Here is a 144,179-nt window from a genome sequence, read left to right on the forward strand (position 1 = left end):
ATTTGGGCGGGGTCGGCCTTTCGCCCAGTTCTTTCTCCAAGTGTAAACTGTGCCGTTAGGTATTCTTTTACCTTCTCTGAAAATCTAACGCTGCCCTTTGGTTTGCTTACGGCCCATCCTGTTCGCAAAGACGAGTGGGGCGAAGTATCCACTGGAGAAGTGAGTGGTGTACTAGGATCTAACGAACAGCTCGAACACTCGATACCAGCAGTATCTATCGACGAGAAATTAAGGGCCCAGTCCCTTTTGATTTTATCATACTGGCTTTAACCTGCTGACTGTATGCTTTCAAACGTTCAGGTGCAGCTCCAGCTGCGAAAAGGTTTCGAACACTTCAACACATCCAAACACAGAGCATTCAAACAATGGCGTTGTACTCTATGTTTCCTTGCTGCCCTTTGAACGACGCTTGACCACACGCTTTTCAGGAGGATCATAAAACCCTTGAGATTCTATGGTTTGAAGGGACGTTTGACCTTGGTGCTTGATATAAATTACGTCATATGGAATGTACTTCCCTTTACCGATGCCATAACATTTCCAAACTCTCAGACCGATATCTCCATATTCGAAGTTGTGGAAGCTACTAAAATGCTCAATCTTATTTATACAAAGAGTGTTCTTTGATTCGTCTACTACTCTTACAACAGCTGTTGTTCCCTTCACTGGCTGTTTCGTCAATGCGTATCCTCTGTCCAATGAAAACTTTAACAACCTCGCTGAAGACTCGCTACAGATAGAAGCCTCTCTGGTTTCGAAAAAGCACTTGCATGCTTGCATGGCACAACGTACGGCACAAGCTATCAGCGGTCTTCTATTTTGTGCGGACCTTTGTGAGAACAGTATAACATCGAACTGGATCTAAATTTAAGCGATTATTTCTTCACTTCAGAAGCCTTAAACCTTCATTTCTCCCTCAGCTTCCAGACATGGAGAGTTTATATTCTGATTTTGGAAAACATTCAGCTCTGCAGCGATGTTAAATGGGTGATTCACCGCGAAATGTGGCCAATTCCGACATTTGTTTTGATACCACGAATCACTATGGATGCCGCCTACTTTTCGAAGGCAATACCTAGCTATTTGTTGAAGTTATCATGGATTTCACCAATTTGGTTATTAGAAAAAATCCTGAAGTGAGCCATGAAGCCGGGCTGCAAAGCGGGTAAGCTGTATTTATGACGAAATCTGCTCCAGTGGTTCGATTTTGGTGTAGGCGAAAAAATCGCGAACGCTCGTACATGTGCTGATTCAAACGGTCATAACTTTTGAAAAATCGAAAACGTACAGGGGTTTTTGGATATTTTTGCCTATAAAGGTCTAAACTTAACGGCTGTGTAGGATAGAATCGTCAACCAGGTCCCAAATCCCAAAACTTAGCGTCTAAATCAAGGTTATTTACGGCCATCGGCTGATGGCGATTTCTAGTGGTCAGAATATGCTAAAATTCGCCTTTTCAAATATGTTGAGAGGGCAAATTCTAACTTTCTTGGCAAACTAGAAAGGTTTTTAAGCAATCTGATATAAATTCTGTGGCTTAACAATGCGAATCAAATATTTTACAACGTTACAAAATATGCCTATTTTTCAATTTTTGAGACGTTGCGATGGTCCCTACGGACTGGGAAATAATTATGGCCCGTAATGCAATCAGAAAATTATTTCGAATCAAACCAAATCTAATTTAGTTCTTTCCTAGGTAAAGTCTTTCTGTTAACAGAGTTTCAGGCAAAATTACTTTTGACGCAAAATTGACCGGGTGGAAATAAGAAAGACAGCCTCTTAACTACAGTTTAACTACAGTTTTAACTACAGTTTAACCATTTCACCTGGATATTTCAATATCCTGAATAGGTCTTTCTAAAGAGATGGTCTGATCAAAACTTCATAGTTTTCTATAATATTGTGAAAGAGTTTTGTTTCTTTAAAGATGCTTACCACATTTGTCCTAAATTTGACTAGGTGGCCCCCGTATATAGTAGTTCCATTCCCACAGTGCTGGCACTTGCCACGAGTTTCAACTTTACTTTTTTAACGCGAATTCTGATTGGTTTATTTGTTGTGAGATGCGCGATTTGATTGGCTATTAGGAAACACTATCGTCCAGAGCATGTATTGAGAAAACAGATATCAATCAAGTTCTAAATAAACAACATTTACCTTCTTCCGTAATGTTATTGGAGAGATATGCTTAGCTCGATGGCTTTACATTGATCAACAACCTTTTCTGTGGTCAGCAGGCTGTATGAAAACCAATCCTTAAGCGATCGAGCCACGGAGACGCATTGAAATTCGTTGAATATGGTAACTTTTTAGGGATTTTGCGTTGAGGCTTTAGGACAAACTCAGCCATTATAAATATATATAAACTGTTATATATTGTATTTCACCTGGTATGAGTTGAAGACGAAAAGAGAAGTTCTAGACCTGCAAGCAACCACGTATTATATTTGTTTATCATATAAATTGAGTAGGCCTTTACTGAGAAGAAAAGTCGACCTTTTTTGGAGAATGAAATTATAAGTTATACAATCCGCAAATAAAAGGTCTTAAAGCGCGTCTGAGATAGGGCTCATGAGGAAAAATGCGTTGAACCATTACAGAAAAAGACAATGGGCGTAACTTTGTTTGCACAAAATCAGTTATTGACTTTTTCCTTATCGACAAAAGATACATTTTTATGCACACAGCCAAAATCGGCCCGTGGCAAATCTTCCAGTTGTCGATTTTCGTTCTCAGTCGCGAGAAATGCCATTACCCAGGTCAAGTACGTTATTTTCGGTTTTATTTTTGTATTTCGTTTACTTCTGCTTCTAGGAAATTTTGAGCGACATTGTCTCTTTGAAATACGAATTGTTTATTAGAGCCAAGCGACAAGCGACCCTGGATTGAGAACGGCCAACGCTTTGCCATTCATTTTTAAACCTGACACAGCTGATTGATGATATCAAACTTATTTTTAAAAAAAAAGTTATTGTAACATTGTAAGCGTATTGTTACGGTTTTTATCAGGGCGAGAAATCCATCTAAAACACCGCAGTTTATACAATAATTTTTTTCCTTAAGCTTCCTTATAAAGAAATACATAAAACATCGCATTAACCGAAATTCAACTTTTTAGCCGATCCGTGCCATAATTACAGAAACCTGAGTGATGCTGACAGAAAGAGCACTCACAACACATCCCACGGTGGAGAAAAATGTGACGACCACTCCTCATCCATAACATTCGGGGAATGGTATCGTTTCGTGGGAGATGCGGGAACAAAAATACCAACCCAGCGCGTACCGGAGTGGAGATGTGGTGCAGCCTTATCAGGCTGGCTAAAAGGTGATCACCCCACATTGGCAGATCGTGAGGTTTCCTCCAAGGTCTGCTTTACCAGAGGTGGAAATTGCTGCAGTACATCAATTAAAATTTATGGGAAAGACTGGGGATCCTACTTTATTTACAAATTACTAAAGCCACCTACTTGTGATTCGCAATACTGTGGCACAGACTGAATGAACAAAACCTGGGCGATGCTGACAGAAAGAGCACTTACAGCACACCCTATGGTGGAGAAAAATGTGACGACGATTCCTCATCCATAGTATTCGGGAAATGCCAACCCAGTGCGTACCGGATAATAGATGTGGTGCGATCTTCTCAGGCTGGCTATACGGTGGTCACCACACATTGGTGAGGTTTCCTTTAATGTCTGCTTTACCGGAGGTCAAAATTGTTGCAAGAAATCAATTAACATACGTGTGAAAGAATACGGATCCTACTTTATATACAACCTACAAAATTAAAGGTACCTGGTTGTTTTCTTCGCTATTGTGGCACAGACAGAATGCTATAAGCAAGTTATTTTGCACATTGAAAGGATTCACAAATCGAGTCATTGGCACATGTACTATAATGTATGACAGGGACTTTAAAAATTTCACATGATCCACTTTTTATGATTAATGTTAAACAGTCAGTAGTTGGAACACAAGAGTACCTTTGGACCGTGTACTTTGATCTTCCATGAGTACTCCTGAGAAGTTTTTACTGAAGGTATGAGTCAGTAATAAAGACTGACGCTTCTATAACCTCAGCGAAATCATCATCAGAGGCGACTGAACAATTGTTTTTAACCCGCGTATTAGAATAGACTCCCTCTTCTCCCCCCCCCCCCCCAAGCAAAGGTCTACAACTATGGGCATTAGTTAGCTTCCAAATAATATTAACAATTATCATCTCTATCTATTCCTATCGAAGAGCTTCACTAAGTAAGTTTTAAGCAAAACTTTGAGCTTTGCATTTCGCTTATTACAAAACATTTTGAACCCTTAATGTTTACTCAGGTCGTTAGTCCAAAGGAGAGTGTTAGCTTATCTGCCATAGCAGAAACTAAAGCAACTGTTAATACCTATGCCTTCTCTGCATGTAGTTGTTATTCTGTCTAAAAGCCTTCCACGATGAGTCACGGCGGTCCGTGACTATACGCAATTTGTTTACTATGTTCGCTTATCCTTTCGTTAGCATCATCATGTACAAGGATTTTAGAATCGTGTTAGGTGTGTTGTGGATAGACTGTACATAGTTTCTAGAATTCTTAGTCACTGTGACATTGGTACTCAAACTTTCTAATGACATAGGATGGGAAACTACAACATTCTATTTAACAAATAGAGAAGCCTTGACTGTGCTCTGTTCTGTTATAAAGCACGCAGGAAGCGGCTAGAGCACGAAAGAAGTGTAAGGAGAAACACGAGACGTAGTCGAGTGTTTCTTCCCACTTCTTGAGTGCTCTAGCCGCTTCCTGCGTGCTTTATAACAGAACAGAGCACATTCAAGGCTTCTCTATTTGTTTTATAATAAAGAATCCGTTAAATTACCCAAGCATTACTTTCAATTTTCAAAACAAACTTTATTTCCAAAGCGAACAACAGTGTCGTCAGCATGCTCTATACTCTCATAAAGCACGCTACAATAAGCCAATCAGAATCCCTGTTAGAATCGTTCAAATAATCTGATTGGCTGTACAAGACTAAAGCTGTCAAAAGTGTCAAAACATCAAAGTTCAAAAACCATCAAAGTTCACATTCTACGATAGTTTACAAACTAAAACAGTTCGGCAAGTCGAATTTAGCACTTTTGCCTGAAGTTTTTAAGTCTCAAATACAGAATCTTGAAATGAAATGTTCAGTGAACTTCAGCCGAATTATGGCTCATAAAAACACGCGAGTTTTTTCACATGACAAGGTAGAAAACAAACTGTTCAAGGCGAGTGTTTTTTGAATGAACGACAGCCGAATTCACCGGAACATGAAGATCGCTCGTGATGTCAGCGCCGCAAAACTCGGCTGCAGTGACTGATGTGACTTTCCACTCATCGTATCGAAAAGGATATCAGAGCAAGCTCTTATTTTTTCACTCGAAGGGTGGCCGATTTAGTTTCTGAGGCTTGCTTTACTGTGATGACCGCAGATCGCCATGATGAGCGAGCTGCGATGAACTTCAGCATGATCATATTCGCTCAGACACCGTCATGATTAGTATGAATTTTAACAATTATGCCAGTTTGGTTAAATTTGTCATCATTTCTGTTTTATTCTGTTTTGTTTTTGAACACTGAACTTTATAAACTATACGAGTTTTAGCTGTATTTGATTTTTATTACCGTGCGTAAATTTGCTATCTAACTGAGCGTGAAAATCTTTAAAACTGGAATGTTTATTTTGTTTTTCCTTTGAGGATTTTCGTATCTGCTCACGTTTAAAAAACGTAAATTACGGCGCCAGGTATATTTGCAAATCTTTGTTTGATTCTTCTGTTGCTACTTGCCGGCTCGCTTCAGTTCCGAAATTTCACTTTCAATTATCAGAAAAAAGCTAAAAAGAAGTCCCGGAAAAGCTCGAACATAGTACAATTGGCAGATGGCGTGACAGCTTTAGCTCAGCTCTATGCTCTACACTCTCATAGAGTACGCTCTTTCAACCAATGACAGCGCGCGTTATATCCGAACTTTATTATAACAGGTTATATAATTATGATCTATTTCTTCCACAATAGCTGTGTTGTAAGCTTCAAATTCCGGAATGTTGTAAAATTAACAATTGGTTGATACGTCAGCGTGCGTTCATCGAGATATGAAGGACGCGGGAAGTTGGAGAGCACGAAAGATGCGTAAAAAAGTCTAGTCAGGGATGGTGCGATTCCTTCAGCCACTCCCTTAAAGAGTTTTGGTGGTGCTGTCACATCCCACCCGTACGACTTTCTTACATTGAGATTTTTAAGAGCACACTGCACTTCCTCTTTGTTAAATTCTTTGAAATCAAATTTATTCCCCTTGTAACTGCTTTTAATAGCCTTGACACTACTGTGGTTCCCATGATCATTCTCGGTTAGGCTGGTGATATGGTTGCCCCCTATATTCGCTGCCACCGTATTAAAATGGCCTGCTAGGAGTTCAGCCACCACAGTTTGGTCTTTCTCGACCTCGCCATCTTCAGATTTCAAACATATAGCATTAGTGTCTTTTGTCTTTGTACTGATGAATGGCCTGAATGTGTTAAAAAACTCGCTGGGCTTAGATTTCAGCTCTTCCGATTTTCTATACCAGTAGGCCTTTATTGCCTTTCTACGTTCCCGTGTTGCAATGTTCCTGTATTTTCGTTTGAGCTCAAAGTTTTCAAGAGAGCGATCCTTTGCAAATTGAACTGCAAATTTTTTCTTATCTCTAATGGCTTGCTTCCATTCTGGAGTCATATAGGGTATATCCTTCTCCCTGACTCGTTTCTTTTTAGTGGGTGCGTGTTGATCCACAACGCTCTCAAACAGTCCCTTCCAATAATCATATTGATCGTTTGCCTATCAAAGCGTGTTGAACTGTGCAGATCGGTCGTGAATCTCAAGTAAAGATGGACTTTTTGCCAGTACAAAACACAGATTGTTCCTGTTTATTGATGTTGATTCAGCGACCATCGATTTCCATAAATTAGCCAGCCTCCAAGTAAACACTTCAAGTAATCGTTGTACTTTTATCCATATACCTACTTTTTAAGATTTAACGATTTCAGTAAAGTTATCCAGAATCGACTTCACGTCATCTTTCAAACGTTTGGTGTAAGACTTGAGAAGAGTCTCTTTACTTTGCGGTAAAATCCTGCTTGGCATCATGGCGTTCGGACGCGGCTTCAAGCTCTCCGCAAATTTATCTGTGTTTCTCTGTATTTACATCACTTTGGAGTTCTTCATGTTCTCAGATGTATATGAGAACACTTTGCTTAACGATAGAGAGACGTATTTTGTTTCCCAGATGAATTGCAGGGCTGAAGTTGCTGGTGCTTCATTTCATCGAAACGAACCGACCCGGAGGCAAGAGTCTAATGGACGACTGAAGAGTGTTATGCTTTGTAAGCTTTTTCATCGTGCCTGTTTTGCTTTGACTCTTATTGCTCTTGCTGGTGACATTGAGATTAATCCCGGCTACCAGACATTTGCTGATATCAAGTCCACTAGAGGTCTCAAGATTGCTCACTTGAATATACGAAGTCTCGCAAACAAAACCGACTCTCTGCGTCTTGAGGGAATTAACAACAAAACTTTTGACGTGCTAACTCTGTCCGAGACTTGGCTGGATTCCTCAACAAGTGATGCTGAAATAAAACTCCCTGGATTTGTGTGCATAAGGTTAGATCGCACTGGCAATAAAGAGGGATATGGCGGAGTTGCTATGTATGTAAGAGAAGATTTGGCGTTTCGTTTGCGGAATGATATCAATACTGGTGGACAGGAATGTTTATGGATTGAGTTAATTCGAGATAAATGTAAGCCAACGTTATTATGTTGCGCTTATAGAGCACCAGATGCCGATCTCCGCACTTTTATTTCGTCTCTGCGAGATAGTATGCCTGCTGTTGATCTTGAAAAATCGGATGTGGTCATTTTAGGAGATCTAAACGCAAAATTCAAAATTGCCCAAGAAAGACAAACAACTACTTCTCAACTTCTCGCGCGCTTTTGACTTCACACAGCTGATAAAAGAGCCTACTCGAATATCTGACACCTCACGGACCTTGATTGACCTGATTTTTGTCAATAATGAACATCGCATTGTTAAATCTGGTGTTGTTCCGTTTCCATTGAGCGACCATTACCTGGTGTTTTGCATTCTAAAGACTGGTGTGCACACAAAAGCACATCCAAGAATGTTTGAGTATCGCTCTTACAAGAATTTCGATGCGAATTCATTTAACGAAGATCTTAGGAATGTTCCTTGGCACGTCGTTGACAATGAAAACAATATCGATGACGCTTTATTAACTTGGAACAAACTGTTTTCAGAAGTTGCAGACGATCATGCACCTGTCAAACGACGACGTGTGAAGGGAACACCTATTCCTTGGATGAATAGCAAAATTAGCGAATCAATGAGAGATCGAGACTGGTATCATCGTAAAGCACGTAAATCGAACTCAGAAAAGCACTGGAACACTTACAGGAAACTGAGGAACAAAGTAAACCGCTTAGTAAAATCTGCTAAGTCGAAATATTACTGCGAAATGATCGAGGAAGCCAGAGGAGATCACGGCAAAATGTGGAAAGCTATAAACGAAGCATGCAATCGTAATTCATCCTCAGAAAAGGTTCAGTGCATCATTTCCGATGGCATTCAGCACACCACTGCCAAATCCATTGCTGTTGCTTTGAATAGCTTCTTTGCATCCATAGGCAAGCGCCTAGCTGACAAAATAACGACTACCTGGTCGAATTACAACTTGGTTTTAGAACAACCGTTGTCTCAGTTCCAGTTAACTGAACTAGAGGAATCGTTTGTGCTTCAGCAGCTTACCTCTTTGAAGACAAATAAAGCAATTGGTTTGGACAAAATTAGTGCTAGACTACTCAAGAGCTCTGCAAATACAATCACTCCCTCCATCACTAAGCTGTTGAATCGATCGATTCTTACTGGTAAATTTCCTAAATTGTGGAAATGCTCAAAAATTACAGCCTTGTTTAAATCAGGCGACCGGTCAAATGCATCGAACTATCGACCTATCTCTATTTTACCGACACTCAGTAAAATTCTCGAGAAAGCCGTGCATTCCCAGCTGTACCAGCACTTGGTTATTAACAACCTTCTCACAAGGAAACAGTTTGGATTTAGGAAGGGGCTCTCTACTGAATCTGCTTTGACATCATTTGCTGATGAAGTCTTATTGAACATGGAACAAGGTAAACTGTGTGGGGCCGTGTTTTTGGATTTAACCAAGGCTTTCGACACTGTGGACCATCGGATTTTGTTACGCAAGCTCTCCAAAATTGGTTTATGTGAGAACTCGCTTCAGTGGTTCCGCTCTTACATTACTGACAGGAAACAGCGTACATGTTGTGGGAATGAGTTGTCTGATGAATTGCCAGTTACCCATGGGGTCCCTCAGGGAAGTATTCTGGGTCCTCTGCTATTTGTCATCTACATTAACGATTTGCCAAGCGTTCTAGATGCCTGTCAAGCATCACTTTATGCAGATGACACGGTGATCTACTGCTATGGGACTTCCTCTCAGGAGCTGACTGAAAAGCTCAACCAAGACCTCCTGGCTGTGGCGAAATGGCTGAATGAACATAAGTTAACACTGAATCAGGCCAAAATCAAATGCATGCTTATAGGCAGTAACAAGAAGTTACAGAGGAAAATAGCTCTAACTGTTTCAATCTTTGATCATTGTATAAACAATGTTACTTGTTTTAAATATCTTGGAATCTTAATATCGTCTGATTTTTCGTGGACAAATCATGTCGAATACATGGCAGGGAAAGTTAATCAAAGGCTTGGCCTACTTAGACGCATTAAGCATTTGTTACCGTTTAAGGCGCGCATCCTTTTTTTATAAAAGCCTTGTTATGCCCTTATTCGAGTATGCTGATTTAGTTTGGGGAGACAAACATAATGTAACTTTAATGTCTAGTTTGCAAGTGCTTCAAAATAAGGCGGCTAAAATAATATTAGATCGACCACTGTATTCCTCTGCGTCTGATGCGTTAACTACACTGAAGTGGTTAACACTAGAAAAAAGGCGCTTCCAGCGCCGATGCGTACATGTATATAAATGTCTTAATGGTCTCACGCATCACGAACTAACATTAGTCACTCAGCAAGAACAGCATAGTTACAACACAAGAAATAAAGCAAACCTCAAAATTCCATCCGTTAAAAGAAACTGGGGCAAACAAAGAGGCTATCATGCTGTAAGTGATTTTAACTCGCTGGACAAAACTATACGAGCCTCTGATAATGTAAATATTTTGAAGCGTCAGATTTTTAATTCATTGATTTAAGTTTTGTATTACACATAAGATACATTAGTTTTTAGTAGCATCTTTTAGCATTTTTATTCATTGTAAATTTTTAATTTTTAATTTTCGAGGTCCTTTTTGTAAACCACTTTTTAGTGAAAAAGTTTTCTCATTAAAGATTGTCATTATTATTATTATTATTATCGTCCACATTACAAAAAATCTCTCCTACATGCCAGGGGGCAGCCTCCAAGTGCCGGTTAAGCTGTTCGAAATCAGTACTTTTTGTCTGCCGGAAAGTAGTAGTGCGAGTCTTGTGTTTGTGGATTTTCTCCATCATTTCTCCAAACACCATATGGTGGTCACTCATTTCTGGCTGATAAACCCCACATTTCTTGAACAGTTCAGGACTGTTGGTTAGAATAACGTCCAAAAGTGACTCCGAGTCAGCTGTAATTCGAGTGGGTTCAGTTATCATGCACTGTAGATTATTGACTTCTTCCAGGTCCTTCAGAAGTTTCCCCTCAGCACGATCCAATCTCAATCTGTCCAGATTAAGGTCACCTAAAATGATGACAGACTGCTTTTGGAAACACGCCCACTGACAGATGTGGTTAAGCTCCTCCTCAACACTTTTAAGATCCTGGAGGCTGGACTCGTTTCCCTTCATTTTCTGTTTTGGGGGCCTGTAGATTGACAGAACTAACAAATGATTGCTTCCTATCTTCACCTCGACAGCAATTGCCTCAAGGGTCTTGTAGGTCTTTGGCAGGGCCCGCTTCTTAGAAGGCAGAGCTGAAGAGAAGTATGCTAACAGTCCGCTCCCACCCTTTTTTCTGTCTTTTCTATACATGTGGTATCCTGGGAGGTTAAATTGACTGTTGGGATAGGAACTATCCACTTTTGTTTCAGATATTACTATAATATGTGCTCTAAGGGAATTGTTCAATGTTTTTAGTTCTTCAAATTTATTTTGTATACTATTGATGTTTAGATGAACAATAAGGGCTCCGCTTGAATTCCTTTTCCTTTCCTCAACGATTACTCTCTCAGGGGATTCCCTTATGCAGGGTTTCATTACGTCCAATCATTTTTTTTTTTTTAATTCTTCTTGTAGACAATTTTTTAAGCATTCTTCTTGGCTAAATAGAAGCAAGCATAGAGAGCAGGTCCATTGTATTTCAGGGCAAACCTTGTACGACTTGAATTCAGCCTATACATTTAACATGCGACCAAGTGTTACAATGAACACACAACAAGGCCTCTTGGTTTGACCGAACAGTTTTCTCGCACTCCTTACACGGGTTTTTCGGCATTCTCTTACTTGAAGGCCCTGGATTTGTATGTACATCGCCACCTAAGACAATTCGGCTAAGCTGTAGGGTCCTCGTATCCTTCGCTGTATATAGAATTCTGAACGATAAATACATTTTGCCGCAACCCGCTCGAGTTCTCAAGCTCAAGCTCATCTTCAGTGGTATTAAAGCGGCCAGATGTTCTTTTCCTTCCTCGTTTTTTCCCAAATGAGCTGGTCCGTGTTTTTCGACTTTCTCCCGTATCATTAAAGCCGCTATGAGCGAGAACACAAAATATTTCAGCGAGCTCGGCAGTGCTCGACCGGTCGCCATGACGACTGCAGAAGACCCCAGGTATTTTGTGGTAGACGTTCAAGTCATATTCAGAGATTTATCAACCAAAGAAGAAATAAACGATAAAGTCACAGTTAGCCCAGGCTCGCTGGATGCGTCTTGGTGAATATACAAATATGGGTACGCTCTCTCGCACTCGGAGAAGGCTATAGTCCACAGCGGTTAGGTTCGGGCGGCAGTTTGGCACTCACCCTAAGATCTGTGTTGCTACATTTTTCACAGAATTTAGAGTTGATGCAAATTACGATATTACCCCATAGATAACAGGAAAATAAAGCCTGGAATCGGAATCTAGCAATTTGCTAGAACCGGACATGATACTAAGAAAAAAAAATTGATAAGTTGCAATCGACAGCCGAATTGATACGGCGCTATTGTTTACCACAGCGAAACCTACATATACTAAAATTTTGCAGAAAAGAAGAAAGGAGCTTTGTATGGAGCATTCAGATGAAATGAAAAATAACCCAACATACTCTGCTACTATTGAAAAACATGCTAATGGCAAAGTTTGAAACTTTTTTTCTAATTTTTTACATTTCTCAGGAGAAAAATTCATCATTAATTTGCCAACCTCTTTAAGGTTTCCGATCGGTCAATCGAGGAAATTTTAATCAGCACACTGCTTTACATCTTTTGATAATTTATTTGATAGTTAAAGAAATTGAAAATGTATTTTTGGAGAGTAAATGATAGTGAAATAAATTTCTTAACTCTCGATTGAACATACTTTCCGTGTTGAGCGGTCAAGACTGCAGGAGTCACAAATCATAGCAGAGACGCAGAGAGGTCCTTTATAATCCCACAATACACCCCCAGCGTGTATGTCTCATTATGAAAAATTTATTAATAAATCGGTCGGAGTAAAAAAGTCCTCAAAATTTCAAGCCTTACAAGTACAACTTTAGCTCGCGGCCATTTTAACCCAAATTTTTTAGCGAAAACACAATGATTTTACTGGCTCTACACTATGTAAAGAAGTTTCTATATTTGAATCCCAACTACCCTTGTGTATGTTGGGTCGTCGGGTCTGCCGCAGTGTGCAGCCCCAGTCTCTAGTGGGCTTGTGTTTAACTAAACACGTTTTAGAAAATTTTGGATTACAAAAAAAAATTCTGTCTTTCCAGTCTCATTATCATAGATTAACTATATTGATAGACTGTAATCGATTAAGTAAAATTCATCGAGCCAAGAAGTACTTAGTGGTGAATTCTCCTCTTTTTCTGTGTTTGTGTGATTCTCAAAACCATTTTTACAGGACTTGCCTTGAATTCTTATTGGGGTCCGTGTTTTTGTTCTCTTAAATTCACCTGCATTGCGTTTGTTTGGTATGAATTACTAAAAAAACGATCTATAATTATAATGCCTCTTTCACCTGACGTGACGGGCGACACTTTCAAGAAATTAATAATAACATTTTACAGTCCATAACGCATTACTCCAGTCAATCCGTTGCATTTGGTTAAATTCTTCACCGCGTATTATTTTATCAATTTAAGTTTTTGGGCAAAGAGCCCAAAGAAGAAGAGGGAAGGTTATTTCTAATATTAATGATCATCGTAGCTTGAAACCAACAGTCTATATCGTAACCGTAGATACCAGACAGTGATAAAAGAAAACACATTTGGCTCAAGGTAGAAGGTAAGAGATGACTGTACTTAATGCATGGAAAACTTGAGTTTGACCGTCACCCATGATAAGAAATGATATCCACCTTAACTCTTCTATTTCTGTGTAGTTGAAATAAAACGAAAATTAAATTCACTGAGCTTCCAAATGTGGGTATCACAAACATTTGGCGAGGAAACATCTTCAGCTACTGAAATAAACATGATGATTCTCCACAATTTTTATTTTCCTACAACGGGTTTACTTCTTGAACCTTTTCTCAGCGATATTTGTTTATGTTATAATGACACCCGTTGTAGAAATTATAGTTCTATCGCTATCGTAAATAGAGGAAAATACCAAATTATAAATGTCAGAGCTGGCGGTTCCAAGCACGTCACAAATTTTGAAACTGGAAGCGACGGGAAATCCCATAAGGCAATGAGAGAGGATTTAATAAAATAACGAAGCCCGCTGTTTGGGTTCAGTTTACAGTAAAGAAAAATAAAGTTAATGAAAAAAATTTGCATTTGAATCATCCAACTTGCCAAAAACTACGGCTGTTTTTTTCTGTATTTACAAAGATTTCTTTTCACAAATCGTTTTGTCCTATACCTCAACTTAGACTTAAATGCAGCTCGTTTGAATTCCGTTCAAATTATGGCAAAGAGGTTATTAGAACTCATCATTAATTAATTTGGACGTTAATGAATGCGGGGGAAGACAAAATGACTAACTACATAGGGTTTTCAAATAGGAAAGCCATCCTTAAATTATTGCGCACATGTATTGTTTAGAGTAAGTAGGAGGGCCAAACGGGAAAACATTTCGCTCGATGTAGTGAGGTGGGTGGTACAGTAAGGTACTCGCCCTAAGATCTGTGTTGCTACATTTTTCAAAGAGTTTAAAGTTGATGCAAATTCCTATATTACCTAATAGATAACAAGAAAATAAAGCCCGGAATCTTGTAATTTGTTAGAACCGGAAGTGATACCAAGAGAAAAAAAATCCATTTTGATTGTTTGCAACCAACAGCCGAATGGATACGGCGCTATTGTTTGCCACATGAAAAGACGCATTACTTCAGTCAATCCGTTGCACTAACTTAAATTCTTCGCCGCGTATTATTTCACTAATTTAGCTTTTTGTGCAAAGAGCCCAAACAGGAAGAGGGAAGTTCGTTTCTAATATTAATGTTCATCTTGGCTTTCATCTATCGTAACCATAGCTGCCATACAGTAATAAAAGAAAACGCGTTTGGCTAAATTAGTCTAGTGTTGGGCACCAAAGAACGTTGGATCTTGGAAGGTAGGAATGACTGTACTTATTGCATGAAAAACTTGAGTATCACTTTCACCCCATGGTAAGATTTGATATCCAGCCTTAACTTCTATTTCTGTGAAGTTGAAATAAAACGAAAATGAAATTTACCGAGCTTCCAAATGTGGGTATTACAAACATTTGGCGAGAAAACTTCTTCAGCTACTTGAAATAAACAAGATCACTTGAAAGAAACAAGATCATTATCCCTAAGTTTTATTTTCTTGAACAAAACATTTACTATGTGAAATAATAGGGGAAAATGTATATATTAAGCAAACAAAATTTAAGGATTTGGCATATCGGCGTAAATTTACATCGCATTTTGTTTAATCTGTTTGTCCTCATTGTCAACTTGAATTTGTACTGTGGCTTTGAAGCCCCAGAGGTTCGAGCACATCGTTTGTATTGCATGTCTTGATGTCCGTGAATTATGGTCATTGTGGCTTTCGCGCAAGATGGAGCTGCATAAACTTTGATAGATAAATTCAAACACGAATCGTCAGTATTTGCTGGAAGACTTTCTCGAGGCCAGAGCAAGTTACTTTTCAAACTAAAATTACACGACAGGTTGATTAAAGTCTTTTCTTAATTAGAGAACTAACTTTCAAAACCACAAAAAAGTGCAACATTTCTTAAGGAAAAAAGAAAAAAAATACAGTTTTCCCTGCCCGTAAAAATCTACTCGGCCCCCACTTATTTTAAAGAAGTTCCATACTCTGTAATTGGGACCCTTTTGATTGATGCAAACATAGGAGTGTTATTGTATGTTTAGAGCTTTTGTGAATAGCTTATGCAACGGAAAGCTTAACGTTTCTCGAGGCTGGCAATATTTCCTTGTCAAAGACATCCTTTCCGTATTAGTTTTCATTAGCGATCCTTTTTTTTCACACGGTGGAGTTTCCTTAGATAAACACTGGATTATTTGAGAACTTAAGGGAAATCTTCTTAAACATCGTTTAAAAGCTACTGTAGACCGAATATGATATTTCATAATGATAATTTGTCAACGTTACCAGCCGAAACTTACGCTTATTGCAAAATTTGAGATCGTGATCGTGGTAACTATTGTTTAATTAATGTCATGGTTCAGTGACATTGTAGAGAGAACAAGGAAGTTCTTTTCTAAAGTTAATCATCGTTTTGGCTTGAAACCAGGTGTGTCTATGGTAACCATAGCTACCCTATTGTTATAAAAGAAAGCACTTTTACCTCGAAAACAGTAAGGGACTAAAGAGCTTTGCATCTTGAGAGGTAAGAGTTGATTATATCGAAAACTTTGATGGGTTATTTGAGTAATACTTTCCCTGGAAAATCCATATTCTTTACGAAAAGGATATTTACCCGCGGCTCCTTTAATTCTACATACCAAAAGAAAAAGGTTGGCTTCACTCTCAAATAAGGATATGGTACGATTTTGAAAACAAACTAACGTAGGGTTTTTCAACGAAAGCAGATTATCAATACTCGGGGATTACTAACCGAACCTATCTTCTATGCAACACGAAAGCTCCGGTAAACAATATGTTGCTCGGTTTACCACAAAAATTACCAAAAGGTCGCTGAAGTTTCAACTCCGTCCAAAATGTTTGATGTATTAGAAAGGATTATTCATCGGATATAGTTTGGAAACTTTATGTTTGAATCTTTCTTGCCCTTTTGGTTATTGGACTTAGCAGATAAACAAAGGGTTTCAACAATCATCGGGATTTTTGTTTTATATAAGATGAGGATAAGCAGCAGCTTGTAAATGTTAATTAGCCAACTTGTCAAAAATCGTATTTTTTTCCTCGCTCAATAAGAATATATTATTTCTTCTGAGTTTTTGTCGAGGTCGAGTCGTCGTCACTTCACATCTAAAACCAACATTTTTGAATGGACATTCGTTTTTCTATGGGTAGTTTAAGAACACCTAGTGGAGATAGATATCCGTGCGCTAAAGAGCTTTATATTAGGGTTGATTATCAACTCTCTCAGACAATTTTAGGAGCAAAGTTTGATGAAAATAACACGTCTGCGTATTTTAACTCCAAACACTGACAAATGAAAGTGGACTTAAACGGGAACATGACTTTTCTTTCTATTATATGTCTATTATTAGAAAACTTGCCATACGACAAATATTAAAAGCATGATAAGTTTTCCAAGGTGTTTATCTTTCGATAGGAATGAATTAAAAAATATGCTGGATAAATATGGCGAAAATATTCTTCATCTGTCAAATTTAATCAAGAGAACTTAACGTCTAAATATCTGCTTTTCCTGGGGGTTTTTTGCCGTCAAGTAGACGTTCTAAAGAAATAGATCGAAATTTTTACAATGTTGTTCTAAGGACTAATTTCAATGTCTAATAAGTATGTTAACTTGTAAAGATATTCCTGTGAGACCCACTTCTCTCCATCGAGGGAAGCGGGTAACATCTATCTGCGACATTTCTATTACTTTCCACATAGGCTTGATAGCCCCAAGAATTTTGAATTGTTTTTTATGTTTTGATTGACTTTCATGGTATGGTTTCTTTCATAAAAACAGGTCAATTTTGGAAGCTTAATCCACTGCTAGGAGCTTGTGATCAACTTAATACTTGCGCCATACGCGTGGGGTAGAAACGGAAAACCGTTACTTTGAAGCAGGCATAAAGTTTGTTTCATTTTTCATGTTCATAGCCTCGAATGCATTATTGACTAACTTGACTTTTGGAAAAGGTGGGTCGCAGATGGCGAATCATTTTTTATCCTTCGATTCACTTATGAGTACAACCTTATTTATATATCTCCTTTATTTCTTTTGCTCTTTCTTTTTCTTGTGTTCTCAGATAGGCAAAAATCCGCAAATGAAGGCAGTGTTAATTTTTCTCCGTTTTCCCGTAATCTCCTCGGTGGGCTCGTTAAGTTACGCGGAACCTGCAATTTCTCTTTTTCTACCAAAAGTAGAGTTATAAGGAAAAAAAGGATTTAGCAACCGTTTCCTTATAGAATCCTGTCCTTAAGAAGACCGTAGAAAATGAAATAGAGGCAACGCATAATTCAAGATACGAATAAAATTTATTGGATGTCTTACCACCTTGAAGTTATACGAGCCTGCTGCTTAATGTTCCTATATGATTTTGAAAACCTAAATGCTGTAATGTTCTCGTGATGGCTAAAAGATTCCAAGGATTCTGTTATCGATTATAAAACGACGATGTAATGCCAGTTTCTGAGTGACCTTGAGTTGTTTTCCTTCAACGGAAGCAGTATTGCATGGTAGTCAGCGTTTAACTTCCCGAACTGATTATTTCATGAATGCTTAAGCAAAAACCAAGAAAATCATAATTTACCCTTCGTTAAGTGTAAGATGAAAAGTTCAGGATGAAGACTATAACACACGATGCTTCATAAAGTAAATCTTGCAAGTTTAACCACAACATTCTGTATTTCTATCAAATGCATCTCCTTGATTGCTAGTTCCATATTCACCTACTTACTTCGTTTCAAGGCGCCAGTGAATCACATTTAACGAAAGATGAATCGTAATCGATGGAAAATAAGTCTACATGAACTTCAGTCGAACAGTTTGGTCTAGTCGTAATTGCAAAAAATAGCACGATTTAATTTATCGCCTGCCTAAATAAAGTATTCTCTATATCGTTGAAAACGCGAATGAGACCAGTCGACAGTCAAAAGACAACTATCTGATAACAACTCGAATAGTAAACAGGGCCTTAAGAGCGACGCTGAATAAATTCGCTGAAAAATGCAAGCCTCTTAACTTAGGCAAAACCCATGTCCTGAGAGCTGTCTTTGAAACAATTTCACTATTCTTTACTGGAACTTTTTCTTGAATTTATGTACAGTTCTTCGCCTCAGATACAAAACAAATGAAAAATGTTCCTACGTGCATAAGTTCTAAAGATTGTTTGACAGTTTTCAATTTCAGAAATTGAACCATTCGTGCATCGAGACTAATTCAATTGCAAATTTAAACAATAGAGACTTGAGGACTAGAAATGTGGATCACACAATTTTTCCAACGTTTTATTTCTTTAATTAAATTGAAGTTCGAAATTATTGAGCTATTTTTCCGTGGCATATCACATCTAATAAGAACTTAAACAATTATGAGTGTAACTTGAAAATTCGAGCAAATTCCACCGAAGAATTAGGCAAGCTGGAAAAATATATGAGATAATTTATTAAAGACGTCATTTTGTGGCTCATAAAAAGACATAAAAAGCTTCTGTTATCTGCCTTGTCTGTCATCTTGAACAAAACATTTACTATGTAAAGTAATAGGGGAGAAATTAATTGTTAATTCTGGTGAAAGTGCGCCTAAAAAAAATGTTTTAAAACTCCCACAGAATGCGTGAAGCTGGCTAAATGTTTCATCGTGCACAAATTGTCGGGATGATTTTATCATACCGGGACGGAGAACGTTGTGCTTCCTGTCTAACTTGTAGTGACGAAGCCCTGGGAAGAAGATCGAACGATTTTACAAGAATAGGAACTTTTGAAATAATTTCGAATCATTATTACAGACAGAGGACAATTCAATGAACTATTAGCAATGCGAAAAGGACGTAAGCAAATTTCAAGACAGTGTGTATAACGAAAGAAAGAAAGTTATATTTGCAGCGCCATTATTTTATTTGAACTACACTGTCGATGACTCATTAAAAACCGTCATGCTAAAAAAATATTTAGCAACAGCTTTTAAGTATTTGGCATATCAAATAAATGTGTGTAAATATTCACCGTAAATTCCAACACGAATCGTCAGTATTTTCTCAAAGACTTCCTCAAGGCCAGAGCAAGTTTTCAAAGTAAAATCGCGCAACAGTTTGATGAAAGTTCTTTCTTAATTAGAGAACTAACTTTCAAAACCACAAACATGTGCAAAACTTTTTTTCTCGCTTAGTAAGAATATATCATCTCTTCTGAAGTTCTTGTCGAGGTCGAGTCGTCATCACTTCACATCTAGAACCGAAATTTCTGAATGGAGATTTTTAATCCTTGTACATTTGTTCTTCTATGGGCAGTTTAAGAACATCTAATGGAGGGAGATATCCGCACGCTAAAAAGCTTCGTATTAGGGTTGATTATCACCTGTTTCGGTTGATTTAGGGAGCGAAGTTTGTTGAGAATAATGTGTCTGCGTATTTTAACTCCAAAAACTGAAAAATTAAGGCGAGCTTGAAACGGGAACATGACTTCTCTGTTAATTAAATGTCTATTGTTACCACAGTTGCTATACGTCAAATATTAAAAATACAATTAAATTTTGCAGGGTATTTATCTTTTAGTGGGAATGAATGAAAAATGTGCTAAATAAATATGCTGAAAAATATGCTTGATCTTTTAAATTTTGAAAGTTCTTTTTATCAAAAAGTTTAAAAGAAATTAACGTCTCAGTACCTGCTTTTCCTGGGGTTTTTCGCTGTCAATTAGACCTTCGAAAAATTGATCGAAATTTTTACAACGTTGTTCTGGGGACTAATTTCACTGTCTGATACGTATGTTAACATTTAAAGATATTCCTAGGAGATCTAATTCTGTCCATCGAGCGAAGCGGATAACACCCAATTGCGTCATTTGCATTAATGTCAACATAGAACCGACAGCTACAGGCCTTTTTTTAAAATTTATTTTCATAATACGGTTTCGTTCATAACGACAGGTCGATTTGGGAAGCTTAATCCACTGCTGGGAGCTGGCGATCAACTTAAAACTTGTGCCATACGCGCGTGATAGAAACAGAAAACCGTTACCTTGAAGAAGGCATGGAATTTATTTCATTTTTCATATTCATAGCCTGGAATACATTATTGACTAACTTCACTTTTGGAAAAGGTGAGTCGCAGACGGCGAATCATTTTTTATCCTTCGATTCACTTATGAGTACAACCTTATTTATATATCTCCTTTATTCTCTTTTGCTGATACAAAAAGACTTTAAGTTACGTTACAACAATTAGCAAAGACTAAGTCAAAAACCGACATTGAACATCCACCCAAGATTGGAACTCGTTTTTGAAAAATTAAAAGGTATTTAACAAAAATGTTTTATCTTTTCTTTATTCAGAAAATTGGATATGAGATGCAAAACGACAAAAAACTTTGGCAAATACAAATTACTTCGTTTACAAGAGAACAGTGCTGACATATGTTAAAGAATGCCTACAATGTTTTGTTGTATATTCGTCCATGAACATAGCTTATCTATCAAAAGCTAAAATCGAATATTGTGCAAGTCTCAGAGAAAGTTCAGGTCAGCAAAAATATATTTAAGGATTAGTTTAAAGGCACTCACCTCAAAAACAGGTGGCATGACTACCGTTAAATTGTTGGTACTTTCGATATTTTTTGTTTGAGAAATATAGTGTTTGACTTTCTTCATTTAAATTTACTATTTTACAGGAAAAAGTCAAATTTCCCAATGTATACTGAATTTATCGATAGAAACATCTTGAACCCGTATATGAATCTCCTGCGTGATGCCTGACAACGATAGCCCGTCTTAATGAAAATTAGCATAAATTTCCTCTTCTGTGATAATCGATCTAAATAACCAAAGGCGATCGTTTAAACTCGAGTAAGAAACTCTGAATTTCAAGGACCTGTGTGATGAAGAAAGTGAAAAGGTTTATAAAGAAAAATGATTTTTTTTCATGACTTATCGATCATGAATTAGAGAAGGAACTTGAGAAAAATTTGCGGATAGCTTTTTTAAACGGCTTTTGTTCTATCTCCGCTAAAATAATATCGTTCAGGGGAAACAAGAAGACACGAAATGCTCTATAAACATCTTTTCTTCACAAGTGATGGTCGCTGCTGCTAATTTTTGTTTTTGTTTTACTTTTGTTTTAAACTTTGGGAGGGAGGGAGGGCTGGGGTTAATAACCTTGTGCCCTATTACACAAAATATTCAAAATTATGATAAATTACAGCAACAGTAAAAGATTGACGGATCGTATTCTTTACGGATTTTGTCCTATCTCCCCTAAAATAATATTGCTGCGGAAAATAGAGAGACCGAACCCTCTCTCTAAAAGCCTTGTGTCTTCACAAAAGAAAAGTGATGGTCGCTGCAACCAATTTTTGGTTTTCGTTTCTCTTTTGTTTTGAAAGTTTTTCTCAGTGGAGAAGGGGGCGGGGTGTAATTATCTAGTGCCTTATTATACAAAATATTCCGAAATTGTGATATAAGAGCGGGCACAGCGTGATCAAAAAGCAATTATAAACCTTATTCAAATTTGTCTTTTACGCAAGCATTTTATGTGTTAACCTACTTTATCGAAATAGAAGTCTCCGCTCAAATCATGAGGAAATCTCTGATCGCGGAATTGAAACTTGGAAAATTGTCCTAGATACTTATGTTCAAAGAAAGACAAAAGTCAACAAATGAAGGTAGCATCAATTTTTTTCCTTTTTTTCGTAGTTTAACTGAGATCACAGTTCTTTGCTCACCAAGCGTGTTATTTTGCACGCTTAATAACTCGAATCGTGAGTTTATTTCTGTCTGAAAAGAAAAAAATTGTTTTCTAACTATATTTTGATTGCTTTATTTCAGAGCGAGATCGCACAATGGTGTTTCCAGATTACTTCTTCTTTGCTGAAAGACGTTTGGTAAACCATGTAGTCGAAACTGAACACGTCAAAGACTTGGACCACTGTGAACTTTTCTGCTACATAAACGACAACTGCGTCAGTGCTAACTTCAAAAAAGAGCCAGAGAAAGGAGGAATCGCTTATATCTGTGAACTGAATAACGCCACTCATCTTGAAAATGATACTGACCTGATAATTGATGCTGATTTTTATTATCGAGGCTCAAAGGTAAAATATAAGGTATAATTCAAATTCAGCAACTCGGCGATGAATCGTGGAAAACAACCGACGTTTAACAAAACTTAAGTTCGTTCATTCATGTATCAATTATTCAATACATCGATCTTCCTTCTTTATTATTTTTTTCTTTTTTCTTTTCAGAACGCGTGCGGTAAAAGCCCACTTTGTCAAAATAATGCAACTTGTCAATCCGGTTTCACAATCAAGGGATATCGATGCTCGTGCTCTCCTGGATTCGAAGGAGAACATTGCGAAAAAGGTTAATTACAGAACAGACCAATAAGAACACAATATATCCTGGAGTATTTAAACCGCCATATTTATATATCACGTTTGGCCTTCGAGTGCGTATTGCAACGGAATGCTACTAAGGCCGATCTCTAACGGCTGATATCCAACTACAGTTTGGAATGTTGGCCAGAGAGAGATTCCGCTGCAGTGGAAGTTTTGGTTTAGTTTAAATTAACAATTCATTTATCACAATGATTACGTAATGCTTTTTCATCTTATAAAAGTTAAAAATGAATGTGTTATCCAACTCGTGGAACCACTTCCGTTGTAGAATTTTTCTTTTCTTTCCCATTTTTTTAGATATTGATGAATGCCAAAAAAATACTCACGATTGTCACCTGAACGCTACTTGTCAAAACACAAATGGATCCTTTGTGTGCACCTGTTTATTTGGATTTGACGGAGATGGACGGAGCTGCACAGGTAATTGCCTCGCTATGACTTTGAGAAATGTTAGTTTGCTTTCGTCTGTTTGTTTGTTTGTTTAATTTGTACGTTCCTTCTTAGTCGACTGATTTGTTTGTTTTAATAAAGTAGTTACCCTTGCCTTAATATTTTTGACCAAAGGTACAAAATAAAAATCCTTGATCCCACTTGAAAGCAAGGACAAAATGCTGAACATTTTCGTTGATCAGCTTCAGATCTATAGTAAATAGCCACCAACAACTCTCTAACGACAACTATCGCACTCAATGTTCAAAATATAGATTTGATTTTTTATTTTTTTTGTATCATATTTGTAGACTTGATGTGCATCGTTTTTGTCCTCCAGGAGAGAAAACAATCATCCCATTATTTTTTCTTGATGATGCATAATTTTTCTTATAAATAGAATCATTATGAGGTCATGTCTCGAAAGGATTGAAAGCAATCAAACAGAATAATTTGATTGGTTAAAATCGATGTTGACCGCGGTTAAGATTTCCCATTCGGACCTATTAAGGTGATTCCTCAGAAAAAAAAGTTATCCGACAATTTTTTCAGTCTTTCCTTAAATTTTCCTTGCCAATGTCTGTTTCTAAAAGTAAAATTAAAAAGAAAGGTCACCCTGCTTGTTTGAGAGAAATGACGGGCCAAACTTACCCCACTTCTGCCTCTACGACCTCTACTAATACATTTTCACGCGCCTCATTTCACGGTACATTTTTTGATAGCTGGAAGAATAGTTTTTAAAGTAAAAAATTTTAAAAAAATTGACAGGTACAAAGTCTCGAGCGTAGGCCGGGGAAGATTTTGGTAAATAATTTGTGAAAAAATTCACGTAATTTTAATCGACGTCGACTCGAAACGTTCGTCTAGTCGTTGTTTTCCAAGTCATAATTTTCATCATCAAATAACGGGCTTTGTGCATGCTTTTAGCTATATCTATTTTTGCCTTCGATTATTTTTTTTAATTCATCCAATATAAAGGGGATAAAATTTGTACACCAAGATTATGCAATGAAAAATAGAGGTCACCATGCTCAAGAGCTGAAGAGCATCGTAACTCTTTGCTTGGTCCATTTATTGAAAAACAACACCGTGTTCTCGGAATTCAAGCGCGCTTGTTCGCCCGATTACGTGATTTTTATGCGCAGTACAGGATGCCCAGTGAAATACTGAGGAATCACAAGATTCAGTTTTTTTGTTTATTTCAATAGTAATTAATGGAAGAATATTTTCCCAAAATTAGGAAGCGGGCAAAGAGAATAAGGGAAACGTAAGCAAATTTTAATCTAGCCGACGAAGCTACGAGCAAAGTATGAAGTCTGAATCGAAGACTTTTGTACGTAGAAATCCAACAACACTTAATTCAATACTAAGAGTACCTTAAACGGTAGGAAAAGATTTTGTCAGTCGCTGGAAAAGGCTCGAGCAAAACTGTACCAACCAGCAAAAATTTACAAGGCACGATGAGCAGTTCGAATTCCTTAGTTCTCAATCACGTTTTAAGGGCTGTTAAATCGGGCAAGGTTTCGTCAATTTAAAAAACCGATAAATGACAGTGAAATTCATTTTCAACTTTCGTGGTGTCGTATATTTCAAACGCTTTCGGTATTTCCTGTCCAATTTACAATATTTCAAAGCTGAAGCTTTGATTGGTTATTTGTTGTCAGACACGCGATTTGATCAGCTATTAGGAAACACTATCCTCCAGATAGTGAATTGAGAAACAGATAACAGATAAGTTATTAATAAACAAGATTTACCTTCTTCTGTACTTCCGCCTCTGGGAAATTTTGAACGACGTTGTCTGTTACAAATACGATTTTTGCTTTAAGCAGCCATAACCCGATTAAATCTTGACAAGCGACCCTTGATTGAGAACAGTCAACGCTTTGCCATCCATTTATTAACCTGACACAGCTGATTGGTGATATCAAACACATGTCAAAAATTATCGTCATATTAAGCGCGTGCTATTAGGAATTTTCTTAGGGCGGGAAATCCTTCTAAAACGCCGCAGTTTGTATGATGATTTTTTTTCCTTAAGCTTTCTTATAAAGAAAACAACACAGTATCCCCCTAGAATTAACGCATAGAGGTAATTGTCAAAACGTCTTGAATTAACCATAATCGATAATATAATTTGCCAAATAAGCTGCTGGCCAAGTGGAACGCAGACTATAAAGAAGAACAGGTTTGAAACAAAATGGCGGCGAATTCGCGCAAAAAGGGAGCAAAGGATTCCAAGGATTCGCTTCAGGAGGCATTAGATGAATGCCACGATCTTCTGCGGAAGATGAAGAAGCCTAAGAGGAAATCTCACTTCAATTTTTTCAGGGATCCTTTGACGGGGAGACGTAAAAGTCACTACCCATACAAGCCACGTTTTCAAGATAAGCATGTTCCATGCACCAGCTCAAATGATGGTAAAAAATGTGGTTATTTATCTTATAAACCCCTTTGTCTTTGTCAAGTTAGAGTTTTTTAAACCATTTTTTAACGTATTCTATTCCAAAATATTGAAACTTACTCTTTGGAGAGTAATGACTAACGCTACCATTGTTATTTTACCCAAACAAGATATCGATTAGAGTTTATTGGGAGAAGTAGATGATGTAGGACACGAGATGCCATCAACATCTAGTGTCGAGGGTAAGTTTTGTACATCGCAAAGTTGTTTTTAATCCAAACACCTACAGAATTTGTCTGGCATTTTATCAATCATATTAAACAGAGTTTAAGCTAATAGTTGAAAATACATGATCTTGCCATGTGTTGTAATTCCTTTTTGAAATTCTTATTTAAAATTACTTAGTTAATCCTCTCCCCATGTGCAATGCTAGATTGTTATAGTTAGTGTACTGTTCTAGTATTATGATTGTTAGAAATAAAGTTGGTATAATCAATTGGCCCATTTTTTCCAAAATGATTTAGTACATGGAAATAAATGGCAATTAATTTTGCAAGTAATTTTGCTTCATAAACTCTAAAACTCATTAACTCTAGTAGCTAAAAATTATTTTTTGTTTAATAGAAGATGACCTTGAAACTGCTATAGCAAGATGTGAAGAGGTCCTTGCCACTTTTCCAAGTACCTCAAGAAATTGGGAGACACGGATGACTAGTTTGACTTCCAGCTGGGACAGTGCCAGGAAGCAATTAATAGAGGCTGTCCTTACCTGTGAGGGCCTTCCATCCCCAGATCGTTGCAGCATTTGCTTGGAAGGGAAAGTCTGTATACAGTGTATTGAGTGCCCAATTCAGTTTATGTGCTCATCATGTGATGAAAAAGTGCACAACTGTTTGCCTTTTCATGACAGGGACGCATATGTGAATGGGTACTTTCATGCCATCCCTCCAACTGTAGGAGTTGATGAAGAAGATTGCACACAAATAATAGGTATATATATGTTGATTGTAAATGTAGTTGATGGAGCTTTGATAAATAAAAGTTTATGCACAGTAATGTGGTGAGATGTACATTTGCATGGATTATGTCTTAGTTTTACTTTGTGTTACAACATTGCAAATGACAGACCTTTTTGATTGTAATTTTGTTTCTTTTCTCTCATCAGCTAAGTCCTTTCCAGTCCCTAATATTCCAGATCATTGTTCAAGTTGTAAAGAGACTGGATTCATAAAACAACTTCCATCTCCTGGGTTCTTAATAATAGTTAATGAAAAAGGTAAATATATAGATGATAAAGGGGGGGGGGGGGAGTATGAATATTTTCTGGAACTACACAATGCAATACAATGCATTTTAAAGGTTACATTAGTTGCACTTTATTAAATTATTTGATATAAATGCTTTGTTAAAATTGGCCAAAATAGTCATTGAGAGGTTTAATTAGGTTTTAAACTTGTAGGAATATGTAGTCTTCAAATTCAGGACAGAATCACCTACGTGATGTTAAAATAACTGGTTGGATCATGCTGGCTACCTGCTCAGCTGAGTTCATTGCTGTCTTTACCTTCACCTTCACCTCTTGCCAGGCCATCCCCAACCCTTTAATTCTTAAGATTTGTCAACACCTTGTTTCTCTTTAAAAATTTCAATATCTTGTGTTGCAGATGTAAATAAATGTGAGGCAACTAAGAGCTGCCATTATGGTTTATTCACATGTTGAGCTAAGAATAAAAGGGTGATGGGCTTTTTTAGGTTGAAGACATTTCACTTAATGTGATGTTACATAAATATTTACATTTGCACCTGCCCTCACTATGATGTGTTATTATTATTTCTCTTATTTCACACTACTGCTCTACATAAGTAGACATCATTTAAATAATGTCTGTTATTATAAATATTTTTTGCAGGCACCAACCATCAATCATTCCACCTTTAGTAGATCATTTAAAGAATGGAAGTTCTGCCAGTTTGAAGGAGATCATTTCCAAGGTCACAACTGGATGAAATGCCCGACATGTTCTATCTTTCAGCACTCCTGCCATGTCAATGGAAACATGAAGTTGTACCGTTACTGTTCATCTGGAGGGTATGCTCTATTTCATTAAAGCTTGATAAACATATTGAATGTTGCAATGTTAATTTTCAGTTGAGCTTCATGTTGACATGTGAATGCTGATTGTAACATTACTTTTGTTTTGCTTCGGTCCATGTCATTGTGATGTGTGAAAGGTCTAATAACCACTTCTTTGTCCCGTACACCTAAACTTAATAAGATATGATTAGACACTCTTTCCGCAGTTCAGGTCTCACAAAAATAAGTGTTATGGAAGATAAGAATTGCTGTTTTTTGTTAAAATGGTATATTTTTTCCTATAATAATTTTATTTAGTTCTTTTTCTACAGACAAAGAAGGCAATAGTATTATGAAGATGTTTTCATTGCCAACAAGGGGGATGTTGACAGTCACATGAAGAAGGTTTATGCAAAACAGTCCAAATCTAAGGTTTGTGTGCATTTTTTTCTCAGTCATACTATAAGTAATAGTAATTGGACCGAGTGCAGTACAATTCAGGAATTAATTGGGTAAGTAATTTCAAAATCAGATGACCATGCAGCAAGAGTCTGATTTAAAATAACAAGCAAGGTTACACTCTGAATTGTACTCTAGTTGCTCCAATTACTTATTAATCGTGTCCATAACAAATTTAGAGGTTAAGAAGTTTTTGAGAACTTCCTTTGAGTGAAAGCATCAGTTGTATGTTACGGTAGTTTTAAAAACAGTAGTGAAACTTTACAAACTGAGAGAGAGCCATAATTAACAAGAATAGCATAGGTGTCCAATTACAGGTATCCAATTCCAACATTTGGAGACAATTACATTTTCATTATTTTTATATATTGCAACTAGGAAAAAGACAATATGTGTGGTGAATCCCACTGGCGGGCTGCTTCCAACAAAGGCAGAAAGACAGCCAAACTGGATGAGACAGGCCTTGAGATTGCAGGCTGTTGGCATGGCTTGGCACAATGGGCCGTAAACATGTACCAGGGGGAACTATATGGTTATGCCAACTATATCCATGTCAAGAAAATGATACCAGCTGGAGTCACATATTTCTGGGAGGATATTGTTTGTAAATACTGGAAGTGGGCTAAAAAGGCTGGTGGTGTTGAAGGTTCTGGAATGAAACCAGCTCTCTCTGTGATGCATGCTAAGGAACACAATTGGACACGCCAGGTACACTGCAGGTTTATTGCTCGACTGCAATTTTGTTTGTTAGTAAGTGTTGATGTTTCTTATCAATACAGAAGGTAAAACGTAAGGTAAAGGTAAACTTTATTTTGCCAGGCTGGCCCATTCAGCAACAAGGCTGATATCCAGAGGGGCCCCTGGACAAAAAATATAGTAATTTAAAAATACGAGATATCTTGATAATTTAAAAATACAAGATAAAAATTAAAAATACAAGAAATAAATTTAAAAATACAAGTATAAATTTAAAAAAGCATAGAATATAAACAAGCATGCATTAATTTATAAAAATCTGATTGACTGATATTTGATTTGCCCAGATAATTGTTCCTTTGTCAATATAAACTTATATATGATGATTCATTATGAAAGAAACAATATCACATGGTGTGAAAAATCTCAAGATGGAAACTTAACTTGCTTGGTCTTTAGAAGAAACTGTAAAGGATATCAGTTTTTAGAGCAAAATGAGCATCTGTTGATACTAACATACAACTAAAATGTAATTTATCCATGTCTTTTAGATCGTGAGGAGTTAATTACTGAGCATGCTCTCATGTGGAACCGGAGAAAAATAAATGGGATGGTACAGAGTCTTTCAAGACGATACACTCGCGTCAGTATATATGATATTAATAGCAAGACTAAACAGTGAAAATTATTTTAACCAATGATACTCATTAGTATTTGTGTAAGTATAAATTTCTGTTGCATCCTTTTTTGAGCATCTGTTTGTTCTTTCTTGTGCTCTGTAGAAGTAAAATGGCTAGGTTTAATGATCTCTTTTTTCATGTTATGAGGTAAAAAAGAAGACACAGTATCTTAAATGCATGTTGTCCATTTCAGCCTCTGATATCCTGGATGCTTTCTGGTTCACTTAAAACCTACTTTTGTTTTTACTTCTATAGTTTTTGATCCTTTAATTCCTGTAGGCTGTAAAGATGAAAGCAGAATCTCTTAGAGAATTCGATGATGTCCTCAATACGTATAATGCATCCCTGGATGACTTTAAGTCAGATGACTGGAAGAATACTGTTCTCAATAATGCACACGGTAAATAAGAAATCCACTTTAAAACATATCAATTTAGATTATAATATTTTAGGTACAAAGTAAATGCTTGCTTGCTATCCTCTCTATGTACTTTTAGTCTTGTGTCTCTGGCATCAATAGCATTGACCAATACTATGTGGCACATGTCCCTATGCAAAGCAATGGTTGTACTAAACAGAAATAAATAAATCAGCCACTATTAATTTAGCATTTCTAAATACTACGTGTACAACGTTGTATTTCCCTTTAGAAGTGGAAGCTTTGCAAGGAAATGGTAGTAATATGCAGCGGATACAAGATGATATCGAAATGCTGGTTTCTGCCATTGAACAGACCACTCATTCAATGAGCAGACTGGCAGGTAGTTGTTACATAAAACATACACCTTGCTTTTTTTGTTGTTGTTTCTTGTTGCAGAGAAAATCACCTTTACTGAACTGTGTTTTGTCATTTGTTTGATCGTCACATTCAATTCTTTGGTGTTCGCTGTCTTTGAGTAAAGTATGCCTGAGGTAGCTGCATGTTATTCTGGCTTTCCCTTTTTTTATCCAGACTCGTCCAAACAGCGTGCACACCTCCGCAAAAAGATTTCTTCGAACAAGACAAAGCTTTCTTCGTTAATAGAGAAGTTCAATGAAGAGATAGCGAAAAAAGAAGTTTCCCATTTGCAAGCTTCTGTACCTGAAGTAATGAAGGGGAATTTTCCATGGGGCAACACGACAGGTAAACCATGTAACCTTGTGTGATTTTTAGTACATTTTTAAGTTGTGTTCTTTCTTGAGTTTTTGTTGGTACGGGTAGCTGTCATTCGTGGTAAGTATTTTTCCATTTTTCTTTTTTGTTCTTGTCGTTGGTTTTGTTTGCTATAAGTTAACATGCAATAATTTCACACGTGATACTCTTGAAGTTTAAGTAAGAGATAATGGAGGCAGATTTGTTAGCACGTTGAACTTTGAATGAAACTGTCCAGGTTTGAGCCATGGTTAGTGTCATTGTGTCGTGGTCTTGGGAAATCCACTTTACTCTGACGGTGCTTCCCTCCATTCTGGTGTTTTGGTTTAGTTTCACTTCGCAGTCCTCAGTTGCAGATTGTAAACGGCCGCTCCCTACATGTTGCCCCAGTCATAATTTTGAGATCCTAAAATTACCCTGTTTTTTGTTCACTTTAATTTTTAAATTTGTAATCACCTACGAGACTGTGTGTTTGTGGCTGTGCCGTACTGACTAATGTGCTGTCTCCTTATTTTTTGTTGTAAACTAAATACCTCTTCACTGACACTTAGTTTGTATTCATCTATTTAGCCACACCAATAAGAATCAAGAAAGTCATCGTAGAAAAACATGAAATGACCGCCTTTATGACTGCTGTCGACAAAGCCTACCCCAGCGTTTCCTGTCGGCTTCAGAGGCTGCTACTGTTGCAGAGCAGTGTGTGAGTGTGACAGTGCATTCACCCTTGGCGGTACGAGTTCGTGATGACCATGCGCTTACAACTCTAGTGTATCAATTATCAGCACTATGTGATGGCACCCAGGGTAATGCTGCGTTGCTTATAGCCAACGAAAAGACCGTTCTCTTCCTAGCACTAGCAGGTCAATCTATTGCCTTGGTGGACACTCATCGCCATGGTGCTTATGGTGCCGAGATATTACTCGGTCGGCAAAGAAACCTACATCAATTTTTAGGTGCCTGCCAGAAAGTGCTCGATTTAAACGATGACACTTATGGAAATCTGTCGTTTATTGCTTTTTAAGCCACAATAACATACAGAGTATAGAGAGAGGGTCACAGCAACCATTATAACTCTTTATCAAAGAAAGAAAGAAAGTTTTTTTTTTTTAAATACCAATTCCGAATGTAATTTTTTATCTATTTGTTTTTTGAATCAGCTATTGAATAAGCCTTTGTAATGTAAATTTAGCGTTTCAGTCTGAAAAAGGGCCAAATAATTTAGAAAAATATTGGATATTACTTAGTGTTTCTTATCCAGAGAAGTAGTTTGGCTTTCAGGTTTGCCTGTTGGCTAACATTCAAGTTCATTGCGAACAGGCGACGTCAAGATTAGCACTGCCCACTATATGTCTTTGTGTAAATTGCCGCTATTTGGCAACTAAGGACACACACGGGGTACTCAAATTATACCCTGATAGCTGTAACAACCGAGATGAAAATCACGCGTAACAACTACAAATTTAAGGCGAACATTAAAAATCATGATTATGTTGAGTTTCTTGAGTAGAATTTTCTTTTACTTTATAGTTTTTTAACTGTTAGATTTACCCGGTCCAACGAGGAGGCAGAAGATCACAGGTGCAAAATTTAATTCGTTGGTTTGTGTTTCTGCTTCCTCGCGGGACTGGAATTTTAACCGACTAGACCGTAATTTCCAAGTTTACTTAAAGGTCAGCATATTCTAATCACTCATGGTTCGGTGGTTTTTAAAAGCAGACAGAGCATCTTTGAACGTTTGACGTACACATTGAAAAATGCTTAAATCGCCGCATGACTCGCTAGCTATAGGGAAAGTGGCTTTATATATTTATCCAAAAGAAACTTTACTCAGGTCTTTTTACGACTGGCAGACCGCTTTGTTGATGGAGAGGTTCTTTAGATCCCAGATCATAATAAACTGAGAATTGAGAAAACGTGTTTCCCTTTGAAAATATAACGTTGCTCCCCCTCTCCCCTCCTCCTCAGGCCCACTTCAATTGAAATGCAGTCTTCCATTGTTCTAGAACGTACCGGGTAACCCGCCTCAAAACTGTAAAACGCCCTAGGTCAAACAAAACTCCATGGCGGCCATTGCTTGGATTTAAGTGGATTTCTACGGTGGCTTTTTTTTTTTTTTTTTTGCGTTTACGTGCGTAAAAAGAGTAGAGACAATGTATCAACGGCTTGCGTAAACGTGTAGCAAGTTGTCCATACATCTTCTCTAATTATATTTACGCACGTTAACACATGTAAAAACCTTATGCGACAGTGGAATTAAGTTTTATGAAAAAGACGGCAGGGTAGTTTTCCACACATCTTAACTCTGAAACGAGGTCGGTGACCCCTACTTTTTAGTACCTTTCTGATATAAGTGACTCATTATCTGACCACAGAAAAAGTTTGAAAAAATCAATCGACTAAAACAATTTGGCGCGAAAGTCCTTAAAAATATTCGTCTACATGCAAAGGAATGGGATTAAATTGAAAGGAAGCAATTCTCTAGAGTTGCGTCACAGGAGCTGAGATAGGGCAACACGAACCAGCTGAGTAGTTCGACTAGCGTTGTTTGATACTCAGCATCGTAATTTGGAGCTTTGATAGCTAGCAGGACTTTGAATATTGCTTTCGCACAGCACCGCAGCATATCACAGCAAGGCGGGAGCAAAGCACAAGTCGTCTATATACCAAATTGTCTACCCTAAGCCCTGAAATCAAAATTATGGTCTTTGGGATGTAGGAATTTACCCAAACAGGACGCAAATGGGATATCCTCGCAAAATGGTCAATTTCTCAGATTGCCGATTTGGATTGATTTGAACACAAGCAGGCTAAATAGGGACAATTTTGAAGAATATGGAAATCCCTGTCAATATGTGGATTTGTGAAGTAGAATTGCAGCCAATCAGGCCAAAATAGTTTAATTTCACATCAAGTGAAATTCTCTGTAAATCCGTGTCGCATTTAGAACTAAAGGTCTTGGGGGCGCGATTGGGAACCAAACAGGCCAAAACGAAGATATTTTCGCAAAATGGTCACTTTTGACGAATGTAAAAAACAGTGTCAATTCGGGCACTTTTAAATATTACGGTCTTCAGGATGAACGATTGGTATCCAAACAGGCCACAAATGGGCAATCTTCCAGATTGTGCAGAATGTTGAAATCTTTATCAATTTGGATTGTATTTAAAAAGAGGGGAAAATGTCGCAGAATCCATAATTTCTGAGAATGTGGAAATCCTTGTAGTTTCGACTTGTATTTCTACACTGATTACGGTCATTTTTGCGTACGACTGGAACCCAAACAGGCCAAAAATCTTGCAGAATGCGGAAATCCATATCAATTTGAGTTCTATTATTATCATACGGTCTTTAGGATGTATGATTCCAACACAAACAGGCCCAAAAATCGAAAAATTTCGCAGAATCTGAAAATCCGTAACAATTTGAGTTGTATAGCCATATTACCGTCTTCGGGATGTATGACTGAGACCCAAACAGACCACAAATAAGATAATTTTGCAGGATGTGGAAATCTTTACCAATTTGGGTTGTATTTACATGTTATCTTGGGATGTAAGACTTGTAAGACTAGAACCAAAACAAGTCATAAAAATAGGACAACCTCGCAAAATGTGGAAGGGATTGTTAATTTGTGTTGTATTCATATATTGCGGTCTTGGGATGTACCACTACAACCAAAACTCTGCATATTAATGGAAAAAAGACAGTGTTTCTTATACTGCAGTGTGCTACCAATATCCAACGATCTCCTGCCAGTGTTCACATAAGGCCTCCAGCGGGAGCGGTGCCTTCATAAAACCTACGCGCGCGAAAGTCTAAAATTGTTGTTCCACAAAACTCTTTTAGCCCTTTCTAGAATATTATTTATTTTAAGGCCTTTGGAAGGGGGGGGGGGGGCTTTCGAAGAAACGGGGAGTCTATTCAAGTCTATACATGCACTTTATTCACTTTATATGTGTTGTTTTAAACATACACTGGGGACTTTTTGCGAATACATACTAATAACAAAATTTCCACTAATTTCTGGATATTTTTTACCATTCCCACAAGATTTTCGAAGATTCTCTGGTTGTTGTCCGAAAATCATACCAACAATTTCAAACATTTTTCTCCCGAAGGCCTCCATTAAAGATCCGAAGATGTTTTGACAGTGCGCCAACAAATTTGGGTACAGTTAAAGGGTCAAATATGGTATTTTCATGTTGTCAACGGTATCATCACACATAAAATTATAGTAACTTCACATGTGTTCAATTACGGTTTTCCCAAGGGCTAAAAATAACTACAAAGCACTCAGAACACTGCAGTTTATATGATAAAAACTTGATTTTTGCCATATATATGGAATAGCTATAGTTTCAGAGTCATTACATTTTGTGTTATATTACATTTTGCGGCGATTATTACATTTTGTGGCGTAACAAGGTAGGATAATCCTAGCATCAGGACGATTCTAGCACCAAACCGCCTAGCGCTAGGGCCAATTAAAACCCTTTGCTTATAAACTGAAAACACAAAACATATGGCGCTAGGATGTTTGGCCTTCTAAGTTCTTTCAAGTTCTAAGATCTTCCTCCCTCCATGTTAACACAAACGAAAAGTTCTTCCGCCTTATAGGATGATCCTAGCGTTAGGATCAGTATCTTTCCATGTAAATGGGGCCTTTAATAGAAAGGGCCTAAAGGCAACCAATCCCGTGACGCCAATTTTACAACCCAAGCAGCTTTACCCGCATTTTCATCCTCTATGAAAAAAAACACGAGACGCGAGTAGTAGTCTAAAAATAACTTTAGAAACCTCGGTATCTGGGCCCGGTTGCATAAAATTACTTACGATTACGGGGGATTTTTCGCAACTTCTCTCCGCGTTACAAAGCGTTATGGTTTTTCCAGTGCTCTTTATTACATTTTTTCCGATTCATTCTCAATAGTACGGGAGAAAATCCCTCAGAGCACTGGAAATTGCTGCAGAAAATCTCACGTAATCTTAAGTATTTCTATGAAACCGGGCCCTGGCCCGGCCGTTTTTGCGCAAAAACGGAGTGATGCATCTTTATGCATTGAGCTGTTACGGGTATTTATTTTTGTGATCGGAGAAGTGGAGTATTTATACAGGTTTTGTGCATATTATTATTGGGACATTCCTAACACTAGGCTTTCATTTTTTAACAAATGTTGAATTTGTTCCCGAAAAACCGAAAACGAATGAAGAAAATGGGTGTCGAATAGAGCGCGGTCTTCTCCAAAACAGTGTTTATCTCAATAAACTGTAGGATAACTTTTATTGATTGTTAACTATGTTGTCACTTACTATTACATCAACTTTACTCGATCAGTTGCAGGTATAACATTACACAACAAACTACGTGCGATTCACACTACAACGGAAACTTATCTCAGATAAAAAGACTAATTTTGCTTAATTTTGAAAAGAATCACCAAGGGAGACAATGTCAATGCTTGGAACAATAAACAGGTTTTGAGAGGTAGGACGGGAACAAGTTAAAGGAATTCCACTTCAAACTTTTACATCAAGTTGTAGCGACCAAAAAAGAACTTTGTAGGTTTGGTATAAAAGATGGAAGCGACTGCTTATACTGTGGAGAACAAGAGTCAAATGAACAAACCTTTTCGGACTGCCACTTTACGAAAAGTTTTGACAAATGCAGTGTAATGAATATTTATTTTGCGATCTTTTCCCAATACGCCAATCAAAAATTATTGAGAAAACTGAACTACACCGTGGTATTTTCGCGTTATTATATTTATACCAATAGGCTTACTAGCAAATCTCTTCTTCTCGCACAGTTGGTCAGCAAAATCGCAACACAGTGTAAGCTAGAAAAGTTGAATTAATAGTTTAATGCTGCTCCTCGATCTAATGAAATTTTGGTATAATATTAACTGTAACTTGTAAACTTAACTATATTCTTTTTTCCTTTCTTCTAATCTAATAAAATTTTGGTATAATATTAACTGTATTATATTTTTAACGGTAACTTAAACTGTAACTGTAACTTGTAAACGAAACTATGTTCTTTTTTCCTTTATCAGGAGCAGGTTGCTTATACTACTGGTTAGTAATGGGCCTGGACGTTCAAAGGAACGCTATCCAACGAAAAAAACCGCTACTACTGGAGAATGCTACCAAACAAATTGCGCTGGATAGGCATTCATCCCGTTTGAACTACCAGAGCCTTTTATACTAATATCGATATCAGGTACACAAATTATAAATGAAAAGGAGTCAACTGCACATTTTGGGTGCCAGTACAAAAAGAATAAAAGAATAAATTTTCAAAAGGTAGCGCATAGAACATGCCAGCTTGCAAATAACTGTTTTCGTCATCATTCCCAAGGACAACAGGTGCAGGGACATCTTTTCCAGTATATTGTAGTTGCATGCACATACTTCCTTGGGGGATTGACTTGCCGTGTAACACTTTTCTTTCTGGCATGGCAAAACCAATTGCTTATACTATTTTGTTTTCCACATACGCCAACATTCTTGACGCGGTGAACGCAGATTGTGTGGAAGAAAGTGATGAATTAAAAGAAGGAAGGGGTGAATTGGGAATGGGACGGGATGAAGTAGGAGTAAAGTTGGATAGAGTAGGAGAAGGAAGGGATGAAGTCGGAGTAGGAAGGGACGAAATAAAAGCAGGAAGGGTTGAAGTGGGAGTAGGGAGGGTTGAAGTAGGAGTAGGAAGTGATGAAGTGGAAGCAGGAAGGGTTGAAATGGGAGTAGGCAGGGTTGAATTGGGAGTTACAAGGGATGAAGTGGAAGCAGGAAAGGTTGAAGTGGAAGCAGGAAGGGTTGAAGTGGGAGAAGAAAGGGTTGAAGTGGGAGTGGCAGTGTAGTCAGTAACAGGTGTTTCATCTCCATCTTTATCTTCTTCACTGGCCTGACGTTCATCTGTCAACGAAAGAGAAAATAACATCAAAACAATTTATTTCTGCAGGTAAATGTTTTCCAGATTTTTGCCATAGTTACCTTTATAGCTACCATACTTACCTTGTGATCCCGTGGTACAATGTAACTATCAAGGGCTTTACGCTCTCGATTTAAACGTAATGGTGAAAAATGGTAATAAAAAATAACAATTTTGATAGGTTGCTTTAAAATAGTTGCGAACTTTTAGCCTGAATGTAACACCCTGTTTAGACGTTACAAGTTACAGTTACAGTTTAATCAATTTCAGTTAGCACCCAGGTCCTAAAAGGGCCGTAGCCAATGCCAAAGACCAGGCCTCTTAAATATTGTTAATGATGATACCGTTTTATGTTGAAGAGTCAGCAGACCCTGACAGGATCCGAAGACATGACCTCCCACTTACTGGTCAGATGCTCAAACCGACTACATGTAAGTGTCAGAGACTCTTGGTGAGCTAGCGCTAGGCCATTATAGACCATTTTACATATCTTCACTGAGCTGCAAAATTTACTATCTATTTACTATAGGGTAAAGTCCATGGACTGGGGGTCAATATTAAGTTCATCATGAGCTTGCTTGTGGTTGTAATGGGTCAGATCAAGAGAGGAGGCTCCAAAACCTGAGTGATTGTATGAAAGCTACAACCTTGGACAAAACCAGTTGAGACAAATGGATATCACACATTTTTTGCATATGTAATGACTTACCAGCAGGTAAAGAATATTCATTCCCCCCTCCCCCCTGTTCAATGCTGTTTCATGGGGTTTGCAATTCATCCAACTTTGTTTTGACAACATACCAACATTGACAACATTGAACTGGGGGGAGCGGGTGGAAAAGAATAGATTTGGTATCCTAAAAAAGTGGTGATTTTATAAAATGTCACAACACTTTTGTCCAAGATTGTAGAGCAACTAAAAAAATTCCGATTCTCACTCTCCGTCAAGAATTTTGAACATAATGAATATCATGAATATCATTTGAATATCATGTTCCTTCTTCAGTTTTCTTTTTCATTTATTAACAAATTACAATTGTATATAATTAATTCTTAATGGGCTAGCCTGCCTCAACTAGTATTGGCTAACTGCGGGCCAGTCCAAATCTGATTGCAATTATCTTAAATAATTATTATAATGAAAGTAATATTTGAAAATTCTTTCAAATTACACTCGGCTGAATTCCAGTGCAATTTAGTGTCAATGCCTAATTGGACTCGCATTCATATGATTGTAGCCTATTCCAATTTAGTGAAAAAAATAGAACCAAATGAAATAATAAAACTTGAGCAGGGGGCTACAAATTCATCTTCATAACCAGGAGATTTCTGTCAGCTGCTGGCTTCTACTGAAAACCCTTTTGTCGTTTCTTCATTTCTACCAACTAATGGAATTAAATCTACGCTTAAGAGCAACGGTCAGGAAATATCGACCATTGAGTGGCAAGAGTTGAAAAATTAATTTCGCTTATTTTCTGACTATAAAAAGCTACTAAGAATAGAAAAAATTCAATGTATTTCTTTTTCTTCCGGAGCGCTTTAATTCTGAGAAAACTGAGAAAAACGAATTTGACCCGCGACGATCCCGAAAGGTCCCGCAAGCAAGTGTGAAATTGATATTTTAAAGTGACTTTTGGTCTTCAAGGAAAAACGATTCAAAGGATCATGACACCGAATTTTGATAGAGTGAGTGCCGTACTTTCCCAGAAACTATATGACTTATCTTTATTGTTGTTCATAAATAGCAAACAACGCGCAGGAAAGTGCTGTATTTTCAAACGTGAAAAATCCCGCAAATACCTCCTTAATTCAAATGTTTTTTTCACCATGTGATATAATTCAGATTTTCCTTTTAACTATGTCATTAGAGGGATTTAAGGTTGTCCTTGATAATATGTTAGAATCAGCATGGGTTTTCTTTACAGCGCCTCACGCGAAGGTTTTGAAATGACCGTAATTCATTCAAATTTTTTTACAACGGCTGAGTAAACAATTCTTGTTGCGTGACCGTAACGTCAAGCGGAGTTTTTACACAGCAGGCCGGAATATACACGAAAGCGTACTGAAAACGATTCTGATGTGAGCTTTTCGTCCTTTTTTTATTGAAAAAAATGTAGTCGGTCAAAGAGAGGTTGTTTTATCTCATTGTTAAGGTGGAAGTTTCCCTTTTCAGTCTAAGATGTTTTCCCTGATAAATATCAGGATGTAATTTGATTAGCTCTCGGCTAACCTGTTTAACTTTTATACTTGTTTTTTTCGCTTCCTTTGGTTTCAGAAGAATCGGAACAGAAAGACAAAAATTATAGATGCTTTTTAAATTGATATTTTCTTCAATTGTGAGGATTCATTTTTATTATTTGTTGAAGAAATGACAGAGTTGGCTAAAGCTCGAAGCAGTTTACTAGCCGTAGTAAATTGAATTAGTCAATTAAATGCAAAGAGGGAAAATTTAATTAGCGAAGTTGGAGTGAATTTGTTTTGCCAGCTTTGTGTCATCATGGACGTTAAGTGCTCTTTTAGATCCTTAGTCGGCGGTTCTTGCTCTTATGACCCCAGAGATAGGAGCAGATCAACTGAGGTTATTACATTTCTGAACTGCAAAAGAGACATCGCGGGTCATAAGTCTTCCTTGTCAATAACTGACGTAGAAACCGAAATCGAACTTATTTTGGGAAGAGTATCTACATCCTTTTCTTCGGAGTTAGACCTTTCGGAATTAACGATTTGTCCCCGGCACCGCTCATCTCTTGGTATTGGGTGGCGTCGAGGATCGAATCTGTGCCGAGTTCCTCCGCCAATCTCGAAGCACGGCGGACAAGCCCAAAAAAACGCCAAGGCAGAAAGAGGACTTGGCAAAAGTGCTTGTTATTTGATATGGAAGAAACTGGGAATTTTTATTCCAGTTGGTTCAGGTATGAATACATCATTTTTCATCTTTTTCAACCAAACAGACCAGCTCTAAAATGGCGGTCCAATCTGACACTTCAATTAAAGCACTTTGTAATTATATAAGCACTTTTCTTTTTCTTTTTTTTTTTGACTTTTTCAATAATTAGGTAGCCGTGACGGTCGCAAATTCAGTAGCCTTTGTTTATTTACGTGCTTCTTTTCCTTTCATTATTCGAACATTTTATATTAGTGATTGTAGCAGCAAAAAGGTAAATTTAGAAGCCTTCACCGGACTCCTAAAATTACAGCTTTTTAAAGCAGATTCCCTGATGGCCTATAGATAGTTACAGGGAGACTCAGCCCCTAAAGGGTACCTTTATCAGGTTTCAGGTAAATCAAAGGGTAGGGAATTGAAGAGTTGAAGTATATGAAAGGGCAGGAAAATCTATCATTTAAGTTTTTTAAAACAGGTTCCCTTACTTGTGTAAATTAAGACAGTAGTTCTTCAGAATAGTGATTATATCGTATCAGCAAAAACCTGCATTTTCCATCGATTCACTCAACAGGTATTTGTCGCAACTGCCGGGTTAATCTTGACATGCAGAAAATAGGGGAGCTGCCCACAAAGCTTCCGGAGACCAAGAACCTTTCTTACGAGGAAACTGAGACCATCGAGACTTCTGTAAGTTCTGAACTGGCACTCAATGGAAATAGTGTTATTAACAGTGGCACCAAACAAGGCCCGCTGGGCAAAAAAGATAAAAATAAAAAAAAAATGGATAGGGACCTTATCATCACAAAGTCTGCTTGAGCAGGCCCCGTTTCCTTGCTGCCTTTCCTTAAAATGTAACGAATAGGAATAGAGAGCACAAATTAACCGATTTCGTAGACCTCAGACTGTGTGCTGGTGTCCAAGAAAACAATGCCATATGCTTATTTTGTGCCTTCTACGTCAGTTTCTCCTGAGTTCCGCAGATAATGAAGAGGTTTAATACCCCGTGCATTTTATGTCGCCCTTGCGTCTGCACACAGTTGAAATTTATTCAGCGGATTTTCTATTTCTATTCTCACCAAAATCTGAGAACTTGAAGCAGTGGCAATAAGTTAAAGACCACGTAGTCCGCGATGGTACGCTGAGGCCAAATTGTTCTTTTAAGAATAAAGGGTTCAATTTAAAAAAAACTGCAATTTTTGCTACCACTTGCCCCTACCTACATACACGCATCCCTCCACCTTATACTGCCAGGGATACGAGTTCATATGATTTTCTCAAGGTTAAGGATACGGTGAATAACGCCCAGAAAAACGTTTTGGGTTTCCAATATACCATTCCGGGTTCCTTTACCACTCGCTTTAAAGTTCGTATTTATTTGTCATAATGAAAGGTATTTTATGTGATAAATTAGGCACTTTTTATCATAAACGAAGGCAGCAAAAAAGGTTTTATTTTTGGTCCATAATAAAGGCAACAAAGATCAGGAGGGATTATTGATCTTTGTCTAAGTGTTGGTTAACTTTGATAATTATGTACCCAATTAATTTTCTTTAATGCAGTTTACGTTATATTTATTTTGTGTCCTTGTCTAGGGCGTGATGTGTAACCTTCGAATTGCTGCAAGTACTCCTTGTTCGGTGGTAGCACAAGACTTACTAGATCAAGAAACGTCATTATATTTACCATCAACCCTCCTAGAAGAAACCGAGACAAGCACTACAGGAATGAAGTCGGAAGAACCTATTGGCCACCTTAACAGTTTCTTAAGAAGTCGAGACGTTAGTCCTATTAGGTACACCCTAAAGACACCTTGGAACGATGCCAGTGGAAGGACCAGACAACTGCATGAGCGCAAAGCCAAGCAAGCGGTTTCAGCTGTTCTTGGTGAAATAGCGCCTAATGATCCAGATCTTCTCTGGGAATCTATTATGTCCTCAAAACAGAATGAAACTGGAAATCACACTTCTTCTAGTGGTTTGGATAAAGAATTGATGTACACGCTGGCAAACTGCTACAAAAATGCAAACGAGTGGGATTCTCGCAGGCAGATATTGTCCATGATGGCGGATAAGGTTAGCTTGGCAACAATTCAACAGTGGATCCCAGGCCTGACAAGTTATCGGTTTAAGGTCGCCAGGCAGCATGCTGCAGTCCATGGCAGTGGAAAACTGGTGCCAACCAATGCACAAACGAAGTCATTCATACCTGAAGCAAAATTAGCGCATTTCCTAGACTTTATCACAAGCTCCCATGTAATTCAAGATCTTCCATTCGGAGCCAAGACAATAACATTGTCAACTAACGAGGTCATCCAAGTTCCAAATGTGGTACGGAACATGATACCTGAACGAATCGTTTGCCAGTACCAAAAATATTCTGCCGAGCATGATTTCACACCCATGAGTCGCAGTACACTGCTAAGAATTCTGCATGTTTGTTCCGCTTCGACTCGCAAGTCATTGCAAGGGTTAGATTACGTAAGCTGTTCTGGTGCGCAGGCATTTGAAGATCTTGTGAACGTTGTGCACCAGCTCGGGGAAAACGGAAAGGGTCTTACATGGGCAAAAACACAAAAGGAAGCTTTAAAAGAGGCAAAGCGGTACCTCAAGACTGATTTCAAGGTAAAATAAGAAAGTGAAAAAGGGAAATAATTTTGTTGCGCGCCTGGCGTAGGTGTATTATGAATGTTACTCGACTGCCTACTACATGAGTGCTCTATAATTGGTTACTGCTCGCGTCTAGGTAGGTGAATAAGGGTGGATTCCCACTGTCGCGTAAATTTCACGTGCATACACATATAGCTTTTAGGAGCGTAATTTAAATAGAGGCAATGTTTGAAAGGTCGCACGTGAACGTAAAAGTTGAGCGAGGTTTAGCTTTTACGTTTACTCGTGGCATTCCATACGTTCTTCTATTTTATTCACACCCTTAACCCTATTTAGACCGGGAAGGGTTTGAAGCCCCCCTTCGCTTAAAAGTTGAATAACTTCAAAACTGCTCAAGCTTTGAGCACCAAACCTAGCGACTTTTCCTAAAAATCATCAGGGGACATTTTAAAGTCGTTTGTCACATGTACGTCAGCATTGACGTTACCATGGCAACCGAGTTTTGAGAGCCATATTACGGCATTCAGCTTCACAATACTTAGGTTCTGAAATGTTTTAGAAGATAGCATTAGATAAATGCACTACGTAAATATTCCTCAGAATTGAGGATTTGCGCACATTTTAATCACTTAGGTTCACGTATCAGAGAGTTCAAGTATTCCAGATCATTGCATCGTTTTTGCTCTCAGCGACCCTAAAGATGTTGACTACCAGGCTACATGTGCCCATGATCATAGCGACGTTTGTGGTCAGTGTAATTCCCTTGCCGTTACTATAGAGGAGATAGACAAAGCAATCGAGATGATGGCGGTGAATCTTGAACATCTTTCCAAAGGCCAAATACACGAAGAGCTCGCATTCATGACCGAGAAAGCAAAACGTGATATAATTGCCTGGAAATCTCATTTGTTGCGTTCGGTGAACCAAGATAAAGCAAGACTAGACATCCTCCGAGACTTGGACGACGCATCGGTTCTACTTGTACAAGATTGGGCCATGAAGTTTATTCCTCGAAAATATCGTGAAAGCCAACGCGATTGGTTTGGGAAACGGGGAATTCCTTGGCACGTGTCTGTCGCCATGAGAAAGGAAAGCACAAGTAATGCTGGAAAGTACGAAACCCTTACCATGTGCCATGTCTTCAGAAGCTGCAGTCAAGACAGCTGTGCGGTACTGTCCGTCATGTCTGACGTACTCAAAGATTTAAAGGACGTCATGCCACACCTACAGCAAGTTTACTATTGGCAGGACAACGCCGGGTGTTACCATTGTGGTAACACAATCAGCCTTGCTCAGATGGTTGGTAAACATCACGGCGTGACTGTGAAGCGCATGGATTTTTGCGATCCTCAAGGAGGAAAAGGGGCTTGCGACAGAAGGTCCGCAGCCATAAAATCCCACATGAAGATTTACCTGAATTCCGGAAACAACATTGAAACGTCAGAAGAAATGAAAGAAGCCATTTTGTCAGCCGGTGGAATGTCCTCAGTGAGGGTGACTTCGTGTGGACCCCCAAAAGCTCCAGCTTCTTTGAACATCAAGCTTGATGGAGTGGGTTCAATTTCGAATGTACAGTACGATGACAAGGGATTGCGAGTTTGGAGAGCATACAGAATTGGCAGAGGGAAATACACTCCTTGGGATAAGCTGAACGTCTCGGAAAATTCGGAAGTTCCGTACTTAACGGACGTAAATAAGGAAGGCGTCACGGCGAGTTTTGCTCCTGTAAAATCCAAGCGTAAAGATACTGTTCCGAGACAGGAGAGCGAGGAAGATAGTTCCTGTGAAAACTCGAGTAACGAAACAGAAACGGAAACCTCCAACGCTCGTCTTTTTTCATGTCCGGAAGAGGGATGTATCAAATGTTACCAACGTTACTCGAATCTGCAGCAACACCTAGACTCCGGAAAACACACACGTGCTCTCGAACGAGAACCACTCCTAGACCAAGCTGTTTATGGATATGCGGAGAGACTGGAGGTTCAAACGGTGGGCGTCCCCTGTGTACGAAATGTTCAGGAAGTGCCAAAACAAGTGCCACTACAGTCTACTCTCCCTATGGGCTGGGCATTAAGATCATCCCAGAACCGAAGAACACGTTTTAATGTAAAGCAGAAAGAGTACCTATCCACAAAGTTCAATATTGGTGAGACCACGGGACGCAAAGCTGACCCAGTAGTTGTTGCAAAAGAAATGATGCACGCCAGAGGAAATGACGGAGAACGCTTATTCAGCAGCGATGAGTTCCTTACCAGCCAACAAATAAGCAGCTTTTTCAGTCGCCTTGCTACCCAAAAGAGTTTACTTGACAACACAGAAGAAAATGATGACGAAGCCGCGGAGTTCGAGAGTTCCTTTGAGGACCTAACAAATCAAGTACGGAGGGAAGTTTCATTACAACATCCAATCGTGTTTGACTGTCATAATATGTGTGACCTTGTTAAGCAAGGTAAACTGAACAAATTTAGCATAAAAATGCTGAAGAGATTGTGCGAGCACTTTGATTTAGACGTTAGTCATATAACAGTCAGACTGAAGAGGCCTTACGTCGACAAACTGACCACGTTTTGCAGCAACTGCTCGTGTCAACAGTAAAATGACATGATCAGGTTTTCGTGTGATTTCCCTGCTCTGACGGGAATCTTCTTGTATTGGGATGATGTTTTTCGTATTTACCTGAAAAGAGATCTTAACCTGGGAAATTGAAGGTTCTTATGGGAACGTTAGGTGGGCCTATGCCGCTGAGTCACTTACCTTTTTAAGACAAAAAAGGACATTCGTTTTGCCATCCTTATCAAGACAGGACCCAACTTGTTATCATGATGACTCATTACAGAATCCCCATCATGGCCAGAAATTGAGGACAACATGGCGCTGGAGCATGCGCATCATTTACTTTTCCCGTTCTTTAAATATGGCGACCATATAAAGGATTAATGGGGAGAAAAGAAACTTTAAGGATAAATAAAGTTAGACGAAGAATCGCTCACTTCCCCTCGTCTAAACCTTCGCAAGGCGATCGTGGCTTTCAGTCATGTTCATTTGGCAATGTGTCAAGCTCCCAAAGTTGATCCGTGAGTCACCATAAAAAGATGGCTTTCCTTGCTATACGAGAGTCTGTAATATTGCCTACGCGCTTCTCTTTAAGCAAGAAAAAAGGTCATTAGATGTCGGTTTTTCCTTCCCCACGTCCTGGTTCTTGAAGGATATGTTTATCTTCATTTTTGTACGGTTTTAGAGGCCTAACTTCTTTGCTAAACCAGTTCGTTTTTTCCCTGAAATATAGAAATTCCAGAGAGTGAATCTCTGCGCCATTACTGCACGAAGCGATCGAAAAAGAAGGCATTTTGGAGACTTTTTCGAGTAACTCCTTCGATCAGCCGCCATTTTCAAAACAGAGAGGTTACCAAGCCAGAGCGACACAGGGAGCCCCGTTTTGTCACGATCGAACGATCACAGGGAAGCATCAGCAAAGGGTTGGTGCTTGTCTAATAGGGATTCAGGTTAGATTTTGCACAGCTTGGACTTTAGAACCAGTGTTAGGTTTCGCATTTATTTGTTTTTACATATGTCAAGTAGAATTAGTTGAGGCTAGAAAATTGTAAATCAACTGCACGGTAAAAAGTATACGTTCGCTTCCCCGCCATTTTGCGAATGTATAAATCCTTATTAGCTATTCAAAATCCCTAAAAATTAGCGTACGGTCAAAACCGCTGGCTGTCCTCGATTTCTGGCCATGATTCATTTAATTCACAAACCGAATCCAGTTTTTTTTTAGAGTTATAGGTAGAGTTAGATTTCAAAAATGTTTGGTATTTTGCATTCAGACTGCGCACCGCAACGTTTACCCTGGTTAATGCTTCCCAGATAGGAAGACCCCTGTCATATCCTCTTCAGCGGCACATTCCTGTTAACAACAAAATAAGAGAGTGCTCTTCGGACCAAAATTAATTGCTTAAGTTGTTATCTACTTCATAAATACATGTAGAATTGTCAATATGATGATCCGTCGAGTCGCCTTATTATCTTTGTAGGAGACCATTAGCTAGCGTAATTTCCCTAACCGATTTTGACGAGGCAGAGCAGAAAATTGTTTCGAGGTTTTGAAACAGGGGGTACATTTTGTGTCTTATGTGTTACGCTGTTTTTCCACCGAGAAGTCAATTTTTGTGCAGTATTTCACAATAGTGGCTAAAAACATAGGTGCAGCACAAGTTGCGTGCTTAAAATGGTTGATAACAAATATTTCGCATTATTTCCTTTTTTTTTTTGCTCGTCTTTTAAAGTGAAAGAATGAAGTTGTATAGAGTAAGATTCGGATATGGTTTTCTAGGAGCCGATACTCGACTCCTGTATCCTGGTAATGGCATAAGTAGTTTTGTTTAGAGAAGTTCAAAAATAAAGCCGCAACGTTTTTAGAGTCTTTTTAGCGATTATTATGTCGTCGATTTATTCCATGAAAGACTATTTTTCTGGCTGCCCTGATCCCCTCCCCGTCCCCCACCCCACAGCTTGCGCTTTGCGCATATAATTTCCATATTCGCCGTCACGCAACTGATGTCAAGACATAACCTTGAATCAGGAGCCCCTTCTGGTTTGAATCTTTTACCTTTCTGTTTAATTGTCTAGGACGATCGATTTTTTCTTCCTCAAAACACTGTTCTCATACGCCGTCAAGAAATGCATTGTTAACATTGTGATTCCGTGACCGATCGACTCCCAAATATCACGTTTAGTCACGAAACAATTCGTCACGCCGAGTCTCCGGTCGATAGAGTTTAGCGTTTCAAAATGGCTAAAATTCACCCAGTTTGGCTTTTCTATCTCACTCTTTAAGTAGAAACGCAACTTTGCAACTGTTAAACCTACAAGGATTAAGAAAAATGAGTATTTGGGGATCAAATATCCAGTTTCATGGATTTCGAAACTGGAAGTGTTTACACAATTACCGACGACCCACCATGAAAATTCCTTAACTTCGATACCGCCTTATAGAGATTTCCTTCAATGACCCAAGCTAATTCCCAGGTATGTTTTAGATGTATGTCTAAATGTGGGATTTAACTAGAATGAAGTCAATTTGGAGTTATACCACATGTGCAATATTGCCGTCGAGAATCAATAACAAAACGGAGTTTTTGTTATCCATAAAACCTATTCCTCATTTTTGAATAATTTCTGCTCGGCGAGTGTCGCTTTTGCTCTAAAAGAATCTTCTAGTAAAAGAAGAACAGTGATTCTGTTGAAATAAAGTGTCCAAATTTCTCCGTGCAATTTTGTTTGCGAACGAGAGGCAAGTTGATGTATGCAAATTTCACGTAAATGATTAGCCAATTTTGTGACTCCGACCACAAAAACGGATGTTCTAATTTTTCTAAAAAATAAAAAGCTTTTGGCGGGAACAATCCACATCAGGTATCTTATCTACCTAAAAGCTATTCATGGACAAAAAACGAAAGAAAGCGATTTTTCAACTCTTGCCACGAAATTAAGATTTTGGTCGATATTTCCTGACCGTCGCTCTTAATGTTACATGCAGTGTTACAAAAAAACTTACTATCAGCAAATTTTGCAAATAGATTCCAAGCCGCTCTCCCTGCCTCAGATACATTGTCTTTCTCCTTGCCAATAAATTTAGCACCAATGCCAGGGGTGCCATACCCCTGTACTGTGTCCCCCTTGGCATGTTTATGTGAATATAGGATAGAAACATCCCATCTGTGTTTAATATGAAGAATATTGGCCTGCAAAAAAAATAAATAAATAAAAAAAAATTAATTAATGGAAAAAAGTTTAAAATATAAATGTATAGTCAAAATGAGAGCTTGGGCAAAATATTTACAAACATTATTAACTAAATGATACCCTCATTGATTGACAATACATCCAATGTCTTTAGGGTACTTTTACAGTCAAAATGCCTGAAGCATTAAATATTCGAATAGACGCAACGGTTGGATGAATAAAATATTCAACTGACTTTTTTAAAATTTGAAGACAAGAATCGAAGTGGCTCTGGAATGAGAAACGCATAAGTCATTTTTTAGGCGGAACACTTCAGGTGTTTGACTGTAATGTCATTTGTAAGTACCTAGAGTTCTGAAACAATTAAAGAAGGATCAAAGTACTTTAACTATAAAGACATAACAATAAAGACATTTATTGTTGTTAGTTATAATTGTGGCAATGAATGTTCTTTTTTAATTTACACACATACATACAAGCATGCATACCTGCATACTTTATTCTCCTCACAAGAGCTTTTCAGAATAAAGAATAAACAATGATTGAAAATTATCACTTGCAATGATAACAGTAAGCAAACTTGTCAAAAATATGTTTTAATTAATTTTTAATAGAATCACTTGACTAGATATCGACATATATTTAACGGTTATCCTGCGAAATTGTGCAGAATATTGCCAGATACTTAGGCAACGAGGCTGCAGACCGAGTCGGTTAAAATCAGGTGATACTCCGCAAGATTGAGCAGGATAATTGTTTTATTATTCAACAAATTGTCAACAAAACGCATTTTACACTTAGAAAAAGTCTGGTTAGACAGAAAATTGTAAGATTTCGGACGAAACTTGACGAACCTACATGTATCACAGGATATCTGTTATGTACGGATGACAGAAATCGAACAAGCACTGACCATATATGGGCATCACGCGAATTTGTTGAATAATAAATATAAATCTAGTCTGTAGCATGCTATTACTACTTCCTCTACATGGGATGTAAGTGCTTTACAGGTTCATGTCATTTTTCCTAATAGTTCTTGTTACACATTAAAACGTGGCCAGGATTGAATGCTGAGGTGCATAAGTTACTCTTAATGAATTCTTAATATAGGCTAAAATAGATTTCAGGTCAAAATGATTTGAAACTAGTTTATTGTTTGCTTTGTTCCAGATTTATTACAGTAATCCTGAAACATTGAAAATACAGTTCTAACAAGTTTGGAAACCATTTTGACCTGAAATCCATTTCAAACTACTTTCACTACATAATTTTTAAACAAATGAATGGCTTGGTGCAAGACTAACGTACCCGGCCTAAATGCGTGGATTAGCGCCCTTGGTGCTTATTTAATTTTCTTAGGAGAGAGTCAGGGGCACTAATTCGAAGGGGGCGCTTATATCGTTTACAAATTTTTGGCCTTAAAATGACACTATCCTTATTTCTAGTAATCCAAACTGTACCAAATAAAAATTAAAAATACGTTATAGAAAATTACTTTTCTGAATCTTGAAACGTTCTCAAAACGTTTTCGAGTTGCCGTGAAAAGAAGCTGGCATTTGGGAGCAAAGTTTTACTACAGCTCCCGTGGATATTTCTATCGAGGAAATGAGGAGCAAACCCGTTCGACTTTAAAGAACAGTAATTTTGAACTATTACGAATGTCACATTCATTAAAAGTACCGTACATGTCTCGTATATTGTCCCGATTTTCTCTCAGGGGAGGGAGGGGGCACTTATTTGAAGGGGGATGCTTATTCCAAATTTTAAGCCATAGGAGGGGCACTAATTCGAAGCGGGGCGCTTATTTGAAGCTGGGTGCTAATTCGAGCATTTACGGTAAGTGACTGATTCTCACTATGATTTCAAGAGAAGAGTGAAGGGAAATATATTTCATAATGTTTTCACAGCAGTGGAGATAAGAACACAAGAGCCAGGGTCCGAAACCCAGACTCTGTTTTTTTTCTTTTTTCAGGTAAACTTCTTTTTGTGATTCCTGTTTCATTTTCTCGAAAACAAACTGCAAACCAGCATATTAAAGGCACTTAAGAGGAAAATTTTTTCCTAGCCAAAATAGACACTTACATTAGTCTAGCTTGCACCACACCATTCAAATATTCATCATTACCTATATTAATAATGTACTCAAGTTAGCAATAAAATTAAAAGCATTGTTTATACGGAATTTTACTTGCCCTTTTCTCAAGGAGCTCTCTTTGGCGTGTTGGGTTGGTCTGTCCCATACTGTTTATTTTTTCCCAGTCAAATGATTTTTCTGGAAACTCGGCTCCACAGCCCTCCATCTTGCATCTCTTAATGGCAGAAGGGCTGGGTTGGTTGCAACTTTTACATATCTACGATAGTTCAACCACTGAACAAATGCATCACTGAACAAGCAATCAATCAAGCAATAAACCAACAAGTCCACACAGTTTATAAGTTACATTGATAAAGGTAATGATATATAAATTGAGGACAAGGATACACACACACACACACATACGCACCTTTGGCAACTTGTGAGGACTGTGTTTACACACACCGCTTGCGGGGACCCCTCCTTCTGCTGGCAGTATCAAAATAAAAACTACGATGTTTGATAGCTTGTTTGCCTTACTCTTTATACACTTGATTAGAATTGAGGAAATTCCAATTTTTTTTGTGGGGACTTCCTTATGGGGACCTGTCCATTACTCAACTTTGCCTACTTGTGGGTACTACTTTTAATATAAGACTTGTGAGGACATACTTACCTAACTTGTGGGGTCTCTGTTTCCAGACCCCTCTTATGAGGACCGCCTCTCCTTTTGCTGGAGAAGGCGAAGAAGTTTTGCTTAAGGCCTGGTACTTTCCTGCAGCGGAAGAAAACCCTCGTGATTAAATACTAATAATGAAGGCCCGTTAGCGTAATCGCCTTTGCAGTCGTTGTTTGGTCTTGCAATGGGAGAGAGACTGCACTGCGTGGCGAGACTAAACAACGGCTGCGACGGAGACTACCGCAAGTGTGACACCAATGGAGTTTAGTGTTGCTTAAAACTATTCAGACACCAGTGACAATAGACCAGAAAAACACCTGTGTCTAAATTCATTTCAGATAAATTGAATGGGTCTTTTTTGCTCTTTATTGAAAGAAATTTTTGTCGGAATCTTTTGAAGTTAATACTTTTTCTCTTTTTACAAAAATGAAAACGTCAGTCACTTAGTGTCCCACCTGAGCTTATCCATCCAAAGAAATAACTTTTGCATGCATAGCATGCCTACAATGAAGGATGACTGCGACTTAAGGAAGCCCAACTGAAAAAATCTCAAAAGTGACCCTTCAATTTGGGATAAAATACTCTTTGCAGGAAAGAACTAATCTTTATCTTTCAAATTCGAAACTCAAACCTGCGGGTATCTTTCTGTGAAGAAGGCAAGAGACAGTTGATATAACTCGAATCCTGTAATGTTTACAACAAAAGTCCAACTGTCACGCTTTCAATAACACCAACTCGACAGTAATGATTTTAGGAAAAGGGCACAAAAATATTTATAGTAAAAGCTTTCTGAATTCGGCTTCTTTGATTAAGAGATGGCTTTTCAGTTTGGTGTATGAAAAACTCATGATATTGGCCAACTGGAGGAAAGGCAATACTTGACAAATACAAGTTGAAGTACCATTTTGGTAACACACCCTTTTTTTTAACGTCTAATTTGGGGGCTGAGGTTGAACGTTCTTTTTTATGCAATTTGAGTCTGAAAACTTTCTTAAGATGTTCTGAAAGTTTTATTATTACGGACTAAATTCCACCACAATATGAGTTGTTCTTCAGTTTATCGTACAACAGTAAAAACCGCATTCTTAAGTATTTGAGTTTATTGTCCTGTTTGACCACAGTTTAACATTTCTTTTGCCCTTATTTATTCTTCTCTTATTCTTCATTAAAAAAAAAGATAAAAAAGATGAGCAAAATGAAAAAGTTCTCAACTGACTCTCAGCCTGGGTATGTTCTGAGAATGTTTTAAAAATTTGGGCTAATCTCAGCCTAAACGTTCCTATTAAAAAAGATTCTTATAGAAGAAAAAAAGGATCTAGTACTTGGAACTTAATTAACATTGGCTTCCATCCTACACGTAGCATATATATAAGCCAGACTGGTAAGCCCTCCTCATAATCTTGGAACTTCATGTGGCTTTTCACAAAAAAAGAAGGCAAGAGAAGTTTGAAGTTAATGGAACTGTAACACTTTAATATAATTTTAAGCAGCGATTTCTTTTTAACTGTCACAGGAGAGTTATCAGCCAAAGCCACTCACGAGTGAGTAGAGCAGATATTCTGCATCCCATGTTGCAGACATCTTTTTAGTGAGATTGGCCATAAAATTGTATGCTAATGGCTACTAAAATTTAACTTAAGACGTAGTTTGGTTGCACAACCCTCTGATATTGGTTTCACAATGCTTTATCAATAACAGTTCAATTCAACCACTGTAGTTATAAATTTTTTTGTTAAAATCATTATGCAAAACTCTCTCATTGGTTTTGCTTACACTCCAGAAATGAAGCACTCTTAGTTAGTGTATATTAAAATCCACCTCTGGAATTATCAATGATCAAGTGTAAGAGACTTAAAAGCGGTAAAAATTCTGGATATAACCCTGAGCTCATAATTTCATAGGAGCTTTTTGTTGTAAAGAAGATATTGACCAATTAAAAACTAGTTAGGCCTACAAATGGATGGCAAATTGCTTCTAATATTTTGCAAAATACATATAACAATACTGCATTGTATATATTTATAACTTAACAAGGCCGGATCAGTGGTTACAAGCTACAATGCAATACTGGCTGAAACTACACCCTTTAACCAAACAGTAATGATATGGATAAAAAAAAATTCTGTTTAGTCATATTAAGAATATTGGCGGGTATGTAAGGTCTACAGAGCTTACTATCAGGATGTATAGATTTGAGAATTTGGTAGCTTATATTGGGGTTGGGTACTTTAATATAGGCTTATATCCAAATGTTCAGGGTGTGTTTTTTATAACAGTATAACCCAAACATTTGCAGGAGCCTTAGATCCTGGCGGATTATACAATTCACTAAAACTGTAAGCGCAGGAGTATTTATAAGAAGTCTTGGTAGGGCTCACCTTCGGTAACAGTGATTACGTGATGAGAATCTATAGAAACTTTTTAAAATGATTGATAAAATAAAGGGAAGCTCTATTACTTTTGAAGAAAATTTGAGGCAACTGGAACATACTATTTGCCCTTGAATTAGGAGACCCACACAAACTTTGACTATTAGTAATATTTTTAAATATTGGGAAATGCAAAGCAAAACACTCCTTAACTATCATAATCTTAGCAATTATGTCCAACATCATAACGAATATACTAATTATCTCAGTTGTATTTTGTTGTCCTTGCAGCTCTTGGGGTGAAATTTTAGCAAGGTAACAGGGTAGTCATTACGGGCGGGGGACCAGGGAGTTTCCTTAGCGAATATGAAGTTGACCACTGGCCACTTTCATAGAGGATAGAATAAAAATAGAACCAAAAAGGAAATCCCTAGCTGCTTAATTTCCTGCCTTCTTTCTGTAGTTACCCAGAAACTTGAGATCTTTGTGACAGCCCTGAGATTGGAAGAGTTTGGCAAAACAGTAAGTTACCCTGCACAGGATTAGTTATACTTTGAGATAACAAAAACAGAACGATTCTATTAGTTATACTTAGGGGCAAGAACCTGCTTTTTCTTGTCAATCTGATTTTTCAAAAAGTATTAAACAGCATGCCGGTCCTTAAGTTGTTTGTATTTTAAAAGCAAGTGTTGCACTAAATGCACCATTTGCTTTTAAAATACAATTCTAAAAGTTTAGTTTTCTTAATAACGTCATTGTTTGACAAAGTTAAATATGTGATGCCAAACCCTTTCAATTGGTTATATCTTAATACTCCAATCAAGAGCTAAATAAAGCACTCTTAGTTTGTGTAATACTGAAATCTACCTCCATAGTTATCAATGACTGAATTTGAGAAAGTCGAAATAATGTAAAAATTCTGGACACAACCCTAAAATCCTATTTTTAAGATAGCTTATTTTTAAATTTTGTCCAATTATAAAATTTTGAGTTGGAATTACAAGTGGATAACATATTGATTCTAAGACTTTTAAAAGTTTTGATGTCAATACTACAGTTTATATCATTTTACACTTGACAAAGCCAATTTAATGGAGGATTGGTGGCTTACACTTTGGGTGGGGTATTTTGGGATTGGCCTATATCCAAAAATTTATGGTAGAATATAACATATTCTATTTGTCGTTGAATCACAGGGTATCCACGCAAACTATGACGGTAAGTTTTTTTTTAAAATATTGGAGATGTTTGGAAACAGCAAAATACCCCTTAATTATCATGAATTACTGTTTTTTGTTGTCCTTGCAGCTATTGAGGTTGAATTTTAGCAAGGTATTAAGGGTTGTCATTAAGGGTGGGGACTTTAGCGGCAAGAACCCTCTTTCTCCAATGTCAATATGATTCTTAACAAAATATTTAACAGCATGCCAGTCCCTACCATCTAATGCACCATTTGCTTTTAAAATACAGTTCTTACAGTCCAATTTTCCCGTAAAGCGTCTTTCTCTGACAAATGAACTAGGGTGCTTAAAAAACTGCCTCCTTCTCTTCTTCTGTACATAAAACATGGGCATCTTACTCTGTAAAGAAAATCAAAATAAGCACAACAAGTAAGCTTTCAGCTAAAACTTACTCCTCTTATAATTACATCATTTTCTCTACTTACTCTTTGACTTTGACATTCCCCGGTCCACATTTTCCATGTCCATGTGACTGCTGCGTTTTTCGGGGGGGGGGAGGGGGGAAGGGGGAGGGTTAATTTCTTTGCAAGTAGTCCCCGTAAGTAACTGTGTATTAGCATGTCGCCACAAGAATGGAAAGTAGTCCCCATAAGTAGTTGTGTGTTAGCATGTCACCATAAGTACGGCAAGTAGTCCACATTAGTAGCTATGTAGAGCTTTTCCCTTTAAAGTGCCTATGACACGAAATTTTGAAATTTTTTATTTTGCATCTTCTGGTTGATAACTGTATTTAAAATTAGAGATCATTAACCATAGCGCTTAGCGGGTTCTCCTTGACCAATTTTTTGGTCCATTGGAAGTACGATTTGGCGGCCAAAAAGTGTCGCCACTAAGCGAGCGGCCAAAATCATGTTATATAGCTGTGACGTAGAAAACTGTGAAGACGCGTAAGCAATTATGGTGGAGAAAGGAGAAATATCATAGAGAGGACGAACATAGTGCGTGGCTGGAGCGCCCAATGATGTTCGCTACAAGAATAATACACATAAACCGGGCAATTATATACACGACTTTCCAAATGACGTAGCTGTATGGCCAAAATGGACGCTTTCGATCGTCGACATCGAGGAGATTCTACTCTTTAATGTCGTCGGCCTTATTCTCCGTACCGGCTTCGAAGACGCCTGTTGCGAACACATACCACAAATAAGGGTAACATAACCGATGAATTCAGCTAAAACGAATGCTGATTAAGGGCCCTGTTTCCACACTATACACGATTGTTCAACATTCTTTCCGGCTGACATTTCGCAAATGAAAAATGGTGAGCTCCTTCTTGATGTTTATTTCACGCGCTTGAGATGTACTCACACTTTTTGTCTTTCCACATGACTACATTTGCGCTTTTCTTATCGTATGAATATCACACCAATTGTAGCTTCCATCGTATTTTGATAAAAGATTTACATCAATTGTAATGAAGTTCAAGCTCTTTCATGAGCTGACCGATATCCTGTTGCGTGAACAGTGTGCAACCTCTGACGGATAATGGCATAAAAACAAGCTTAAAGGGGCCGTGTATTCTCCTAACCTAGGTTTCCGAAAATCCATCTCACGAGCTATCAATTCCCCCCTACCCTCAAGAAACCAAAAGTAGCAATATTAGCAATTTCATTGGGATAACAGCACCGCAACGATATAAATAAGGAAACACAAATTTTATTGAATTAGATAGTAACGAATTCAAGTGCCGTATGAAAGTCGATGCGTACGAAATATTCATTAATAATACTGATGTTCGTTATTTCCTTTGTGCGGAATGGGTCATATGGCAATGCTGCACTTAAACTAAATAAGGTTTTTTTCTATTAAAATGCCTATATGAGATTAACTTGAATCAGATGACTATAAACTCACTCGTTTTCCTTTTGGTTTGACCGGCTCGACGACCGTGACCATGGCTTCTGCCTTTGCAATCTATGGGAGAAGGAGCAACTTGCAGTAGAACTGCTCGATTACTCTTCGGTGGAAAATCATCGTGCCTCGTGATACAACTGATTATTTCTTCAAAAGTTAGCTTTTGGTTTACCAAGGGAATTTCTCTACAGCAACGAAACACTAGAGCACTGACCGAGAGGAACCTAATAATATTGGTCATGAAACGGATGTAAAACAGTCGCTGCCGCATTTAAAAAAATTTGCCTCTGCTTCACGCCCGTGACAAAAAGAATGACATGTTTCTTTATACATGGAGATCATATTATTGATTTCTTTTCACAGCGTGGATTGGCGCCATGGCCATGGGTTCTAATTTTTTTTTGGTCTTATATCAAGTGCATTGTGTGATCGTCTTGGATGCCGTGTTGTGTCCTTTGCTGGTGCGTTACTATCCGTCCCAGGGTTGTTCCTAACCTCCTTCATACAAGAAGCTCATAAATGTATGTGACCTACGGACTTGTATGGGGAGTGGGTTCTAGTTTCTCCTATGTGTCGTCTATCGTTGTCCTGGGTGAATACTTTAATAGAAGGCGCTTGCCAATGGGATTGCATCATGTGGAGGTGGCGTAGGCTCTCTTGTTACCGGGCCGGTCATAAATTACCTACTGGCATCTGTCGGATGGAAACACTCACTAACAATGCTATTGCAACAGAAACGAACACAGCTATCCACAAAACACAAGCGCAGCAAACTAGACATTCAGTAACGGGAATTTTTGTTCTAATCTTGACCTAAACAATGCAAGCGGGAAACCGCCTTTGTCAGTCTTCGTATAAATCTTCGTTTGATGCAGCGCGTTTCTCCTTCTTAGGGCTGAACCGTACTCGCAACTTTCATTTCTTCTTTATAACTTGAGTACGATGTATTACAACTCTCGGTAGAGCTTACTTAAGGTAGGTAGACATCGCTATCGGTCGTTATTTCAAAATTATTTCAGCGCTGACTTATACAAAATTGCAAGAGATGTGAAAGGTATTTTGGTGTAGACTGAGAGTTTTCACAGTTTTCTACATCATCAGCCGCTAATTCGTTACCAGTCCACGGGACACTTTTAAGACAAAAGCACTTTAGGGCCCGAAAAAAACCGAGTTTTAAGTCTAGGACTATTCTTCAATCGGAATTGGTTTGTACATATGATAAGCTAAATATTTACGCAAAAAAATTCGTGTCATAAGCTCTTTAAGAATGGCAAGTAATTCCCATAACTAGTTGTTTTAGAAATGTCCCCATAAGTATGGCTGGTAGTCCCCATAAGTAATTGTTTGAGCATGCATATCCCCTTATGCACGGGAATCTACGAACGCGTGGCTGCCACTTTGAAAAAGTGACCGATGTACCTTGGGACGAGGTTGGCAGCTAAGCATGAAACGGTCTAGGATCACATCCTAGTGTAGTTCAACTTGGTAAGCGACCGATCTTTCTTCTCTCTTTTTTAACATAGTTAGCACCTTAAACGTGTTTGTAAAGAACAAAAAAATGTGTAGTTTATGGCTCTCAAGAACAATATAGACAGAAGAACAAGAGAAACTAGTTATGAAATTGAAACCACCTACAATCTTGTACTCACCATTTCAGTCATTTTCCGCCAGTGTTTTCCTTGTGAACTTTCTTGTTTCACCTTGACCGACTGTAAGAAGAAGCTTGCTCACTTTGGAAATTTCAACTGCAGATTCGTGAAGACAGTAGAAGTCTCCATGCACTTGGATTTCATGACCAAGGTGTCTTGCTTAGTCGGTATACCTCTGTTCCTTTGAGAGAGACTACTTGGGAAATGGTCGCCATATACTTTCTGAGTTTGGTACTGGCTATCTCTGTAAGGTTTGACAGAGGTAGGCCGCCTTCCATAGCAAATTTGACTGTCTATTTGACCTAGCAACTATTAAATGGATTTTCATCTGGAATACCCACGGCTTTCCTTGTCTTGTTGAGGAGGTCGATGCTGTTTTTCACCTCAGGTGTCAAAATTACTGTTACAGTCCTGCCCCACTTACTACGAATCTCAACTATGTCTGATCTGTTTTAAAAGTATGATAATTAAAACATAAATTACGTTTACTCAAACAATATTTTACAAACTCAAATTATAGAAATTCCCCCCAAGGTATTAAAATATAAAAAATGAAACAGAAATATTTTCTTTTTAATGGCCCAAAAAGGCATTGTTAGCATCAGAAAAACACGTCATTATGCTGAACTTTTTGAAGACTTCATAAAATGTTCTCACTGTCTTTGCTGTAATTGTGATATCATGACATCAGGATGTGCAATGTGTTACCCAGTCAGGGTTGATGAAAATACCAAGGAGAAGGGGGCAAGGCTAAAAAGAATGACTTTCCGGATTTAATTTAGAAATTAGAAAGCTAAAATAGGCAAAAAAAAATAAAGAACCAAAAAAAAAGGAAAAACCAAAAAAGTATCGATGCAACAGCATGAGACTCTTTAATATTATAGTACATTTTTGCAATCATAATATTATCATTCCACAGATTTAGCCACCAGTTAGATCTACCCTTCCTGGTTTCATTTTTGTTGTCAGGCAATGTTTTTGGTCAGTCAGTTTGAGTGTCTTAAAGAAGCTCAATTCCAGAATTTTCATGACATTTTCCTTGATAACTGGAGACTTTGTTGAAGTAGGAGATGAAAATACGACTTAATTAGGGTTTGGACTAAGATAGGGCAAGCATGCTATGTTATAAGCATGTTTAAAAGTATTATTATCATAATAATCATTATTACCTGACACAGAATGAAGGACTTTTTCAGGTGCATTGCTCTGCGATGCATTATTCCACCGTTGTAAGAAGAAGGAACTGGAGATGTAGATTTCTTTCCCCTTTGAATTCAAGAGGAAAAATAGTGAGTTATGCTGAAAGTCTTGTTTATGGCAAGACTGGAACAAATAAAAAAAGCTTAATTACTGTAACTTGAAACTTCTAAGTTAGGAAAGCATTATAAATATATATGCTCCAGTGGGAAAAAAAGAAGTTGATGAGAGATTCCTAGGCCCAGTTGTTCAAAGGCCAATAAGCATTAACCCAAGGTCAAATTTTTATCCAAGCCTCTTTATTCCTTCTTTCAAAAGCCTTTTTTGGATAATCTTCTCTTTTCTTTTCATAGCATCCAATTTTTAAATTGGAGACAAAAAGAATTGTATTGAATTTTCATTTAAAGCTTTCAGATCTGGAACCAGATTTCACACTAAGCCTGGATTATCTAAACCTAGCTTTGAACAACTCAACCCGAAAAAGGATTTGGAAACCCCCCCCCCCCCCCCCTTACAGAAATTCTTTGCAATAAGGGAGCATGATCAGTTCAGTATACAAAAGTGTAAGTAAGTGAGAGTAGAACATGACCTGTCTATGGAAATTTGACTGAAGCAATTATACAAAATGGCAACGTTGGTTGAGCAAGGACAACTACTGTGGAACTGAATGGCCAGATTAAGAGATGATCATATTGTTCGAGATACGGGCCAGACAAAAATCACTCCAAATTAAAACAATCCAACCAGTCAATAAAATAAATCTGAGTAGTTTAGGATTGATCACTAATTGTGTTATTGTACTAGTTAGATGTTTCTTTCCAGTTTGTATCTCCCTTACAATGCCATTTCGTAAAATGATACTCTCTGATAGACCTGTGTGGCAAGTGGTCGCTTATTTCAGCATAACAAGTTCCTTTTCCTTCGAAATATGTCAGGTAATTGCTTTATATGTGGCTATCAATATAAATTTAGTGACTACCTTTAAATTAAGCCAAATTGAAAGGCAGAGATTCTAATTATTCGATTGCTTTGTAATTCGCTTCATCGTTTACCCAGCATTCCTTATCACACAACCCAAGTTTCCACTCGTGAAATTGCTGTAAGGAGTCTGCAGATATTTAGTTATTCTGATTCATGGAGGAAACATCCTTAGTTGTTATGATAGTTATCTGGAATTGTTCATCAACATCAGCCATGTTGTTGCTCTCGTTCATATTTTGTTCTTTGTTGCGTTGCACCTTACTCTCAACTTTGCCATCTTTTACTGGCATCTTACCTTCATTAACTACATGGTTAAGAAAAAGGAATGTAACAGTTTTTTTCTTGTTTTGTGATAATCATTATTTCTTAGTAGAGCCAAACTTCATTTAATAACTTCAACTCTTCTATGTCAAAACCACCATCTTTTGACGCATTAGCTCCTGGGAGTTTTGTCTGAGAATGTCTTTCGAAGCTATTCAAACCGTTTCTTTTAGTCACTTTGAGGGTCTGAAGAGCGAAATTGTCCAAAACACCGTTTATAGATACTGTTCTTTCAGATGCAAATCATAAGCTTCCGCAGTTTGGTTATGCACAAAAAGCAGTCTTACACCTTTTGTTTTTCCTCCTCCCCTTTTCTTGCACTTTTCTTACACCACTGTTTTACTTTTAGCCGTGGTAGTAATAGTTCATTGTTTTTATGATTTTTAAGGCTTTTGTTTGGTTGCAACTTACCTTTGACGTTGGAAGAGAATGTATAATGATATTTATGAAGACATTTGAAATGGCAAAAGCCACTTGCAAAAAACTCAGTGGGGATTTAATATTGGAAAACTATTTCTGTAACATCAAAAAATATCTCTCATTTTCCAAAGAGCCCTAAGAATTGATGGGCTCAGAGTGTAAGGGACATCTGCAGTTTATATAATAGAGGGTGTTTGTATGTACATACCAGTTTCCAAGGAGTCTGTAAATAGACAGTCATTGATCTGATTCAGGGAGTAAATCTCTTCAGAATTTGTTGTTACATCTATGTGGAAACTTTCATCATTGTCAGGACTGCTGTTGCCCTTGTTCATATTTTCTTCTTTTTTGTGTTGCACCTTACTGTCCCATTCTTTAGTCCATCTGCCTTGCTCTCATTACCTATGTGGTTAAGAAAAAGAAATGTGTAGAGTTTTGCTAATTTGTGTGAAACCAGGAATGAATAATTGGAGCCATCATCATAATCGTTGTCGTCATCATTTGAAGTATTATTAAAAAAATAACTTTTAGATTGTTTTGACCAAGGATGGTATGAGTTGTCATGATATCTAGACAGATTGTATGGTATTTTCAATATTCATGTTAAGAGAGATTAATATACGTAATCATAACAGGACTGAAACGGTTTGCATTTGACTAAATCTAATTCTGGAATGGAGAATTAAATGTTATAATTTTTTATCCTAAGGGCTAAGAATGTTCCCCTAAAAAAACAAAACAAAACAAGAAAAAAAAAACGAAATTATCTTTAGAAGAGATGGGGCAAACACCCTGATAGCTCATGGGGTCCGTTACACTGAAACACAAGCAAAGAAAAGAGTTGCTGCAGTTCTGTTAAGTATGACACAAGTCTCCCAAAACAAGTTATTAATGGTTAGGTTGCAATACCTTTTAGCTTTCGCCAGGGAAGATCTCTAACTTCATGGTCACAGTGTAGACCTTCACCGTTCCGAAGTCCACAAAGGGCAAGGCACACTTTGTCTTCACCGTTAATCTTTCTCATTTGCTTTATTTAATGGATTATCGTTTTTTAGTCTTCCAAGTCCAGCAGAGAATGTTGCATCAAGGCTAGAAAATCCACAAAAATCAAAGTTATAATTGGAAAAGAGCAGTCTCAATTTGTTCCTTGTAAAAGTGTAGTGTAAGGTTTAATGACTTAGTTTCAGTTCTTCCTTTGGTTGTGTGGCGCAGACCAAGCCCATCTAAAATTACACAACTACTTTATTTACAATGAAACTTAAATGCAACTCATGATAAAGCCAAAAAAGTGCAAAAAAAGTACCATATATTTTGATGGTAATTTTATTTCATTTGGAGTAATATGCAAATGATGACAAATCATGAAGCACATTACACACAAAATAGTATGTATTTCAGTATCAGTGATTAACAATCTCATGAAGCCTATTTGAATTCATTCAGGTCGATTTGTGTACAGTAGTCTTAGGACAGCCTCCCCCACTACCTTAGAATCTTTTTTGTTTAACTTAGCGCTTACGGTTAGTGACGTTTTACTATATTATAATTAAAATAACTTACCATAAACACAGGAATCCATCCTTAAAAAAGAAGAGAAAGCTTCTTATTTCTTCCACATGCAAATCTTCTCTTTGATAACCTTCATCCTCTGAGACAAGTTCCCCTTTATATTGAAGAGGGAGATCACCCTTTGAAAACTTCTCTGTTGGAACACACCTCACCCTTAAAACAAAATTATACCAAATCCGTTGATCATGTTGCTTCCCTTTTTGTGGCTACTTCCTCCTGTGGGAGGCAAATCCATATATATTATCGAAATGAGTAAGTAGCTGTAAATGAGTTAATCACTTTTAGCCTTAACCCCTTAACTCCCAAGATCTGATTGGTAATTCTCCCTTCTAGCTGCTACACATATCCTTACAAATTAGTTGTGAGAATTTGGTGTTAGATCAGGACAACAACTTCTACCTGATAAGTTTGAATATTCTCATGAGCTGTTTGCAAGATAATATAAGGACATTATCGGGAGAAATTTCATGTTGATCACTTCTGGGAGTTAAAGGGTTAGAGACAGAACAGTTAGGTTCTCGAGCTAGCCCCTATAAATTTACCGATATTATTATCTTTATTATGATTATTTGTTACCATTTAGTTATTGCCTGAATGTCAGTCAATCACTATATTCGCGAATCATCTTTCTCTCCACAAACAGGGTACTCATAGATACGTGGGTTACGGCAGTTTACTGTTTTACATGTGAATGGAAATTTTCTGCAACACTACATTCGAGCATCATGATACAACCCCTAGTTATCTTCAATGTTATAAAAGTCATACTATATCAGTGGCCACATGCAAGGTTAGGCTGCCTATTTTTTAAGCTAGCAAGAAAAGTAATGTAATTGCCTTTCCATGGTCTATTAGTAATTTCCAAAGCGTTCCAATTTTCTAAAGCTGACCCTCTTCGTCTAAACCATTCTAATAATATTGTTGTTTTGGTATTGTTCTCTTTTGTTTGCTCTATCTGTGTCACACATATTACCTTTGGCTACGGTTTTAGTCGAACAGTTTTTCCCTGGACACAATAAGATGTACGAGGAAGTTTAGCATAAAATAGAGTCTGAAAGGGATTGTAGTCTAATGATCTTGGATTAAGAGGAAGAAGGAGTTTTGTTGCAGTTCCATGTCACCTATATGCGGGGTAGCTGTAAAGTACATTGAATTGCCTTTAGTTGGGAATCTGAGAGTCTGACAAAACCGATGTACCTCCCTCGGTCATTCTTTGTTGTAAAGGACTGCTACCAAATAAATAAACAAACTGATAAAAAATACATAACCACAAAATTTTTAAGATCAATAAATTTACACTATTTTTTAAGCTGTGGAGTATTCCGAAGGACGCATTCTTTTGATTTCTTAGATCTGAAAAGGCCGCCCTTTTCCTCCAAAAATCCCCAAAAACGGGCTTACGCCAACTTTAAAATCATGTATGGAAATGTTGCAACAGTTTCATGAATCTTTCCCGGTAGTGACAAAATCTCTACTGTGATCCGCATGATTCTGACCTTCCCTTAGCAAATAGCAGCAGACGTTTCTTTCTCGCGGGCCGGGCAAAAGACAACAAACGCCCTATTCAAGTACATTTTGTAAATTTTTCCAATTAAAAAAAAAAAAGTAGCAAACATTTGTCCAATGAATTTACCGTTCCTTTGCTTTTCCTAAAAGATGGCAAGTTGTTTGAGCCCTTTTTTCACTCGAACACAACAGACAAATTTTTAAAATAAACTTCAGTGTTCTACAAAGCTGCACTTCATCGCATAAATTCATAATCGTAGTAAAAGGTGATAAGATAACGCGGGTAATTTTATTTTTAGATTATGAGGGGACTCTGTGAATTACTATGGCGCTATATCCACAAAAAGATTACCCCGATTGGCGCCCGTTTTCCAGCAAGGCTTCATTAACTTAATTCACAAATAAATCACATCAAAGGAACGTTTTACTTACGCCGTCTTGAGAAATTTTGCGTCCTTGGGCCGATTTGTACAGATCAATTTTTGGCCCCTCAATAATTTCCCGCCAATTTATTCCCTGTCAAATTTCTTGGTCACTTTCCCCCACACGATTCCATCGAAATGCTGTCGCTCTCCTTAGCAAAGTTTTAACCCTTAAATTTATATTTGGTAAACATTGTGATCATCGTATTTACACTTTTCGCCGAGTGATCAGTGATTAAGAACGGGGACCTTCTCAAATGGATAAATCCGTCTTTTCGTCTCAATTTTACCCAAATTTCTTACTCGACCAACTAACTAACTTTCTGTACGGCAAATTCTGTTAAATTAAGTTCATTATTTAAAAAAAAAGAATTCGATAGCTTCAAATTTATCCTCTTATTTCATCATGACAATAACAACAACGAACAACCAGTAACAGCATGACAAACGATTTTGTGTACAGACCGTGTGGGCGCCTTAGGTCGCTATCATCGCAAAAAATTATCTTGAGGGTCATATTGCAGCACAGAGAATATTAGCAACTTAAGACCGCACAAACATGTTATGAACTCATACTAAATAATATGGCCATTCCCGCACAAGAAAAAAAATTCCGTTTTTTTCTTTAACAAATTCCCCGAATTTGAAGTGGATTTTCAGCTAAAAACCAACACGGTAAATTATTTTTAAAGTAAGTTCTGATAAATAACGTCCAGGTTTCTCCATTAAAAGGTTCGATATGCAGTTGTACTTCATCACATAATTAAATTAATCAGCACAGTAATAGATTACAGGATTGCGCGGGAAATTTTGTTTGCAGAGCACATGGGGACTCTTACTATGGCGCTGTATCTCTACGAAAAAAGTTACCCCTTGTATTTGATTAGCACCAGTTTCCAGCAAGATTTCATCCCCTAAATTCATACGTAAATCCTATTAACGAAACAATTTCACTTACGCCGTCTTGAGCAATTTTGTGTTCTTGAGCCACTTTGCACTGTTTTATTTTTTTGCGTGTGTTATTAATTATTACCCGCCAATTTTTAATGTCGAATCTGTTGCTGTCTTTCTGCCACACAATTTCATGGAACTTTCTTCGCTCCCCTCAGCGAACTTTTACCTCTCAAGTCCATGGTTTGGAAACATCGTCAAGTCTATTTGGTCATAATATTTTCGCAATTAATTAAAAATTTTGCCATGGATATAACCCACCATGTGGGGACCTCTAAATGACGAGAAAACACATCCGTGCATTTTAATTATCATTTCACCCGATTTTATGAGTCGACATAGCCTCTTCCAATAGACATCTTACCAAAAGAAACAATAAATTGTTCTCATTAAGCTTCTGCCCTTTTCTATCGTTAAACTGCTCACGCCTTATGTACAGACTCGTCACCATCATGCACCAGATTTTATGGGGACCTTCGCAAGGAAAAAAGGTGCCCTCTCTTCGCAATTTTATCTGAATTTCTAAATCGACTGATCGAAACGAGCGACTAGATTAAATCCTTTAGACTAAGTTCAATTTTTCCGTTGAAAAGCCTCGGTACTTTCACCTCAACACATAAATTAATCATGATAATCGCAGTAATCAGTAACACTGCACGACTGAGAATTTTGTCTTTGGGCAATATGAGGACCATGTTAAAATTTGGTCCGATGTCACCCAACAGAACAGAACAGAAAAGTGAAAGGTGAAGAACATAACGATGACTTATAGCTTACCTTTAAAATAGTTACATTTTGGCTCCGCTTATACTCCAGATGCAGCTGAAGTCTCATGGAACTTGCTATGCTTATCATACTGGCAGTTGGGCTTATGTTTCATTAACAGATCAGTAAAAAAATGCAAAACATTTGGATTTATCACAACACTTAGAAGTAGAGATAACGCACGTCACGAAAAAACATTTTCACTCGGTTCTTTAGACAAAAAATAGTCTTTTCATCTTTCTTATCCTTTGACAAATTTCGATCACCTTTGGTCCCCTAAATTGTTCGTTGCCCCAAGACCGGAGCAATGGGAACTACAAAAAAAATTAATTTATGCCGTCTAATGTTTCCTATCTTGAACAGATTCACTCACCACTCCGTGGGTCCCCTTAATTAGGGTTTTTGTTTTTCGATACATTACACTGAAGTCAAAACGTTAACAACTTGTATCCCTCTGCTACCCGCCAGTAAACGTTTACTTATTGCACTGACTTAGTAGACAGCATAAGCAGCCTTTGCCCACCAAACATTTTGTTTATTATTTCACCCGATATAGCCTCTTCCAATAAATATCTGACCCAAAGAAACATTAAGTTGTTCTCATTAAGTTTCTGTCCTATCACCAAACTGCTCATGCCTCATGTGCAGACATTTTGTTATCATGTAGTGAAAAATTATGGGGACCGTCGCAAGAAAAAAAGAAAGCCGCTTTCTCTTCGCAATTTTACCCTAATTTCTTAGTCAACCGTTCAATTCGAAACGACCAGCTAAATAAATTCCCTCAAACTAGGTTCAATTCTTCCCGTGGAAAAGGCATGGTGCTTTCATTTCATCGCATAAATTGATCATGATAATCACAGCAATCAGTTACACTGCACGACTAAAATATTGTCTTCGGACAATGTGGGGACCAAGTTAAAATTTGCTCCGTTGTTCACCAAAGATTATTCGGTAGGGACAATGTAGAACAGAAAAATAAAAGTTAAGAACATAGCGACTTATAGCTTACCTTAAAATAGTTTCTTATCCATTGACAAATTTCGATCACCTAAGGTCCTCTTAATTGTTCATTGCCCCAGGACCGGAGAAATGAGGACTATACAAATAAACAAGTTAAAACATCAGTAAAAAATGCAAAAAATTTGGATTTGTCACAATACTTAAAAGTAGAGATAACGCACGTCACGAAAAAACATTTTTCACTCGGTTCTTTAGACAAAAAAAAATAGTCTTTTCATCTTTCTTACCCGTGGACGCATTTCGATCACCTTTGGTCCCCTTAATTACTCATTGCCCCAGGACCAGAGAAATGGGGACTACACAAAAAATAAATTTGTCCGTTTAATGTTTCTTATCTTTAACAGGTTCCCCTTAATTAGGTTTTGTTGTTTCGATACATAACACTAACGTCAAAAAGTTAACAGCTTCCATCCCTCCTGCTTACCGCCAGTAAACGTTGACTCCTTGCACCGACTTAGTTTATAGGAGAAAAAGCAGCCTTTAACCATCGTACTTCTGTTACAGAATTGTGCGGGAAATTTCGTTTGCAGAGCACGTGTGGACTTATTAACTATGGCGCTATATTTTCACAATAACTTTACCCCGTGTATTTGATGAGCACCCGCTTCTAGCAAGATCTTATCTCCTAAATTCATACATATATTCCATCAACGTAGCATGTTAACTTACGCCGTCTTGAGCATTTGTTTTTTTGGGCCAGTCTGTACTGTTTTTATTTTTTTGCGTGTGTATTTAATAATTTACCGCCAATTTTTATTTCCTGTTGAATCCTTTGCTTTCTTTGTGCGTCAGGATTCCATCGAAATGATATCGCTCTCCTTAGCAAAGCTCCACCTAACAAGCCCATTATTTGGTCAAAATTTTGAAAATGACAATTACATTTGCGCTAGAAATTTTACCTAAGTCATAATCCACCATGTGGGGACCCTAAAAATGACGAGAAAACACATCCGTGCATTTTGATGATTATTTCACCCGATATAGCCCTTTCAAGAGATATCTTACCAAAGGAAAATAAGTTGTTTTCATTAAGTTTCTCGTCTTTTCTATCACAAAAATGCTCATGCCATATGTGCAGACATATCGTTATCTTGCAGTAAAAATTATGGGGACCGTCGCAAGCAAAATAGAAAGCCGCTTTCCCTTTGAAATTTTACCTGAATTTCTTAGTTATTTGTTCAAAACGAGCAACGAGATTAATTTCCTTAGACTAAGTTCAATTTTTCTTTTCAAAAAATCCTTTGGGGCTTTCATTTCATCACATAAATTGATCATGATAATTTGGCTGATGCGCCATCAACAGATCAGTAGGAAAATGCAAAACAATCAGGATTTGCCAAAACACTTAAAAGTAGAGATAGCGTGCGTCACGAAAAAACATTGTCAATCTTTTTTATCCTTTGAAAGTTTCGATTACCCTGAGTCCCTTAGTTGTTCATTGCACCAGGACCGGAGTAACGGGGACTATACAAATAAATAAGTTTATACCCTGTAATCTTACATATCTTTAAATTTATTCCAATTTTCAACAAGGGCTATGCGGCAGGGCAACAAAGAAGCTTACTGACCTGAAGCTTACCTTTAAAGTAATTACATTTCGACTACGCTTATACCCTAGAAGCGCCTGATGTAACTTAATTCTCGAGGAACTTGCGATGTTTATCACACTAGTATTGAGCTAATGGGCCTTGGAAAAATCAATAGTAAAATGCAGAAAAAATCGGAATCTCCCAAAACACTTAGAGGTGGAGATAACGCACGTCACCAAAAACATTTTTCATTGTTCTTATGCATTGATAAATTTCAATCACCTTAGGTCCCCTTAACTGTTCATTGCCATAGGACCGGAGCAGTGGGAACTATACAAAAGAATAAGTTTATACCCTTTAATCTTCCTTATCTTTAAAATTCAGTCCGATGTTCACCAAAGATTACACGGCAGGGCAATGCAGAGCAAAGAAGCCACCCTAGAACCTCCTGATTTAACGGAGGTTTCAAAGAACTTTGCTATGCTTATCCTACTAGAAGTTGGGCTGATACGTCATTAACAGATCAGTCAAAAAAATGCAAATCATCTGGATTTCTCACAACACTTAAAAGTGTAGATAACGTACGTCAAGAAAAAAACATTTTTCAGTCGGTTCTTTGGACAAAAAAAATAGTCTTTTCATCTTTCGTTTCCGTTGAAAAATTTCGATCACTTTGGTCCCCTTAGTTGCCCATTGCCCCAGGACCGGAGAAATGAGGACCATACAAAAAATAAGTTTATGCCGTTTAATGTTTCTTATCTTTAACTCGCCATTCCGTTGGTCCCCTTAATTAGGTTTTGTTTTTCTGATACACTGACGTCAAAAAGTTAACAGCTCACAACCCTTCTGCTACCCGCCAGACATCGTTGACTCATTCCACTGACCTATTTAATGACAGTATAAGCAGCCTTTGACCACCGCAGTTTTGTTACTTCCTACAAAGAGTGGTTTAGTGAAAAACACAATTCCTTGCGTACTCATACCGAGTGACAAAACAAATTGATCCCTACATTTTGATCACCCATTCACAAGAAATATTCAGACAAATGTTACGATTCACAAGCTGAAATTGGACCTGAATGAAGTTCTAAGTAGGTTAAATGACGAATTCATCGCCATGTCGCAGACAAGAAGTAGTCCTTCGGTCGTTCATTGCTATCACCTTTGGTCTGCTTGCTCCAAGACCGGAGCAATGGGGTCTATAAAAAGAAATAAGTCTATACCCTGTGGTCTTTCTTATCTTTGGCAGTTAACTTACCGTTTGAATTAGTTTCTTCTCCATTGAATATATTTTAATGGCAGAACATCATTGGATGACCCAGCCACAACGTGAGCACATTTACCGACAGGACAAACTACTAAGGAAAACAAGACAAAATAAATGTGATTTGTTACTTTGGAAACTAGGTGAACGCTTCAAGCAAAGTGCGGTATCTCACCAGGGAGGATCACAGACTGGGCCAGCTATAGAGCGGCGGAAATCAAGCCTATCTGGCCTTAAGTGAAGTAATAATATGAACGATGACGGAGCGCAAAAGTCGTCTGCTACTTACGGCGGTTCGAAAAGATAAATTAGTACAGCAGCTTAAGATACAGAACATAAATCGGATGTTGTGTCCCCTACTTCCCCCCCCCCCCCCCCACTTTTTTCACCGGCGTGCTAGACTCCGGTTCTACCTAGTGCCATATGGCGAGCTCCGCATTCTCTCAGGCACCAATAAAAATTCAGTTTTTTTATCATTGCGACCGCGTTAATAATACCGGCTTGTTATTATGTCCAACGACCAACTTTAGAGATTCTCCCAGAGTTTTTCTCAAGCCATTCCAAGGATTGGTTCAGGTGCGAAGTTTTTTTCCATTACACAGAACAACACCCATTTGATATGAAAGCGTTACCATTTTCAAAACCATAGTTTGGTAAACTCCTATATACTTATGTACTTGTCTCCCCAAAGAATGATTTAAGAGTGAATTAAACTTTTTTGTATCATTTTAAAATTGCTTGTTGTTCGTCTGATCTGTCGTGGATCTGTTCGTTCCTTCAGTTAGCATCTTACCTGAACCTTGCATGGTTGCTCGCCTTGACGTCAGTAATCCAGTGAACAACTATTTACTGCTTCCTTTTGAACGAAATAATTCTGGACTCCGGCTCATCAATGTTTCTTATGGCGTCAAACTACTGACATGCCAATTGAGGCCACGTCCACTTTATCACCTTTCTCTGAAGACCAAAAACAAACAAGTACCCTTGGAAGGCCACTATATCTAAAGCTCGTTGGATCCTGTCGTATAAATTGCTTAAACTACAAGAGTGCTGAGCATGCATAGAATTTATACAGATATTTTTCTTCCCCTCCAACGTCCAACGAGCTAACTTACCGGGTAGTCCCAGTTGCCTTTTCCGACACAAAATGGGTCAAGCGCCTTCTGTATAGCTCCGGTTGGCAAGGCATGATAGTGATATAAGAAACAAATAATTTATTTTGAAAGTCCTAGCCCTTCTTCCGTAAAGTAATACCTTGGGAAATCAGGCGATCCTCTGACATAGTCCACTTAACGCTTAACTTCCGCGTACCTCGAAACAGTCACCCGAGACCTTATGGCGACGGCGACGTAAAGGGACTCAACGTCGAAGCCGTCAGTTGCCGTTGGCGGTCCTGCCAAAAGTTTACATTACGAAAAGATCTTGGAAACCGTGAGTTTCTTATTCCAGCAATTGTGAACCTTTGAAAGTTTACTGAGTGTCTTGCCGATTTCGTCCTTGCTCATATCTGCCATGCCAAAAGTAAGAGACACTATTCTCATGGCTTATGCCCGTAATTTGATCGATGATACAGAGTACTTGTTTCTATATAACGTTAAGTTCTCCCAAAAATCCTTTTATTCTATATTGGAGCCACGAACGCTTCAATCTGGACATGATGACAGATAAAGAAAGCAAGAACTTACTGAAGTATTGAACCCTCCAGGCCTGATTGTTTGCTATAACGACGTCAACATGGACACAACTGAGGCATTCTACATATTTCTCAGGCAGTTTGCCTGCCCGAGCAGGTAAGTGGAATTGATACCACGATTCGCGATACCTGAGCCTCAACTTTGAATGATTTCGCATACTGTGATGGATTCCATTTGCACTGACTGGATACGTTTGCTGTTGGATTGGATCAGCCGTGGATAAGTCGCCCACCTTTGTAGACATTCACAGAAATTATCAGCGAGAAAGGAGCGGATGATGTACAACGGCCCTACGAAAGTACATTCAATGAAATTTAAGTCCATTGCTACACCCAACAGCCTTATTGCTACCCTCTATGGCCCGGTGGAGAGTAAAAGGCACAACAGCGTAATGTTGGCTTGATCCAAAGTGTTGAACCAGCTTCAGGAGGAGGCAACTTATGCATTCATGGCGATCCAGCGTATCTTCTCCGACTTCACTTTCACGGAGTTCATTTCACGGCGTTACTAACAGACCTTCCAAAAGCTTGGAACAAGTCAATGAGTGAAGTGAGATTTTTTAATTGAATGGATCTTCGGTGATGTCGTAAAGTATTTTAAATTCTTGGACTTCAAGAGGAATTCAAAGTTATGCTCAAGCGCTGTGGGAAAAGTGTATATTTTATGTGCTCTTCTTCATAATTCTCGGGCATGTTTATGTGGTGCAATTACATCTAAGTTTTTCCAGTTCTTTCCCACAACTGTCCATGAGTACTTTCAAAAATTTCAAGCATGGTCCATAATAAATCAATTTTCCGAATAATTTTCAATCAGTCTTCAGTTTACTTTCAAATAAATTAATCTCCTTTAAACGATCATTACCATGTAAAAGCATTTTAAAAGTATTAAACTTTAAAACTATAAACAACTTTTAAAATTACAAGATTATATCAAATGATCGCATAACTCATACAGATTATACAAACTGTTGATATTCTCTTCAGACAGCTGATATTCTCTTCCTGTTGTCTATCACATATATAGAAATACGCAAGGCATCTGAACCAGAAAGTCCAAGTTTCAAATAAATTTGCGGAACAATTTTATTTGTCAGCAAGTTTTTGTAACAAGAACATAAGCGCCTGGCTTTGCCGCTGCAGCAAAACCATGTTCATACGTTCTAGTTGTCGTAGCTGCTGTTGCTGCATTCATGCGGTATTCGGTTGTTCCTCGAATCTTTCGTCATGTTTTTTTTCCTAGATTCAACTTGCCCTCTGCCTCTCTTACCTCCTTCTCCATTTGCAGCTGTTGTTTCTTTAATGCCGCCTCCTCCAAGTCTTGGCACCAAGACAAGTCAATGGTTTGAGGCAACTAAAGAAAGCCTTGCCTTTCGAGATATATTTGCACATAATAAAATTCAGCCGTGTAGTTTTTTGTTTTTCCCTTGATGCCGTTGAGTACGCATTTGTGTCTGAGGGTGTCCGTGGAGACCAATCGGTGCACGAGAGTGTCTGTCGCATGTGAATCACATGAACGGCCAAAGGTGAGCCTATCCTACCCAGTTCTCAGGATCTTCGCCCAGGTTTTTGATGAATACTTTCAATTGTTTGTAAAAGGCTTTCTCTGTCCACCCACGGATTTCTTTCCAGTGTCAGCCTACAACAGAGGAGCCATTTTCTGAGAATGGGACTTGTGCAGTTTGTGCAATAGAACCATCTGCATTCAATTTAAGTTGAACCAAATGTATTATGCATTTTTCCGGTTGAACCATTTGAGCTAGTTTGACCATTTAAACTACTTCAACCAAATAAGATAGATTGTGCAATTTGTGCAGTTTAAATGTTTTTGTAAGTTTGAATATTTAACCAGTTGGACCAATTAAGCTAGATTGTGCAGTTTGTGCAGTTGAAGCACTCAAGCTAGTTAGACCATTTGGACTACTTCAACCAAAAAAGATAGGTTGTGCAATTTGTGCAGTTTAACTGCCTACGCTAGTTTGACTATTCACCCAGTCGAGCCTATTAAGCTAGATTGTGCAATAGAACCTTTTAAGCTAGTTATGGAGTTTGTCCAGTTGAACAGTTTAAGCTAGTTTGACCATTTGAACTACTTCAACAAATTCAGGTGGCTTGTGCAATTTTTGAAGTTAAATGTCCTCGCTAGTTTGACTATGTAACCAGTTAAATCATTTGAGACAACTTTACCAGTTTCTGCAGTTGAACTGGTTAAGCTAGTTATGAATTTTATACAGTTTAACTGTTTTCGCTAGTTTGACCATTTAAGCAGTTGGAGTTAAATTAAAGAAATTTCGAAAAGAAGTTCGAAAGAACTGCAGACGTTTACCAAAAAGAGAGAGAAAAACGACAGAAAACTCCGTCACTTGCTCAGTAAGAGGTCTCCTGTTAATTCAGGCTCATCTCTGAGAGATAAATGAGTCTTGAAGCTTTCCTCCAAGGAGTTATCCGCGCTGGAACGGAGTGGTTTAGAGAAGGGTCTGAAGTTTGCTATTGTTCCTCGCAAAATACCGACTGCCGATATTGTCGCCGCTGTTGAAGAGAGTATCTCTCAACTCAACGACGATCGTAGGTATTTGGTAAGAGCAGAAGTAATTAGCATACTCACACGCGCTAAACCTCCTCCCAAAAACATTCAAAAGGATGTTTTCAATGCGCTTATAGCTCTCAAAAAGGATCCGGACAGGCTCGTAATTGAGGACAAGGGTAATTGTGTTGTGGTTATGGACAAACAGCAATATCACGACAAAGCTTTGTCTCTGCTTAATGACAAGAGTACGTATGCTGTCTTTAACTCTGATCCTACCAATAAAACTCAAAGAAAGTTAAACAAAATGTTGCTTGATTTGAAAAAAGCTGGTATAATTAGTGACTCTACGTACAAAATGTTATACAGTAGTGACGGCTTATGTCCACGTTTTCATGGCTTATCTAAAATTCATAAACCGGGAATTCCTTTGAGACCCATTGTCTCTTTTGTTAATTCTCCGACTTATGCAATTTCTGGTTATCTTGCGAGAATTGTGTCGCCTATTGTTGGGAATACTGATTACTCTGTCAAAAATCCTTGCGAATTTGCGGATTTCATAAGAGATAAAACTCTTAACGCTTGTGAAGAATTAGTATCTTTAGACGTTGTTTCGCTCTTCACCAAAATCCCAGTTGATCTTGCCGTCAAGGTTGCGGAGGAATGACTCAGAGAAGATGCTTCCCTGGGACAAAGAACTTCCTTGCCTGTGGAGGATATTAGTCATCTGCTGTCTTTTTGCCTCAAAACCACGCAATTTACATATAACGGCGCCTACTATCAACAAGTTTTTGGTACAGCGATGGGTTCGCCCGTCTCTGCTGTCATTGCTAACATGGTAATGGAAGACGTGGAACAAAAGGCCTTAGCCACTTAATCGGTTAAACCCTTTTTCTGGAAATGATATATCGATGATATTATTTCTGCGATAGTTGGAAATGAAGCGGAGCGCCTCTTGTCGCATTTGAATTCAGTAGAGCCGTCGATCCCATTCACCCTTGAGCGTGAAAAGGATAGACATTTTCCCTTTCTTGATTTAAATGTGTTCAGGGTAATTTGGAGACAAGTGTTTACTGTAAACCTACCCACACCGACAAATACCTCGCTTTCAATTCTCACTACCCTGTTTGCCATAAAAAGTCTGTAGCCAAAACTTTACTTAGGAGGGCTGACTGTCTACCATCTTCACTCGATTCGAAGGCTGAGGAGAGGAAATATGTTTCCAATGTCCTAAAGGCAAATGGCCATACAAAAACTTTTCCCCGTAACTGCCAAAAATCAGTTACAAATAGTAACGCTCTTGATGCAAGGGAACCAGCGACTGGTTTTGCTTTTATTCCTTATATACAGGGTGTTACGGAACCCATCAAGAGAATTTTGAATAGCCACAACGTTAAAGTTGCTCAAAAACCTTTTCAGACTTTGGGGCATATTTTCGCCAAACCTAAGGATCCTGTCACGAAAGAAAAACGAACCGACGCCATTTATTGTATTCCTTGCAATGACTGTGTCAACGAATACATCGGACAGACCAAACGTCAGTTTGGTACACGGTTAAAAGAGCACCAAAAAGCGGTTTTCCTTTGCAAAAAGGAAAATTCAGCTTTATAGGAGCATACATGCCTAACTAACCATACAATTGGGTGGAATAATTCTAAAATTATCACCACTAATCTGCGTTACCACCAGCGTCTTTGTTTGGAGGCTTGGCATATTAACTCCGCTCACGCTCCTTAAAATCGTGACGGTGACGGTTTGCTACCTGACGCCTATTTAGACCTCGTCCGAAAAAAAAGGCCGCTGATTAGTGATCATATAATAGGACCTCTTGTTGCACCGTTTAGATCACCCCTGATGAAGGCACTAGACAGGAGTGTCGAAACGTTGGGTCTATGAATTGTAACTTTTTCGGTTACATTCATTAAATCTGCAAACCAGAGTAGAATCAAACTATGTCCAGTTGGAACAAATAGGCTAGATTGTGCAGTTTGTGCAGTAGATCCTATTAAGCCAGTTATGCATTTTGTCCAGTTGAAGCACTTAAGGTAGTCAGACCATTTCAGATAGATTGTGCAATTTTTGAAGTTAAACTATCCTCGCCAGTTTGACTATGTAACCAGTTGAATCATTTGAGGTGACTTAAGCAGTTTCCGCAGTTGAACTGATTCAGCTAGTTATGAATTTTGGCTGGTTAAACCATTTCAGCTAGTTACGCATTTTGTCATTTTCGCTAGTTTGACCATTTTCAACCACTTCAGCCAAATAAGATACATTGTGCAATTTGTGCAGTTCACTTCGAATGTCAAACAATTCGTCCCGGACAATTAGCCCCCAATTTCAATACAATTCACCCCCAATGTGAAAACACCCAAACTATTGTAGAAAATAAAGCTTTTGTCACAAGACAATCATTTCTTGAAAGAAAAAGAAAACTCGACTACTCGAGTCAACCGAAACCAAAATAATTTAATGATCGTCAATCGCGTGAGCGTAAGATGGTGATACGTGTTCAGTTCTTCGGTTTTAGACGCGCGAGAACGCGTTCGCTCTTATTATACTTATAAATTCGACCGTAGATAGCTTTGTTTCATGTACGATGGGCACGAATGATTCGGTTGACTGACTCGGTGTTTTCACATTAGGGGTGAATTGTCTAAAAATTGGGGGCGAATTGTCTGAGGCGCGAATTGTTCCGATACCGTTTACCTCTTTCCGCTGGTTTGACTATTTTAACTAGTTATACCGATTAAGCAAGATCGTGCAGTTGGTGCAGTTAAACCATTTAAGCTAGTTATGCATTTCCTCCGGTTGAACCATTTGAGCTAGTTGGACCATTTGAACTGAGGAGGGCATTGGGGCCCATTAGAAACCTTAAAACCGTAGAAAAAATCATCCAAAACCGAAAAAAAAACTCGATCAAAACTGAAAACGGCATGCAAAACTGTCAAAATCGATACACTTTCACATCCCAGTTATTAAAACCCTGATCGTTTCGATACAGTGATGACAAGTGTAGCGTACAGAGTAAACTACACTAATTTCATGACAGGATCCATGAATACCATGCACTTGGCATTCGTATCTTCTAGTATCTGCTTAAATTAACAGCTACGCTCTCGAGGACGAGAAAAGCCCTCCATAGGATTGCAATTTTGCAGTCACAAAAAGCTATAGCTCTGGAAAGTTTCATCAAAAATCCCTGATCTAACATTTCCATTCGCGAACTAAGACCTGAAAGTTTGGAGATTCCATTGGAATGTTGAATCAATCAGTCACGTATGGTCTGTAACTTGGTCACCAACTTCGAGGTGGCGTTGATAAAGAAACTTTGGAAATGATCCGTGCTTAGCCGTGCCCTACGTGCAGGCGCGTAGCCATACCCTCCCTTCTTCCCCCCCCCCTACCTCAGGGGAGGGGGAGGGTACGGCTACACGTAGGCTACCTAGGGATCCCTGCGATATTTCAATTGGTTTGTCACTCATTCCTCTCGATAAAATTTGCGTTTAGCGGCTACTCGAGATTAGTGGAGGCGCGTAGTTGCCGCTCAGATCGAAGAAAAACCGGAACCCAAATAGGTCTAATTGGAAAAACCGAAAACTGCATCGGATATCAAAGCCGAAAACCAGTTAGTATTTTTTTTGCGAAAACCGAAAACCAAATGCTAAAAAACGGAAAATCCGCAAACCGCAATGACCACCAAACCGAAAAAACGAAGTTTTTTGGCACAAAAACCGAAAAACCGATCTAAAACGTAGCCAAAGCTGCAAAACCGAAAATCCTAAATCCCCCTTTGAACTACTTTAGCCAATTAAGAAAGAATGTGAAATTTGTGCAATTTAACTGTTTTCGTTAGTTTGACTATTTTAGGTATTTGAATCTAGATTGTGCAGCTTGTGCAGTTAAACCATTTAAGCTAATTGTACATTTTTTCAAGTTAAACCATTTAGCTAGTTTGACCATTTGAACTACTTTAAACAACTACGATATATTTTTCAATTGTTTTCAGTTTAACGGTCTTCGCTAGTTTGATTGTTTAACCAGTTGAGCCAATTGCGCTGAACTGTAAACTCTTTTTATTACATGAACAACGATTCACTGAAATCAAATGCATAAATCCGCTGAATAAAGCAAAATAACCGAGTCACAAAGGATAAGAAAGCTAAACAAAAACGATGGAATAGTACAAGTTATTTGTGTCTTGTCCCGCTACTAACAAATGAAATCTTGTTCGACAATCTTAGCAGAAACTAAAACTTAAACTCAAAACAGACCATGTGCTCTCGAAAACTTGATATCTTACCGTGACTGCAAAATAACCAGCGGTACACTGAAATATCTACTTGACTGTCTGAATTCGAATCAGGTCGCAGAAATGACATAACTACTTTCTAGGCAGAACCAATTCTGCTGGATCGTGCAGTTTGTGCAGGTTATGCAGTTGAACAATTTAAGCTAGTTTGATCATTTGTACTACTTCAACCAATTAGTTATTCAACCAGTTAAGTTAGTTTGGTTATTTTAACTACTTTAACCAATTATGGTAGATTGTGGTGTTTGTGAGATTGAACCCTATAAGATGCTTATGCATTTTTTTCAGTTTAACCATTTAAGCTGGTTTGAGTATTTTAACTATTTCAACCAGTTAGGCTGAATTGTGCAATTTGTCAGTTTAACTGTTTTCGCTAGTTTGACTATTTAACCAGGTAAACCAATTGAGCTAGTTTAACTGTTTTAACTACCTGAACCAATTCAGCTAGATTGTGCAGTTTGTGCAGTTGAACAATTGAAGCTAGTTTGATCACTTGAACTACTTTAACTAACTAAGATAGGTTGTGCAATTTGTACAGTTCAACTGTTTCGCCAGTTCGACTATTTAGTTGAACCAATGAACCATTTCGGAGGCTTGTTGCGTGGATGTGATTAAATTTGGCTGCTTATCTGCTGTAAACTGTCCAGCTTTATAGACTTTGAGTTTTCTACCTGTTGAGATTTACCTGCGTCCCTATACAGTCAGGCGAATTCTACTGTACGCCGAGCTGATGGACAGCGGTCTGCAATTTAAAGATAGGTGAACATGTCAATTGCGTGGAGTTTTGTGCCAATTAAATGACTGTAAGGTTAGTTGTATTGCTTCTTAGAGCTGGTGGGTACGTACGGTGAATCAAAAGTTCTCACAGGTTGTGCCCAAAGAGTTCATGCCATGATGCATCTGTTCTTCACAGTTACTATCCAGTGCACAATCATTTGCAAAATTTAGATCACGGATGGTGGTAAGACTGACCTCAAGTGTTTCCTTAAGTCGTCTACGATTGTGAAGCATGTGATCAGTTCTATAACGAGTTTCTACGCCTGCATCACCTTGTGAGAATGCACCTGGGAGCATTGTAGAGAGCATCATTGAGAAGAAGGTTGGGCGAGAACACATACGTGTTTCAAGCCATTGTTGACCGGGAAATATTTCCACACCTCACTATTTTACAAGTTCCATCATTTCATTAAGAAACTTTCCAATCATGGAGATGATAATAGAGGTGCATCTAGCTTTGAGATGACTTTCTATAGATCATCACGACTGACCGTGTCTAACGCCTTGGTCAGGTCAACAAAGGTGGTACAGAGGTCCTAGTGTTACTCCTGGATTTTCTCATAAAGTGACGAGCTGTAAATATCACATGTACTGTTCCGCTGCTGCTCGTTCGAAAGCTGCACGGACTCTCGGGCAGGAGACCTTGTTGCAAATGTTTGATGAGTCGATTAGGCATGACTCTAGCAAGGAATTTGCTTAAAACTGACGGCAGTAACGGTGTTTCCTTGTGGTTATCGCAGGACTGCCTCTTTCCTCGCTCTTACAATTGGACAATGATAGCCTTATTGAAGTCTTGACATCTTTACTCCAAAAGGATGAGAACATTTCACACAGATTTTGGGTGACTATTTTATTACCTGCCTTTCATATTTACGCAGGAATGGCGTCTGCGCCTGGAGCCAGGTGTCTTGCATTTTTCTGAGATGCTCTTGAGTTTACTATTGCAGGCAATAAAGACTTTCATTTCGATACTGATGTTGCGCTGACTTGATAGGCAAGAAAGTGCTTACGTTTCTGCTCTAGGAGTTTGTTTATTTCCACACATTGTCATCAAACCAATCCTGATTTTCCTAAGAGACCGAGCCTAGCTGTTGCAGTGATGCAGTACTTAAAAATCCACTCCTCTTTAAGACTTGTTTCAAGGAAATGGAGATCAGGAAGCTTATCCATGAGGTTACTGATGACTTAAGTTCATTCATTTTCCCGAATAAGAGATTCCAGTTCACATGGAGGAATATTAATTTCATAATCATCTCAACTATATCTCTGTGGCTTAACGGATGATTCCTTTTTGGTGTTTTAATCTTCTGTAGTGTCACAGTAAGAACTGCAATAACTTAGGTGGCTTCGCCTCCTATAGGAGATGCGAATTTTTCACACCTTGTGCGAATGTTTTAAAGGTGTTTCTGAGAAATTGCACCACAATATCTAACATTTTATGCCAAATTTTGTGATTATTTTGAAAAACAGTGCTGAGATGGTCGGGATTTTTGAAGAAAAAGATATTTTAGATTTTTAGAGTTAAAAGAGATTTATAGACATTTTTTTGAAGAATTTCTTGATAGATTTTGGGAATTATGTATCTTGGCCTATTTTGAGATATTAATAAAGTTGTGTTCAATATGTGACATGATTTCAATTTGAGAGTTCTCTTACTTAATCTTGTGCACCGTGACTTATAGATGAGAACTAGATCCTTGTAACAAGGATTCCCATCCTTCCCATCCTTCACATCCTTTCCTTCCTCCCCGCGAGCCAGTATTGATAGACATTTTTTTTCGAGCTTTCTCTAACTAATTATTTAGCGGTCCTAGATTTTATTTGAATGTAAGAGTTCTTGCTGTTAGGTATCTAAGTGAATATTCTGTGAGGTTTATTGAAAGCAATACTGAGAACTCCTGGAAAGGGTATTTTATCTAACAGGTATGTCACAGCAAGGTGCATGGCGTGATAATCTCACCAATCAAGCGATTGCAGACAGACGAATGATAGAACCAATATGACAGAATCCAATCACTGAACTACTGCATGATGCCACAGATGTTGGAATTTTTCAGTTCGCTCAAATAGATGAAACATAGCATTAATTTGCACTTAGCTCGATCATTAACCATTTACACCCTTAGGTTGGTACTCATATTCTCCACACCGATCTCTCTACATTTCCTGTGGTAAGGACAAGGAGAATTTGTTTAACAATGATGAGCTTTTCAAATTGGTTATTATTTTCATTTTTCTCATTACCTATACATTCAATTCAAGGTTGATACTGAAATGAGAAATTAGAAGCCAGTCACCCTTTAGAGTTAATGGGTAAATAACTCAGAATTGGACGTGAATGAAATCGCTCTTTTAAAAGAGAAAGAAGAGAAAAGAAAGCGTTTTTTATGACGGAATACAGGAAAAAAGAAAACTGCTGCAAACAAATGGAGATTTAATCACTATGATTACCCCTAGCTTAGTGCATGGTGAGCCAACATGGATATTCAATTTGTCCTTGATGTTTAAGCTAGCCTTGTGTTATGTATATTTGCTCTTGCACCTCAAAGGCACAAAAAAGCATCGATGAGATTTAGCGAGCTGCTTGTGATGAAGCCACAAAATAAAATGATAGTTTTAAGCAATTATTCGGACGTATAGGTAATAAATTGCTAAACAATGTTGAGATAAGCGCATACTCCATTGACTCTGCATGCACACTTTTACTACCCACACCAGGTCTACATGTTGAGGTCCTTACGATTCAGAGCCCACGTATGCGTCCTAGAGTTTCAAAAAGTCTGATTACAGATTACTTGAGACTCGGAGGGTAACGGAAAGGCTCTGGATGTGCTACAAGAGCCCTGACCCTGCCATCGCTGAGCATTTTAAGGTCGATTATTGTCGAACGCGGATGAAATTTTTGGGGTATATTTTTTGTGTTTAACAATTGGTGCCGCTTTACTAATAGCTTTTTGTAACAGGGACGTTAAAGAGCCCTGTGACCTGCATCAGTTCTCTTTTTTTTCTTTTTTTCTTTTTTTCTTCCTTTTTTCTCAAACACTTTTTAAGAGCAAAACGGACATATCGTTAAAGATTCCAAACATGATAGGAAAATTAAAGAGAAAATGTTCCCAATAAGGCAAGTGCGAACGGTACTCTAAAACAAAGCACCACCCTCATGGTTACCTCGGCTGAAAACAGCCTACCATTCTCAAATAATGTTGCGCGCGTTGATTCTGTTATTTTTTAACATAGAGAGCAAATTACTTAAGGTTGATTGGTTCAGATAGAGGGAATTTTCCCTTTATTTTGGTAATTGCCCTAGGGAAAATAACCCAAATTTGAAATATCTTCTGTTCTGATTGGCACCTGAGCAGGCAAGATGGGCTCGGGACTGCCCGCTGTGGTTCCGCGCAAAAACAGTTGGCCTCCTTTCCCGTCTCTCGAAATAAACAAGTCTTGATTCGTAATAAAGCGGCGATGTTTTTGCTCTATAATAAATCCGATATTGACCAAGCTTTTTCGGTCGAGGTGGCTGGATATTAGTGTCGTTCTCTTTTTTCCGTTTTTATGGAAATAAAACACAAAAAAGAACTGACCCAATATCTAGCCATCTTGACCTCACGCTTGGTCAATGACGCTTATGAAAAATTGCGTTACTTCCGATTCTTTCCAAATTTGAAGTATAAGATGTTAAAAATTAAAGCCACTTTGGTAGTTAATTATGCACTACACAACTAATATTTCAAGTTCAATCGGCGTCGATGTGAGTCGATCTTATTTTATCCCCGTTGATGATGATTTAGAGGTTAAATTTATCATCGGAAACTCCGTAGATGGAATAGACAGTGGTGAAGGACGCAGAATAGATCGGAAGCTAGAAATCGAGATCGAGAAATCGAGAGCCATCGAACATATAGTTTTGAAAAGCATAGTCGTTCACCTCCAGTAGCCTATTCCGCATTCGCGTGCAGTTCCTGAGTTTTGGTCAAAAATTTGTAACAAGTATCTGAGACCAAAGAGCCCCATAATTTACGCCAATGGATGTGATTCAACTATGCGATTCAAACCATGTGACGCGTAATACGATTGGTTGTTTTGTTGCCATAGAGAAATGCATATTTTGATTGTAAGCGATTACTAGTTAGTTTGTACGTGTGTTTTGTTTTAGTCAACTTCAATTTAGGAGCGGAACAAACCATTGTCACATTGGTATTCTTAGCGAAGGAGAAGATGCTATAATTGAGGAGGTGAGTGAAACGTTTTCATCGGGTATAAATTCAGAATAACAAGTACAATCTTTTAATGCTTATCCTCAAAAATAACTCAGAATTTTTAAGCCCTGTTCAAACGGTCACGATAGTTGATGATAGTTGAAATAATCATTTGCCGTCATGTTTGCGTTCAAACATCTCATGATAGTTAACAATTGTTCACCGAAGTGGAGGTAAATATCAGGTAATTTAGTGTCAACAACTGAGTAAAGAGTTAAAAAGCCGACGTTTCGAGCGTTATCCCATCGTCAGAGCGATTGACGAAGGACTAACGCTCGAAACGTCAGCTTTTTTTACTCTTTACGGTCGCCAATTACGTTTTCGACTCAGTTGTTATCTCTAAATTACCTGCTATACTCTCCCACCGACGCAGCACCACATTATCTTTAGAAACTTACCCTCTGTATTCATGGGGGTAAATATCCATCATTTTCATCGACACTGAGGTGATTAATTTGTTTCAGTATATATAGTATATCACACAATTACCATAAACTTAGTTTATTTCTTTCAATATACCAAAAATGGTGGGAATTCAATTCTTGGTATTCAATTTTTCTCAACATCTGTTCGGAGGTGAATGGTACTTGCCATTCAACTTGCCAACTGAACTAGCCAATCAGCACATGAAAAAAAAAACCATTCACTGAATGTGTGTTATATACTAATTGATTATAGCTGTTGAAATCATACAATGGGATTTTACTGCTGGCTGATACCTAGTATCTTAGTGTGTGAAATTGTAAGCAAAATATCAGCCAAGAAGAGTGCTTATCGCCACAGTTTTAGAGAACATTAATGTAGAACGACTCTTCTAAAGAGTTGCTTGATCACCACAAATGAAGCAGGAAGGAATGGATATGAAGTCAAGAAGTTGCAAGCAGAAGACAGAAGCCTTTAACCCTTTAACTCCCAGATCAAATTTGTCATTCTCCTCACTGTCAACCATACAATTCTTATAATGTTAGTTCAGATAATTTAGTATTGGATCAACAAATTATTCCCTAATTTATATTTTTCGCTATTCTCATCACTTATCTGGTTGATATTGCATTGATATTGTAAGGAGAAATTCTCTCTTGGTCACTCATGGGAGTTAAAGGGTTAAGGAGATGTTGAAAATGAACTTTAAGACAACCTATAAAATTTTGACAACTATTTTACCCCTCTTATGATTTTCCATTTCAGTTTGAGCCTATTTTTGGCAAGACCACTGTTTGCTCGGTATGGCATCCCACAACAACTCGTGAGTGATAATGGCTCACAGTTCACTTCAGAAGAATTCTGTAAATTTATGAAAGCAAACGGAATCAAGCACACACTTGTTGCTCCGTATCACCCTCGATCCAACGGCTAAGCAGAGCGTTTCGTTCAAACGTTCAAAAAATTTCTTAATTTGCTGCGATTCGATTATGCAAAGTTTAGCGCGATTTCTTTTCAGTTACCGAACGACACCAAATAGTACTACAGGCCAAACACCAGCCGAGTTGTTCCTAAATCATCGATTAAGAACGAGGTTAGATTTAACGGTCCTGACCTCAGTCGGAAAGTATTTGACAGGCAGACGGATCAGAAGGCCTGATACCTTAAGATTAGTAAAGGAAGAGAATTCACCCTTGTTGAAGAAGTTCTGGTGCAAGATTTCCGTGGTGAGCCGAATTGGCTTGATGGCACCGTTACGGATCAGCCCGGTCCCGTCTCCTTTTAAGTTCTTGTCGGAGAACAACTTTGGAAACGACGTGTTGACCAAATGCCCCGAAAGTATTTAAGCAACAAAGATAGTAAACCAGAAATCAGTGTAACACATTCAAACGATACCACTGACATCCAACTGGTAACGCCTCCGCAAGCGGAAACCGCGGAAAAATCAACGCTAAAACCAAACGAAACCAAAAGTAGCGAAAATGATAACGATGAAGATGCGCACGCAGCCGCGACAGCGCAACCTCAACCTAAAACACGCTATCCAACTCGACAGCGTAAAGCACCGCATCGTTTAGGATTTAATATATAATGATTAGAGTAGCTGATTACCAAGCCTTTGAAATAAGTGTGGGGGAATGTAGTGTTTGTTCCTATTTGGATAAATACCTTAGCTATTAGACATAGTTTGATGCTACTCTGGTTTGCAGATTTAATTAATGTAACCGAAGAAGTTACAATTCATAGACCCAACGTTTCGACACTCCTGTCTAGTGCCTTCACCAGGGGTGATCTAAACGCTGCAACAAGAGGTCCTTTTATATGATCACTAATTAGCGGCCTTTTTTTCGACGAGGTGTAAATAGGCGTCAGGAAGCAAGCCGCCATCGTCACGATTTAAAGGAGCGTGGGCGGAGTTAATATGCCAAGCCTCCAAACAAAGGTGCTGGTGGTAACACCGATAAGTGGTGATAATTTTAGAATTATCCCACCCAATTGTATGGTTAGTTAGGCACGTATGCTCCGATAAAGCTGAATTTTCCTTTTTGCAAAGGAAAACCGCTTTTTGGTGCTCTTTTAACCGTTTACCAAACTGACGTTTGGTCTGTCCGATGTATTCGTTGTCACAGTCATCGCAAAGAATAAAATAAATGGCGTCGGTTCGTTGTTCTTTCGTGACAGGATCCTTAGGTTTGGCGAAAATATGCCCCAAAGTCTGAAAAGGTTTTTGAGCAACTTTAACGTTGTGGCTATTCAAAATTCTCTTGATGGGTTCCGTAACACCCTGTATGTAAGGAATAACAGCAAAACCAGTCGCTGGTTCCCTTTCATCAAGAGCGTTACTATTTGTAACTGGTTTTTGGCAGTTACGGATAAAAGTTTTTGTATAGCCATTTGCCTTAAGGACATTGGAAACATATTTCCTCTCCTCAGCCTTGGAATCGAGTGAAGATGGTAGACAGTCAGCCCTCCTAAGTAAAGTTTTGGCTACAGACTGTTTATAGCAATAGGGTGGTGAGAATCGAAGGCGAGGTATTTGTTGGTGTGGGTAGGTTTACGGTAAATACTTGTCTCTAACTTACCCTGAACCTCTCTGGACACATTTAAATCAAGAAAGGGCAAATGTCTATCCTTTTCACGCTCAAGGGTGAATTGGATCGACGGCTCTACTGAATTCAAATGCGATAAGAGGCGCTCCGCTTCATTTCCGGATACCGCAGAAATAACATCATCGACATATCGTTTCCAGAAAAAGGGTTTAACCGGTGAAGTGGCTAAGGCCCTTTGTTCCACGTCTTCCATTGCCATGTTAGCAATGACAGCAGAGACGGGCGAACCCATCGCTGTACCAAAAACTTGTTGATAGTAGGTGCCGTTATATGTAAATTGCGTGGTTTTGAGGCAAAAAGACAGCAGATGAATAATATCCTCCACAGGCAAAGTTCTTTGTCCCTGGGAAGCATCTTCTCTGAGTCTCTCCTCGGCAACCTTAACGGCAAGATCAACTGCGATTTTGATGAAGAGCGAAACAACGTCGAAAGATACTAATTCTTTACAAGCGTTAAGAGTTTTATCTCGTACGAAATCCGCAAATTCGCAGGAATTTTTGACAGTGTAATCAGTATTCCCAAGAACAGGCGACAAAATTCTTGCAAGATAACCAGAAAAAAAGGCCGCTAATTAGTGATCATATAAAAGGACCTTTTGTTGCAGCGTTTAGATCACCCCTGATGAAGGCACTAGACAGGAGTGTCGAAACCTTGGGTCTATGAATTGTAACTTCTTCGGTTACATTCATTAAATCTGCAAACCAGAGTAGCATCAAACTATGTCTGATTGTCCACCTGGTTGCCGTGTGAACTTTAATATACCTTAGCTATTACATAATCTTTATTCTATTGGTTAGCACACCTTTGACCGCAGTCACGTGATTATGCTCATATATCATTGTGTGTAATTAACTTGATGGTATTCTTATAAAGCATGCAGTTGTGCAGAGCACTTGGTCTGTGCACGCTTTACTCTATAGTAGTATATAACGAACCCTAATACACAACAGTATCCAAGTTACGCACGCAATCGCGCCTGCGCATTACCTTTTCTCTCGCCCTTCCATTACGTAATGGCTAAGATAGTGCCCGTTATACAGTTGGCCCCGCATGCTAAAAGTAATACCTTGTACGGTCGGTCGTACGGTCGCACGTCCAAATTTTTTCGGCTTGATGGGTTATTAAACGGTTACGAATATATGAAAGTCATATATTTAAACTGCGGATAAAGACGTGAATGAAAGTGATCCTCGCAGTAATGTGCACTAATTAGGCAGTAGTTAAAATAAGGCATGAAAAAAAAAGGTGAATGCTACCTGCACGAACACCAAGAGATCGTAAGTTTGTACTTGTCACCCCGGATATAATGGAAATGGACGGGAATGCACACGTACTTGATGCGTTTTTTTTGTAACCATTCCAATTAGCAAGAAAAGCACCATCATCTTTGCAAGACTTGTTTTACCAGCATACCTTGTATAAAAAAGTGATGAGTATAGACCTGACGACAATGGTGATAATGACACAATTGTATCAACCCTTTCATTATCTCATTAGTAGTTCTCTTGACTGTCTGCCGTACAATTCTTTTGATGTTTGTTCTAAGAATTTGGTATTGAATCAACTAATAACCCACACGCTGATATTCTTCTTTATTCTCATCACTTGTCTGTTTGATGTTGTATTAATTTGGTAAAGAGAAATTCTGTCTTGGTCACTCATGGGAATTAAAAGGTTCATTAAACATTTAGTGGTAAGAAATCTCAAATGGCAAAGGGAGATTAAATTAAAGGCTTAATTAAAGCCTTATTAGTTAATTTATTAATTAAAGGCTTACAGGACAGAACAACAGAGTTAAACTTGAGGGAACCGAGAAAAAAATCTGGTGTGTGGTAATGTCAAGTGCTTCCGCCTAGAACCACAAGACAAAAAGACTAAGGTTTCTAAGCATGATGCTCTGCAACTTTTTTCCTATTACAATTATTTTTTTTTTGTGTTTATGATTTTACAGATATTGACGAGTGTAAAGGAAATCACTCTTGTCACGTGAATGCAATGCAATTTTACAATCCGCCAGAAAAAAATCTACCAAGGAAGGCTACCAAGGCTGATCTTTGACGACTGATATCCGACTACAGTTTGGAATGGTGTCTAGAGAGAGATTCCGCTGCAGTAGAAGTTTTGGTTTAGTCTAAAGTAACAATTAATCTTAATCTGTCACAATGACAACTAACTTAATGCTTTTTCGCCTCGCAACAGTTTAAAACCTAATGTGTATCTCGCTCGTGTAACTACAACAGTTGCATAATTATTCTTTTCTCTCCCTTTTTTTTAGATATTGATGAATGCCAAAAAGATACTCACGATTTTCACCTGAACGCTACTTGTCAAAACACAAATGGATCCTTTTTGTGCACCTGTTTATTTGAATTTAACGGAGATGGACGGAACTGCACAGGTAAAGGCCTTTAGATTGTAATTGCTCCGTTATGACTTTAACAAATGTTAGTTTGCTTGTGTTTGTTTTTTGAATTATTTTTTTAATTTGCACGTTCCTTCTTTATTTGTTTGTTTGTTTCGATAAAGTAGTTACTCTTGCCTTAATATTTTTCACCAACGGAAGAAAATAAAAATCCTTCATCGCACTTGAAAGCAAGATGACAAAATGCACTCAACGTTCAACATAAGGAGATTTATATATGCATCATACTCCCAGAAGCCTTTGATGTCTCAGATATTGATCAATGTGCTAGAAATCTTTCTTGCCATGCGAATGCTAACTGTACCGACACCATTGGATCACATCTATGTACATGCCACACTGGATACACTGGAAATGGACAAACTTGCTTAGGTGATTTTTATAAGTTTCCTTCAATGTTCAGAAAAGTCCTTTATGACCAGAGAGGAGCAATTTTATTACTGCTCTTTCTATACATACAATCCCAGCTATTCGAAGCGGGAAGTAATCTGAAACGTTCTTTTAACTCAAATTATGGCGCCGGAAGTAATCAAATATTTATCCTTAAATGTAGTTCTACAGAACATTCAATTGTGGGTTGTGACGTTGTGCGCTTGATCCCCATCAGACATCGACGAGTGTTCAACACTGAATATCTGCGATGAGCACGCCTCTTGCAGTAATACCCAGGGCCCCCAGAGTTGCGCCTGTAATTCTAGATACATTGAGGATGGTTTGAGTTGTAAAGGTTAGTCTTACCTTACACATTTTTAGAGATGGTACTGGCTGAACTCGCTGTAAATAATGTTGACTGAATAGCTATTCTTGTTTGGCCATGCAAAAAATCACGTTAGTTTTTAGTGCCTTTAAATTGCTTGGAAACGTCCTTCAGCGCACCTTTAGGGGAAAAGAAGCATAGATTTAATTTTTTTATATCATATTTGTAGACTTATTGTGCATTGTTTTTTTCCACCAAGAGACAAAATAATGATCCCCATTATTGGTCAGCAGGCTGTATGAAAACCGATCCTTGAGCGATCGAGCCACGAAGACGCATTGAAATTCGTTGAATATGGTAACTTTTTAGGGATTTTGAGTTGAGGCTTTAGGACAAACTCGGCCATTATAAATATATATAAACTGTTATATATTGTATTTCTCCTGGTATGATTTGAACAAGAAAAGAGAAGTTCTAGACCCGCAAGCAACCATGTATTATATTTGTTTATCATATAATTGAATACGCCTTTACTAATAAGAAAAGTAGACTTTTTTTGGGAATGAAATTATAAGTTACACAATCCGCAAATAAAAGGTCTTAAAGCACGTCTGAGATAGGGCTCTTGAGGAAAAATGCGTTGAACCATTACAGAAAAAGACAATGGGCGTAACTTTCTTTTCACAAAACCAGTTATTGACTTTTTCCTTATCGACAAAAGATACATTTTTATGCACACGGCCAAAATCGGCCGGTGGCAAATCTTCCAGTTGTCGATTTTCGTTCTCAGCCGCGAGAAATACCATTACCCAGGTCAAATACGTTATTTTTGGTTTTATTTTTGTATTTTGTTTTACTTTTCCTTCTAGGAAATTTTGAGCGACATTGTCTGTTTGAAATACGAATTGTTTATTAGCAGCCAAGCGACAAGCGACCCTGGATTGAGAACGGCCAACGCTTTGCCATTCATTTTCAAACCTGAAACAGCTGATTGATGATATCAAACTTATTTTTTAAAAAAAGTTATTGTAACATTGTACGCGTACTGTTACGGTTTTTATCAGGGCGAGTCTAAAACACTGCAGTTTATACCATATTTTTTTTCCTTAAGCTTCCTTATAAAGAAATATATAAAACATCGCATTAACCGAAATTCAACTTTTTAGCCCATCCGTACTACAATTACAAAAACCTGAGCGATGCCGACAGAAAGAGCACTTACAACACACCATATGGTGGAGAAAAATGTGACGACAATTCCTCATCCATAATATTCGGGAAATGGTATCGTTTCGTGGGAGATGCAGGAACAAAAATGCCAACCCAGTGCGTACCAGATAATAGATGTTGTGCGATCTTCTCAGGCTGGCTATACGGTGGTCACCACACATTGGTGAGGTTTCCTTCAATATCTGCTTTACCGGAGGTCAAAATTGTTGCAAGAAATCAATTAACATACGTGTGAAAGATGCGGATCCTACTTTATGTAAAAACTAGAAAAAAGTACCTGGTTGTTTTCTGCGCTATTGTGGCACAGACAGAATGCTATAAGCAAGTTATTTTGCACAGTGAAAGGGTTCACAAATCGAGTCATTGGCACATGTACTATAATGTATGACAGGGACTTTAAAAATCTCACATGATCCAGTTTTTATGATTAGTGTTAAACAGTCAGTATTTGGAACACAAGAGTACCTTTGGACGGTGTATTTTGATCTTCCAAGTATGAGTACTCCTGAGAAGCTTTTACTGAAGGTATGAGTCAGTAATAAAGAATGACGCTTCTATAACAGGTAGTTTCGTGTTAACAACTGGGTTGAAAAGGTAAATTAGCCACCGTAAAGGGTAAAAAAGGTGACGTTTACCCCTTTATTCATTTGACGCTTATATATCCTCAGCGAAATCATCTTCAGAGTCGACTGAACAATTGTTGTTGACCCGCGTATTAGAATAGACCCTCTCTTCTCTCTCCCCCCCACCCCAGCAAAGGTCTACAACTATGGGCATAAGTGAGTTTCCAAATAATAATAGCAATTATCATCTCTATCTGTTCCTATCGAAGAGTTTCACTAAGTAAGTTTTAAGCAGAACTTTGAGCTTTGCATTTCGCTTATTAAAAAACATTTTGAACCCTTAATGTTTACTCAGGTCGTTAGTCCAAAGGGGAGTGTTAGCTTATCTGCCATAGCAGAAACTAAAGCAACTGTTAATACCTATGCCTTCTCTGCATGTAGTTGGTAGTTGTTATTCTGTCTAAAAGCCTTCCACGATGAGTCACGGCGGTCCGTGACTGTACACAAGTTGTTTAGTATGTTCGCTTATGCTTTCATTAGCATCATTATGTACAAGGATTTTCAAATCGTGTTAGGTGTGTTGTGGATAGAGACTGTACATAGTTTCTAGAATTTTTAGTCACTGTGACATTGGTACTCAAACTTTCTAATGACATAGGATGGGAAACTACAACATTCTATTAGATTATATAATTATGATCTATTTCTTCCACAATAGCTGTGTTGTAAGCTTCGAATTCCGGAACGTTTTAAAATTAACAATTGGTTCATACATCAGCGTGCGTTCATCGAGATATGAAGCACGCGGGAAGTTGGAGAGCACGAAAGATGCGTAAGAGTTGCTCTCGGCTACGCCTCGAGCAACTCTAGCTTCTTCTCAACTTTTCAAATGAGGTTTCCCTTTTGAATTATCAAGACGAATTTCTGAGAGAAACAGGTTCGTTGATCAATTGTCGCTTTGGTCAATTATTTGATAGCAAAGATCTTTTTAAGAAATGAGGCAGAATTGGTATCTCTAGGACAAAATTAAACGATACAATCGACTTGTTATCAACATATCCTAGGCAATTCAACTGATAAACTCTCAGACTTAAAAAAGGTAAAAAAAATTTATTCTTAATTGTAATGATCACAATTATTTTAAAATTTATACTTAAATGTGTAGCCGATCTGTGTTTTGATCGTAGAAACCTGAGTGATGACAATACAAATATAAATGTGGTAGAGCCAAAGTTCATAGATTCAAATCCCGTATGGCCTGAAATTTTCAGGCTTTATTTTCACTACTGCTTAAGTAGTATTCACTGCTAAATCTCTTTCGTATTCATTTCTTAATCCGCAGTTTCCATATATGATTTTCATACATTCACAGTCATTAACTTTCTCTTCTTTCTTTTTTGCGGTCAGGAATCTCGGCTGCGAAAATGTGAGAGAAATTTATTTGCGTTTATGGCCTGAAACGAATTCAAAGCTAAATACGCCGAGACGATTTAGACAGATATTTTGAGGTAGACCTTAAAGTCATATTCGGAGATTTATCGACCAAAGAAGAAATGAACGATAAAGTCACAGGTAGCCCAGGCTCGCTGGATGCGCCTTGGTGAATATACAAATATGGGTACGCTCTTTCGCACTCAGAAAAGGCTATGATTCCACAGCGGCAGTTTGGCACTCACCCTAAGATGTGTCGCTACATTTTTCACAGAATTTAGAGTTGATGCAAATTACGATATTACCACATAGATAACAGGAAAAAAAGCCTGGAATCTAGCAATTTGCTAGAACCGGACATGATACTAGGAAAAAAAATTGATAAGTTGCAATCGACAGCCGAATTGATACGGCGCTATTGTTTACCATAGCGAAACCTACATATACTAAAATTTTGCAGAAAAGAAGAAAGGAGCTTTGTATGGGGCATTCAAAATAACCCAACATACTTTACTACTGTGGAGTTTATATGAAATAATTCATATTTGTACTGCGGTTGTAGATGAAAGTGGAAATGTGATCATCGCAGTAAATTTTCCAATTTAAGCAAGCTTCTTCTTTCCAATTGCTTAAATTGGAAAATTTACTGCGATGATCACATTTCCACTTTCATACTTTACTACTATTGAAAAACATGCTGATGGAAAAGTTTGAAACTTTTTTTCTAATTTTTTACATTTCTCAGGAGAGAAATTCATCATTAATTTGTCAACCTCTTTAAGGTTTCTGGTCGGTCAATCGAGGAAATTTTAAACAGCGCACTGCTTTACATCTTTTGATAGTTTATTTGATAGTTAAAGAAATTCAAAATGTATTTTGGAGAGTAAATGATAGCGAAATAAATTTCTTAACTCTCGATTGAACATACTTTCCGTGTTGAGCGGTCAAGACTGCAGGAATCACAAATCATAGCAGAGACGCAGAGAGGTCCTTTATAATCCCACAGTACACCCCCGGTGTGTATGTCTCATTATGAAAACTTTATTAATAAATCGGTCGGAGTAACAAAGTCCTCAAAATTTCAAGCCTTGCAAGTACAACTTTTGGTCACGGCCATTTCAACCCAGATTTTTAGCGAAAACTCAATGATTTTACTGGCTCTACACCATGTAAAGAAGTTTCTATATTTGGATCCCAACTACCCTGGTGTATGTTGGGTCGTCGGGTCTGCCGCAGTGTGCAGCCCCAGTCTCTGGTGGGCTTGTTTAACTAAACACGTTTTAGAAAATTATGGATTCCAAAAAATAATTCTGTCTTTCCAGTCTCATTATCATAGATTAACTATATTGATAGACTGTAATCGATTAAGTAAAATTCATCAAGCTAAGAAGTACTTAGTGGTGAATTCTCCTCTTTTTCTGTGTTTGTGTGATTCTCAAAACCATTTTTACAGGACTTGCCTTGAAATCTTATTGGAGTCCGTCTTTTTGTTCTCTTAAATTCACCTGCATTGCGTTTGTTTGGTATGAATTACTAAAAAAACGATCTATAATTATAATGCCTCTTCCACCTGACGTGACGGGCGACACTTTCAAGAAATTAATAATAACATTTCACAGTCCATGACGCATTACTCCAGTCAATCCGTTGCATTTGGTTAAATTCTTCACCGCGTATTATTTTACCAATTTAAGTTTTTGGGCAAAGAGCCCAAAGAAGAAGAAGGAAGGTTATTTTTAATATTAATGATCATCGTAGCTTGAGACCAACAGTTTCTATCGTAACCATAGTTACCAGACAGTACTAAAAGAAAACACATTTGGCTAAGGTAGGAGGTAAGAGATGACTGTACTTAATGCATGGAAAACTTGAGTTTGACCTTCACCCATGATAAGAAATTATATCCGCCTTAACCCTTCTATTTCTGTGTAGTTGAAATAAAACGAAAATTAAATTTACTGAGCTTCCAAATGTGGGTATCACAAACATTTGGCGAGGAAACATCTTCAGCTACTAAAATAAATATGATGATTCCCCACAATTTTTATTTTCCTACAACGGGTTTACTTCTTGAACCTTTTCGCAGCGATATTTGTTTATGTTATAATGACACCCGTTGTAGAAATTGTAGTTCTATCGCTATCGTAAATAGAGAAAAATACCAAATTATAAATGTCAGACCTGGCGGTTCCAAGCACGTCACAAATTTTGAAACTGGAAGTGACAGGAAATCCCATAAGGTGATGAGGGAGGATTTAATAAAATAACGAAGCCCGCTGTTTGGGTTCAGTTTACAGTAAAGAAAAATAAAGCTAATGAAAAGAATTTGCATTTGAATCATCCAACTTGCCAAAAACTACGGCTGGTTTTTTCTGTACTTACAAAGATTTCCTTTCATAAATCGTTTTGTCCTATACCTCAACTTAGACTTAAATGCAGCTCGTTTGAATTCCGTTCAAATTATGGCAAAGAGGTTATTAGAACTCATCATTAATTAATTTGGACGTTAATGAATGCGGGGGAAGACAAAATGACTAATTACACAGGGTTTTCAAATAGGAAAGCCATCCTTAAATTATTGCGCACATGTATTGTTTAGAGTGAGTAGGAGGGCCAAACGGGAAAACATTTCGCTCGATGCAGTGAAGTGGGTGGTACAGTAAGGTACTCGCCCTAAGATCTGTGTTGCTACATTTTTCACAGAGTTTAAAGTTGATGCAAATTCCTATATTACCTAATAGATAACAAGAAAATAAAGCCTGGAATCTTGTAATTTGTTAGAACGGGAAGTGATACCAAGAGAAAAAAAATCCATTTTGATTGTTTGCAACCAACAGCCGAATGGATACGGCGCTATTGTTTGCCACATGAAAAGACGCATAACTTCAGTCAATCCGTTGCACTAACTTAAATTCTTCGCCGCGTATTATTTCACCAATTTAGCTTTTTGTGCAAAGAGCCCAAACAGGAAGAGGGAAGTTCATTTCTAATATTAACGTGCATCTTGGCTTGAAACCAACAATTTCTATCGTAACCATAGCTACCAGACAGTAATAAAAGAAAATGCGTTTGGCTAAATTAGTCTAGTGTTGGGCACCAAAGAACGTTGGATCTTGGAAGGTAGGAGATGACTGTACTTACTGCATGAAAAACTTGAGTTTCACTTTAAACCCATGGTAAGATTTGATATCCAACCTTAACTTCTATTTCTGTGTAGTTGAAATAAAACGAAAATGAAATTTACCAAGCTTCCAAATGTGGGTATCACAAACATTTGGCGAGAAAACATCTTCAGCTACTTGAAATAAACAAGATCATTATCCTTAAATTTTATTTTCTTGAACAAACCATTTATTTTGTGAAATAATAGGGGAAAATGTATATATTAAGCAAACAAAATTTAAGGATTTGGCATATTGGCGTAAATTTACATCGCAGTTTGTTTAATCTGTTTATCCTCACTGTCAACTTGAATTTGTACTGTAGCTCTGAAGCCCCAGAGGTTCGAGCAAATCGTTTGTATTGCATGTGCTTGACGTCCCTGAATTATGGTCATTGTGGCTTTCGCGCAAGATGGAGCCGCATAAACTTTGATAGATAAATTCAAACACGAATCGTCAGTATTTGCTGGAAGACTTCCTCGAGGCCAGAGCAAGTTTTTAAATTAAAATTACGCGACAGGTTGATGAAAGTCCTTTCTTAAGTAAAGAACTAACTTTCAAAACCACAAACAAGTGCAACATTTCTTAAGGCAATAAGGAAAAAAATGCAGTTTTCCCTGCCCGTACAAATTTGTTCAGCCCCTACTTACCTTCAGGAAGTTGCATACACCGCAAGTGGGACCCTTTTAATTTATACAAACATAAGAGTGTCATTGTATGTTTAGAGCTTTATGTATAGTTTATGCAATGGAAGGCTTGACGTTTCTTGAGGCTGGCAATATTTCCTTGTCAAAGACATTCTTTTCTTGTAACATTTTCATTAGCGATCTTTCATTAACACCCGGTGGAGTTTCCTTAGATAAACACTGGATTATTTGAGAACTTGAAGGAAATCTTCTTAAACAACGTTTAAAAGCTACTTTAGACCGAATATTTGTCGACGTTATCGGCTAAAAATTACGCTTATTGCAGAATTGAGATTGTAATGATATTTGCGTAGTTTTTACATGGAAGTTCTTATCTAAAATAAATAATCGTTTTGGCTTCAAACCAGGTGTTTCTATTGTAACCATAGCTAAAGAAAGCACGTTTACCTCAAAAGCAGTGAGGGACCAAAGAGCTTTGCATCTTGAGAGGTAAGAGTTGATCAAATCGAAAACAATAATGAGTAATACTATCCCTGGAAAATTCATATTCTTTACGAAAAGGATGTCTACCCGCGGCTCCTTTAATTCTGCATACCACAATAAAAAGGTTAGCTTCACTCTCAAATAATAGTATGGAGCAATTTTAAAAGCAGACTAACTAAAGGTCTTTTTCAACAAAAGCAGATTATCATTACCCGAGGTTTACTGACTGAACCTTTACATGATTATTTCCATGTAACACGAAAACTCTGGTAAACAATATGTTGCTCTGCTAACCTCAAAAATTTCCAAAAAGTCGCTAAAAGTTTTAACCCCATCCAAATTGCTGAATTTGTTAATAACAAATTAGAAACGATATATTCATCGGATATAGTTTGGAAGCTCTATGTTTGAGTCTTTCTTTCCCTTTTGGTTACTGGACTTTGTAGATAAATAAAGGGTTGAAACAATCATCGGGAGTTTTATCGCCGTCAATTAGACCTTCTAAAGAAATTAATCCAAATTTTTACACTGTTGGTCTGAGGACTAATTTCGGTGTCTAATACGTATGTTAACATGTAAAGATAGTCCTACAAGACCCAATTCCTCTCCATCGAGCGAAGTGGATAACATCCATTTGCGTCATTTGCATTAATTTCTACATAGAACTGACAGCTGCAAGCAAATTTTAAAATTTATTCTCATAATACGGTTTCGTTCATAACGACAGGTCGATTTGGGAAGCTTAATCCACTGCTGGGAGCTGACGATCAACTTAAAACTTGTGCCATACGTGCGGGGTAGAAGGCATAGAATTTGTTCATTTTTCATGTTCTAAACCTGGACTGCATTATTGACCAACTTAACTTTTGGAAAAGGTGAGTCGCAGACGGCGAATCATTTTTTATCCTTCGTTTCACATATGAGTACAACCTTATTTATAGATCTCTTCTATTCTCTTTTGCTGATACAAAAAGAGTTAAAGTTACAACAACTAGCAAAGGCTACGTCATAATCCGACATTCAACATCCACCCATGACTGAAACTCATTTCTGAAAAATTAAAGGGTAATTAACGAAAGTTTTTTTTTTAGTGTTTCTTATTCAGAAAAAACGACTGAAAACTTCGGCAAATACGAATTACTTCATTTAAAATAGTTACATTCCCATCTCTCCTCTCTCAATAACATTTAAGCATGACACTATGTTATGTTCAATTTCCCCGTGTTTTATTAGGCGGGAATTTGATCTTTCTGCATCGTACGGAAACACATTCTAACCGCTCTCGATCATACCTGAAAAATTATTTTTACAAGAGAACAGTGCTGACATATGGTAAAGAATAGTTAAATTTTTTTGTTGTATATTCGTCCATAAACACAGCTTATTTATTAAAAGTTGAAATCGCGTATTATGCAAGTCTAAGAGAAAGTTCTTAGCACAGACATGTTGAATGATTAGTTTAAAGGTACTCACCTCAAAAGCAGGTGACATCTGTCGACCTTAAATTGCCGATTATTTCGACATTTTTAATTTAAGTTTACTATCTCCTGGAAAAAGTCGCATTTTCCAATGCATACTGAATTTACTGATGAAACATCTTAAACCCATGTATGAATCTGCTGCGTGATGCAAGACAACGATGTCTTGTCTCAATGGAAATTAGCATAAATTTCCTCTTTCTATGATAACCTTTCTAAATAAACAAAGGCGATCGTGTAAACTCAAGTAGGAGAAATCGGAATTTTCAAGGACCTGTATAATGAGGAAAGATAAAAAAAGATTTATTAGGAAAATTTAATTCTTTTTTCATGACTTATCGAGCATGAAATAGAAAAGGAACTTGAGAAAAATTTGCGTATAGCTTTTATTAATGGCTTTTGTTCTATCTCCCCTACAATAATATCGCTCAGAAGAAACAAAACACACGAAAATGCTCTCTACAAACTTTGTGTCTTCACAAAAGACAAGTGATGCTCGATGCTGCCAATTTTTGTTCTTGTTTCACTTTTTTTTTATCGTTTTTGGGAGGGAGAGGGCTGGAGCTATTTATCTAGGGCCCTATTATACAAAAAGTTAGGAATTTAAAATATAACAGCGGTAACAGCGACATCAACAAAAACAATTAAAAACTCTACTCAAGTTTTTCTTGTCCCAAGCATTTTATGTGTTAACCTCCTTTATCTCAGCTGAAATCGTGAGGAAATCTCTGAGCACGGAATTGAGACATAGAAAATTATCCTAAATTCCTATGTTCTCAGATAGGCAAAAATACGCAAATGAAGGCAGTATTAATTTTTCTCCATTTTCCAGTATTCTCCTCGGTGGGCTGGTTAAGTTACGCGGAACCTATGATTCCTCTTTTTCTTTTCTTTTTTTTCTTTTCCTTTTTTTACTGGACAGCACACCAAAAGTAGAGTTATAAGGAAATAAGGATCTAGCAACCGTTTCCTCACAAATTCCTGTCCTTAAGAAGACCGTAGAAAATGAAATGGAGGCAATGCATAATTCAAGGTACGAATAAAATTCATTGGATGTCTTACCACCTTGATGTACTACGAGCTTAATGTTCCTACATGATTTTAAAAACCTAAATGCTGTAATGTTTCCGTGATGGCTAAAAGGTTCCAAGGATTCTGTTATCGATTATAAAACGACGATGTAATGCCAGTTTCTGAGTGGCCTTGAGTTGTTTTCCTTCAACGGAAGCAGTATTGCTATGGTTGTCAGCGTTTAACTTCCCGAACTGATTATTTCATGAATGCTTAAGTAAAAACCAGGCAAATCATAATTTACCCTTCGTTAAGTGTAAGATGAGAAGTTCAGGATGAAGACTATAACATACACGATGCTTCGCAAAGTAAATCTTGCAAGCTTCACCACAATATTCTGTATTTCTAGCATATGCATTTCCTTGATTGTTAATTCCATATTCTATATATTCACCTACTAACTTCGTTTCAAGGCGCCAATGAAACACATTTAACGAAAGATGAATCGTAATCGGTGGAAAATAAGTCTACATAAGCTTTATTCGAACAGTTTGGTCGATACATAATTCCAAAAATAACACGATTTGTAAATGCGTGACTTTCGAACTTGCGTGACATTTGCGTTACAGTTGGCCTTTGTGCCATTTGATTCCTTTAAATAGTTTTTCTCTCCCGCTTTCATTAATCGCCTGTTCATGTTCGGAGTGCATACAAAGTTAATTTATAAAGTGTGATTTCAAGCCACCGGCGTATAGGGACTGATATTTTACGAGATTGATTAAAGTTATGTCCCTGTAATATATTCCCTGGATTTGGTTGGCATTTTTCTCCGGTCACGATTTTCTTGGTATTTCATCGAGCCTTGATGTTCGTTTGCCGCAACACGATTTAATTTATCCCCTGCCTAAATAAAGTATTCTCTATGTCGTTGAAAATGTGAATGAGACCAGTCGACAGTTAAAAGACAACTGCTTGATAACAACTCGAATAGTAAACAAGGCCTTAATGGCGACGTTGAATGAGTTCCCCGAAAAATGCAAGCCTCTTAGCTAAGGCAAACCCCATGTCTTGAAAGCTGTCTTTGAAGCAATTTTACTTTTCATTACTGGAACATTTTCTTGAATTTTTATGTACAGTTCTTCGCCTCAGAGACAAAACAAATATGTAACGACTGTTGAAAAAGCTCGTCCGTGCATAAGTTCTAAAGATTGTTTGACAGTTTTCAATTTCAGAAATTAAACCACCGTGCATCGAGACTAACACAATTACAAAGTTAAACAAAAGAGACTTGATGACTAGAAATGTGAATCACACAATTTTTCCGACTTTTTATTTCTTTAATAATAATGAAGTTCGAGATTATTGAGCTATTTTTCAGTGGCATATCACACCTAATGAAACCTTAAACAATTTTAAGTGTACCTTGCAAATTCGAGCAACTTCCACCGAAGAATTAGGCAAGCTGAAAAAAAAGAGATAATTTATTATGAAAGTCATTTGGTGTCTCATAGAAAGACACCTGCAGTTTCTGGTATCTGTCTTGTCTGTCATCTTGAACGAAACATTTACTATGTCAAATAATGGAGGAGAAATGAATTGTTTATTCTGGTAAAAGTGCGCCTAAAATATGTTTTAAAACTCCTACAGAGTGCGCAAAGCTGGCTCAATGTTTCATCGTGCACAAATTGTCGAGATGATTTTATCATACGGACGGAAAACGTTGTGCTTCTTGTCCAACTTGTAGTGACGAAGCCCTGGGAAGAAAGTTGAACGATTTTACAAGAATAGGAACTTTTGAAATAATTTCGAATCATTATTACGAGTTGATTTAACGTTCCTTGAGACAAGGCAGTGGACAATTCAGTAAACTATCAGTAATATGAAAAGGACGTAAGTAAATTTCAAGACAGTGTGTATGACGAAAGCCAAAAGTCATATTTACAGCGCCATTCATTTATTTGAACTACACTGTCGACGACTCATTAAAAACTGTCAAGCTAAAAAATATTTAGCGAAAAAAATTTTAAGTATTTGCCATATCAGCGTAAATTTACATCGCATTTTGTTTAATTTTTTTTGTCCTCATTGTCAACTTGAATTTGTATTGTAGCTCTGAAGCCCTTGAGGTTCGAGCAAATCGTTTGTATTGTGTGTGCTTGACGTCCGTGAATTATGGTCATTGTGGCTTTCGCGCAAGATGGAGCTGTATGAACTCTGATAGATCAATTCCAACACGAATCGTCAGATTTTGCCGGAAGACTTCTTCGAGGCCAGAGCAAGTTTTCAAATTAAAATTACGCGACAGGTTGACGAAAGTCCTTTCTTAATTAGAGAACTAACTTTTAAAACCACAAACAAGTGCCACATTTCTTACGGCAAAAAGAAAAAAAATGCAGTTTTCCCTGCCTGTAAAAATTTACTCAGCCCCTATTAATCTTCAGGAAGTCACATACACCGTAAGTGGAACCCTTTTGATTGATACAAACATAAGTATGTTTAGAGCTTTCTGTGCAGCTTATGCAATGGGAGGCTTGACGTTTCTTGAGGCAGGCAATATTTCCTTAGACAAACACTGGATTATTTGAGAACTTGGGGGAAATCTTCTTAAACAACATTAAAAGCTACTTTAGAACGAATATGATGTTTCATAATGATAATTTGTCAATGTTATCAGCTGAAAATTACGCTTATTGCAGAATTTGAGATCGTAATGACATTTGCGTCGTTTTTCCTAAAAAAAATTTGAACTTTGCCATGGTTCAGTGACATTGTAAAGGGAACATGAAAGTTCTTATCTAAAATAAATAATCGTTTTGGCTTCAAACAGTGTGTTTCTATTGCAACCATAGCTAAAGAAAGCACTTTTACCTCAAAAGCAGTGAGGGACCAAAGAGCTTTGCAACTTGAGAGGTAAGAGTTGATCAAATCGAAAACACAGATGGATGAATTGAGTGACACTATCCCTGGAAAATTCATATTCTTTACCAAAAGGATGTCTACCTGTGGCTCTTTTAATTCTGCATACCACAATGAAAAGGTTGGCTTCACTCTCAAATAAGGGTATAGTGCATTTTTGAAAGCAGAGTAACTAGGTCTTTCCAAACGAAAGCAGATTAAGCAGACTATCAATACACAAGGTTTACTAACTAAACCTTAACATGATTATTTCTATGTAACACGAAAGCAGTGGCACACAATATGTTGCTCTGCTTACTTCAAAAATTTCCCCAAGGTCGCCAAAGTTTCAAACCCGTCCAAAATGCTGAATGTGTTAATAACAACTTAACAACAACACCCAATTTACCTTTTGTTAAAAGTAAAATGCAAGGTTCAGGATGAAGGCTAAAGCATACACGATGCTTCGCAAAATAAATCTTGCAAGCTTCACCGCAATATTGTGTATTTCTAGCATCTGCATTTCCTTGATTGTTAATTGCATACTCTACATCTGCACCTACTTACTTCGTTTCAAGGCGCCAATGAAACACATTTAACGAAAGATGAATCGTAATCGGTGGAAAATAAGTCTACATGAGTTTTATTCGAACAGTTTGGTCGATACATAATTCCAGAAATAGCACGATTTAATTTATCGCCTGCCTAAATAAAGTATTCTCTATGTCGTTGAAAACGCGAATAAGACCAGTCGACAGTTAAAAGGCAACTATCTGATAACAACTCGAATAGTAAACAGGGCCTTTGGAGCGACGCTATATGAGTTTCTTGAAAAATGCACGCCTCTTAGGTGAGGCAAACCCCATTTCCTGAAAGCTGTCTTCGAAACAATTTCACAAATCTCCACTGGAACATTTTCTTGAATTCATGTAAAGTTCTTTGCTTCAGATACAAAACAAAAATGTAACGAATTTTGAAAAAGGTCGTCCGTACATAAGTTCTAAAGATTGTTTGACAGTTTTCAATTTCAGAAATTAAACCATTCGTGCATCGAGACTAATACAATTGAAATTTAAACAATAGAGACTTGAGGATTAGAAATGTGGATCACACAGTTTTTCCAAAGTTTTATTTCTTAAATTAAATTGAAGTTCGAAATTATTGAGCTATTTTTCAGTGGCAAAGAACTTAAACAATTTTAAGTGTACCTTGAAAATTCGAGCAACTTCCATCGAAGAATCAGGCAAGCTGGAATGATAAGAGATAATTTATTAAAGATGTCATTTGGTGTCTCATAGAAAGACGTAAACAGCATCTGATATGTGCCTTGTCTGTCATCTTGAAAAAAACATTTAATATGTTGAATAAAGGGGAAAAATGTATTGTTTATTCTGGTAAAAGTGCGCCTAAACTATGTTTTAAAACTCCTACAGAGTGCGTGAAGCCGTCTAAATGTTTCATCGTGCACAAATTGTCGGGATGATTTTACCATGCGGACGGGAAACGTTGTGCTCGTTGTCTAACTTGTGGTGACGAAGCCCTAGGAAGAAAAGCGAACGATTTTACAAGAATAGGAACTTTTCAAATAATTTCGAATCATTATTACGTGTTGATTTAGCGTTGCTTGAGACAAGACAGAAGACAATTTAATAAACTATGAGTAATATTAAAAGGAAAAAAATTGACATTTCTGCGGCGATAATAATTTATTTAAACTACTTTGTCGACGACTCATTAAAAACTATGAAGCTAAACAATATTTAGCGATCGATTTTAAATATATGGCGGAACAATGCAAATTTACACCGCATTTCGTTTGATCTGTTTGTCCTCACTGTCAACTTGAATTTGTATTGTAGCTCTGAAGCCTTTGAGGTTCGAGCAAATCGTTTGTATTGCGTGTGTTTGACGTCTGTGAATTATGGCATTGTGGCTTTCCCGCAAAATGGAGCTGTGTAAACTTTGATAGATATATTCTTACACGAATCGCCAGTATTTGCTGGAAGACTTCCTCGAGGCCAGAGCAAGTTTTCAAGCTAAAATTAGGCGTTAGGTTGATGAAAGTCCTTTCTTAATTAAAGACCTAACTTTAAAAACATCAAACAAGTGCAATAGTTCTTAAAGCAAAAAGGGAAAAAAATGTAGTTTTCCCTGCCCGTACAAATTTACTCAGCCCCTACTTATCTTCAGGAAGTCGCATACACCATAAGTGGGACCCTTTTGATTGATACAAACCTAAGAGTGTCGTTGTATGTTTAGAGCTTTGCGTATAGATTATGCAATTGAAGGCTTGACGTTTCTTGAGGCTGGCAATATTTCCTTGTCAAAGATATTCTTCTCTTATTAGTTTTTCATTAGCGATCCTTTATTAGCACACGGTGGAGTTTCCTTAGGTACACACTGGATTATTTGAGAACTTAAAGGAAATCTTCTTAAACAACGTTTAAAAGCTACTTTAGACCGAATTTGATGTTTGATGGTGATAATTTTTCAAAGAAACCTGGTGAAAATTACGTTCACTGAAAAATTTAAGATCGTGATGACAAATATTTGATCTCTGCCATGGTTCAGTGACATTGTTGAAGGAACAAGGAAGTTCTTATCTAAAGTCAATCATCGTTTTGGCTTGACACCAGGTGTTTCTATGGTAATCATAGCTACCATATTGTTATAAAAGAAAGCACTTTTACCTCAAAAGTAGTAAGACCAAAGAGCTTTGCATCTTGAGAGGTAAGACTTGATTATATCGAAAACACCGATGGATGATTTGAGTAATACTATCCCTAGAAAATTTATATTCTTTACGAAAAGGATTTGCATATCAAAGGAAAGTCTTGGCTTCACTCCCAAAGAAGGGTATGGTGCGATTTTAAAAGAAAATTATCTTGAGGTCTTTTTCAACGAAAGCAGATTATCAATACTCGAGGTTTACTAACTGAACCTTTACATGATTACTTCTATGCACCACAAAAGTTCTGGTAAATAATATATTGCTCTGTTTATCTAAAAAATTATCAAAAGGTCGCTAAAGTTTGAACCCCGTCCATGTGTTACGAACAACGTAGAAAGGATTATTTATCAGATATAGTTTGGAAGCTTTATATTTGAATCTTTCTTACCCTTTTGGTTACTGGACTTTGTAGATAAATAAAGGGTTTCAACAATCTTCGGGATTTTTATTTCATAACTGAATGAGGATAATCAGCAGCTTATAAATGTTAATTAGCCAACTTGTTAAAGATTGTATTTTTTTCTCGCTCATAATGAGACTATGTTATTTAATCTGAAGTTTTTGTCGAGTTTGAGTCGTTGTCATTTTACATTTGGAACCAATATTTCGAAATGAAGATTTTTAATGCTTGAACATTCGTTCTTCTATGGGGGCGTAAAGTGATCAGGCCTATCAGGAGGACATTTCAAAATACCTTAAGCAGATCAAAGTTATCATTCCACAGAAACTAAAGGAGCCTTCAAAATTAAAGTTTAATGTTAAGAGTTGTGCTGATCTTCCTTGACGATTGGCATCCTATCGAGCCTTGTGCAAATTTTTTACTCACATCATGAACTAGAAAGTGCCTGAACGAATTTACAGGCAAGGTTTTAATGTACGTGTAGTTTTATTGCTGTATGGCTTCATCTGGTATCAAACAAGTTTTGTTGAGGGGAAACTCGTCTTTTTTTTTTCTATGATCCTATTCTCAATATTTTCAGATTCAGCTCAAGCAAAGAAGTATGTGGTGGCTGTTCTGCCATTTAAGATTCATCCTTTTCGTTTCTAACATGGATTTTGTCACAGCTAATGATCAGTGTAGGACCGAAGTAAATATAGAAGGAATGGCTCTTGGGAGTTCTGTCTTCAAAAGATGTTCACTGGCGGCTCCTCACCTTTGCGATGTCAAATGTAGACAAGAGATTACGTGCCAAAGCTATAACTACAATCGAAAATATCAAATATGTGAACTAAATAACCGCACTAAGGAGTCGAGACCAGAGAATTTCCTCTCAGCACCCGCGTGGTTTTACATGCGGCGATCGAACGGCAGAGGTAAGAAATCAAAAGTCTTTCCATCAATGTGATTTCTGTTTCTCTTAAATCTTCCCCATCCTCAACCTGGTTCCTTCTCACCTGGAAGAGCTAAGAATAGGAAGTGAATGTCAAACATATCTTTACTGCAGCTCCCTTAGGTTCTATCCCTGAATTACCGGCGCTGTCTTGTCACGAAATAAAGGCGAGTGAAGGTAAACACACCATAAGCGGCAAGTACTGGCTGGATCCAACTACGAAAGGAAAAGCAAAACTGATTTACTGCGATATGGTTAACGAAGGTAGGTCCTATAACTTTGCTCGAGTTATTTTATTTTGTAATGAGTTATCAGTATTAAGAAATTAATATAAATTATACTATTATTGATATCGTTATGGCAATATTTAGTTTGGATCAGTTCTAGTGAGGATGCCTCTCTCAAGTTGCTCTAACTTAGTCCCTGTTTCTCTTTCAACATTCTAGATATGGATGAATGTAAATTTAACATCAGTGACTGCGACGTGAATGCAAACTGTACTAACACGTATGGTTCTTACAAATGCACATGCAAAGTGGGATACATCGGTGATGGACGCTCATGTTCAGGTAGTTTTGAAGATGATCTTATTGATATTTCCTTGTGTAACTAATTTTTGTTAATCATCTCATGATTTTACGCAGCGTTATTCATGCATGTTTATACACAGAGTTACCATGATCCACATATTTTGTTACATATTTTGTAACGATAAGAGGATTTGTATGACTATGAGTCATAAAAATGATAAAGTGAAAACTGTATCTATGGTTTCTCAGATATTGACGAGTGCAAAGGAAATCACTCTTGTCACGTGAATGCTACATGCACGAACACCAAAGGGTCGTACGTTTGTACTTGTCACCCCGGATAAACTGAAAATGGAAGCGTTTATTTTGTATTCATTCCCATTAGAAAGAAAAGCATTATCATCTTTGCAAGACTTGTTTTACGAGCTTACCTTGTATGGAAAGAGATGAGTATAGGCCTGAAGACAATGGCGATAATGACACCATTGCATTCAATAAATGTTCAGTGGTAAAAAATCTCAACTGGCAAAGGGAGACTTGATACATCGGCTTACAGGGCAGAACAACGAATTTGAACTTGGGGAAACTGAGAAAAAGTCTAGTGAGTGGTAAAGTGAAGTGCTCACGTCTAGAACCACAAGACAAAGGCTTCTCAGCTTATGCCCCGTAACTTTTCACCAATAATAATTTTTTTTGTTTATGATTTTACAGATATTGACGAGTGTAAAGGAAATCACTCTTGTCATGTGAATGCTGCATGCATGAACACCCTTGGATCACATGTATGTCAATGTCACGCTGGATATACTGGAAATGGAGAAAACTGCATAGGTAAATTTCATCTCTTCTTTACAACATGTAGAATAGTCCTGCATGACACGTTCGACTACAGTGCCGCACCATCCAGCTGCGTTGCAAGACAATTAGACAATTTATCACGAAGAAACTCGGTCATTTTGTCCTCACGTGTTCACCCCCTCGAGCGTTCAAGTCGCTATCTCATGAGAATGTAAAGCGCGTCGGCGATAAGGGTCAAGATGAAAAAATGCGTTGAACCATTACATGCGTTGAACACATTACTTGCTCTTGTTTGGCCATGTAACAAATCACGTTAGTTTTTAGTACCTTTAGTTTGCTTGGAAACGTCCTTCGACCAAACATTGGGGATAAAGAAAGATAGATTTGATTTTTTACATCATATTTGTGGACTTGATGTGCATTATTTTTGTCCACCAGGAGAGAAAATAATTTTTTCTTGATGATGCATAACTGTTCTGCAAATGTAATTATATTGGTGATGTTCAATTAAACAGAATAGTCTGATTGATTAAAATCGATGTTGATCGCAGTTACGATTTTCTCACTCTGACCTAATAAGGTGATTCCTCAGCAAAAAAAAAAAAAAGTTATCTAACAATTGTTTTATTGTTTCCTACCAATGGCTGTTTCGAAAAATGCAATAAGAAAGACAGTTCCCCTTGCTTGTTTGAGAGGAATGACGGGCCAAACTTACCTCATTTATATATGCCTCTACTAGCAATTTTCCCGCCCGTCATTTCAAGGTACATTTTTCGGTAGCGGGAAGCAAGGGTTTTTGAAGTAAAAATTAAAAGAAAAAACTTAAAAGGTACAAAGTCTCGAGCGTGTGGAAAATTTGATATGTAATTTGTGGAAATTATTTATATATATTAGTAATTATTATCACTCAAAACGTTCCTCACGTCGTTTTTTTCAAGGTAATAATTTTCATCATCAAGTAACGGGCTTTGTGCACGCTTTTAGCTATGTCTTTTTTTGCCTTCGACAATTTTCTTAATTTCTCCAAGTTAAAGGGCAAAATTTGTGCACAAAAATTATGCAATGAAAAGTAGAGGTCACCGCGCTCGTTCAAGAGCTAAAGAGCATTGTACCTGTTTGCATGATCCATTTATTGAAAAATAATACCGTGTTCTCGTAGTGCGTGCGCTTACTTGCCTAATTACATGATTTTTATGCGCAGTACAGGATGCTCAGTGCAATACTGAGGAATCACCTTTAGACTGATAGCAAGATTCAGTTTGTTTTGTTTATTTAAATAGTAATTAATGGAAGAACATTTGTCCAAATAAGGAAAACGTAGACAAATTTGAGTGTGGCCGACGAAACTACGAGCATAGCAACTTGACTTTTTACAACGCGAATTTTTGTCAGATGCACGATTTGATTGGCTATTAGGAAACACTATCGTCCAGAGCATGTGTTGAGGAAATATTAATCATTTAATATTATAATATTAAACAAACAACATTTACCTTTGATAGAAATAGTAGAGATTATAAGTTTTGAGCTCGATGAAAAATTAAGAAAGATGTTTTTTCGCCTTGTCACGAGCGTGGGATAAAGAAAAATTCTGGGTCTCCATGAGGAATCTTCCTCATGGGGGAACTCAGAATTTTTCTTTATCCCTCGCTCGTGACAAGACGGAAAAATATCTTTCTTAACATTTACCTTCCTCTGTAACGTTATTGGAAAATTTTGCTTATAATATATAGGGAACTTTCTCCCGTGTTTGCATTTTCTCATTAAAACACTCGAGGCTAGGAATTTTCTTGAAAGTTATGCAAACCCTTGACTGCGTATCGGGTTCGCATAACTTTCTCAAATTCTCCCAACCTCCTCTCGTGTTTAGGTGAGAGTGTGTAAACATGGAAAAAAGGTTCTCTATTGCTTAAGCATTAATCGGCTCCAACAAAGTTTTCCAGGCATATCTGCTCAGATCGAAGAAAAACTATAAAGGGGTAAGTTTCTAAAGAAACTGTGGCGCTGCGTTGGTGGGAGAGTATAGCAGGTAATTTAGTGTTAATAACTGAGTTGAAAATGTAAATTTGCCACCGTAAAGGGTAAAAAAGCTGAAGTTTCGAGCGTTAGCCCTTCGTCAATCGATCTGACGAAGGGCTAACGCTAGAAACGCTCGAGACGTCAGCTTTTTTACCCTTTACTGTAGCTAATTTACGTTTTCAACTCAGTTGTTAACACTAAATTACCTCGAAGAAAAACTAGTTACCTCACTTCATTTCCACTACAACACAGAAAACTTTTTCACAGTTAAATAATTCTAGCCCTGGGAAATTTTTGCGGGAGCACTTATTAACAAGTTTACTGGCTTTACATTCATTAACAACCTTTTTTGTGGTCAGCAGTCGATGATTGCAGGGCTGTATGAAAAGCGATCACTGAGCGATCGCGCCACAGTCACGCATTGAAATTCTTTGAATATGGTAACTTTAAAGGGATTTTGTATTGAGATTGTATGACAAACTCGGCTATTTTGTCCTCAATCAATAAATAGAGAATAATACTTGGGTGCGCTTTGATATGGAATATGTCTTCGAATGTTCAACTAGTTATCTTATGAGCGAGAGCAGCGAACGAGTAAGGTATCGAGCAAGAGAATATAAACTACGGTGGCCCATAAAGGACATGCCACATTGATTTTGTCGCGCGATAACTGATAAATTATCGCGCGATAACTGATAAATTATTGCGCGATAAATGAAAAATTATCGCGCGATAATTTATCATTTATCGCGCAATAAATGGAAATCATGTTAGGTCACGTAATCGACTGTCAGGCACGTTGTTTCCGTGAACGACAATGGTTGCCACAGTTGAGGAGGTATGTTTTGAGGTCATAGTTCATTTTATTTACGTAAAAAGATCATTTAGCAGTACTTTGCAATATTTCTACGACACATAGCTCTGTGAATCAGTACAGTAAACCTTGATTTTGCGGAATCTTACGAGACACTTTCAGAGATGGCTGTCAGTGTCTGAGAACGAGAGTGGATTATCTAATCCGTCTCGTTTCGCTAATTACAGTAAACTCAGCAGCCAACAATTTTTTTCGCTTCGCTGTCGCCGTTTTGTTTCTATTGACCTCAAAACATACCTCCTCGATTGTGGCAGCCATTGTCGTCCACGGAAACAACGTGCGTGACAGCCGATTACGTGACCCAACATGTTTCCCATTTATCGCGCGATAATTTTCAGTTATCGCGCGATAATTTTTCATTTATCGCGCGATATTTTGATTTTATCGCGCGATAAAAAAGATGTGGCATGTCCTCTATGGGCCACCATAATAAACTGTTATAATCTCTTGGTATCGAGATAAACACGAGAAGAGAAGTTCCATATCTGCAAGCGACCATCTATTATTTTGTTTATCATGTAAACACAACAGGCCTTTACGGGGAAGAAAAGTCGTCTTTTTAAAAAATGAAATTATAGGTTTCACAATCCGCCAAAAAGAAGTCGTAATGCGCATTGGCGATAAGACTCAAGATGAAAAAAATGCGTTGAACCATTACAGAAACAGACAATGGGCGTAGCTTTCTTTTGACAAAATTCTCAGTTATTGACTTTTTCCTTACCGACAAAAGAAATATTTTCATGTACACGGCCGAAATCGGCCTGGGGCAAATCTTCCAGTTGTTGGTTTTCGTTCTCAGCCACGAGAAATACCATTACCCAGGTCAAAGAACTAACTTCAGGTTTTTCTTTTCGTATTTTGTTTCACTTCCCTTTCTAGGCAATTTTGAGTGACATTGTCTGCTAGAAATACGAATTTTTCTGGTTTTTTTTTAGCAGCCATAATTCGAGAAAATCTCGACATGCGACCCTGGATTGAGAACGGTCAACGCTTTGCCATTCATTTTAACCTGACACAGCTGATTGGCGATATCAAACACATGTAAAAAATTATCGTAATATTATACGCCTGTTTAACAAGGATTTCCCGGCTCTTCTCAGGACAGGAAATCGTTTTAAACCACTGCAGTTTATATAATAGCTTTTTCCTTAAGCTTTCTTACAGCACAATATATAAAACATCGCATTAACCGAAATTCAACTTTTTAGCCGATCCGTGCTATAATTACAGAAACCTGAGTGATGCTGACAGAAAGAGCACTTACATCACACCCTACGGTGGAGAAAAATGTGACTACGATTCCTTAATATTCGGGGAATGGTATCGTTTCGTGGGAGATGCAGGAACAAAAATGCCAACCCAGTGCGTACCGGAGTTTAGATGTGGTGCAGTCCTCTCAGGCTGGCTAAAAGGTGGTCACCCCACATTGGCAGATGGTGAGGCTTTCTCCAAGGTCTGTTTTACCAGAGGTGGAGATTGTTGCAAGAAATCAGTTGGCATAAAAGTGAAAGACTGCGGATCCTACTTTATATACAAACTACAAAAAGTCCCTGCTTGTGATCTGCGCTACTGTGGCACAGACTGAATGCTCTAAGCAAGTCATTCTGCTCAACGAAAGGGTTCACAAATTGATTTAATTATTTGCACATACACATTAATGTATAACAGGGACTTCAAGAATTTCACATGATCCACTTTTTATGATTAGTGTTAAACAGTGAATAGTTTGAACAGAAGAGTACCTTTGGACCGCGTAGTTTGATCTTCCAAGTAAGAGTACTCCCTAGAAGTTGTGACTTAAGGTTGTCAGTGTTACTGATTGACGTTTCTATAACCTCAGCGGAAATCATCATCAGAGTCGACTGAACAGTTGTTGTGTATCCGAGTATTAGAAGAGACTCCCCCCACCCTCAGCTCAGTAGTGTCAACAACTATGGGCATGAATGAGCTTCCAAATAATCTTATCATCATCTCTATCTATTCTAATCAAACATCTTCAGTAAGTTTTAAGCAAAACTTTGATCATTGTATTTTGCTTATTACTAAACGTTTTCAACTCTTGATGTTTACTCAGGTCGTTAGAAACTAAAGCAGCTTTTGATACCCACGCCTTCTGTACATGAAGTTGTTATTCTGTCTGAAAGCCTTCCATGATGGGTCACGGCGGTCCGTGATTATAAGCAAGTTGTTTACTATGTTCAGTCGTGCTTTCATTAGCATCATGATTTATAAGGATTTTTAAATCGTGTTCGGTGTGTTTTGGATAGAGAAATAAATGATTTCTAGAATTTTTAGTCACTATAACATCGATACTCAAACCTTCTGGTGACATATCACGGAAAACTAAAACATTATAATGGGTAATGTGGTTACGATCTACTTTTACCACAACAGTTGTGATTACATGTAATGGTTATGACTGGTCGTGGAGGAGAGAGATGCGATAATGTTATATTTTGTTACTTATACAACTCGTAAGTTTCATCACTGCATTAGCTTTGCAAAGTCCCTCAAAAACGCAACTGGTTCTTTACCTGTCTAGATGTAAACCATAAATGGTGCTAGTCAAATCTGATTCAATTTCCCAAAGATTTCTGTGGCAAGATGGAATTTACATCTTCTCTTGCTTTCCTTGGCAAACGGCTCATAAACCACTTGATACGAACCATAGAATCCCCCGCACAAGACCTCTGCTCAGCTTTATGCTACATGGAACCCAACTGTATCAGCTATAACTAATAAGTGACCAGCGGATCTCCTGTAGTCATAAAATGTGAACTGAAAAATTCCACACACTATGAACATCATCAGGATCTCAAGTCTTGGACAAACTACAAATATAAAGCAACAATGGTGAGTACATTCTTATCCTATTGATGGTTGGTTGGTGTCCTATCATGGCCATGCGCATAACATTACTTGTCATCTGGTAGATTAGTATGTAAAGTTTAGCTCAACCTTGGGTTGTTTAGCTTGCAAATGTTTCGACGGTTAGTTGTTTCACTGATATGTTGTTTGGCTGGTTGCGCAATGTTTTTTTGCAATTGGTTTGTATGGTTGACGGGTTAGGTGGCTGGTTCTTTGGTTGATTTGATCTCATGTGACATTTCAAATTTCATTTCAAAGTATCACCACCACTTACCACTTCAATTGGCATATATCTGCTTTTAAACCTCGTTTTCACACCACAACATTTGTGGACAGACTCCATGCCAACATAATGGCACTTGTCAGACAGGATTTACAGACAAAGATTACAGATGCCTTTGTCCACCTGAATACAAGGGCACCAATTGCGAGAAAAGAAACGGTTGGTCAAAATACATTTTTCATTTGGTGAAATACTTTTATGAAAAACTCTACCTAACCCTTTAAGTTATCTTTCGATGAATCCAACTGTAAGTCTTATTCAGCCCAACTCCATTCTTTTGTTCAAAATCAAGTCATCATATATATGCTGGTTCTTTTCCCAACAGTAAGATGGATACAGATGATGCCATCTACAGTTTGCTTTGGGGCACGAGATGATTTGTATGGTTTCTCTAGAACTTCCAAGGCGGGTAACATCATTACATTCAAATTAACGTACAAATCCGGTTACGTGACCTGTCATTCATCGAACCCAAGCTATCAATCCAAATGGGGATGCCTTTAGAACCGTCTCATTCCCAACCAAATGGCCACGTTGATAACTGACAAAAACCGCAATCCTCTTCTCCCAAAGAGTGATTTCCTCTCAGAATATTGGGACTGCAAGTTTTACAGCCTGCCTTGGGCCACAACCGAATCACCACGACAGCTCTTTGATAATTTCTCTACCCCGCTGGCGCTGGAAACGAGCCAAGAATTCCAAATCTGGTACAGCGTGGACTTGTTCAAATGGGGTAATGGCGTTAATGGGTTCGAAAAAACGTGTGTTGCAGTGTATGGTTTGTATGTTTGAGTAGTCACCCAAATTACAAAATAAATTGAAGAAGAGAGTTCATAAAATTGTTGTTCATGCCTTTATTACTTCAATATTAGATAGCTGCAACTCACTACTTTATGGTCTAGCGAAGCATCTACTTTCAAGATTGCAATCCGTTTGAAATATAGCAGCTCGAATTGTTACACGTACTAGGATATTGATCGTATGACCGCAATCCCGAAAAAAAAAAAACTTCACTGGCTTCCTGTCCGTCACTGTATAGTTTATAAAATTCTTCCAGTGGTATACAAAGCTATCAATGGAGCAGTGCCTGGCTGCATCAGTGACTTACTTAATTATCGCACCTCTGAACGGACACTAAGGTCCTCTTTTCAACACCTTCTGGCGACCCCGAAAGCGAGACTGAAGACTTGTAGAGAGAGAACGTTTGCTGTGGCGGGACCAGGACTATGGAACTCGATCCCACTCGAACTAAGATCTAGTTCTTCAATTGACATTTCTAAAAGAAATTTTAAAACGTATCTTTTTAAGCAAGCTTCTAACTCCTTTTAGTTTTATTAGATCATAAATATGTTTAATTACTCAGAATTTTTTCAATTTGTTTATTCCTATATACAAATGTATATATTTTTTTCTCTTTCCCCTTTTTTTTTTAGCTTTTTTATGATCTCAACGTAAAGTACCATGGACAATTGGTGGTTTGGCGATGTATAAGTATATTTACTATTATCATTTATTATATATGTAATTATGACATCAGGAAAAAATACTCTAACTTTAGTGACGTTCCTCTCTTCGATTCAAGAACGAAGGAAAAGAATGCTTGTCCTGGTAAAGGCCTCGCTGGGAATCGAGAATTCATAAGAATGACCTGTGCGACTTTACGATATGCACCCTAAGTATATGAAGATGAAATAAAGAAAATTGCACATATGCCAGTCATTTTCGCTTTGCACCCTTTCCGACAATGGTTGGCCTCCTGGTTCATGGAATATTTGAGAATGAAACTGGTGAGTTACAATTTAAATTCTGCCTCTATTTTCTTATGTAAGATATCTCAAACTGGTATTAGTCCTGTGAGCATTCGCCCTTTTTGAATTTTAAAGTTCAATTTGCTGCCCTCAACACCCGCTGGAAAACAAAACCTACTCTGATTTCCTAGAATACTTTGTCATTCCCGTCGTACTCGTAGGTTTTCCATGGACTTCATAATGATTTTCATATCCAGAACCAAATTATGCCCAACGGAAAGTAAGGGAGGTAATAAGGTAAAATCAAGCATTATCAACTGAGTTGATAACCTAAATTAGCCACCGTACAGAGTCTAAAACTGACGAATCGAGCGTTAGTACGTAGTTACTCGCTCAGACGAAGGGCGAACGCTCTAAACGTCAGCTTTTAAACTCTTTACGGATTCCAATCTACGTTATTAACCCAGTTGCTAAAACTAAATTACCCTGTGATACTCTCCCATCCACGCAGCACCAAAATTTCTTTAGAAACGTCCCCCCTCTAATAAAAGGAAGTTGGGTTTCTTCTCCATAAAACACCTTATGCATAAGCCTTTTGATTTATTTGGAAAATACCCACAGGGTAACAAATAGAATAAGAAAGATGGTTAGATTTCGAGCCCACTAAAGAAATAAATGAAGAAATTTTTTTCGTCTCGTCACGAGCGTGGGACAAAGGAAAAATTCTGAGTCCCCATGAGAATCGGACCTCAAATCTTCGGACTCCACGCTCCGATGCTCTACAACTGAGCCAAGGAGACTCTGTGGTGGGCAAGGCCCACTCCAAAGTTCAAGCAGGATACGCGTTCTGCAAACTTCTGCGATCAGCAATGTCGTTAACGTCATGTTTTGTTAATAGAAATAGAAGACCGTAATCTTGAGTTGACTTGCTTAACGCTTGGCAAAGGTGATTGGAAAACTGTCAATCATTTTCCGTCTTTCGATTCATTTATGAGTGCAATCTTATTTCATATATCACTTTCATTCTCTTCGCTGATACATATACAGAAGGAATAGAAGTTCCAAAATAAACTAAGTAAGGTAAATAGCCACGTTCAACATTCACCCATGATGGGAACTCATTTTGTAAAATTAAAGGGTATTTAACGAAGATTTTTAAAAGTTGGATATGAGATGCAAAACACAAACTACTTCGACAACTACGAATTACGCCAATTGAAAAATCCTACATTCCCAACATTGTTCTTTCAATAACATGCACGTATTACACTGTTAAGTTAAGTTCCATTGTCGTTTATTACCCGGAATTTGGTCAGTGTTATCCTTCTCAGCCGTTTGTAGTGCTGACTGTCGATTAATTTGTTGGGCACGGTGGTGGCCCGCTTGAACGACAGAGACAGCATGGCCACGTTTATCGAAAAACTGGCATATTGGCTCTGATTTTTCGGAAAAATCAGAGTCGTCACTACATAAACGACGAAGTCTGAGAAACTGTGAAAAAGGTATGGAGTTCTTGACTTGTGATGGATGATGGATGATGGAAGAACTCCATACCTTTTTCGTCATCTTTTTTACCCTTTACGTTTTCAATTCAGTTGTTAACACTAAATTACCTGCTATACTCTCCCACCGACGCAGCATCACAGTTTCTTTAGAAACTTACCCCTTTATTCACATTAGAACACTTGTGGACAGACTCCATGCCAACATAATGGCACTTGTCAGACAGGATTTACAGACAAAGGTTACAGATGCCTTTTCCCGCCTGAATACAAGGGTACCAATTGCGAGGAAAGAAACGGTAGGTAAAAATGCATTTTTAATTTGGTGAAATACTTTTATGAAAAACTCTACCTAACCTTTTAAGTTATCTCTCGATGAATCCAACTGTCAGTCCTATTCAGCCATCCGTCTACTCCTCCAGATGTCTGAATCCCCTTTGTCCCTCCCGCTTTCCTATCCATCTGCTTGACTGAGCGGCTGGCTGTCTACACGTGTATTCTTGTTATTCAACTCACATTTTTTGTTCAAAATCAATTCATCACATAAGTGCTGGTTCTTTTCCAAACAATAAGATGGATGGAGTTGACGCCATCTACAGTTTGCTTTGGAACAAGAGATGATTGGTATGGTTTCTTTAAAACTTCCAAGGCGGGTAACATCCTTACATTCATTAATTCAAAAATCTGGTTATGCGACCTAGGCATTCATTGAACCCAAGCTATCAATCCAAATGGGGATGCCTTTGGAACCTTTTCATTCCCAACCAAATGGCCACGTTTATAACTGACAAAAACCGTAATCTTCTTCTCCTAAAGAGTGATTTCTTATCAGATTATTGGGACTGCAAGTTTTCCAGCCTGCCTTGGGCCACAACCGAATCGCTACAATTGCTCTTTAACAATTTGTCTATCCCGCTGACGGTGGAGACGAACCAAAAATGGCGATAATGGGTACGAAAAAACGTGTGTTGCAATGTATGGTTTGTACGTTTGCAAAATGAGAAAGTACATTGAAGAAGAGAGTGCCATAATTGTTCTTCATGCCTTTATTACTTCAATATTAGATAACTACAACTCACTGCTATGTGGTCTGCCTCAGCATCCACTTTCAAGATTACGAATTACAATCCGTTTAAAATAAAGCAGCTTGAATTGTTACACGTACTAGGAAATTAGATCGCATGACCCCTATCCTATAAAAAGCTTCACTGGCTTCCTGTCCGTCACTGTATAGTTTATAAAATTCTCTCACTGCTCTACAAGGCTATCAATGGAACAGTGCCGTGCCAAATTTGTGACTTACTTGATTGTCACACCTCTAAAGGGACATTAAGGTTCTCTTCTCAATACCCTCTGGCGACTCCGAAAGCGAGACTAAAGACTTGCGGAGAGAGAACGTTTGTTGTGGCGGCACCAGGACTATGAAACTCGATCCCACTTGGAATAAGATCTAGTTCTTCAATTGATAGTTTTAAAAGACATTTAAAAACGCATCCTTTTAAACAAGCTTATACCTTTTTTAAAATTTTTTTTGATGGTAAATTTGTTTAATTATCTTAGAAGTTTTAAATTAGTTTATTCCTACATAGGGATATTTTTTTCCTTTCCTTTTTTTTCTTTTGGCTTCTTAATGATCTTAATATCAAGCGCCATAGACAATATTAGAGGATTTTTGGCGCTGTATAAATATCTTTAACATTATCATTTATAATAATCTACGGTTTGATTCAGCGATGTGAATACATGTAATTATGACATCAGAGAAAAAAAAATACTCTATCATTAGTGACGTCACTCTCTTCGATTCAAGAATAAAGGAAAAGAATGCTTGTCCTGGTAAAAGCCTGGCCTGGTAACGAAAATTCATAAGAACGACTTGTGCGATTTTATGATGTGCACTCTAATTATATAGAGATGAAATAAAGAAACTCGAACATATGCCGGTCTATTTTTATTTTCCCCTTGCACCTTTTCCTACAATGGTTGGCTTCCGGGTTCATGGAATATTTGAGAATAAACCTGGCGAGATATAAATTCAAATTCCACCTCTATTTTCTTATGTAGGATACCTCAGAGTCTTATCGGTTATGCGAGCATTCGCCCTTTTTAATTTGAACGATCAATTTGCTGCCTTAAACATCTCCTGGAAAACAAAGCTTACATTGATTTCTGAGAATACTTTGTCATTTCCGTTCTACTCGTAGGTTTTCAATGGACTGTATAATGATTTTCCTTCAGAACTAAATGATGCTCAACGGAAAGGAAGGGTGGTAATAAGGTAATTAAGTATTATCAAGTGGGTTAATAATGTAAATTGGCCACCGTTCACATTTTATTTTTAACCGTTAGCCCTTCGTCATTCTCTCTGACGAAGTAAGGGATGATTTCTCTCAGTTCGTTCTTTCTTTCGTTGTTTATATATCGTGGTTTTTACTCCCGTGGCAAAATAAGAGCAGTTTATACTGTATGCTTTAGGTATATTTGCTGTACCAACGTGAAAAAATTTCAAAATAACGGTTTGACTTTCAGGTTCTACTAGAGAATCACATGAAACCAGAAAATTGCCAACGATTGTTCTGGGTTTTCACACATGTACATGTATGGCTCCCGAATGAAAACCAAATCCCATTTTCATTCTTTCTCTTTTTCCCGTTTCCGGTAAAACATATCCTGGCAAATATCACGTAAACGCTACTTGTAATAACTCATACTAATCACACAATTGCACATGCAAACCTGGATATACTGGAGATGGACGCAATCGTAAAGGTACAGTCAATAATCCCAGATTGTTGTCGTTTTTTTGATACTATGGAAAGCCAGGATTTAATTTTTGTAACGTAAAGGAAGGCAGTTACCCGACTAAAAAACTTTCGTAGTGCTAGCCTTTTTCACAGATAACTTGTTTTCTACATTCAAGACAATCTCTTATTCTCACAATCCAGCAAAGGGTTGACTACAGCCATAGTTGCAATCTTTAACACGGTAACGGCTTATGTACAGGGACGTTTGCATAATTATTAAATCTCCTTCTATCTGTAATTTCTTAGATATTGATGAATGTGAAGGAAGTCATTCTTGTCGCTTAAGTGCTACCTGCATAAACACCATGGGATCACACGACTGTCAATGTCAGCCTGTATATACTGAAAATGGACAAAGCTGCACAGGTAGTTGTTCGCTTTCCTTAAAGTAAGAGAAGTCTCACCTGAGCTGGTGGGAAAAGTCTTACTTCAATGCAGGGCATGTTGCCATTGGTAGAAAATCAAATCCTTGATGATTTGTTTTACGCTGTTTTTAATCATTACAAAACCTTCAAGGTCATTTTTCGAAACTCAGAATTCTGATACTTTTTGTTTGTTTCTTCTGCCTTTGGATGGACGTTACATTAATGACAGACAACAGTCTGGAACGAAATCGCAAGTTTGGCTTTGAATCTTGGAGCTAAAAGAAGGTGTAAAATTTCATAAATGCGTCAAGCAACAAAATGAAGATGAAAAGAAAAATTAAATATAAGTACAGTATGCATTCAAACAAAATTTCAGTAATCGGTGACGTTATTAGTATTGACTGCCATCTAAATATAGCGAACTCCTGTGCAACCAAAAAAATAAAATTTAATGAATTCGGATACTGCTATCCTTCGCTAATAAAATGTAATTACACATATTGATCTTTTTAGCGTCGTAGACTGAAAATGTCCCACACAAGTACTTCTTGACCTTAACGCTTAATAACTTTGAGTTGTTCTTGTAAAATGAAAGGTCTGGTTTTGGTCGCTAAACTGCTAAGATTATGAGACGCTTTAACAAATCAGTTAACCATTTATTCTAATTACCACAATCATCTTTAACTTTGTAGCCGATCCGTGTAATACTTATAAAGAACTGAGCGATGCCAATAAAAGAAGGAGTAACAAAACGCCCAAATCTGGACCAGTGTTGGGTGACAACCAACTTCTTGAGGGATGGTTTCGTTTTGTGGGAGCTGCAGTAACAAAAATGCCAACAACGCGTGTGCCAGCATATAGATGTGATACAGACTGGTCAAGCAGGTTGGATGGTGCTCATCCTACAGTGGAAGATGATGAGGTTCTCAGAAAGGTCTGCTTTAGTAACCGTCCTACCGGTTGTAAATACCCAACATAGATTTCTGTTGGGTATTTACATAGAAATCATAGCAGTATTTACATTGATCCTAAGGTACATTTTTTTCGGAGATTTTACGCAGTCCTCTTTTCGTCATAATAAATTTAATGATATTTTAAAATTACTTGGGCAGATTTTCTACGTTGATGACATCCTCATAAACTGTGCAATCAAGAATGCTTCAGTAGAATTTCATCGTACCGGTTATTTTCATTACTTCAGTAGATTTTGTACACTGGCTGCGTTCTGTTAAATTGTGATGATAAAAAATCTCATACGTAATAATTTGTAGGACATGTTTGCAACCAGAATAAGGAACGAAAAAAAGAATTAAAAAATTGAAACAATGAAAACGAAAGGAAAAAATAACAAATATTGATATTCTGGACAAGCAGGATCACCATTTAGCATGACCACGAGCAAAATAAGAAGTAAGACTCTTTACAAGAATTAGATAGCTGTAATACAGGACACAAGTTGCGTATATCACGTTTTCCAATTTTACGCAATATTTATGGACCCTAGGCAAGTGGTTCTCCACATCAGTCGACGACAAAAGTGTCTAATAAGGGTAATACGTTGTAAGAGATGGAAAAATAATTGAGGTTGGCGATAAACAAAGCGCAGCCACAAAGTTGAACACTAGGCAAACGAAAAAAAAATCCAGAGAGTAGCATGGTGGGGGTCTGAACCCGGGACCAACAGATTACAACTCCAACGCGCCCTGGCCACTCGGTCACACTGCCGTCAAATCCGAACACATCTATAGAGAAAATTTTATAATTGGACGTTTTATTCCCGTTTCAGAACTTCAAAAGTTCAAACGATTTTCCAGAGGCGGAGTAAGAAAAAAAATAGGTTAAACAGATTCACACCATTTCAATTTTTCACAAACCAACAGGATTTATCAAAATGGATCGCTCATACGTTAGTTTGATTTAGAATTTGATACTTTAAACATGGCAGTCACGACGTGTCGCGATAGAGCTCATTTCAGCAATTGGACGCGTCAATTTCGCAATGCCTAGAATTTTGTGATGATATACACCGAGGTTTGATCATTCTAAAATTAACATTGGTTAACTATCTAATCATATTTTCAACTTGAATTTTATTTTAAACTCAAGAAAACATGGATAGACAAGTACTTCAAGCTGATGTAAGTTAGCACATGTTGTAAATAACACTTTTAAATGGTTAAGAAACTTATCAGTAGATTTTGTTGTAATGTTAGATTTAGCATCAAAAGTAAATTGCGTTTATTGCAGTTTCTCGCTGAAAAAAATTTAATGTTTGTTTGTTTGGCTTTTTTTTTTCTGGTAGAATAATATCTATTTGAGCTCAGTAGGAGAGCTGTTATTACAAAAAAAAACTGCCCTCGTTCGAATAATAAAAAAGACGATTACGGTATGAAAAAGAAATCTTCAAATGTCACTTTGAGTTGAATGGGGAAATGTTATTCACGATTCCCTTCATTTCATTTTTTTCCCATGTCCAAGAAGAAAGTTGAAAACAGATCGAGCTACTGACGCAGAACACTGGCTGGTTTCTTTATAAACCTAAAAAACCTATCAGAATATGGTTAAATCATATTTGGGCTAATCAAAGAAAACTGATAGAGGTTGATTGATTTCAAGGATTAACTTGATAAATTTTGTAGAGATGCTTGGCGAATTCAAACTAGCTTGACGAAGATTGTACAGCGCCTAGTCAATAATTCACGGCAAAAAAATTAGCGTTTACCGTATCGAACACGAAGATTGAATTCACGGAAAACGCAGCATTTTATGAACGTTTACACACGTTTTGCGTACGGAAATCCAACGTTTTCTATGCGTTTTCCCATCGGTGAATCCCAGTTTTCGTTCCATTACACGGTAGTTTTCCCTCGCGGTAAATGCAGGTAAACAAATCATTTTCCGGCATTAACCGCTCGGTTAACGCACCGCAAACAGCTTGTTTTCCTTTGGTTCATTGGCATTTTCCCAGTGTACAGCGACGTATTCACCGGAGTTTGCGGCTGAAAACACGCATTTTCCTTGAAGGTTAATGTGTGTAAATGCAGGAAAACGTAATGATTAATTGCGTTTGCCGTTCGTACAACGCATAGAAAATGTACATTAATTTTACACGAACCATTTTCAAAGAGTGTTCTGCCGTGATTGAACATCAAAGTAAATGTAATGGACCTTTCAGAATCTGTTAATCCGTTTTCACACAAGCACAAGCTACACAATACAGTAAGTTTCTACGATTTTTGCTAGGCCTGGAAGGGATTTGAACCCATGACCTCTGCGACACCAATGCAGTGCTATACCAACAAAGCTGGCAAGACCACTGAAGGCTGGTCATTATCTTAGCCTCATAATAAACCCGTGAAGTGATGAATAGATGACTGTGAATACATGAAAGTCATTTATATGAATTGGGAGCTTGTCATAATGTCGGTTCGTAATAAACCCGTGAAGTGAATATATGAAAATCCCATTAGCTCTGTTGGCAGAGCACTGCAGTGGTATTCCAAAGTTCATGGATTCAAATCTCGTATGGCCTGAACTTTCAGGCTTTATTTTCACTACTGCTTAAGTAGTGCTCACTGCTGCGAAGATCTCTTTCATATTCATTTATTAATCCGCAGTTCCCATGCATGATTTTCATATATTCACGGTCATTAGCTTTATTTTCTGTTTTGCAGGCAAGAATCTCGGGTACGAAAATTTGAGAGAAATTTCTTTGCTTTAATGGCCTAAAACGAAATAAAAGATCACCAATTTTTTTTTAATACGCCGAGAGGATTTAGACAGGGATTTTAAGGGAGACCTTAATTCATATTCGGAGATTTATCAACCGAAGAAGAAATGAACGATAAAGGCAAAGGTAGCCTAGGCTCGCTGGATGCACTCTAGTAAATGTGCAAATATGGGTCCGCTCTCTCGCACTCGGAGGAGACTATAGTTCACAGCGGTCAGGCTCGGGCGGCACAGTTTGGCACTAGCCCTAAGATGTGTGTTGCTAAAATTTTCACAGAATTTAGAGTAAATGTAAATTCCTATATTACCTCATAGATAAGAGGAAAATAAAGCCTGTAATCTTGCAGTTTGCTAGAACCGGACATAATACTAAGAAAAAAAATCCATTTTGATTATTTACAATCGACAGCCTAATTGATACGGCGCTATTGTTTGCCACAGCGAAAACAACACTAAAATTTTGCAGAAAAGAAGAAAGGAGCTTTGAATGGGGCATTTTGATGAAGTGAAAAATAACCCGACAAACTCTGCTAATATATCAAAAATGCTTATGGCAAAGTTTCAAACTTTTTTCTTGTTTTATTACATTTCTCAAGAGAGAAGTCCTTATTTTGTCAACTTCTTTAAAGTTTCCATCGGTAAATCGAGGAAATTTCAATCAACACACTGCCTTACACTTCTAATAGTTTGTTCGATAGTTAAAGAAATTCAAAATGTATTTTTGGAGAAAAATTGATACGGAAATAAAGCTCCTTACTCTCTATCGAACAAACTTTCTGTGTTGAGTGGTCAAGACTGCAGGAGTTGCCGATCATCGCAGAGACGCAAAGAGGTCTTAATACATTGGTCGGAGTTGCAAGGTCTCCGAAATTTCAAGCCTTGCAAGTACAACTTTTGGTCACGGCCATTTCAACCCAAATTTTTAGCGAAAACACAATGATTTTACAGGCTCTACACTGAGTAAAGAAGTTTCTATATTTGGATCTCACCTACCCTGGTATCTATTGGGTCATTGCGCGATATTATCGAAAAACACCTGTTTGACCAGACTTTAAAGGCTGAACGCACGCAAACCATGCTAATAAAAAACACGTCTAGTGCATGGGTAGCCGTTCAAGTCTTCCAACTTGTATTATAGTATAAACTGACGGTAGAAAATAAGATAAAGAATCATACAAGGAAACTAAACACGTATTCTAAAATCATGGATGAAAGAAAAATAAACTTCTGTCTTTCCAGTCTCATTAACATATATCAACTTTGCCTGTATACTGTAATCGAATAAAATGAATAAAGCTAAGAGGCACGTAGTGGTAAATTCTCCTCTTCTTCTGTGTTTGTGTGAGTCTCAAAACCATTTTTGCTTGATATGCCTCGAATTCTTATTGAAGTGTCTCGTTTCTTCTCTCAAATTCATTTGCATTGCGTGAATTACTAAAAAAAAGATCTATAATTATAATGCCTTTGCACCTGTTTTGACAGGCGATACTTTCAAGCAATTAATAATAACAGTTATGATCCAAGAGGCATTACTCCGGTCAATCCGTTGCATTTGGTTAAATTATTCGCTGCGTATTATTTTTTTTACCAATTTAGCTTTTTGCGCAAAGAGCCCAAACAGGAAGAGGGAAGTTCATTTCTAATATTAATGATCATCTTGGCTTGAAAACAGCAGTTTCTATCGTAACCATAGCTACCAGGCAGTAATAAAAGGAAACACGTTTGGCTCAATAACACTAAAGTTGGGCACCAAAGAACGTTGGATCTTGGAAGGTAAGAGATGACTGTAGTTAATGCATGAAAAACGAGTTTGACTTTAACCCCATTATAAGAAATTATATCCACCGTAACTCCTCTATTTCCGTGTAGTTGAAATAAAACGAAAATGAAATTTACCGAGCTTCCAAATGTGGGTATCACAACCATTTGACGAGAAAACATTTTCCGGTACTTGAAATAAACAGGATCATTATCCTTAATTTTTATTTTCCTACAACGGGTTTACTTCGTGAACCTCTTCTCAACGATATCTGTTTATGTTATAATGACACCCCTTGTAGAAATTGTAGTTCCATCATTACCATAAATAGAGAAATAGGCCAAATTCTAAAAAGTCAGTGCTGGCGGTTCCAAGCATGTCACAAATTGTGAAACTGGAAAGGACAGGAAATTCCATAAGGCGATGAGAGAGAATTTAATACAATATTGAAGCCCACTCTTTGGGTTCAATTTACATTAAAGAAAAGTAACGTTGATGGAAAAAATCTTCTGTATTTGAAAGATCCAACTTGCCAAAAACTATGCCTGTTTATTTCTGTACTTCTAAAGATGTCCTTTCACAAATCCTTTTGTCTTATCCCTCAACTTTGACTGCCATGCAGCTCGTTTGAATTCCGTTCAAATTATGGCAAAAGTGATGATTTTGAAATAGAAGAACCTTGAAATATATGGAAGGCGATTTGCAAGGCTCCCACTCAGAAAAATTAGTCGGGAACTTAATGTTGGCTCACAGGTCTCGTTAACCTTAAGTCTGCACCAATTTTATCTAACGGAGGAAAACCTGAAACCTTTCTTACAATTTAAAAAGTATTCCAGGGAAGGTCTTGGAAGCCAGATCCGATACTAGATGGTTTGGCTGAGTCCAATCATAAATTACGGTACTCCTTTTCCAAATAACAATTTGCTATTATCCTTGAGATCAAGTTTGCGCATAAATCAACATTCAGAGCGTCGTCTCGCTAAGGCCCTGAGTTAAGTATAGCAGCTGTCTACCAGTCATTATAAGGTATCTAAGGAGTTCTGCCTAGACACTCTCGGTGCATTCCTGATGTATCAAGGAGTAGGTTGTAAGTTGATTGGCAAATTTATGGAATTTAAGTGGTTTAAGATCCCCCGTTTCCGAAAGATTTTCTGTTCGTTCAAAATTAAAGAGCTCAGGAGAACTCATCTTTAATTAATTTTGACGTTAATAAATGTGAGGGAACATAAAACGACTTGTTTCTGAGGATCTCAAAGAGGAAAACTATCTTTAAATCCTTGCGCACATGTATCGTTTAGGGTAAGCATGAGGGCTAAACGAGAGAATATTTCGCTCGATGTAATGAAGTGGGTGGTACAGTTTGGCACTTGCCCTAAGATCTGTGTCGCTACTTTTTTTACAAAATTTAGAGTTGATGCAAATTACTATATTACCTCATAGATAACAGAAAAATAAAGCCTGGAATCTTGCAGTCTGCTAGAGCAGGACATGATACTAAAAAAAAAATCAGTTTTGGTTACTTACAATCGACAGCCGAATTGATACGGCGCTATTGTTTGCCACGGCGAAAACAACATGTATTAAATATTTGCAGAAAAGAAGAAAGGAGCTTTGTACGCAGTTTTTCGATGAAATGAAAAATAACCCAAGATACTCTGCTATTAGTGCAAAACATGCTCATGGCAAAGTTTGAAAAGTTTTTCTATTTTTATTACATTTCTCAAGTGGGAAATTCATCCTTATTTTGTCAACTTCTTTAAAGTTCCGGTCGGTCACTCGAGGAAATTTTAATGAGCCCACTGCCTTACATTTTTGATAGTTTATTTGATTGTTAAAGAAATTCAAAAGGCATTTTTGGAGAATAAACGATGACGAAATAAAGTTCTTAACTGTCGATCGAAAATACTTCCTGTGTTGAGTGATCAAGACTGCAGGAGTTGCAAATCATCCCAGAAACGCCAAGAGTTCTTTTACAATCGCACTAAACAACCCCTGGGTGTGTGTCTCACAATGAAAACGTTACTAATATATTGGTCAGAGTAACAAAGTCCTCAAAATTTCAAGCCTTGCGAATGCAACTTTTGGTCACGGCCATTTCAACCCAAATTTTTTAGCGAAAACACAATGATTTTACTGGCTCTACACTAAGTAAAGTAGTTTCTATATTTGGATCTCACCTACCCTGGTGTCTATTGGGTCATTAGGCAACATTGTCTAAGAACACCTGTTTTACCAGACTTTAAACGCTTTACGCACGCAAACACGTCTAGTGCATAGGTAGCCGTTCAAGTCTTTTAACTTGTATTATAGTATAAACTGATGGCAGGAAATAAGATAAAGAATCATACAAGAAAACTAAACACGTTTTAGAAAATTATGGACGACAGAAAAAAAAACTTCTGTCTCTCCAGTTCCGTTAACATGGATTAACTATATATATACTATAATCGAATAAAATTAATAAAGCTAAGAAGTACGTAGTGGTAAATTCTCCTCTTCTTCTGTGTTTGTGTGAGTGTCAAAACCATTTTTGCTGGACTTGTCTTGCATTTTTATTGAAGTGACTCGTTTCTTCTCTCATATTCATCTGCATTGCGTTTGTTTTACATGAATTGCCAAAAAACGCTCTATAATCATAATGCCTTTTACACCTGGCGTGACAGGCTATACTTTCAAGGAATTAATAATACATTTTATAGTACAAGACGCATTTCTTCAGTCAATCCGTTGCATTAGGTTAAACTCTTCGCTAGGTATTATTTTACCAATTTAGCTTTTTGCGCAAAGAGTCCAAACAGGAAGAGGGAACTTTATTTTTTTAATATTAATGATCATCATGGCTTGAAACCAACAGTTTCCATCGTAACCATAGCTACCAGAGGGTAATAACAGAAAACACGTTTGGCTCAACAGCTCTAGAGTTGGCCACCAAAGAACGTTGGATCTTGGAAGGTAAGAGATGACTGTATTTCATGCATGAAAAACTTGAGTTTGACTTTCACCCCATGATAATATTTGATATCCAGCCTTAACTCCTATTTCTGTGTAGTTGAAATAAAACGAAAATGAAATTTACCGAGCTTCCAAATGTAGGTATCACAAACACTTAGCGAGAAAACAACGCCAGCCACTTGAAAGAAACAAGAGCACTTGAAAGGAACAAGATCACTATCCTTAAATTTTATTTTCTTAAACAAAACATTTACTGTGTTAAATAATAGGGGGAAATGTATTGTTTATTCTGGTAAAAATGTGCCTAAACTACGTTTTAAAACTCCTACAGAGTGAGTGAAGCCTGCTAAATGTTTCATCGTGCACAAATTGTTGATATGATTTTATCACACGGACGGTAAACGTTGTGCTGTTTGTCTAACTTCTGATGACGAAGCCGTCGGAAGAAGAACGAACTATTTTACAAGAATAGGGACTTTTGAAATAATTTCGCGCCATTGTTACTTGTTTATTTAACATTGCTTGGGACAAGTCAGCAAACAATTCAATTAACTATGAGTAATAAGTTTCAAGAAACTGTGTATGACGAAAAAAATGGTCATATTTGCAGCGTCATTAATTTATTTGAACTACACTGTCGACTACTCATTGAAAACTCTCAAGCTAAAAAATATTTAGCAAAAAACTTAAGGATTTGCCATAACGCATTTTGTTTAATCTGTTTGTCCTCATTGTCAACTTGAATTTGTATTGTAGCTCTGAAGCCCTTGAGGTTCGAGCAAACCGTTTGTATTGCGCGTGCTTGACGTCGCGTAAACTTTAATAGATAAATTCCAACACGAATCGTCAGTATTTGCACGAAGACTTTCTTATGGCCATAGCAAGTTTTCAAACTAAAATTAATAATAATAATTTATAGACTTATATTGCGCAATTATCAATATGAGAATTTTCAATTGCGCATTACAGTTAAATGTTAAAAATTGAACCTTACATAGATACTAAAAACTAAAAAAGATAAAAACTAAAAGAACAAAAAGATAATAATCGCCGAGCGTGGTGAGTGTTTTACCCCTGCAAGGAGCAAGGAGTAAGCCGTCATTGGAACGGAAATCATATCTTCCGGTGTCTCTAAATGAAATCAGCTCACTTACGTAGGCCAGGGCAAGACCATGTATTGCTTTAAAAGTAGTTAAGATAATTTTAAAAACTATGCGATATATTACAGGCAGCCAGTGTAATGATTTGAGCAGAGATATGATATCACAAATCTGCTCTCCTGAAATATGAGGTGTGCAACTGCATTCTGGACTCTCTGTAATTTGTGAAGATGGCAGTCAGGAACTCCAAATAGGAGGCTGTTCCAATAGTCCAAGCGGCTAAATATAAAGGCATGAATAAGTGTCTTCTTGTATTCTTTTGTTAAATATTTTCTAATTCTTCTAATGTTATAAAGATAGTAAAACGCTGCAGAATAAGTCTTGGTGATATGATCAACCATAGATAGATTTGAGTCAAATCAGACTCCAAGGTTTTTAACAGGAGAGTGCGGAGCTATATTTACTTTGCCAACTTTAATGTGTCCAATATCAACTTTGGCGAGCTGCTGCTTCGTGCCAGTTAAAAAAAAACTCAGTTTTTTCCTCGTTCAACAATATTTTAGAAATTACGCGACAGGTTGATGAAAGTCCTTTCTTAATGCAGTTTTCCCTACCCGTACAAATTTTTACTCAGCCACTACTTAGCTTCAGGAAGTTACATACGTCTTAAGTTTAACCCTTTTAATTGATACAAAAATAAGAGTGTTATTTTATGTTTAGAGCTTTTTGTGTAGCTTATGCAATGGAAGGCTCGACGTTTCTTGAGGCTGGCAATATTTCCTTGTCAAAGACATTTCCTCCTTTTTTTCTCCTTTGGAAGCTTAATATTTGAGTCTTCCTTGCCCTTTTGGTTGCTGAACTTTGTAGATAAACAAAGGGTTTATAAAGTGCCACTCTCGCTTAGAGCGGTCCTCTCGACTTCCCGTCGGAAAAAAGATTTCTTTTATTTTTTGCCCATGAAAAGGGTTTAGGACACATGTTTCAAAAATAGTTTAGTTGTTCTCCAATTCTCTTTTTTTGCTTCGCCACAAGCCAAAAATAATTTTTGGCCAGACCACCCCTGTGAACAGCGATCGAAAGTGTCAATTTCAAAGATTTTGTCCAGCGCGCAGCGACTGCAACAATGTAGCTCACGGAATTCTATCTTACTACAAGTTACAAGATATATTCAGTTAGTTCACAGACAAAATATGAAAACTTAAACTCAAATATTTTTCATACCAGCGTGATCAGAGGATACCCTGCTCTTCGACCTTAATTTGCATATCAAAAATTCACTACTTTGTACGAAAGAATCCTCAAAATGCAGGCGTTAATCGGGCCGAAAAAGCATATCAGTGCATAGTTTATACACCAATGAGGTCACGAATTGCCTCAAACCCGCGGGTATATCTCTAGCTTCCATCCACCAACTTCTTAAAAACAACGAAAATCTATGTGTTTGATCAATTGCACTCGTGTCAAAGATCATTTGCATGATTCTTGGAATTGACCAAGATCTCCTTTTGACAGTTCAGACTTCGTTCGTTTATCTTCTACTTTGAGGATTTTAGGTTTTCACAGCAACTGAATGGATATTAGACGCCGAGTTGTCCTAAAACGTTGCGTAAAAGTTATCGGTCGTAACGCTTGCACGCTTGCGTGACTTACAAAGTAGACAAAGGTGATCGGAAGGCGCCTTCTCGATAATTTACGTTGAAATATCAGGTGATGAATTATGCACAGTGTGGAGAAGATTAAAATTAAAGAATAAAATTTGGCACTCTGGTCATAACAGACATATTGCGTTGCTTGAAAAGACACAAAAACAAGTTAAAATAGGTTGCAGTGTTTATATTTACAAAACAACACGCATACACTCTGAAATAATTCTTGCAGATTCTTCCGAGATTTAGTATACAGAACCCGATGAACTAACCCTCCTTTCCGCAGATTTGTTTCCAGCACTAATGATGTTACGCTCTTATGGACCACAACGGTTTTGAGCGACAAACTCGACATTTCCCTGCGACCATCATAATCAACTGGACAAACCCAGCTTGATATATTGCGTGACGTGATTGTGCAAATTTTTCCCCTTGCCATATGGCCTGTTTCGCGGGTTCTACAAATTGAAACCAAAATTAGTTAGTGTAACAAATTAGAATCCAAAGTTACTAAAATGGACTGAATTACATTTTAATGAGAATTTTAGCTTTTAAAAAGGTTTACTTGATTCGTGGAAAGCAAAGATTGGAGTGGCTTTGGATATTTAAGCCCTGATTTCTTTTTAAGTAAAAACCAGGCAAATCATAATTTACCCTTCGTTAAGTGTAAGATGAGAAGTTCAGGATGAGGACTATAACACACACGATGCTTCGCAAAGTAAATCTTGCAAGCTTCACCACAATATTCTGTATTTCCAGCATCTGCATTTCCTTGATTGTTAATTCCATATTCTACATATTCACCTACTAACTTCGTTTCAAGGCGCCAATGAAACACATTTAACGAAAGATGAATCGTAATCGGTGGAAAATAAATCTACATAAGCTTCATTCGAACAGTTTGGTCGATACATAATTCCAAAAATAACACGATTTAATTTATCCCCTGCCTAAATAAAGTATTCTCTATGTCGTTGAAAATGTGAATGAGACCAGTCGACAGTTAAAAGACAACTGCTTGATAACAACTCGAATAGTAAACAAGGCCTTAATGGCGACGTTGAATGAGTTCCCCGAAAAATGCAAGCCTCTTAGCTTAATTCCAGAAATAGCACGATTTAATTTATCGCCTGCCTAAATAAAGTATTCTCTGTGTCGTTGAAAACGCGAATAAGACCAGTCGACAGTTAAAAGGCAACTATCTGATAACAACTCGAATAGTAAACAGGGCCTTTGGAGCGACGCTATATGAGTTTCTTGAAAAATGCACGCCTCTTAGATGAGGCAAACCCCATGTCCGGAAAGCTGTCTTCGAAACAATTTCACAAATCTCTACTGGAACATTTTCTTGAATTCATGTAAAGTTCTTTGCTTCAGATACAAAACAAAAATGTAACGAATTTTGAAAAAAGGTCGTCCGTACATAAGTTCTAAAGATTGTTTGACAGTTTTCAATTTCAGAAATTAAACCATTCGTGCATCGAGAAATTTAAACTCGTACTTAAATTCGTAATTTTCGTATTTAAATTCGTACAATTGAAATTTAAACAATAGAGACTTGAGGATTAGAAATGTGGATCACACAGTTTTTCCAAAGTTTTATTTCTTAAATTAAATTGAAGTTCGAAATTATTGAGCTATTTTTCAGTGGTAAATCACACCTAAAAGAACTTAAACAATTTTAAGTGTACCTTGAAAATTCGAGCAACTTCCATCGAATAATCAGGCAAGCTGGAATGATAAGAGATAATTTATTAAAGACGTCATTTGGTGTCTCATAGAAAGACGTAAACAGCATCTGATATGTGCCTTGTCTGTCATCTTGAAAAAAAAATTTAATATGTTGAATAAAGGGGAAAAATGTATTGTTTATTCTGGTAAAAGTGCGCCTAAACTATGTTTTAAAACTCCTACAGAGTGCGTGAAGCCGTCTAAATGTTTCATCGTGCACAAATTGTCGGGATGATTTTACCATGCGGACGGAAAACGTTGTGCTCGTTGTCTAACTTGTGGTGACGAAGCCCTAGGAAGAAGAGCGAACGATTTTACAAGAATAGGAACTTTTCAAATAATTTCGAGTCATTGTTACGTGTTGATCTAGCGTTGCTTGAGACAAGACAGAAGACAATTTAATAAACTATGAGTAATATTAAAAGGAAAAAAATTGACATTTCTGCAGCGATAATAATTTATTTAAACTACATTGTCGACGACTCATTAAAAACTATCAAGCTAAACAATATTTAGCGATCCATTTTAAATATATGGCGGAACAATGCAAATTTACACCGCATTTCGTTTGATCTGTTTGTCCTCACTGTCAACTTGAATTTATATTGTAGCTCTGAAGCCTTTGAGGTTCGAACAAATCGTTTGTATTGCGTGTGTTTGACGTCTGTGAATTATGGCATTGTGGCTTTCCCGCAAAATGGAGCTGTGTAAACTTTGATAGATATATCCTTACACGAATCGCCAGTATTTGCTGGAAGACTTCCTCGAGGCCAGAGCAAGTTTTCAAGCTAAAATTAGACGTCAGGTTGATGAAAGTCCTTTCTTAATTAAAGACCTAACTTTAAAAACCTCAAACAAGTGCAATAGTTCTTAAAGCAAAAAGGGAAAAAAATGTAGTTTTCCCTGCCCGTACAAATTTACTCAGCCCCTACTTATCTTCAGGAAGTCGCATACACCATAAGTGAGACCCTTTTGATTGATACAAACCTAAGAGTGTCGTTGTATGTTTAGAGCTTTGCTTATAGATTATGCAGTTGAAGGCTTGACGTTTCTTGAGGCTGGCAATATTTCCTTGTCAAAGACATTCTTCTCTTATTAGTTTTTCATTAGCGATCCTTTATTATCACACGGTGGAGTTTCCTTAGATAAACACTGGATTATTTGAGAATTTGAAGGAAATCTTCTTAAACAACGTTTAAAAGCTACTTTAGACCGAATTTGATGTTTGATGGTGATAATTTTTCAAAGAAACCTGGTGAAAATTACGTTCACTGAAAAATTTAAGATCGTGATGACATTTGCGTAGTTTTTCCTAAACAAATATTTGATCTTTGCCATGGTTCAGTGACATTGTTGAAGGAACAAGGAAGTTCTTATCTAAAGTTAATCATCGTTTTGGCTTGAAACCAGGTGTTTCTATGGTAATCATAGCTACCATATTGTTATAAAAGAAAGCACTTTTACCTCAAAAGTAGTAAGACCAAAGAGCTTTGCATCTTGAGAGGTAAGACTTGATTATATCGAAAACACCGATGGATGATTTGAGTAGTACTATCCCTGGAAAATTTGTATTCTTTACGAAAAGGATTTGCATATCAAAGGAAAAGGTTGGCTTCACTCCCAAAGAAGGGTATGGTGCGATTTTAAAAGAAAATTATCTTGAGGTCTTTTTCAACGAAAGCAGATTATCAATACTCGAGGTTTACTAACTGAACCTTTACATGATTACTTCTATGCACCTCAAAAGTTCTGGTAAATAATATATTGCTCTGTTTATCTAAAAAATTATCAAAAGGTCGCTAAAGTTTGAACCCCGTCCAAAATGTTGAATGTGTTACGAACAACGTAGAAAGGATTATTTATCAGATATAGTTTGGAAGCTTTATATTTGAATCTTTCTTACCCTTTGGGTTACTGGACTTTGTAGATAAATAAAGGGTTTCAATAATCTTCGGGATTTTTATTTCATAACTGAATGAGGATAATCAACAGCTTATAAATGTTAATTAGCCAACTTGTTAAAGATTGTATTTTTTTCTCGCTCATAATGAGACTATGTTATTTAATCTGAAGTTTTCGTCGAGTTTGAGTAGTTGTCATTTTACATTTGGAACCAATATTTCGAAATGAAGATTTTTTAATGCTTGAACATTCGTTCTTCTATGGGGGCGTAAAGTGATCAGGCCTATCAGGAGGACATTTCAAAATACCTTAAGCAGATCAAAGTTATCATTCCACAGAAACTAAAGGAGCCTTCAAAATTAAAGTTTAATGTTAAGAGTTGTGCTGATCTTCCTTGACGATTGGCATCCTATCGAGCCTTGTGCAAATTTTTTACTCACATCATGAACTAGAAAGTGCCTGAACGAATTTACAGGCAAGGTTTTAATGTACGTGTAGTATTATTGCTATATGGCTTCACCTGGTATCAAACAAGTTTTGTTGAGGGGAAACTCGTCTTTTTTCTTTCTATGATCCTATTCTCAATATTTTCAGATTCAGCATAAGCAAAGAAGTATGTGGTGGCTGTTCTGCCATTTAAGATTCATCCTTTTCGTTTCTACCATGGATTTTGTCACAGCTAATGATCAGTGTAGGACCGAAGTAAACATAGAAGGAATGGCTCTTGGGAGTTCTGACTTCAAAAGATGTTCACTGGCAGCTCCTCACCTTTGCGATGTCAAATGTAGACAAGAGATTACGTGCCAAAGCTATAACTACAATCGAAAATACCAAATATGTGAACTAAATAACCGCACTAAGGAGGCGAGACCAGAGAATTTCCTCTCAGCACCCGCGTGGTTTTACATGCGGCGATCGAACGGCAGAGGTAAGAAATCAAAAGTCTTTCCATCAATGTGATTTCTGTTTCTCTTAAATCTTCTCCATCCTCAACCTGGTTCCTTCTCACCTGGAAGAGCTAAGAATAGGAAGTGAATGTCAAACGTATCTTTACTGCAGCTCCCTTAGGTTCTATCCCTGAATTACCGGCGCTGTCTTGTCACGAAATAAAGGCGAGTGAAGGTAAACACACCATAAGCGGCAAGTACTGGCTGGATCCAACTACGAAAGGAAAAGCAAAACTGATTTACTGCGATATGGTTAACGAAGGTAGGTCCTATAACTTTGCTTCAGTTATTTTATTTTGTGGCGAGTTATCAGTATCATGAAATTACTATAAATTATACTATTATTGATATCATTATCGTAATATTTGGTTTGGATCAGTTCTAGTGAGGATGCCTCTCTCAAGTTGCTCTAACTTAGTCACCGCCTCTCTTTCTACATTCTAGATATGGATGAATGTAAATTTAACATCAGTGACTGCGACGTGAATGCAAACTGTACTAACACAGATGGTTCTTACAAATGCACATGTAAAGTGGGATACATCGGCGATGGACGCTCATGTTCAGGTAGTTTTGATATTTCCATATATAACTATTTTTTTGTTAATCGTTTCATAATTTTAAGAAGCGTTATCCATGTATGTTTATGCACAGAGTTACTACGATAGAGTTACTACGATCTACATATTTTGTTGCATATTTTGCAATGATAAGAGGAATTATATAACTATGAGTCATAAAAATGATAAAGTGCAAAATTTATCAATGGTTTCTCAGATATTGACGAGTGTAAAGGAAATCACTCTTGTCACGTGAATGCTACCTGCACGAACACCAAAGGATCGTACGCTTGTACTTGTCACCCCGGATATACTGAAAATGGAGGCGACTGCAAAGGTACTTGATGCGTTTCTTTTGTAACCATTCCCATTGCGAAGAAAAGCACTATCATCTTTGCAAGACTTGTTTTACCAGCATACCTTGTTTAAAAAAGAGATGAAGGTAGGCCTGAAGACAATGGCTATAATAACACCATTATATTCAATAAACAGTCAGTGGTAAAAAAATCTGACCTGGTGAAGGAGACTTGATGGATAGGCTTACAGGATAGAAAACCGGATTTGAAATTGGGGAAACTGAGAAAAAATGTTCTATGTAGTAATGTGAAGTGCTCACGTCTAGAACCACACGACAAAGGCTTCTCAGCTTATGCTCGGCAACTTTTCTCCAATTACAATTTTTTTTATGTTTATGATTTTACAGATATTGACGAGTGTAAAGGAAATCACTCTTGTCACGTGAATGCTGCATGCATGAACACCCTTGGATCACATGTATGTCAATGTCACGCTGGATATACTGGAAATGGAGTAAACTGCACAGGTAAATTTAATCTCTTCTCTACAATATGTAGAATAGTCCTGCATGACATGTTCGACTACAGTGCCGCGCCGTTCAGCTGCGTTGCAAGACAATTAGACGATTTATCACGAAGAAACTTGGTCATTTTGTCCTCACGTGTTCACCTCCTCGAGTGTTCAAGTCGCTATCTTATGAGAATATAAACTGTTACAATCTCTTGGTATCGAGTTGAACAAGAGAAGAGAAGTTACATGACCGCAAGCAACCATGTACTATTTTGATTATCATATAAACACAATAGGCCTTTACTGAGAATGAAAAGTGACTTTTTAAAAGAATGATATGATAGGTTTCACAATCCGCGAAAAAAAGGCGTAAAGCGCGTCGGCGATAAGGGTCAAGATGAAAAAATGCGTTGAACCATTACAGAAACAGACAAAGGGCCTAACTTTCTTTTAACAAATTTCTCAGTTGACTTTTTCCTTACCAAAAGAAAAATATTTTCATGTAAAAGACAAAAATAAGCCTTTACTAAGAAAAAAAAAGAATTTTTAAAAAAATAAAATTAGAATTTTCACAATCCGCGAAAAAAAAGTCTACCAAGGAAGGCTAGCAAGGCTAATCTTTGACGATTGATATCCGACTACAGTTTGGAACGGTGTCTCGAGAGAGATTCCGCTGCAGTGGAAGTTTTTCAGTTTAGTCTAAATAAATAATTAATTTGTCACAATGATAAATAACTTAATGCTCTTTCACATCATAAAAATTTAAAAAACGAATGTATATCTCACTCGTGTAACCACTAACGTTGTATAATTTTTTTTCTTTCCCATTTTTTCAGATATTGATGAATGCCAAAAAAATACTCACAATTGTCACCTGAACGCTACTTGTCAAAACACAAATGGATCCTTTGTGTGCACCTGTTTATTTGGATTTAACGGAGATGGACGGAACTGCACAGGTAAAGGCCTTTAGATTGTAATTGCCTCGTTATGACTTTAACAAATGTTAGTTTGCTTGTGTTTTTATTTTTAACTGTTTGTTTATTTTGTACGTACCTTCCCTGTTTGTTTGTTTTGATAAAGTAGTTACCCTTGCCTTAATATTTTTTACCAAAAAAAAATAATGATCCCAAATGAAAGCAAGAGGACGAAATGCACTCAATGCTCAAAATAAGGAGGTTTATAAATGTATCATACTCCAAGAATCGTGATTGAAAGCCTGTCATTTCTCAGATATTGACGAATGTGCAAGAAATCTTTCTTGTCATGTGAATGCTAACTGTACCAACACAATTGGATCACATGTATGTACATGCCGCACTGGATACGCTGGAGACGGACAAACTTGCTCAGGTGATTTTGATAACTTTCCTTCAATGTCCAGAAAAGTCCTTTATGACCAAAGAGAGGCAACCTCCATTGCTACTCTTTCTATACATACAATCCCAGCTACTCAAAGCGGGAGATAATCTGAAACGTCTTTTTGGCTCAAATTAAAAGGCCGGAAGTAGTCAATTATTTATCCTAAAATTCACCCTTCATTAAAAATTGTGGATTGTTTTGTTTTTTCACATATCCTTTGAGATTAGATTTGCAGTATTTTGGATAAGTATTCATTATATCTTGATTCACCAAAACATTTTTCATCATAACATCCAACTCTGGGTTGCATTGTGACGTGGTGCATTTGATCCCCATCAGACATTGACGAGTGTTCACAGATGAACATCTGCGATCAGCACGCCTCCTGCAGTAATACCCAGGGCTCCTACAGTTGCGCCTGTAATCCTAAATACATTGGGGATGGTCTGACTTGTAAAGGTTAGTCTCTTTTAATCCATGCCTTATATATTTTTTAGAGATGGTGCTGGCTGAACTCGCTGTAAATAATGTTGAGTGAGTGGCTATGCTTGTTTGGCCATGTAACAAATCTTGGAAACGTCCTTCGACAAAACATGGGGGATAAAGAAAGATAGATTTGATTTTTTTACATCATATTTGTGGACTTGATGCGCATTGTTTTTGTCCACCAGGAGAGGAAATAATTTTTTTCTTGATGATGCATAACTGTTCTGCAATTGAATTATATTGATGATGTCTCAATTAAACAGAATAGTCTAATTGGTTAAAATCGATGTTGACCGCAGTTACGATTTTCTCACTCTGACCTAATAAGGTGGGTGATTCCTCAACAAAAAAAAAGTCATCTAAAAATTTTATTAGTCTGCCCTTAAATGTTTCCAACCAATGGCTGTTTCGACAAATGCAATAAGAAAGGCAGGTCACCGTGCTTGTTTGAGAGAAATGACGAGGCAAACTTTCCTCATTTATGCCTCTATCAGCAATTTTTCACGCGCGTCATTTCAAGGTACATTTTTCGGTAGCTAGAAGCAAGGGTTTTCGAAGTAAAAATGAAAAGAAAAAACTTCAAAGGTACAAAGTTTCGAGCGCGGGGAAAAGTTTATATGTAATTTGCGGAAATTATTTACATATATTAGCAATTATTATTGCTCAAAACGTTCCTCGCGTCGTTGTTTTCAAGGTAATAATTTTCATTATAAAGTAACGCGCTTTTAGCTATGTCTTTTTTTTTGCCTTCGATAATTTTTCTTAATTTCTCCAAATTCTTAATTTCTACGCAAAAAATATGCAATGAAAAATAGAGGTCACCGCGCTCGTTCAAGAGCTAAAGAGCATTGTACCTGTTTGCACGGTCTATTTATTGAAAAGCAATACCATGTTCTCGGAATGCGTGCGCTTATTTGCCTGATTACGTGATTTTTATGCGCAGTACAAGATACCTAGTGCAATACTGAGGAATCACCTTTAGACTGATGGCAAGATTCAGATTGTTTTATTTATTTAAATAGTAATTAATGGAAGAATATTTGTCCAAATAAGGAAAACGTAGACAAATTTGAGTGTAGCCGACGAAACTACGAGCGGCATGAAGTCGAAATTGAAGACTTTTGCAGACAGAAATCCAACAACACTTAATGCAATACTAAGAGTGACTTAAACCGATGGAAGAAGATTTTGTCAGTCACTGGAAAAGGCTCGAACAAAACTGCACTAACCGAAAAACTTTACAAGGCGCGATGAGCGATTCAACTTCTCAATCATGTCTTTGGGCTGTTAAATCGGGCAAGGTTTCGTCAATTTAAAGAAAAGGTTAATTACGGTAACGCTCATTTTCAATTTAATCAAACTCCTCCTCTTGAAGTTCTTTCTTCAAGGAGTCGCATATTTCAAACACTTTCGGTATTTTCTGTCAAATTTACGAGAATTCAAAGCTGAACAGTTTCATTTACACGGTGCTGGCACTTACCGCGAGTTTCAACTTGACTTTTTACAACGCGAATTTTTGATTGGTTTATTTGTTGTCAGATGCACGATTTGATTGGCTATTAGAAAACACTGTCGTCCAAAGCAAGTGTTGAGAAAATATTTATCAGTCATGATATAAACAAACAACATTTACCTTCCTCTGTAACGTTATTGGAGAGATATGCTTATAACATATAGAGCACTTTTTCCCGTGTTTACATTTTCTCATTTAAACACTCGAGGCTAGGAAATTTCTTGAAAGTTATGCAAACCCTTGACTGCGTATCGGGTTCGCACAACTTTCCCAAATTCTCCTTACCTCCTCTCGTGTTTAGATGAGAGTTTGTAAACACGGAATAAAAGGTTCTCTATTGCTTAAGCAGTAATCGGCTCTCAACGAAGTTGTAATTGCATATCTGCTCAGTTTGAAGAAAAACCAGTTACTTCAGTACAATTCCATTACGACACAGAAAACTTTTTCACGGTCAAATAATTCTAGCCCTGGGAAATTTTTACGGGAACACCTATTAACAATTTTGATGGCTTTACATTCTCAACAACCTTTTTTGTGGTAGGCAGTCGATGATTGCAGGGCTGTATGAAAAGCGATCACCGAACGATCGCGCCACAGTCATGCATTGAAATTAGTTGAGTATGGTAACTTTTAAAGGATTTTGTTTTGAGGCTGTATGACAAACTCGGTTATTTTGTGCTCATTCAATTCATAGAGAATAATACTTGGGTGCGCTTTGATTTGGAATTTCTCTTCGAATGTTCAACTTGTTATCTCGTGAGTGAGAGCAGCGAACGAGTAAAATATCGAGCAAGAGAGTATAAACTGTTATAATCTCTTGGTATCGAGATAAACACGAGAAGAGAAGTTCCATATCTGCAAGCGACCATCTATTATTTTGTTTATCATGTAAACACAATAGGCCTTTACTGGTAAGAAAAGTCGTCTTTTTTAAAATATGAAATTATAGGTTTCACAATCCGCAAAAAAAGTCGTATAGCGTGTCGGCGATAAGGCTCAAGATGAAAAAAATGTGTTGAACCATTACAGAAACAGACAATAGGCGTAGCTTTCTTTTCGCAAAATTCTCAGTTATTGACTTTTTCCTTACCGACAAAAGAAATATTTTCATGTACACGGCCGAAATCGGCCTGCCGCAAATCTTCCAGTTGTCGATTTTCGTTTTCAGCCGCAAGAAATACCATTACTTAGGTCAAGTACGTAACTTTCGGTTTTTGTTTTCGTATTTTGTTTTACTTCCGCCTCTAGGAATTTTGAACGACACTGTCTGTTACGAATACGATTTTTTCTGTGCTTTAAGCAGCCATTAATCCGATAAAATCTCGACATGCGACCCTGGATTGAGAACGGTCATCGCTTTGCCATTCATTTATTAACCTGACACGGCTGATTAGTGATATCAAACACATGTAAATAATTATCGTAATATTACACGCGCGTTTAACAAGGATTTCCTGGCTCTTCTCTGGGCGGGAAATCGTTTCAAACCACCAAACGTTATATAATAGCTTTTTTTTCTTAAGCTTTCTTACAACGTAACATATAAAACATCACATTGACCGAAATTCAACTTTTTAGCCGATCCGTGCTATGATTACAGAAACCTGAGCGATGCTGACAGAAAGAGCACTTACATCACACCCAACGGTGGAGAAAAATGTGACGACGATTCCTTAATATCCGGGGAATGGTATCGTTTCGTGGGAGATGCAGGAACAAAAATGCCAACCCAGTGCGTACCGGATAATAGATGTGGTGCGGTCTGGTCAGGCTGGCTAAAAGGTGGTCACCCCACACTGGCAGATGGTGAGGTTTCCTCCGACGTCTGCTTTACCAGAGGTGGCGATTGTTGCTGGAAATCAAAAACTATTAAAGTTAAAGACTGCGGATCCTACTATATATACCAACTACTAAAGCCACCTAGATGTCCCTCGCGCTACTGCAGCACAGACTAAATGCTATGAGCAAGTCATTCTGCACAGTGAAAGGTTTCACAAATCGATTTATTGGCACGCACATGTACATCAATGATAACAGGGACTTAAAATATTCCATATGATCCACTTTTTATGATTAGTGTTAAACAGTGAGTAGTTTCAACACAAGAGTACCTTTGGACTGCTTAGTTTGATCTTCCAGGTAAGAGTGCTCCTGAGAAGTTGTGACTGCAAGTAATCACTAATAGTGACTGACGTTTCTATAACCTTAGCGGAAATCATCATCAGAGTCGACTGAACAATAGTTGTTTATCCGAGTAATAGAACAGCCCCCCCCCCCCCGTCCCCCAGCTAATGCCAACAACTATAGGCATTAGTAAGCTTCCAAATAATCATACTATCTCTATCTATTCCAATCGAGGTGCTTCACTATGTAAGTTTTAGGCACTCTTGATGTTTAAT

The 144,179-nt window shown here is 37.6% G+C and overlaps 6 protein-coding genes and 1 pseudogene across 8 annotated transcripts; 5 read left to right on the forward strand and 2 right to left on the reverse strand.

The window, feature by feature from the left end:
- Window positions 1-10,445: 10,445 nt before the first annotated feature.
- On the reverse strand, window positions 10,446-11,351 carry LOC149052775 (uncharacterized). The gene has a single exon (XM_089181713.1). It carries the CDS (start codon window positions 11,349-11,351, stop codon window positions 10,446-10,448), a length of 906 nt encoding a protein of 301 aa, XP_089037839.1.
- Window positions 11,352-20,608: 9,257 nt separating this feature from the next.
- On the forward strand, window positions 20,609-114,096 carry LOC149052776 (uncharacterized). The gene is made up of 8 exons (XM_089205652.1): window positions 20,609-20,678; window positions 22,399-22,664; window positions 22,818-22,935; window positions 23,268-23,390; window positions 90,090-90,209; window positions 90,445-90,564; window positions 91,701-91,898; window positions 113,117-114,096. The coding sequence occupies exons 1-8, from the start codon at window positions 20,609-20,611 to the stop codon at window positions 113,299-113,301; spliced, it is 1,200 nt and encodes a 399-aa protein (XP_089061778.1). The 3' UTR covers window positions 113,302-114,096.
- Window positions 25,600-31,548, forward strand: LOC149052777 (uncharacterized; annotated as a pseudogene).
- On the forward strand, window positions 42,519-47,907 carry LOC149052778 (uncharacterized). Its single transcript, XM_089205604.1, has 2 exons — window positions 42,519-43,280; window positions 43,899-47,907. The coding sequence occupies exons 1-2, from the start codon at window positions 42,588-42,590 to the stop codon at window positions 45,858-45,860; spliced, it is 2,655 nt and encodes an 884-aa protein (XP_089061730.1). The 5' UTR covers window positions 42,519-42,587; the 3' UTR covers window positions 45,861-47,907.
- Window positions 53,212-68,140, reverse strand: LOC149052779 (uncharacterized). 3 transcript variants are annotated; one of them, XM_089205698.1, is made up of 7 exons: window positions 68,024-68,140; window positions 63,362-63,523; window positions 62,711-62,890; window positions 62,010-62,203; window positions 60,052-60,148; window positions 58,883-59,329; window positions 53,212-55,715 (listed from the first exon to the last, which is right to left on the reverse strand). In XM_089205698.1, exons 6-7 carry the CDS (start codon window positions 58,892-58,894, stop codon window positions 55,419-55,421), a joined length of 309 nt encoding a protein of 102 aa, XP_089061824.1. In that variant the 5' UTR covers window positions 58,895-59,329; window positions 60,052-60,148; window positions 62,010-62,203; window positions 62,711-62,890; window positions 63,362-63,523; window positions 68,024-68,140; the 3' UTR covers window positions 53,212-55,418. The 3 variants fall into 3 exon arrangements, with proteins under 3 accessions (XP_089061824.1, XP_089061812.1, XP_089061816.1); XM_089205686.1 differs by lacking the exon at window positions 68,024-68,140 and adding an exon at window positions 67,027-67,514; XM_089205690.1 differs by lacking the exon at window positions 68,024-68,140 and having other exon boundaries at window positions 63,362-63,578.
- LOC149052780 (uncharacterized) lies at window positions 107,207-108,475 on the forward strand. Its single transcript, XM_089201182.1, has 3 exons — window positions 107,207-107,478; window positions 107,610-107,759; window positions 108,411-108,475. Exons 1-3 carry the CDS (start codon window positions 107,214-107,216, stop codon window positions 108,473-108,475), a joined length of 480 nt encoding a protein of 159 aa, XP_089057308.1. The 5' UTR covers window positions 107,207-107,213.
- A 26,044-nt stretch (window positions 114,097-140,140) lies between the features above and the next one.
- LOC149052781 (oncoprotein-induced transcript 3 protein-like) lies at window positions 140,141-143,735 on the forward strand. Its single transcript, XM_089205730.1, has 2 exons — window positions 140,141-140,240; window positions 143,359-143,735. Exons 1-2 carry the CDS (start codon window positions 140,141-140,143, stop codon window positions 143,733-143,735), a joined length of 477 nt encoding a protein of 158 aa, XP_089061856.1.
- The last annotated feature ends 444 nt before the right edge of the window (window positions 143,736-144,179 follow it).

The sequence above is a fragment of the Pocillopora damicornis genome, chromosome 1 (genome assembly GCF_964200805.1).
Source record: "Pocillopora damicornis chromosome 1, jaPocDami1.2, whole genome shotgun sequence".
NCBI lineage: Eukaryota > Metazoa > Cnidaria > Anthozoa > Scleractinia > Pocilloporidae > Pocillopora > Pocillopora damicornis.

Bases quoted from the DNA above. Each gene is read 5' to 3' on its own strand.
- LOC149052778 (XM_089205604.1), top strand. From the start codon at position 42,588: ATGTCCTCAAAACAGAATGAAACTGGAAATCACACTTCTTCTAGTGGT. The intron at 43,281-43,898 runs GTAAAATAAGAA...TTAATCACTTAG, and splicing joins ACCTCAAGACTGATTTCAAG to GTTCACGTATCAGAGAGTTC.
- LOC149052780 (XM_089201182.1), top strand. From the start codon at position 107,214: ATGGATTTTGTCACAGCTAATGATCAGTGTAGGACCGAAGTAAATATA. The intron at 107,479-107,609 runs GTAAGAAATCAA...TCTTTACTGCAG, and splicing joins GCGGCGATCGAACGGCAGAG to CTCCCTTAGGTTCTATCCCT. The intron at 107,760-108,410 runs GTAGGTCCTATA...CATTCCCATTAG, and splicing joins CTGCGATATGGTTAACGAAG to AAAGAAAAGCATTATCATCT.
- LOC149052781 (XM_089205730.1), top strand. From the start codon at position 140,141: ATGAACATCTGCGATCAGCACGCCTCCTGCAGTAATACCCAGGGCTCC. The intron at 140,241-143,358 runs GTTAGTCTCTTT...TCAACTTTTTAG, and splicing joins GGATGGTCTGACTTGTAAAG to CCGATCCGTGCTATGATTAC.
- LOC149052776 (XM_089205652.1), top strand. From the start codon at position 20,609: ATGGAATTTATTTCATTTTTCATATTCATAGCCTGGAATACATTATTG. The intron at 23,391-90,089 runs GTAATTGCCTCG...TTGATGTCTCAG, and splicing joins AGATGGACGGAGCTGCACAG to ATATTGATCAATGTGCTAGA. The intron at 90,210-90,444 runs GTGATTTTTATA...GATCCCCATCAG, and splicing joins AAATGGACAAACTTGCTTAG to ACATCGACGAGTGTTCAACA.
- LOC149052775 (XM_089181713.1), bottom strand. From the start codon at position 11,351: ATGAAACCCTGCATAAGGGAATCCCCTGAGAGAGTAATCGTTGAGGAA.